This window comes from Balaenoptera physalus (genome assembly GCF_965194825.1).
Source record: "Balaenoptera physalus genome assembly, chromosome: 15".
NCBI lineage: Eukaryota > Metazoa > Chordata > Mammalia > Artiodactyla > Balaenopteridae > Balaenoptera > Balaenoptera physalus.
Window position 1 is genome coordinate 3965472 of NC_138894.1, and position 122477 is coordinate 4087948.

General features: G+C 48.1%; 2 protein-coding genes, 3 long non-coding RNA genes and 1 pseudogene across 12 annotated transcripts; 2 read left to right on the plus strand and 4 right to left on the minus strand.

Moving 5' to 3' along the window:
- Positions 1–1519: 1519 nt before the first annotated feature.
- On the minus strand, positions 1520–11658 carry LOC309643593. Its single transcript, XR_014253879.1, has 3 exons — positions 9203–11658; positions 8793–9014; positions 1520–7485 (listed from the first exon to the last, which is right to left on the minus strand). It is a non-coding gene; the product is annotated as an uncharacterized lncRNA (long non-coding RNA).
- Positions 11659–34540: 22882 nt separating this feature from the next.
- Positions 34541–54580, minus strand: LOC309643599. 2 transcript variants are annotated; one of them, XR_014253890.1, is made up of 4 exons: positions 53889–54580; positions 45334–45468; positions 44044–44260; positions 34541–37074 (listed from the first exon to the last, which is right to left on the minus strand). It is a non-coding gene; the product is annotated as an uncharacterized lncRNA (long non-coding RNA). The 2 variants fall into 2 exon arrangements; XR_014253891.1 differs by lacking the exon at positions 34541–37074 and having other exon boundaries at positions 43999–44260.
- FHL2 (four and a half LIM domains 2) lies at positions 46998–103479 on the plus strand. Of its 5 annotated transcripts, none has more exons than XM_082426404.1 (6): positions 46998–47108; positions 88864–89040; positions 96635–96809; positions 99964–100133; positions 100873–101059; positions 103052–103479. In XM_082426404.1, the coding sequence occupies exons 2-6, from the start codon at positions 88885–88887 to the stop codon at positions 103201–103203; spliced, it is 840 nt and encodes a 279-aa protein (XP_082282530.1). In that variant the 5' UTR covers positions 46998–47108; positions 88864–88884; the 3' UTR covers positions 103204–103479. The 5 variants fall into 5 exon arrangements, with proteins under 5 accessions (XP_082282530.1, XP_082282529.1, XP_082282526.1 ...); XM_082426403.1 differs by lacking the exon at positions 46998–47108 and adding an exon at positions 78353–78733; XM_082426400.1 differs by lacking the exon at positions 46998–47108 and adding an exon at positions 78874–79057.
- Positions 69541–77759, minus strand: LOC309643594. Of its 2 annotated transcripts, XR_014253880.1 has the most exons (3): positions 74147–77759; positions 71836–72706; positions 69541–71755 (listed from the first exon to the last, which is right to left on the minus strand). It is a non-coding gene; the product is annotated as an uncharacterized lncRNA (long non-coding RNA). The 2 variants fall into 2 exon arrangements; XR_014253881.1 differs by having other exon boundaries at positions 71836–77759.
- A 143-nt stretch (positions 103480–103622) lies between the features above and the next one.
- LOC309643588 (large ribosomal subunit protein uL22 pseudogene) lies at positions 103623–107832 on the plus strand (annotated as a pseudogene). Its single transcript has one exon. The product of its transcript is annotated as a large ribosomal subunit protein uL22 pseudogene (transcript).
- Positions 107833–112600: 4768 nt separating this feature from the next.
- LOC309643586 (ashwin) lies at positions 112601–120995 on the minus strand. Its single transcript, XM_082426405.1, has 4 exons — positions 120841–120995; positions 118422–118588; positions 115298–115679; positions 112601–112812 (listed from the first exon to the last, which is right to left on the minus strand). Exons 1-4 carry the CDS (start codon positions 120940–120942, stop codon positions 112756–112758), a joined length of 708 nt encoding a protein of 235 aa, XP_082282531.1. The 5' UTR covers positions 120943–120995; the 3' UTR covers positions 112601–112755.
- Positions 120996–122477: the final 1482 nt, after the last annotated feature.

Below are 122477 nucleotides of genomic sequence, written 5' to 3' on the forward strand. Positions count from 1 at the left end.
TTCTGTTTTAATATTTGTGCTCCACTTATTTAACTTCTCAGTTCCTGTTTCCCTTCCAAAAAATAATGCTAATAATAATAATAATAATACCTATCCTATAGCGCTTCCAGAGGATTAAATAACTATCATAGGTACACCACTAAGAACAAAGCCTGACATAAGGATTCAATCAGCGTTATTATTAGCTATTACTGGCACTCTGCTACTCCTATCCATCCAGCTTGTTCCTGGTCTATCATTTATTTATCTTCCATAATAAATTACTCTCTTCACTGGCTAGAAGTTTGTAATAGATGACCTCTGCAGTTCTTCTCCATCTTTCAACATTCTATAAATGGTTTCAGCATCTCTCTCTATATGCTGTCTCTCGTGATAGATTATTTGTTCCTTAAGGTCACAGCTCTGTGTTTTAGTTTATTTGATTCCCCAAACTGCCCCACACAGGGCTGGGTACACAGCAAATATTCATCAGATAGTGAGTCTGGAACCTATAAGTCCATGTGTAAGTCCTAGATCTGAAGAAGGTAAGTAGAAGGCTAGGTCTGTCAAAATAATTTATTTAAGAAGTTCCTACCTGGGCCAGAAAAATCTCTTCATCATGAGGACGGATGTGGGTGTTTTGCATGAATTATATCATTGAATCATCTAACAAATCCTGGGTTAAATGTCACTATCTGCGTTTACCAATTAATAAAATGGAGACTTACAGAGATTAGGTAATTTGCTCAAGTGCTCATAGCTGGTGTGAGATGAAGCTGAAATCAGATCCCAGGACTGTCTGATGACAAGCCTGTGTTTTACTCACTAGCTCAGACTATATGCATCTACAGTGTGGTAAAAACATGCAGATTGGTATAATCCTTAGTCTCTAAGAAAAGGAAATAGGAAAAAGATCACTGTGTTATTTTACGCTAATAAAAATAAAGCTGATGCCTGAGAGTTCTGGCGTCTTATTTCAGGCTGCTGGTGCTCGTGGGGACATGGTAGGTTTTACTCCAGATCACGGACGAGGCTGTCACTGCCTGAACTTGAGCTTGCTGACCCTGCCACTGAGGTCAGTAGGTATGAAGGGATTCAGACTGGGGCACTGCAGTTAAGAGGTTCTGAGCAGGGCTGGAAATCTGAGCCCAGATCAGAAAGAATCTCATTAACAGGACAAGGTTGACGCATGTAGCATCAGCAAAGACTATAAGGCAATAATGTAAATTGGTACATTATGCATTCCTGACTACAAGTAAAATGGTTTCAAAGGAGAGGGCAGGAACCTCTAGGGTCTTCTTTCTATTGCCTTGGCTCCCAACTAGACAGGTATGTTCTATGAAGATGAAGGCACCCAACTGGGCTCATGGACAGCCATTATACACTTTTCAAACGATTGATTCAGGTGTGAAAAAATAGCCCGGATGAAGATGGAAATGTTCTAACACCTGTCCAGCCCTCTGGTCTTCTTTTGCTCTAGAACCGTAGTTCTCAAACTGTGATTCACAGGCCCCTGAGGACCCCCAAGACCCTTTCAAGGTCAAAACTATTTCTATCACACCGCTAAAATGTTATTATTGCCAAAGAAAGAGTTGCTAAAATTGGCTCAGATGACATTTTTTTAGCAAAAAGGTATTTGTTAATTGAGGTGTGTACATTGTTTGTTTAGACATAATGGTATTGCACACTCAAGAGACTGCAGTATAGCGTTGACATAACTTTTATGTGCACTGGGAAACCAAAGAATTTATGTGACTCGCTTTATTGTGATATTCGCTTTATTGCAGTGGTCTGGAACCAAACTGGCAGTATCTGTGAACCAATATTTTTTCTAACGGCCAACACGTGAAGTTAGAAACTACGCATGGCTAAAAGACTTATTCAGAGTACAAGATAGACCTGTGGATTTTAATGTAATAGAATACAAAAAGTTCATTCATATGGTTTCCACTTCGACACTGCAACTAACCTCAAACAGCTGACGCTCGTCAATTTTCCACGCAGGATCAAAGCATATTACCTACAATTATCTGAAAAGGCTGATAAAAATCCTCCTCCTTTTTCCAGCTAAATATCTGTGGAAGCCCAGATTTTCTTCACTCATTTTAGCCAAAACAACATAACACAACAGGCTAAACGCAGAAGCCCTGCATGGACAAACCCCAGGTCACCCAGCTAGAGTGTGGACATCTCACACGTCCAGGTCTCCAAACTCTCTTCCTTGGACAATTCAGAAAAGCCTTTCCCTGTGTCCGCAGACACCCGGTCATCCCTTTCTTTTTTTAAATTTTTTAATTTATTTTTTATATTTTTAATTTTTATTGGAGTATAGTTGCTTTACAATGTTGTGTTAGTTTCTGCTGTACAGCAAAGTGAATCAGTTATACATATACATATACCCACTCCTTTTTTAGATCCTTTTTTCATATAGGCCATTACAGAGTATTGAGTAAAGTTCCCTGTGCTATATAGCAGGTCCTTATGAGTTATCTATTTTATATATAGTAGTGTGTGTATGTCAGTCCCAATCTTCCAATGTATCCCTCCCCACCCCCATTGCCTGGTAACCTTAAGTTTGCTTTCTACATCCATGACTCTATTTCTGCTTTGCAAATAAGTTTATCTGTACCATTTTTCTAGATTCCACATGTAAGCCATATCATATGATATTTGTCTTTCTCTGTCTGACTTACTTCACTTAGTGTGATAATCTCTAGGCCCATCCATGTTGCTGCAAATGGCAATATTTCGTTCTTTTTTATGGCTGAGTACTATTCCATTGTATATATGTACCACATCTTCTTTATCCATTCCTCTGTCGATGGACATTTAGGTTGTTTCCATGTCTTGGCTATGGTAAACAGTGCTGCAGTAAACACCAGGGTGCATGCGTCCTTTCAAATTATGGTTTTCTCTGGATATATGCCCAGGAGTGGGATTGCTGGGTCAGGTCCTCCCTTTCTGTTTCCATATCAGAACCCTCTAGAGTACAGAATTGACAAGAAAAGTGTCTCCCTAGGACAGGAGCCAGTAGTTATTCTCAGCGCTGTTCTTTTGACCAGGCGGACTTTGGCAAGACTGTTCACACTCCTTGCTTCCTGTCTGCTGCAACAGCGGAGACCACCGCCTCTGAGATGCTGCCTTTCGGGTCCCCGATTACCCCCTTAAATCAGTTATTTCCTATGTGTTCTTCATGTGATACTTTTTCATTTTTTTTCCTACATAAAACATTATTTTTCTATGAAAAACTATGTTCTATTAAAAACATATTCAGAATGTAAGAGCTGATGTTGAATTCTTTCATTTGTTTGACCATCTCGTTGACTTTGCTTTACTACCAACGTGCCTGCTTTTCCCTTTCATACGTATCTAAATCTATAAATGGAGAAACTGAATCATTCACACTGTGACCTCTGAGATCACAATGGGGCATTAAAATACCCTATTTGGATTTGAGGGCGTTTATCACTCAGCTGGGGAGGGGTGGGCAGAAGTCAACCACAATTAAGTTACCATGATGTTAGCATTATTCTGATGTTTGTTTGAGATAACTTCTCAGAAATGTTATTCCTCAGGAAGAGAGTTTGATGTGTGTGTGTCTGTGTGTGTCTGTGTGTCTGTGTGTGTGTGTGTGTGTGAGAGAGAGAGAGAGAGAGAGAAGATCTAAAACAGAAGATTGGGAAGGAATTCCAGAGATTGTTCTACCATGTGACAAAAATACTGGGTTGAACTACATGAAATTCCCAATGTTATACAATTTTGAACTTCAGAACTGGCCATTTTATATGATTCAATATAACTGCATTAAAAGTGAAACAGGTGGGATGTGGGCAGAGGGAGGAGGGGGCCTGGAGTGAGGCAGGACAGGGTTACAAAGTGGAAAATATTGGTGGTCACCCCTGCAGATAGCTCTTGGCCCAGGCAGGGGATTATCTATTCACAATAAGGGTCAAGTCAGTCCAGAAATTTTCTGGGGACTTATTGAGGAAATTCCCTATATAGGAAAGTTCCAGGAGGGCTTCCCTGGTGGTGCAGTGGTTAAGAATCCGCCTGCCAATGCAGGGGACACGGGTTCGAGCCCTGGTCTGGGAAGATCCCACATGCTGCAGAGCAACTAAGCCCGTGCACCACAACTACTGAGCCTGCGCTCTAGAGCCTGAGAGCCACAACTACTGAGCCCGTGAGCCACAACTACGGAAGCCCGAGAGCCACAGCTAGTGAAGCCCCTGCACCTAGAGCCCGTGCTCTGCAGCAAGAGAAGCCACCACAATGAGAAGCCCACACACCGCAGCAAAGAGTAGCCCCCGCTCGCCGCAACTAGAGAAAACCCACGCGCAGCAACGAAGACCCAACGCAGCCATAAATAAATAAATAATAAATTTATAAAAAAAGAAAGTTCCAGGAGACTCATTTACTCCTGAAATTGAAGGGTGGATTTAAGGCTCAGGTGGAAAATTTCCCTGTGAATCCTGTGATCTGGGGCTGAGAGAAATACCTAAACCTCAAGGGTGGGGCTGTGATGAGGGAGGAACAGAGCCTCAGAGGGTCAGGTGGATGATGAGGGTTAACAGTGCCTCTGAGACTACACACATGCACTCACTCACACACACACACACTCACACACACACTCACTCACACAGCCCTGAAATGCCCCGGAGAGCATGTAACTGGGACCCATCACATAACTGATTCTCAAGCATCCCCCAGTGAAAGGCCTGACCGTGAGTGTGCTGGGGGTCAACAAGTAAGATAGTTCAGATAAAAGGACAACTGAAAGGTGACAGAGCAGAAATCAGGGCTGTGGGCTTTGAAAGAGATCCCCTTACCCCTCTCCTCACATCCCTGTAGCTGTAGGATGATGGTAGCCAGGAACATCCAGGCTGAGAAAAGGCCACGGAAAGTCCCACATCCCGGTGAAACAGAGCAGGACCATAGCTATGGTCCTTGCCCTTCTCAAGTTCTCTGCCTGTCTTTTATCTGTGGAAAAACTTTCACCAAAGAATAAGTTTAATCAGAGAAGTGAGAAAATGCAGAAGCAAAGAAAAGCAGTCAAACAGGACTATAGTTTATTATTAAATAATAATAGTTTAGTCAGTAAGCAAAGTCAAGGACCTTTATTTCCTCCTCAAGGGCTCTAGATAATATTCTGAGCCATATCCTGTGAGCTGCCTTGTAGATACTGAAACCTCCACCCAGTGGAAGAAGTGAACTACATGATGACCAGACTGTAGCCGTGACATAAGCTGCCACAATTCCGAGAACTGGCCTCAAGGAAATGGAAACAAACCGACCCTGGAACTGAAGATGAACGGTACCTAAAACAATCAAGATGATGCTGGTCGACCACCGATGATCAGTTTTAAGATGCCTGTCAGAGCTGCCTGTGCTCTTCCTGCACGGAGCCCCCTCCCTCCGCCTATAAAAGCTCTTGCCCCCTGATTGTCAGAGGGACCTCCAAAAAAGCAAACTTTCCTTTCCACCAACCTGGCCTCTTTATTGGCTTCTGAGCAGTAAGCAGCCGGACCCCACTTGCAGTTACACCGGGATCCCTCTCCCCACCTGACCCAAAATTAGATGGCTGTGCAGATGTTGATAAAAACTGCCGGTTGGACCCTAACTCTTCGCTTTTGAGGACTGAACTAGAGTCCTTCAAACAGTGGGCACGAAGAGTACAGACAGCCAGACTCAGACTCGCTCAAAATATCTTCCCCAGGGGCCCTCATTAGGTAGCAGGCTGCCCTTTCCAAGAATGTGTTTATCAAAAAAGCAACTGGAAACTGTGCTCTCTCTAGAAGTCTGCTAACGTGCGACGTGAGATAGCCGCACAGGCCTCTATTTGGAGAGCAGGACTGACTATTTATAATAATAACGGCTCAGGCCGTCGGCTCCCCTCTGGGGCCTGCCTGCCTGCCTGCCAGCAACATCAGGACGTCCATTCGCCCCCCAGATAGGCGAAGAGCGCTTTGCTACGAACTGCAGAGGCCACAGGTTCTATCCGCAAGCTCTTCCCTGCAAGGGTGGGCCTGGTTTTTGAAGCAAAAGATGAATTTCCAGGAAGAAACAGTCAAACTAGTCCCAGACAGGCAGCCAGTCTACCCTCCTGGGGATCCCGCCGTGACGCTTTCATGAGCTCTCCGCCCCCGTGGAGGCAACGGGAGGGGACCAGGCTGGTTCCAACTTCAGGAGCTTCAGGCAGAACACAAGGGAATAAAGACGATTCTGTCCTGGAATTTTCAAACTTCGAAGTCAGGCTTCCGTTGTGCGTTTAAATTTTCTAGCCCAAGGAAGGGACTCTCCCGTTCACTGGAAGGGGGGATATTGTGCTCTCCTTCTCCAGCTGGTCACTCGCCATTTATGGTTCAGGAATTCTGATCCCAGTTCCGTGTGCAACGAATGATCAAGCCCAAGTTTGTGAAAGTGTACAAGAGAAAATAGTATATCCTGGTAATTCAAAATTACAGACCATCTTACAACAGGACAGGTTTGCCCTTCTGCTTCTGGTTTTGCCAAAAGTGCAAGCACTGGGCCTAAACTGGGTTTTCATTTTTATACTTTCCTTCTTTGAGAGTGAAATCCTTGAAAAGTTTCTGATCTCCGCACACACACCCAGGTGGGTCATGCGCTCACGGGACCACGGTCTGAAGGGAGCCTTCGTGCACAGTTTATCACCTTGGAAGAACCATCAGCAAAGCAACCGGCTGACAACGTCCAGAATCCAGCTGCCTCTGAAGGGCCCAAGTGGTGTGGATTTGTGAAAGCAATACCCTAGATAACAGGCAATAAAAAGCTGCTGCTTGTTTTAGAGGAGAGTTCAAGTATAATCACAATGAAAACTGCATCATAAATAGGAAGATCCTGGGGTTTCAGCAACTCTATGAAAAGCTGGTATTGCCTGATTGGGACCGGAAGTCCAAAAGTGAAATGTACAGGGACTTCTCTGGTGGCACAGTGGCTAAGAATCCGCCTGCCAATGCAGGGGACACGGGTTTGATCCCTGGTCCGGGAAGATCCCACATGCTGCGGAGCAACTAAGCCCGTGCACCACAACTACTGAGCCTGTGTGCCACAACTACTGAAGCCCATGCGCCTAGAGCCCGTGCTCCACAACAAGAGAAGCCACCGCAATGAGAAGGCTGCGTGCCGCAACGAGGAATAACCCCCGCTCGCCGCAACTAGAGAAAGCCCGCGCACAGCAATGAAGACCCAACGCAGCCAAAAATAAAATTAATTAATTAGTTTTTTAAAAATCTGTTTTAAAAAAGTGAAATGTACAAAAACACACATTTCTGAGTAAGGCACCGGCCGCTCTAGTTCCGTCTCCTCTTCCCAAAGTCACCAGAATCAATGTCCACTTTATCATCCAGTCTGGAGGCTGGACTGTGTTCCAGGGTTTGGACTTGGGCAAAACTAGGCTTGAATGCCGATTCCATCACTTGTGAGAACTAGTAAATTAACTCTGTAAAATTAAGCATTTTACTTCATCTCCCTGAGCATCAGTTTCTTCATCTGCAAAAGAAGAAAAATAGATCATAAAATTGTAACGAATAAACGAGGTAACTAAGAGCTTTTCACCCACATGCTGGGCACGTAGGAAGAGTTTCATGATGCCAGCGATTCTCCCCAGTTCTCCACGGGGATAAGCCTTCCAGTTCAGGCAAACCACGTCCGTCTCCTCTTTCTGGAGCTAATGTCTAAGCCTCTTCACCACCCCAGACTCATTCTCTTCCCTCCCGTTTCTACTCTATACTTCTTTGCCACAATGACAAGCACCATGCTTCCTTGCAAGGTGATCTCTGGCAACAGAGAACAAAATGTTAAACTAAGTCAATCCAAGAATATTTATTTTTAAGAACATTTTAGAGTGTAGTACTAGAAGTGCATACTTCAGACTTTTCAAAATGGAAGTTTTAGTTCTTAAAATACTTTTAAAATGTAGTATCAGAACTTTAATAATCAAGATTGAATTACAATGGATCAAAAATGGAATTTTGATCTTTTTTCCAAAGGCAATTTTGGCTTATATAAAATGAGTACTATTATGCTATAAAATAAAGGGGAGATAAAGGGGATTTACCTAAGGCTTCTGAAATCTTGCAGTTTATGAATGTAAAATCTCTAATGTAACAGGCAGCAATTAAACCAAGCACTAGAAAACCAGCTCATAAAAATAACAGAAAAAAATGCAGAAGTAGAAGGATTTTTTTTAAATAGCTAAAATTAATATGCTGAGAGCTAAGGGAAGATATTATATTCATGAAACAAGAATAGGATTCAATGAAAAGGAACATTCAAAGATCAAAACAGAGATTTAAAAAAATAAATTTATGATAGCAAAAATGAAAATTCAGTTTAAAGAGGCTGGAAGTTAAAAGTTAAAGAAACTCATAGGAAACAGAATAAAAAGACAAAAGAAGGAAAAATAGAGAAGAAAAAACTAAGAAAATTTGTGGCTTCATTCAAGATAATAGGTTGCTCTTTCTTTCTCCAGAAAAAGCAAACAGAGAAAATGAAGTTGAGAAAATAATTAAAGAGACCCTTATCTACATCCTTCTCTCTCTCAGGTAGACGGATAGCAGGGGTCCAGATGGGAGAAGAAAGTGTGATACAGGGAGAACTCTCTTTTGCCAGTAGTCCTCGGTGAGTTCTCCAACATCCTAGAACAAAACCAATTACCTCTTGGGTCATTTACAAGCAAAATGGAGATGGCATGGGTGACAAAGGAACACAACAAGAAATCAGGCAGAAGGAAGGGCAAGAAAGCTCCTTCTGGATCAAACTTCCCATTTCTTGAAGCCCTCACCATTCCTACATACCAGTCACCACATCGGGATCTACCGAACAGAAAGAACTGGGGAGAGGATATCAGGGAAATTACGGGTGGGAGGGTTGTCCCACCACAGCACTCCAGGAGACACCGTTAACCTCATAGTCACGGGAATCATGCCCTCTGGTTTTGAGCAGTGCACAACCCACACAGCCGGTCACGGTGGTCCTGGGGTGGCCAGAACGCTGGCCAGGTGAAGGTTTCTTTATACCTGCTCAGAAATAAGGAGGGAGAGATTAGTATCAAAGCCCCAGAAAAACAACAGCAGTAACAACAACCAGCCACCTCAAAACATATTCAAACTTAAGATGTCCCTACTTTGCTAGACTGTTCTAAGTTACATCGTACTATCCTCATCTTGGGGTCAGTTGTACACGGAGACCCAGACTAACTACGCACCTGTATCATGTTTCTAACGAGTGAATATCTAACCATGTGCCTTAGTCTCCAAATGCCAGGCTTGGGAAACCTGGTGGCTGGGTTTTATTTATGGTGCCCTGTCCAGAACTCATTCGGGGGTTCTGCTATGAGGAAAAGAGCAAGTGGAGTCAAGAGGGCCGTGGGTAACAGGGAGGAGGTGGGAGGCCAGAGGCGCTGACAGCCGAGAAGGGGCGGTGAGCACGTGTCCGGGCCAGCACAGACCCCGCACACCTGTCTATTTTTATACAGCACTTAGCTGCCGTGTCACTGAGTCCCCAAAGCCTATTTTAAGAGATTCCACTTCAATGACTGATATGAAAAAACATGCAAATTCTGCCAAATGACTTCACGGAAAGGAGGTCTGGGGCAGCTTTCATTGCTGGAAAAGCAGAAATAACGCCTCCCTGCAAGTGTGTGGACATCAAGGGACCTTTCCCATCATCAAAGGGAAAGAAGCCCTGGGAAGCAGGCTCCCTGTGTCCTGTGACACGCTTTTGTAATTTTGTCATTACAGGTGTCCTGTAATATACCTCCTCACCCTTCCCCAGCATAGGTGAAGCGTCTGTTGCTTTTATTTTCCTGTTACTTTTTAGCCTTTCTTCGTAAGTGGTCCATCTTTGGGGACAAAGATTTTATATTTATAAGAAACAAATAAAGGTGGACGAAAGATCGTGCTCCTCCCTCTCCTAACTTTCTCAGAAGGATGACGGGTGACGGCTGATGAGTTCCGGGGACTCGGGCTTGGAGGTGGTTTCGTCAGCATAAAGAGGACGCTGGATTCTCTTCCTGGAAGAGGCCACGCACCAAAATGTCCCTCTCTCACTGACAGTTTCTCATGTTCCACGCACGTCTAATCGCAAAGCTGAGTCTGCCAGGTTCACGTCAGCCCTGGAAGCAGGATGCACTTCTTATCAAAGCACAAACGAGGCACAAGGGCACCCTTTCGCTATCTTTATGGCAGGTGCTGACTTTTAAGCTTCCTGCCCAGGCAAGTTCTCCCAGATACTGATGACGTCTGATGCTCAGTAAACACTGCGGGCTCGGGGAGGGTTCCTGATCAACACCGGAGAAGAACCATCACACCAGTTTCTCTGAGTGACCAGGGGGACATCGGGCAGCCTGGGTCCCCTCCCCGGCCCTCCACACAACACCAGGCAGATCCTTGCACTCAGGTGAGGGATAAGGTGGTGCTGGCAGTTGACCTCGAAGGCCTAAGAGGCTATGGACCAGCCTCTTAACCCAGAGGATGGCCCTCACACCCCAGCCCGGGAAAATGCTCCCGACCTGAAGGGCTTTGCTGCCCCACAAAACCTAAGTGGCTCGAGTTGATTGCTTGGAAAGGAAATGGAAAACAAAACACGACTTGGATAATTGTGGTTAGAAAAATAGCTTCAGGATCCCTTGGCCTGAGTGTTCAGAAGACCCAGGGGGCCTGAAGAATGCAGTGGGTTCCGGGAAGGCGGAGATGAACACTCATTCCTCTAAAACACCCAATTACCAAGTTTTCATTTGTTTTCTTGGAACCAAAAATGTCTGAAGAGAGGTCGTCCTCTTTGGCTGGGGTGCAGAGACGTGTCTAAATTGCAGTCAGAGAAGACAAACAAGGCAATGGCAGAACATCTAATACTCATTAAACTATCATTTCAAACAAATTCTAATTCTAAGCCAACAAGAGGCAGGCAGTGAAGAGTCAGCTGAAGGAGTCAACGTTGGAAGATTTGTGCATTGCTGTTGGGAGCGCAAAACGGTGCAGCTCCTGGGGAACACTTCTTCAAAACAGTACACACTGGGGCTTCCCTGGGGGCGCAGTGGTGAGGAATCCGCCTGCCAACGCAGGGGACAGGGGTTCCAGCCCTGGTCCAGGAAGATCCCACATGTCGCAGAGCAACTGAGCCCGTGAGCCACAACTACTGAGCCCACGTGCCACAACTACTGAAGCCCGCGCACCTAGAGCCCGTGCTCTGCAACAAGAGAAGCCACCACAATGAGAAGTCTGCGCACCACAATGAAGAGTAGCCCCCCGCTCGCCGCAACTAGAGAAAGCCTGCAGCAACGAAGACCCAACACAGCCAAAAATAAATAAAAATAAAACAAATAAATTTTTTAAAAAATTAAACATAGATTTACCACATGATCCAGCAATTCTACTGGAATTGCTAGAATAAAAGTCAGTGTATAAATGGGCCTGTCTTTTACTTCCAGTCAAGAACAAATGATGAGATGGTCTTGAAATTCTTTAATCATTCCTGCTGATTGACTTGCAAATGTGCCTAATATGAATGCAGATGCATACGTTGAAATGTTTTTATTATAGAAATAACAAAGACTTGTTAAAGAAAGGAAACCAGAAAAAAATATTAACAAAATAATAAAAATTAAACTAACACAACATTGTAAAGCAACTATACTCCAATAAAAATTAATTAAAAAACAAAACAAAACAAAAATAATAATAAGAAGAATTATAATTATAAACATTACCTGCAATTTTATCATCTAAAGATGACGTCTTAGATGTTTGGATGTATATCCTTTCAGTCTGTTTTCTGTGCACATGGGTAGGTGTTTTTACGTGACATCAGTGGAGTTGTGTTACATATGCATTTTTATATCTGCCTTTTTTCACTTAATATGACCGGGGAGCATATTCTCGTGTTGCTACTTACCTGTCCCTGTCTCGTGGGTAAATCATAATTCGTTAAGACATCTATTATTGCACATCTAAACTGTTTACAATTTTTTACTATTATAAATTTATTTATTTATTTATTTATTTTTCAGCTTACTTTTTTTTTTTTAACTTTGGGTTTATTTATTTTATTTATTTATTTTTATTTATGGCTGTGTTGGGTCTTCATTTCTGTGCGAGGGCTTTCTCTAGTTGTGACAAGTGGGGGCCACTCTTCATCGTGGTGCGCGGGCCTCTTCACTATCGCGGCCTCTCTTGTTGCGGAGCACAGGCTCCAGACGCGCAGGCTCAGTAGTTGTGGCTCACGGGCCTAGTTGCTCCGCGGCATGTGGGATCTTCCCAGACCAGGGCTCAAACCCGTGTCCCCTGCATTGGCAGGAGGATTCTCAACCACTGCACCACCAGGGAAGCCCCTAAATTTATTTATTTATTTATTTATTTTTGGCTGTGTTGGGTCTTCGTTTCTGTGCGAGGGCTTTCTCTAGTTCTGACGAGCTGGGACCACTCTTCATCGCGGTGCGCGGGCCTCTCACTGTCGCGGCCTCTCTCGTTGCGGGGCACAGGCTCCAGACGCACAGGCTCAGCAGTTGTGGCTCACGGGCCTAGTTGCTCCGCGGCATGTGGGATCGTCCCAGACCAGGGCTCGAACCCGTGTCCCCTGCATTGGCAGGCGGATTCTCAACCACTGCACCACCAGGGAAGCCCTTTTACTCTTATAATTACACCACAATGAGAGTACATGTCGCATTGAAAAAGATGTATCTGGTTCCCTGCAGTTGCTGCCCAAGCTCTGTGAAGTCGAGAGAGGCCACCGGGTTTTAAATACATCTTCCCAGCAAGCAAAGCAGTCAAACGTCTGCCGCTTGTTCGTGGAGTGAGGCCAAGCTGTTTTCACACCCAGATTAAAAGGGGAGACCAGCCAAACGCTCCTGGACTCCCCGTTCTCAGTGGGCTTCGGACATTCAGCAGGAGAGGTGACCCTGGAAGGCCATGTCCCCCTGCAGGCCCTGGGGGCGGCGTGGGTGGCGTGTCACTGGGTCCTGCTGCACCCAGGACCGGTGAGCAGACGTGGGCCCAGGACAGAGCCACAGGCAGGCGGGTCCTTGGCCTGAAACATTTGCCTTCCCTGTTGCGCTAGGTCGTCACGGTCGCTTGGAGAAGCAGGGCTGCTGGAGCAGGGCCTCCTGCCTGCGATCCCCGCCCACTCCCCTCTATCCCCCCATCTCCCCCATCCCAGCCATCTGCCCAGCAACTGAACCTTCCCCTCCGTCCACCCTGCAGGCTCCTCGCCGCGGCCACTGCTCGTCTGTCTCTCTGCTTCTGTTTAACGAGGTCGTCCTCCTGGCAAAGATTTAGGTACGATTTATGTTTGCTGGGGCGGGGAGAGAGGAACAGAACTCACAACCAAAATAGAACAGTTAGCACAACATTTTTTCCTGCTGAATGTTGTCTGGCACCGGATTATCTGGAATCCATCTGTTCCCAAAAGAATTGTAGAAATGTTCAGAAAATTAAAAAAAAAAAAACAGTTCGATAGGGGTCATCTTGCAAATCCAACCTGAAAGAGGAGAACCAGCCCAGGGCCTGCAGAGGGGCTGCAAGAGAAAAGCAAGAAGAAACGAACAGCGGCTCCCAGGCGGCATTCTGAAGGCAGTGCTGGGCCGCAGGCAGGCCCTGGGGTCACATCAGTCCTCCAGCAAACACGGGTCCACTCGCGCCACGGCCAGGCCGCCCTCGGGGACTCACCGACCACAGGCCTGCTTTCTGGGCCTGGCTGTCTGGTCGGCCTGTGGTCACCACTGTCACATCAACGGGCAGCTGACCACACAACCCGCCTGCCCAGCGTTGAGTGGGACCCAGACGAAGGAGCGAGAGGTCGTGTCCACCTGGGGCTGAGGCTCTCCCCCGGGAGTGATCATCACCCCAGCCCAGAAAGAACGGGGGTGACAACCCCGTGATAGAGACTGACGGCTGCTCCTGGTCACATGCAGGTGCGGCCACGTGCTCAACCGCCAGGTGGCCCCCCAGCCTGGCCCAGGAACACCAGCATCAGCCCCAGCTTCTCTGCCTCGGCACCACGGGTTCACCAGACGTCCCGGGGAGCAGGCGTCTCCCAGCACTGGGAGGAGGGGGTCAAGGCCAGCAGAGGCAGCACACCCGGAGCTCATAGCCCAGATCCAGATGGCGGATGGCTTTGCTGCAGCTTGTGGAGCATTTTGAGAAAGCTAGGCCGCTATTGAAAGATGAGGTTTTACAGAACGCTCTGGATTTCCAGATTCTCTGGGGAAATGGCAGGAGCTGGCACTGCCGGGCCTGAGTGTCCCCAGGGCAGGATGGCCCCTCGCGCACCCCCAGGGCTGCCTGACGGCTGCAGCCAGCGTGTCACCACCTTTCCAGCCGGGCCCCAGCAAGGGTCCTCCTGCGCAGTGTCACTTGGGCCAATAGAAGGAACAGAGTTGGGTTCAGAAGCAAAAGAAAGGGTTAGTTTTTGAGCAGAGAGGTGCTGTGATACTTTCATCCTTAAATGGAAAAACAAAGAAACTAACCCAAAAGGCCCCCTCCAGTTCCTTCTCTATTTTTCTGCTCCCCTCACAGCACGAGTCCTCGAAAGGGCTGGCTCTGGCAATTGTTGTCACTTCCTCACCCGCAAGGCCAGTCGGACTTTCATGGTCCATTTCCACTGGGACCCCTTGGTCAAGGTCTCCATGTCCTCCACTCGGCATATTCCAGCCCCTCAGCACTGGAGCCCCCATCAGTCCCTCCACTGGAAAGACGTCCTTCGCTTAGCTTTGGGCCACCACCTCCCTTGGTTTCCCTCCTTCCTTCCCTGTCACTCACCTCCACACCCAACCACCCTTTCAGTGATATGATTTGGTTACTCGGGACTTTGGTCTCTATCGAAGCTCCGAGCTCCATGCAGGCGGGGACTGATCTGGGCCACTTTCTTCTCTGTCCTGAGCTTCCAGACTTGCCTGGCACTCGAGACAGGTGTGCTGAACAGAAAATGTGGAAACGGGCCATTGTTTGTGCAGCGCCCAGCAGGGCACAGAACTGTGTATGACTAACAGTAAGTACCTTAGTTTCTGCTGTAACAAATCACCCAGATTTGCTTAAAACAACAGAATTTTATTCTCGCGTGGTTTTTTGGGGAAATCAAAAGTCCGAAATCAAGATGCCAGCAGGGCCGCACTTTCTCCCAAGGTCTGGGAAGAACCCCAGGCTTTCCTCGGCTGATGAAAGCACAGCTCCAATCTTTGCCTCTGTTACGTTCTCCCTCGTGTCTCTCCGTGTCCAAAACTCTCTCTCCTTCCCCTTATAAAGACACCAACACTGGATTTAGGGCCTATCATAAATAAAGGATCTCAAAATCCTTAACTACTTACACGTGCAAACAGCTTATTTGCAAACAATTCCACCTTCTAAGGTTCTTAATAGATGTGAATGGGGGGGGGGGTACTAACCCCCTACAGTCAGTTTGGATCTCCATTGATATTCAGATTTTCTAAATACCCAAAACAGCTTCTACCGATTCAGCTATTGTGTCTCAAAGATTTTTTTGGTTCTTCAGGTCTTATAAAGAAAAAGTTTGTAAACTCCTGGAGCTGATAGTGGCGTGACATTTTCTATCTAAAAACGTATCTTACTTTCTCTTATGTGACTTTTAATTTTAACTTGAGCTCCATTCCACCTAATGGAGAAGATCAAGTGGTCATTTCCAGGTGATGTCAGTCTGTCCTCAGTCAGTCCAGGTTGGAGTACACTGAGTTCCGGTTCCCACCCGCCACCAGCTCTCCCGTTTCTCTGTCATCCACAGTCCTGGCTGCTGTGTGAGCAGGGTCTCCAGGGTCCTTGCCCTCCGGGGACGTCCCTCAGGACTGAGAGCAGGGACCCCCAGGCCCACCGGCGAGGACAGACATGGCGAGGACCTCACTCCAGCCCCTGCCTCCTGTCTGTCCTTCCTTCACTTTATCCAGGCTTGCGGGGCGGTGCAGGGGTTGGAGCATGTGAATAGCAGACAGGCCAGCTCTGCCCAATTGTGCTGTGCACAGATTTTTCCTTTTCTGAAACTGGATGGAGGTGTTTGGGGTTTGGCTTGGTCTTCATTTTTTAACTTAAAAGTCAAGAATTGTCTTTGATCTCGGTTTCTGCCATGCCCACTTTTGTCTGAGTTGGTGACGCATGCGGGCAGCCTGGTAAAGCAGAGGCCCTCTGGGCACGAGTGAGGCCGGTTACTAAAGCAAGGGCGGGGACCGAGTCTGGGTGCCAGGACACACCCCTACCTCACGCCATCCACACCTGCAAGAGAAGATCCTCCAGCAGACTAGACCCAAATGTTCTCCATTCACAGCACCCCAGGGTCTCAGACATTGTTCCATGGTGCCCCTATGTCAAAGAAACACTCAACAGTCTGTTTACTAAGTAGTTAGGTTCAAACAACTTGATAAGCGTTTATGCCCTAACAGCAGAGTAACCTATGAAAAAAATAATATGTATAAATTGAAAGAAAAAATAATTTTTGTTTCATTCTTTAATAAACACAATTTCTTACTATTTTGATGTGTGCCTGTCGGGCACTGAGCAACTTTTCAAACTTCAGAATCAGATGGGGGCTTCCCTGGTGGCCCAGTGGTTAAGAATCTGCCTGCCAATGCAGGGGACACAGGTTCGAGCCCTGGTCCAGGAACATCCCACATGCCACAGAGCAACTAAGCCCGTGCGCCACAACTACTGAGCCTGTGCTATAGAGCCCGTGAGCCACAACTACTGTGCCCACATGCCACAACTACTGAAGCCCGCACGCCTAGAGCCTGTGCTCTGCAACAAAAGAAGCCACCACAATGAGAAGCCCACGCACTGAAATGAAGAGTAGCCCCTGCTCGCTGCAACTAGAGAAAGCCCGTGCACAGCAATGAAGACCCAACACAGCCAAAAATAAATTAATTAATTAATTAATTAAAAAAAAAAAAAAGAATCAGATGGAACACAGTCTGTTATGGACTGAATCGTGTCCCTGAAATTCATATGTTGAAGCCCTAACCTCCAATATAACTGTATTTGGAGATGGGGCCTTTAAAGAGGTGATTAAAATTAAACAAAGTCATATGGGTATGGCCCTAATTCAACAGGATTGGTGTCCTTACAAAAAGAGGAAGAGACACCTGGGACAGGTGTGCACAGAGAAAAGGCCAGGTGAGGACATAGCGAGAAGGTGGATTTAGGAGAAAACTGTTCCTCTACGCTCCTAGGTTCTATGCTTACAGGCCTGCAAATTAAATGAACAAAAGACAGATTAATAGAAGAGCAACAATTTTTATTAATATTTACATGCATGAGAGTTCACAGAAAAGAAGTGAAACTCAAAAAGGCAGTTAGACTTGGGGACTCATATACCGTCTTAACAAAAGAAGGGGGTTTGGCTTCCAGGGACGATAAATCCTGGGGAAGTTACTAGGAAATAGATGGGAGAACTAATGGAAGATAAGGGTTATGTTAATGAGGTCTTTTTATGCCAGTTCACCTGGTGTGACCTCCATCTATGACGAGTCACTCTTATCACCGGGGAGGGGGAGGGGCTGAGGGAGCACTTCTCAAAGTCTACTTTAGGCAGGTAAGGTAGAGCAGAGAACCCTTCCTGCAGCTGTTGACTCCCAAATGGCTTCAGCTCAAAATAGTCCTTATGCCAAAGTTGCATATTTGGGGTGGCTTACCTGATGCCCTTCAACAGCACCCTGAAAGCCAAGGAGAGAGGCTTCAGGAGAAATCGACATCTTGATCTTGGACTTCCAGCCTCCAGGACTGTGAGAAAATAAATTTCTGTTGTTTAAGCCTCCCAGGCTGTGGTATTTTGTTATAGCATCCCTTGCAAACTAATTCACTATCACTTGTTTCCTTTCTTTTCATTTTATTTTATTATGGTGAATGTCTTTGGCAAAGAACAGAACTCTATCTGGTGCTGAAACCACAAATGATCTCGAGCTAATTGTCCACATGGGGGGGCAGATATCAAGGACGCAGTCTTCCCCATGAGGATTTGAAATATCTCAGGGCACTTCACCCACAGTGCAGGAACCACGGCATCAGACAAAAAAAATTAGGTCTCTCCCCTGCAAGAGGCACAGGTTTAGTAATATAGGCGAGTGTTTTCTTCTTATGTGTTCAAGCTTACTGCTTGCGTCTTCTGACTAATAATTTTTCATCTTTATAGTAAATATTATAAAACTTCATGGTTTTCAGTATTTAATATCAACCCATAAGCCAAGCACAGATATACCCATTCAATACCATTGAAGAAGAGAACAAAACTGTTATGAACCCCATCCAAGAAAAGTGATGGAATTGCGAAGAGTTGAGAGGTGCAGGGGGTGGACGGCTATGACTTTCCTCCACTTACCTGGTGGAAACTCAGGAGGAAATGACTAAATGCAATGAAACAGAAAATAGAGGCTCAAGTACGCTGTAGACAGTTGTAAAAGTAGAATGAAAGCATTAAAAGAAATACTTTTAAAATGGAGAGGGACAGAGAAGATGGGGGAAATGTGATTGACCTGAAATCTACACCCACACTATGCAAAGTTAATAGATACAGCCTAAATCTAATAAATTACCAAATAGAGGAATAAACGTGCTTTTAAATTCCTTTAGAAGAACAAGAGGTAAAGGTGTGTCTCCCTGGGCAGTACTACTGTGTGTGAATGGGGAGAGGGGTGGTTCAAGTTGAAACAAGACTCATTTACTTCTTATTTGCTGGCATTCCATTCACTTTATTGCTTTCAAAATAAAAGTTTGTTTCCTAAAAAAAAAAAAAAAAAGTTTGTTACATGGAAAGAATAGTATCCAAAACATAATACTGTATAGTATTATTCCAATATACTTCATCTATCTAGTTCTAACATATGTTCAAAAAAAAGATTGGAAGAAATAAACCATACTGCTAAGAAAGACTAATTCGGGATGGTGAGAACACCAGTATTTTAATTTCTGAAATTAGTAGGCATCACTCTTTTTTTTTTTTTAAATAAATTTTATTTATTTATTTATTTATTTATGGCTGTGTTGGGTCTTCGTTGCTGCGCGCGGGCTTTCTCTAGTTGCGGCGAGCGGGAGCTACTCTTCATTGCGGTGCGCAGGCTTCTCATTACAGTGGCTTCTCTTGTTGCAGAGCACAGGCTCTAGGCGCGCAGGCTTCATAGTTGTGGCTCGCGGACTCAGTAGTTGTGGCTCAAGGGCTCTAGAGCGCAGGTTCAGTAGTTGTGGCGCATGGGCTTAGTTGCTCCGCGGCATATGGGATCTTCCCAGACCAGGGCTCAAACCCATGTCCCCTGCACTGGCAGGCAGATTATTAACCACTGCACCACCAGGGAAGTCCCTAGACATCACTCTTATAATCAGAAAAAAAAAATTATCTTGAGAGCTGGTACCCGGATTTTTCTCAGAAAGAGAACTGAAATTTCAGTATATGAGATTTTAGAAAACTCCATCTTAGCCCTTGAGGGATGGGTGAGAGCCGTAGGCACAAACACCTGATGACACCTGGGCAGCAAAGTAAAGGTGTCCCATGCCCCTTCTCAAGCTGCAGGGGCAGCTCATGCTCTACAACCACACCCAGTCACAGATACAGGCCGAAGCTCTGAATTACCCCTTTTCCACAATCTGCTTTTCTACCAAATTCTTCGGCACTATGGTCCCCACTCAAGACTTCAAATCTCTGTAAGAGCACAAAACAACCCCTTTCTGGAAGGATGGGTGTCAGGAAAAGTCTCCACGAGCCGTGAGAGAGAAATCAACACGGGCAGATTGATGCGAGGATCGAGGTCAGGTCAGGGTGTGTATCTGGGGGCAGGGTGGGGGGCGGGAAGAGCTGTTGGCTCCATCAGGGGTCACAAGGAAAGCTCTAGTTCAGGACTGGCCTATTCCGTTTTGTCCAAGGAGCCCCCAGAAGACCCGAGCAGTTCTCACACCATGAGGCTGGAGTGGGCTCAGACTCACCCACGGTGGGCCTGTCTGGTTAGGTCAACCCAGACTTGAAACACGTTATAAAATCAAGGCTGTGTGCACAAGAAAGCCTGCCAGGTAGGTGCCACAGCAACCATGAGACATAGCAGAAGCAGGCAATTTCTGCCCATGTTTTTGTGTCCCTTTTGAAGCTTCTCAGAATTCACTACTGAGTCTACCACCCTTAAGAAAGGGTCCAGGGGTTGCAGACTCTCATGCCTACAGCAGCCAGGAAAGTGTATGAATACATGAAGCAAACTGCTTAAGGCTGTAGGTGGAAGTGGGGAGACCCTGAGCTGGACGGGTGGAACCTCAGAAACCATGCGCACAGGATGTGGCCCTCCAGCGGCAGATGGGCAGCCATGGAGGAGAATCCAAGGCCAGGCTGATCAGCTCAGATCGTAAAGCCCCTGGAAACTCATACCAGGCTTGGAGGCTTTGGCCCCAGCCGTGACAGCCAAAACACAAAACCTTAAGTAGAATATGAGCTCCATCAAATCAGGTTACACTCATCAGCCTTTTACTCAATTGTTTGCTCCACTTTTTCCCCTTTCCTCCTCCCACCTACATTTTTCTTTCCAATTTAAGCAAAACAGACCTTGAATTTCTTGCTTCTGGAATGTTACCAAAAATAGCTTACTCAGAAAACTTACTTTCCATAAATATACCGATTTATAAATGAGAGAACATGATAGCGGGAGCTGCAGACATTCCTAATTTGTTTTTGTTTGTTTGTTTGTTTGTTTGACTCTCTCAGGGACAGGATTATCCAATGCACACAATCTTTTCAGATCTGAACATTAGTTCTGGAGTCTTGACCGGAATTCCTTAAGCCAAAGGAGTTTACACTAACAGAAATAAGCAAAAAAGTTTTATCCACATAAAGAATGTGGAGTTAATGGCATTCAGGATTAAAATTCCTCTTTTTGCTTACACTTAAATATGTCAGAACAAAAGATTAAAGAAGCAAAGATTATCTGATACCTTCACCTACCCCACCATGATATTCTAGTACAGTTGGAGGATAGAAAGACACAAAGTTTCTAGAATAAAGAACTAATTGACAGAATTCACTAGTGAAGCCATCTGGTCCTGGGTTTTTCTTTGTCGGGAGGTTTTTGATTATTGATTCAATCCCCACGCTATTTATAGATTTGTTCGGACCTTCTATTTCTTCATTAGTTTGTCTTGGTAGGTCGTACGTTTCTAGGAATTTATCCATTTTGTCTAGGTCATCCAATTTGTTGGCATATAATTGTTCATAGTAGTCACTTATGATCTTTATACCACCAATTCTTCTCAAACTCTAGCCAAAAAAATTGAAGAGGAGGGAACATTTCCAAACTCATTGTGTGAGGCCAGCATTACCCTGATACCAAAGTCAGAAGAAGATACCACAAGAAATGAAAACTACAGGCCAATATCCCCAATGAATATAGATACAAAAATTCTCAGCATACTAACAGATCTAATCTAACAACACATTAAAAGGATCATATGCTATGACCAAGTAGGATACGTCTCTGGGATGCAAGAATGGTTCAATATGAGAAAATCAATTAATGTGATATACTACATTAACAGAATAAGAATAAAAAGCACATGATCATTTTAATAGATGAAGAAAAAGCATTTGACAAAATTCAACCCTCTTCATGACAAAAAAAAAACTCAACAAACTAGGAAGGAAACAAACTAGAAGAAAATTATCTCAACAAAATAAAGACCATATATGACAAGCTCACAGCTAACATCATACTCAGTGGTGAAAAACTGAAAACGTTTCCTCTAAGATCAGGAACAAGGCAAAGATGCCCACTCTCACCACTTCTATTTAACATAGTATTGGAAGTCCTAGCCAGAGTAATCAGGCAAGAAAAAAATAAATGAAAGCCTTCCACATCAGAAATGAAGAAGTAAAACTGTCTATTTGCAGATGACATGATATTATTTAGAGAAAACCTTAAAGACTCTATAAAAAACTGTTAGAACTAATTTTAAAATTCAGTAAAGTTGAAGGATACAAAGTCAACATTAAAAAATCACTTGGTTTTCAAAAAACTAACAAAGAACTATCTGAAAAGGAAATTAGGAAAACAATTCCATTTGCAATAGAACCAAAAAGAATAAAATATTTAGGAATAAACTAAGGAGGTGAAAGGCTTGTATACTGAAAGCTACAAAACATTGATGAAGGAAATTAAACAAGACAAAAACAAATAGAAATGCATATCTTTTCATGGATTGGAAGACTTCATATTGTTAAATGTCCACTTTACCCAAAGCAATTTACAGATTTAATGCAATCCCTATTGAAATCACAATGAATTTTTTAACTAGAAAAGGCAATTCAAAAATTTATATGGAACTACAAAAGACCATGAAGAGCCAAATCAATATTGAGAAAGAAGGATAGGGTATTTAAGGTGCAGGTTTTGGCTATTTTGGAGAGTTACTGTTTTCCTGATCTCTTCCACGTATACATGTTATTAAACTTTTATTTGATTTTCTCACATTTTAAAAAAAAAGAAGAAAGCTAGAGGCATCACACTTCCTGATTTCAAACTATATTATAAAGCTAAAGTAACCAAAACAGTGTGATACTGGCATAAATATAGACATATAAAACCATGGAACAAAATAAAGAACCCAGAAATAAATCCATGCATATACAGTCAACTGATCTTTGACAAGGGTGCCAAGAATACACAATGGGGAAAGGGTAGTGTCTTCAGCAAATGGTACTGAGAAAACTGGATATCCACATGCAAAAGAATGAAATTGGACCCTTATCTTACACCATAAACGGAAATCAACTCTTAATGGCTTAAAGGCTCAAACATAAGACTTGAAACCAAAAAAATCCTAGAATAAAACATAGGGGAAAACCTCCATGTCATTGGTCTTGGCAATGATTTCATGACTATGACATCAAAAACACAGGCAACAAAAACAAAAATAAACAAGTAGGACAACATCAAACTAGAAAGCTTCTGCATAGCAAAGGAAGAAGTTAACATAGTGATAAAGCAACTTAAAGAATGGGAGAAAATATTTGCAAACCATCTATCTGATAAGGGGTTAATATCCAAAATATATAAGGAACTCCTATAACTCAATTTTTTAAAAAACTAATAACCTGATTAAATAATGGGCTGAGGACTTGAAGAGATATTTTTCCAAAGAAGACATACAAATAGCCAACAGGTAAGTATATGGAAAAAAATGCTCAACATCACTAATCATCGAGGAAATGCAAATCAAAATCACAATGAGATGCCACTTTACATCTGTCAGGATGGCTATAATTTTTTTTTTAAAAAGACAGTAAGTGTTGGCAAGGATGTGGAGAAACTGGAATTCTTGTGCACTGTTGACGAGGACGCAAAATGGTACCCCTGCTGTAGAAAACAGTACGGACGTTCCCCCAAAAAATAAAAATAAAACTACCATATGATCCCGCACTCCATTTCTGAGTATTTATTTATCCAAGAGAATTGAAATCAGGATCTCAAAGAAATATCAGCACCTCCATGTTCATTGTAGTGTAACCGAAAGTGGGGTCCGGTTGCTCCCCTCTCAAAAGCCAATAAAGAGGCCAGGTTGGTGGAAAGGAAAGTTTGCTTTATTTTGGATGCCGGCAACTGGGGTGTGGCGGGGAGGGCGGACGCCTGTCCGAAGGCTTTTATAGACAGAGGGAGGGGGCTCCGTGCAGAAACAGCGCAGGCAGCTCTGACAGTCATCTTGAAACTGATCATCGGTGGTCTGACCAATCAGCGTCCTCTTGATTGTTTTAGGTACAGTTCATCTTCAGTTGCAGGGTCGGTTTGTTTCCATTTCTTTGAGGCCAATTCTTGGAATTGTGGCAGCTTATGTCATGGCTACAGTCTGGTCATCATGTAGTTCACTTCTTCCAGCTGGTGGCGGTTTCAGTATCTCTAAGTCAGCTCACAGGATATGGCTCAGAATATTATCTATAGCCCTTGAGGAGGAACTAAAAAGGTCCTTGACTTTGCTTACTGACTAAACTATTATTTTTTTGGCCTCCTTTGACTGTTTTCCTTTGTCTCTGCATTTCCTCACTTCTCTGATTAAACTTATTCTTTGGCTAAAGTTTTTCCACAGACAAAAGCAGGCTGAGACATACAGAGGGGGGAAGGCACAGTTTCAGCAGCACCGTTTCAGCAGCACCGTTCACAACAACTAATATGCAGAAGCAACCTAAATGTCCATCATCAGATGAATGGATACAGAAAATGTGGTATATATACACGATGGAATATGATTAAGCCTTAAAAAACAAGGAAATCCTGCAATATGAGAGAACCTCGAGAACAGTATACTAAGCGACATAAACCAGTCACCGAAAGGCAAATATTGCATGATTCTGTTTATGTGAGTTACCTAAAGCAAATTCAAAGAATCAGTGAATGGAGTAGTCGTTACCAAGGGCCAGGGGAAGCGGATGATTGTGGAGTAGCCAATTAACAGGCAGAAAGTTTCTTTTAAGCAAGATGAAAAAGCCCTAGGGACCTGCTGTACAACGTCGTCCCCCATAGTCAACAATACCATTGATATATTGTGCACTTAAAAATGTATAAAGAGGGTAGAGCTCCTGTTAAGTGTTCTTACCACAATGAAGTTTAAATTTTTTTTTAAAAGAAGAACTAATTGAGCACCTGGCTTACAATGTAAGGAGTGTGTTTTGATACCAAATATCTAAAGCCTCATTTTCTTTCTTTTTTTCTTGAGTCTTTATTGAATTTGTTACAATATTGCTTCTGTTTTATGTTTTGGTTTTTTGGCCGTGATGCATGCAGGATCTTAGCTCCCCCACCAGGGATCGAACCCGAACCCCCTGCATTAGAAGGCAGAGTCTTAACCACTGGACAGCCAGGGAAGTCCCTAAAGCGTCATTCTCTACTGAATTAGGTGGCTTTTCGATCCTCGGCTTCAGAGCTCTGGAAGTGATCTTGACATGTGCTGTTCACCGCCCCCCCCCCCCACCCTGTCCCCGCCCTCACGGGCTAACCCACCTTCTTTGGGGAAGATTGGTTTTCGAAAGAAAGAAATAGGATGTTTTCGTTTTGTTGGGTTTTTGGGGGTTTTTTGTTTATTTGTTTGTTTGTTTTTATCTGACCTCCTTTTTCTACTTCCTGCCCACCTTAAGGGTTTTACAATCAATGAACATCTTCACGCTAGAAAACAGATTTTGATTCCTTGCTCAAAGTCCCTTCCAGTTCCTCCCAAAATAGAATAGAAATTTGGGAGGTCTTCTTCCCCATGATCTTTTGTGACGAAGTAGATGATGATGGAAAAACAGGGCAAACAAATACATGTGTCACAGTGGGCAGCTGTCACCTGTTCAACAGCTGGCGCCTGTTTTTTCGAGACAGTACAAAACCTGCGTGTAAGGAAATAAGTGCCATGGGAAGAAAGGGGGCCTCTCCGATCGGCTCCACACCATATGCTTAGGAAGGAAGGTTTGTTACCTACTTTATCTTTGTCTCCTTACCAAGTTAATTGTTGGGGGGGGCGGGGTGGTGAGTAGCATTTTCACCAGACCTTTATTTTCTGGTATCGTCTAAATCAGGACGAGATGGCTCTGACCCCCTTCCTCCTGTTTGCATGTCTTTCATTTCTTTCTCTGGTCGCCTCTAGCTCCTTCTCTCCTCTCCCGGACCTCCTTTCCAACCCTCCCACTTCCTCCTTCCCCCTCCATCCATTCCTGGCCCTCCCACACTCCTCCTGTTAGACACTAAGCCCCTGGCTTCCCACCAGATGGTAGGATTCCAGCCTGAAAGGACTGCTAACCTCTTTTCACCACCCTTGACCTGGGTCAAGGGTCAGTCTTTGTGCCTCTGTTAAAATGTCTTCGCCATAGTACCGATGAAATGTCAAAGAATCAGCTAATACTGACGTCCCTCCCTGTGTGTTTGGAGAGTCTTACCGGTGAATTTGTGTTGCCCTAAAACCTTCCATGTTTTCATAAGTTACAATGACCAGTAACGTGAAGTGATTTAAAGGACAGGGCCCCTTGTTTTATGCAGGTAAGAGTTCATTTCCAGGACAGGCTGACAAATACCGTAACATCTTGATTTTGTCAAATGTTCACCAACTATTTTTCAACTATCTTAGTTCAGGAAAACCAAATCTCTCCCTTCCCGGACTTGTAAACTCATGTGTACTTTAGGTGAAATATAATCCCTATGTTTCTACTACATTTGCACTTAATACAGCCAGCTATTGTTTTCTTAACGTCCAAGAACACTTTAAGGATTTCAACAAGCCTCTTTTGAAAGGCTTTCTTCCTCCCAGGCCCCTAAACAGGAAATTGTATTTTACTCAGGGTAAACAGATTTTATAGCTTCCAGAGTTCAAGTGTGGATTCATGCCAAGCGCCCAACATGATTAAAGAGGCTCTTAAATTTGACAAAATGTGTTCTGTTTCCTCTGGTTCAAAAGTGTGCAGATGTGAAATTCCCAAATTTATAATCTTACATGGATATGTACGATGATCAATATATTATATAAGTGCATTTATATCTTTATATCGCTCTCTCATTGAATGCTTTCTTTCAAGTTCTGATGCCAAGGTCTATGAACAGTTCTTTACTCTGCATGCAAGCGTAATTAATAAAAAGCTTTGCATTACATATGATAAGATTTTAACATTCAAATCAGGACACATCTGACTTGGAGGGCTCTGAAGCCTTCTCATGGCCAGCGGTTTGACGCCACTGCTTTCTGATTTCTGACACATCCTGTCCTACCCCATTCGCAGAGTTTTATAGCTAATCACTTCATCATATTAACGAAATTGGATTCCATGCTCTGAATGCCATTGCAAAACTCATTTGTAATATGCCTGCTGCCCTCTTAAAAGTGGTTATTTTCCCTCCAGCTAGGCTGGGCTACCCAGCAGAATGTAAGCAACAGTGTGCTTGCCTGATGGTGACCAATCCGTTAGTCCTGGCATGCTTGGAAACGCTGCCTAACAATGCCAAAATTCTGTTAAACATGTAAATATCACTCAAGACCTATGTTTCTAAAAACTCAAATTAACTATTTTCATGCATGGGTATACAGATCTTTGTCCAAAAATGTCAACCCCCATTTCAACTTTCGTGGTGTATCTGAAGAATATAAAAAGCATAATTAGGAAAATGAAGATGTATTATTAAATACACAGACCTTGAGGAAATCCCTGAAGCATCCCATCAAGGCTATCTCTTGATATAACTTTGCTCCCTTAAATATATGACTTAACTGGAGCTTTTCTGTGCATCTAAGCCAAGTGGTGGTGGATGTTACCTTGTACTCAAACACCTGATTCCAAGATTTACCTTTTTTCTTTTTTTAATAATCCAGCCGACCTACTGGTTCATTGCTCCATAGCCCAGTCCTCTGAGCTAGGACAGGATTGAGTGTCCCCAACTAAGCCCAGCTGGAAGATTCTGAGGCTACTCCAGCAATATATTTTCCTGCCAGCAGGGCTATCCCCAGGTGGTTTTGACTTATTAACCCCAGATAGCATTCTTGTCCTCTAATCCCTCAAGAATATCTAATTCTTGTCCTCTAATCTCACCTTTATGGTACAGCCAACAGCCAGACCTCTGAAGCAATCATCAGAAAGAATAGGAGAGGCAAAGGCTGGAAAAGGCTGGTATTTGTTTGCTCATTCAGAGGAAGATCATTCACATTAATGGTTCATTGTTGGCAATTGTTCCCTGAAAGTCCTGAGAGCCTTTACCTGGTACTTGACAGCTTTCCTGCCTCCGGTGTCTCTTACTTTAGTTGGAAAAAGAAAGAAATGAAAATATAGGAGGAGGATGCATGGCCCTGATGATGTTTGTCTGAGGCTAGGAGGATCAAAATGAAGTGGAGAAATGCAACTCACTTTTGCATATTGATTGTGTATCCTGCAACTTTACTGAATTTGTTTATTAGTTCTAGTAATTATTTGGTGGAGTCATGGTTTTCTGTATATAACATCATGTCATTTGCAAACAGAGACACTTTTACTTCTTCCTTTCCAATTTGGATGCCTTTTCTTTTTCTTGCCTGATTGCTCTGGCTAGGACTTCCCATATATAGTGGAGCAAAATTTGCCACCCCCAAATGCGTCTCTTGGTATGAGGATTAATTTACGTTGATTATTTTAAAGAAACAGACTCAGGAAGAACCCTTGACCTCCCCCCTTAGCTGCCTAAAAAATGTAGATGGAGGACCTGTTCCGGGAAGAGAGCTGTCACATAGATAACTCTAGTGTGAACTAAGCAGGTAGGCAGGGAGGAACCCAGCAAAGTCTCTTAAATCTCCTTTCTGTATCCCACTGTCTCTGTCTGGCCCAGCAAACATTTGTTTACCAAGCCTCACTTTTCCATCTCCATGTGAATTGCCTTCCTCCCCTTTGAGATCCCAAACCACTAACTGAATAGATACTTTTCCAAAGACATACAAATGACCAACAGCTACATGAAAAGGTACTCATCATTGATCATCAGGGAAATGCAAATCAAAACCACGGTTAGATATCAGCTCACACCTGTTAGAATGACTATCATCAAAAAGAAAAGAGATAAGTTCTGGAGAGGATGTGGAAAAAAGGGAACCCTTGTGTGCTGGTGCTGAGAATGTAAATTTGTGCAGCCACTATGGAAACAGTATGCAGCTCCTCAGAAACTTAAAAATAGAAGCACCAGATGGTACAGCAATCTCACTTACGGGTATATATCCCAAGGAAATGAAATCACTACCTCAAAGATTGCAGTATTATTCATGATCGAGATATGAAAACAAACTAAGTTTCCATCAATGGATGAATGGATAAAGAAGATGTGAGATTACATATATTATTCAGCCATAAAAAAAGATGGAAGTCCTTAGTTTATAGCAACATGGATGAGTCTTGAAGGCATTATGCTAAATGAAATGTCAGACAAAGACAAACACTGTGTGATCTCACTTATATGTGAAATCTAAAAAAGCTAAACTCATAGAAACAGAGAGTAGAATGGTGGTTGGCAGGGGCTGGGGTAGAGGGACTTGGGAGATATTGGTCAAGGGGCACAAACTTCCAGTAATAAAGTGAATAAGTTCTGGGGATCTAATGTCCAGCATGGTGACAATAGTTAACAATGCTGTATTTTATACTTGTAAGTTGCTAATAGAGTGGATCTCAAATGTTCTCACCACAAAACAAAGGTAAATATGTGAAGTAATATTTGGGTAACTAACCTTACTGTGATAATTATTTCACAATAGATGGTATAATCACATTGTACACCTTAAACTTATACAATGTTATATGTCAGTTATATCTCAGTAAAGCTGGGAGTGGGGAATGAAGTGGAGAGTCACAATTTTAAAAAGAAGTGAGCAGGGGCTTCCCTGGTGGTGCAGTGGTTAGGAATCCGCCTGTCAATGCAGGGGACACGGGTTCGAGCCCTGGTCCGGGAAGATCCCACACGCTGTGGAGCAACTAAGCCCGTGCATCACAACTACTGAGCCTGTGCTCTAGAGGCCGTGTGCCACAACTACAGGAGCTCTCACGCCACAACTACTGAAGCCCGCGCACCTAGAGCCCGTGCTCCGCAACAAGAGAAGCCACCGCAGTGAGAAGCCCGCGCACCACAACTACGGAAGCCCGCGTGCCTGGAGCCCGTGCTGTGCAACAAGAGAAGCCACCGCAATGAGAAGCCCGTGCACCGCAACAAAGAGTAGCCCCTGCTCACCGCAACTAGAGAAAACCCGCACGCAGCAACGAAGACCCAACACAGCCAAAAATAAATAAATAAATTTATTTTTTAAAAAAATGGTGAGCAAAACTGGAAACTCTGACAGGGAATATGGGATTAGCAAATTAGGACAGACATTTTTTAGTAGAAATTTCTTTGGTGCAAATCCATGATCCTTGGGGCTGTTGGAGATCAGATGGCATATAGTCCCAGGGTTATGGATCATGGATTCAGTTGTCTTTCAAAGACTTGCCTGCCTGCTGCCTGACTTCTGTTAGTCGCAGCCGAATGTCAATCACCTTGTGGGTTTTGGGGTGTTGGAACTTGAAGCATCTGTGCTGTGTGTTTCACCCAGTGACAGTAACTAGGGGAAGTGGTTCAAAGTCTGCAATTGATGATCCACATTCCGTGGATCCACTTGACCCTCGCTCTGAAATGACCTGAATACTGGTTCTACTTGACCGGATACTCCAGTGAGCGCTCAATGAGAAAACAATTAGAAATACAGTTTTCGGGGTTTTTTTGTTTTGTTTTGTTTTTAAATTTATTTATTTATTTATTTATCTTTGGCTGTGTTGGGTCTTCATTTCTGTGCGAGGACTTTCTCCAGTTGCGGCGAGCAGGGGCCACTCTTCATCGCGGTGCGCGGGTCTCTCACTATCGCGGCCTCTCTTGTTGTGGAGCACAGGCTCCAGACGCGCAGGCTCAGTAGTTGTGGCTCACGGGCCTAGTTGCTCCGCGGCATGTGGGATCTTCCCAGACCAGGGCTCGAACCCGTGTCCCCTGCATTGGCAGGCAGACTCTCAACCACTGCGCCACCAGGGAAGCCCCAGTTTTCATTCTTGAAATGCAAACGTGATGACAGTATGATGAGGAAAATAAGACAAAAACCATGTGAGCACATAAGCAAAGGCTTACTGTCTGGTTGTTAAAATATTGAAATACTTCCTTATCCACTGGTGACAGCAGCTTCGCAAGCTCCCCAAATGTCCCACTGTTGCCTTCAGATGCCTGGCCCTCCCCAGGAATCTTCTGGGCTGCCACAAGATCCAGCCACAAAAATGTTAACACCTGGCACCCGGCACAGCAGGAGGCCCTGGACCTGCTTCTGCTCTGGTTGGGCGGTCATTCCAGGGTGCAGATCTTCTAACACACAAATCCCCACACAAATTACCATGAATTCTTTCTTTAGGAATTCTAGTTGCTACAATTCAAAAAGACTCAATGAGGGAATTCCCTGGCAGTTAGGACCTGGGCTTTCACTGCGGAGGGCTTGGGTTCAATCCCTGGTCAGGGAACTAAGATCCCACAAGCCACGAGGTGTGGCCAAAAAAAAAAAAAAAAGACTCAGTGAAACTGGAGTTAGACAACTGGGGACGAGCCCCACGAAGGCAGAATATAACTGAGAATGTTTGTCAAGAGGAATAAAAGCCTTGAAAAGACGATTGTTGGTAACCAGCATGTTCCGGGGGAACGAGGACGAAGTGCTTTGCCCCTAAAGTAGAAATCAGTGGGGTAGGACGAGGATAAGTACATGCTGCTTTGTTCAGCCTGTAACGAGCTTGGGAAAGCAGCATAGTATCAAAGGATGCTGGAGCTGAAGGTGTAAACAGGTCCAAAATGCGTATTCAGTTTTCTTAATGTGAGCATTTGGTAGCTCGAATATTGATTACTAAGGGAAAACTGGAAACCTCAATACGATTGTAACTGTTTGAGGCTGATGTCAGGAAAGATGGCTCTCCTCTGCAACTATTACCTTGGTGCTTCTACAGAAACAGAATTTTGAACTTGGCCTGATGCGTCCTCTTAGACAGCACACGCTTTTGGCATTATTGTCATTGTTGACAGCGTGGTGATCAGAAGGGGATGGGAAATTCTCTACCCACTGAAGGCGGAGGAACCTGGGAACCTTTCTGTTTTTCATCCCTCACCTCACCCCATGCTAAGGACCCACGGGCAGAACCTCAGGCTGTGGATTGCTGATAGGTAAAGCAGCAGCAGGACGAGTGGGAGAGGGCTGGACAGGGAAGCTGGGAAGTGGGGTTTGAGTTCTAGTTCAGCCGTTGAACCTGCATGAAAATGTATTATGTTATTAAAAATACATTTCCTCTTTGTCTGTTTAAAAATTATATATGTTCATTATAAAAATAATGAATGATAATCCAGAAAAAATGTAAGGCATAAAATAAAAGCTGCCCAATTTTCCACCGACCCCAGAAAAGAACCCTGGGGTCTAACATTACCAATCCACTGGACACATTTCTGGATAGCTCTCTCCATGGTGCATATGTAAACACACAGCACGTAACATGCCACTTTACATCCACGGAATCCCGCTTTACATGCTATTTTATAATATGCCTTTTTTTTTTTTTTGGCTGTGTCGGGTCTTAGTTGCGGCACGAGGGATCTTCGTTGAGGCATGTGGGATCTTCTGTTGCAGTGTGCGGGCTTCCCTCTAGTTGTGGCGTGCAGGTTTTCTCTTCTCTAGTTGTGGTGCGTGGGTTCCAGAGCGCGTGGGGGGCGGCACGCAGGCTCTCTACTTGAGGCGCGAGAGCTCAGTAGTTGCAGCGCACAGGCTTAGCTGCCCCGAGGCATGTGGGATCTTAGTTCCCTGACCAGGGATTGAACTCACGTCCCCTGCATTGTAAGGCGGATTCTTTACCACTGCACCACCAGGGAAGTCCCTATAATATGCCTTTTTTACTTAATATATGTTGTAGACATTTTTATTCAGTCAATGTATATAGCTCTGTTTCATCTTAAAGATTGAATTATGCTCATGGTTATACTGTTTTGATGTACAATAATTTACTTGATGAAACTGTAGATGAGCATTTTGATTGTTCCCATTTTTTCTACCCTAAGTAAGTCTATGATGAAAATCCTTGCATCTATATCTTTTCACAATTATCAAACATCTTCTTAGAACAAAGTTCCAGAAGTGGAATTTCTACATGAAAGGGCGTGCTCATTTTAAGTTTTAAGAAACATTTGCCAAACTGCCCTCCAGAAACTTGACCTCATTTATACTCCGACCGACAGTTACAGGGAGTTGCCTTTTGATTCTGGTGCCATCAACACCGAGTAAAGTCAACTTTTAATCTTTCCCAATTTGATAGAAAAAAATGACATCTCAGTTTGGCTTTTATTTGCATTTATTTTATTACTAGTGAGGTTGACACATTTAAATAAGGTCACTGACCTCTTTTATGGTGGTTGCTTGCTAAATCATCAGCTTTATGTACTCTTCTATCGGATTATTTACCTTATATTAATTTATGCAAACTGCATTAGGTATATGAATACTTGATCATATATGTTATAAATATTTTCTCCAGTTTGTGTTTGCCTTTTAACCTTCGCATATGATATTTTTTGCCCACATTTAATGTGGCCCAATTCAGTGTTTTAATATTCCATGTCTTCCCTTATCTCAAGATTATAGAAAGAGCCCACTGGATGTTTCAGCCTCTGACAATTAGATGGATCCAGCGTCCAAACTCAGAAATTCTGTGTTTCACTTGGTAACTTACACTCTCTCTAGTCTTCGCCTCTCAAGCCAGTGCCCACTCCTGGTCCTGAATTCTCTTCATAGTGCTAGGGGATCACGTTCAACCTCTCCCTGTCACCGTGGCTGCAGAAGCTCTCCATCAGCGCTCGGCCAGGCCAGTGCCAGACTCAGGTTACCAGCTTGGGGCCAGCACTGACTTCCACACGGTCACAGAAAATAAACATCAGTTATCACAGCAACAGCTGCTGTGGCCCTGCCTCCAAGACCTCTTTCTCACTTAGGGCCCCACGTCTTGAATTGTGCTCATGAGCTGAGCTCGAGCTACTGTCGGTGACGGCCATCTGAAAAGTTAGCCCCTCCTGGGACCTCAAGGTGCTCGTGTTTCTTGTTTGTTTCTTTCTCTACGATTTCATCTGTCCGAGACCCAAACTTTTAATTCTGCTACACAAAGCTAAAGAGTGGCTAAAGGGAAAACAAGGTGAATAGAAGTCAGTCGGGGGTCAGGAATGAATCACTAAACATGGATTTCATGGGGAAATTTGTCCTTAGCATGGCAGGGCAAAGGTTTTCTAAGGTAATGGGAAGCCGTTGTGAGGAATGAATGCCCAGGGCTGTGTGTGATAGCACATCACCCTTCACATGAGAGGTGACTGTGAGGATTCCCTGAGAGATGAAGGCATGAATAATGCAGGAATGAATGAAGAAATGAACGGAACTCCCCAACTACATTATTGTTGGATAGAGTAAGGCTTAAATTCTATGCTGTGGCAGTCGTGATAAAGGAACATGAGATTCTGCTCTCTAGATTCTACTTAAGACAGGATTGTTTTAAATGCCTCTGAGGCCAGTTCTCAGATGGGGAGGATGGAAGTGGACGTGGAAATTCATTAGAACCACCTGAGCAGCTTTTTATTTTTATGTATTTTTAAAATTAATTAATTAATTAATTTTATTTTTGGCTGCGTTGGGTCTTCGTTGCTGCCTGTGGGCTTTCTCTAGTTGTGTCGAGCGGCGGCTACTCTGTTGCGGTGCGTGGGCTTCTCACTGCAGTGGCTTCTCTTGTTGCGGAGCACGGACTCTAGTTACGTGGGCTTCAGTAGTTGTGGCACGTGGTCTCAGTAGTAGTGGCTCGTGGGCTCTAGAGCGCAGGCTCAGTAGTTGTGGTGCACGGGCTTAGTTGCTCCGCGGCATGTGGGATCTTCCTGGACCAGGGCTCGAACCCGTGTCCCCTGCATTGGCAGGTGGACTCTTAACCACTGCGCCACCAGGGAAGCCCCATGAGCAGCTTTCTAAGCTGCCCACACCCCTGCTTTCTGCAGATGCAATGGTGTGCGGTGGTCCCACCTCCCTGTTCTGGGTTCACTGCACTTGCTCCTCTCGGGGGAATCACGCCCGTCTACAACCCTGGACACTGCCCGAGGAGCTCATGATTTTTTACTATGCGAATCCCTGCACCACCACCGCCCCCCCGCCCAGTGTGTCCACAGACCTCCAGGGCCAGCACTGGCCAGACCGCCTGAGGCTCCACCCGTATCAACAGCAGCCTCCTTTGCTTCCTGGTGACGTTGTAACAAGTGGGGCAGCAGGAAACCTGTGCTCGCAGGAAGTCTGGGGGCTGAGCACCTGCCGTGTCTCCACTCACGTGACTGACAGCTCTGTGAGTTAACCAGATGTTCACGAGGCCCCTTACCTCGCACACCTGCGGCCCCTGGTGCGTGGAAGGAAGCCCTGCATCTGGCCTGGGTGCCGCAGTCCCGGCCCCTCCCTGCTCGCCCTTCATGAACCGGTTACACCCTCTCTGACCAGCCACGCCCCTGCTCTCCCGCTGACCGGTGTGTCCATTTCCCTGAATTCACCGACTTGACGCAGTTCACTACCACTTATTAATTATATACTCTTTCTGTTGCAATACAGTATCTCTTTCTTCTGATTGGTACATGCATCAAAGTGATTAATTAAATGAGTGACTAGTGTAGATATACTCCAGTTTCCAAGCGCTCTCCGTAGCTAGTCTGGGCTCCCCTACTTTCCAGCTGCCAAAGCAGCCTCTTCCCTAACTTGGGATCCATGTAGCTAACTCCCTCTACAAAGGGCTGTATATGTTGACTGATGAAAGCTAAGTAAGGAACTCGCCTTCTCAAAGCATCCCTCCGCGTGTTTTGGAGGACACAGAGTTCACATAAACATGAAAAGATCAATTAGGTCAACTCAGAGGATAGGGATACGGGTTTTGTTAATTTGTCCAGATATTTGTATATAATGAGACTTTAATTAACGGAAAACCTTGGACTTCTAGAAACAGTTGGAAACGTCTAAATAGGGAAATAAAATCTACTTTAGGTAATTTAGTGGGATTTAACGCCAAGGAGCGGCCACAGGGGCTCTGGAGGGGGCGCTGAGAGGCCAGATTGGGAGGGTGAGGAGGAAGCCACTGCGCCTCCATGGGAGCCCCAGAAGCGGGGGTCCCCCGAAGGACGCCGGACCCGCAGCAAGAGTGGCACCTGCGGCCCGAGACACCGCCGTGGGCATCGGGGAAACCTGCCTGTCCCGCTGTCCCCCAGCCAGCGCCCCCTAGCGGCTGCGCCCTCGGAAGCAGCAGCCGCAGGGGCAGGGGAGGCTCCCGTGGGGCCACGTGGTCCTGCCGCGAGCAGAGCGGGCAGGGGCGGGGGTGGAGGTGCACCTGGGCGAGGAGATCCAGAGCCAGCCTTGCAGGCCTCGCCCGCGTCGTGGACCAACACAGACCACGCGATGTGAGGAGTGAGGCTGCACCGAGAACTCCTGGGAGTCGGGTCTGTCCTTCGTCCCTCTAGCCTGGCAGGTAGCAGGAGACGACTCTACAGCCCTTACATTGAAGAAGAAACCGTCTCACCTCCCCTGAGAGCCTCAGAGGTCAAGCCTCTCAAGGTGTATTTTTAAACAAACTGGTTTCTGCTCCCTCACTGGTACTGGGGACTTTACGGTAGGGAAATATCCACAAAACGCCCACTCTTCGGACGTTTCTCCTAACTGAGGCACAGGGGGCAAACTTTCCGGATTCTTCAATTATGTTTATGTGTATTTATTCTAAAGAGTATGAGATGACTTAACGAAGAAATCACATATTTACCTGTGCCACCCACGTGTCCATCAACCGATAAATGGGTGATAGAAAACAAAATTCAGCTGAGTAAAGCTGAAGATCTAGTTGGCCTTATCCAATGACTCATGAATCAGGCAGCACCCCTCCTAGTAGGTAGAAGATGCTCCAGGGAGTTGTAAAAAATGGAAGGTTTGTATAGGTGGAAGGAGGGGGCGGGACAAGGAAGTTACTAGCTGGAAAGGAAAGAAAGGGCTGTTTCAGGGCAGGTCACCTTCCCCCAGGGGGAAGGGCAGGGGTCTTCTTGTGCAAATGACCTCACCCCAGTGCTGAAATTTCAGATTGTCTGTTTAAAGGTCACATTTCTGGGAGAGATTGAAACTGCAGTTGTCTTTCTTTTTTTATATAAATTTATTTTATTTATTTTTGGCTGTGTTGGGTCTTCGTTGCTGCACGTGGGCTTTCTCTAGTTGCAGAGAGCGGGGGCTACTCTTCGTTGTGGTGCGCGGGCTTCTCATTGCGGTGGCTTCTCTTGTTGCGGAGCACGGGCTCTAGAGTGCGGGCTCAGTAGTTGTGGCACGTGGGCTCAGTAGTTGTGGCTCGCGGGCTCTAGAGCACAGGCTTAGTAGTTGTGGCGCATGGGCTTAGCTGCTCCGCGGCATGTGGGATCTTCGTGGACCGGGGCTCGAGCCCATGTCCCCTGCATTGGCAGGGCTCGAACCCATGTCCCCTGCATTGGCAGGTGGATTCTTAACCACTGCGCCACCAGGGGAGTCCCTGCAGTTGTCTTGATTGCTGTCCTGGAGGCAAATGACTCCATGTGGGTACTGTGGTTTCTTTCTAACAAGATAAACAAAATGTGTATGTACATACAATGGGATATTACTCAGCCTTAGAAAGGAAGGAAACTCTGATACCTGCTATAATGTGGATGCACCTTGGAGACCTTGTGCTACCTGACGTAACCCGGTGTGAGATGTACAGTCATGTATATATATTGTCCCCAGCTTTATGGCCAGAGCATCTAAAACTCTTGTAATTCCTTAAGTGATAAGAGCAAAGGGGCATCTTTTGTTATCATATTTGGGTTTTGTCCCAGGTCCTGAAATAGCTTCAGAGGGTAAAGGTGAAAAGAGTGTCCTGTTATTCACAAGCCCCTTTCAACCACACCAGAGTTTATATCAGTGAGTGACTTTCTGGAAAGCCCCTAAGGATGGGGGTGGCTGGTTGCCAAGGGAACCAACCATGTGATTAGCGGATTGGAATTTTCAGCCCCACTCCCGACCTCAGAGGAGGAGAAAGGGTCTGGAAGTTGACTTAATCTCTTAACTGCCAATGATGTAAACAATTGCACCCGTGCAATGAAGCCCCAGAAAACCCCAAAGGACGGGGTTTGGAGAACAGGGAGGTGCTGGGAGGGTGGTCAGCTCCGTGCCACCTACCCACACCTTGTCCCATGCATCTCTTCTATCTGGCTGCTTTTGAGTTATGTCCTTCATATTAAACATGTAAACATACGAAAAGTGTTTGCCATTCTAGCAAGTTGTAGAACTGAAGGAGGTGGTCATGGGAAACTCTGATCACAGCCAGTTTGTCAGAAGTCAGAGGGAGGCCCAGACTTGGGACAGGCTTCTGAAGTGGGGGGCAGCCTTGTGGGTCTGAGCCCTTCACCTGTGGGATCGGACGCTATGTCCAGCCGGACAGTGTCAGGACTGACGTGAGTTGTAGGACACTCAGGTGGTGTTCACAGAAGATTGGAGAATTGGTTGGTGTGGGGAAAAAAATGCATTTGGTGTGGAAGTGAAATGTGAGAGCATAAAGGAAAAATAGTTTTGTTCTCTTTAGCCCGTCACAATAGGACAAATCCTGCATGATTCCACCTACACGAGGTACCTAAAGTAATAAAAATTGTCGAGACAGAAAGTAGAATGGTGGTTGCCAGAGGCTGGTGTGGGGAGGGGGGGGAGAGAATGTGGAATTAATATTTAATAGGTGCAGTTTCCGTTTGGAAAGGCGAAAAGTGCCAGTGAGGGATGGTGGTGATGGTTGTGAAACAGGAGGGAAGGGGGCAGGGCACACCTTTGAAAGAAAGACATAGCCCGAGGACATGACATAAACTGATTAGAACCAAATGGGTCCAAGATGGCGGACAAGTCGACTTCCACTAGACCTTGAGCCTCAGTATACGCTCACTGTAACACATCGGCAAGCTAAATGACACACCCACAGGCGCCATGACAGTTCCAAGGCCGACCATAAGGGTCAAAAAGTGGGTGGTGGCCCAATTCATGGAAATCCCCACCCCTTCCTAAAATAACTGGAATACTCCTCCCCCTCACTAGCCTATGAAATTACCCACCCCTATAAAAACTGACAACTCCAGACCCTGGTGCTTTTCTCACCTTCTGAGATGGCCCATACTCTGTCTGTGGAGTGTATTTCTCCCAAAGCCTTTCTCACCTTCTGAGGTGGCCCACACTCTGTCTGTGGGGTGTGTTTCTCTCTAAATAAATCCACTTCTTACCTATCACTTTGTCTCTCGCTGAATTCTTTCTGCTATGAGACATCAAGAACCTGAGCTTCAGTACGTCCTGAAACCAGGTGTGTGATCTCAGTTGGAAGACTGTGAGTTTTGGCCGGGTTCGAGTCCTAGCCGAGTGGGTTCAAGTCCCAATCTGAGGTGCACAGTTTCAGTTGCACAACGTGAATGTACTTAATGCCACCGAACCGTCCATTTAAAATGGTTAAAATGGTCACTTGTATGTTATGTATATTCTACTGCAATAAAAATGTTCGCATTTAAAAATGTATCTACCTGTGGTTTTCCTCCTGAACTTGTATCCATAAGTCTGGGCATTTAGGACGTTTTAAAATGACTTTGCAACTGCGTCGTGAGTCATGAGGGCTGTACTTTGAGTGACTCATGAAACACTCTTTTTTTTTTTTTTTTAAATTTATTTATTTATTTATTTATTTTTATGGCTGTGTTGGGTCTTCATTTCTGTGCGAGGGCTTTCTCTAGTTGCGGCGAGCGGGGGCCACTCTTCATCGCGGTGCGCGGGCCTCTCATTATCGTGGCCTCTCTTGTTGCGGAGCACAGGCTCCAGACGCGCAGGCTCAGTAGTTGTGGCTCACGGGCCCAGTTGCTCCGCGGCATGTGGGATCTTCCCAGACCAGGGCTCGAAACTGTGTCCCCTGCATTGGCAGGCGGATTCCTAACCACTGCGCCACCAGGGAAGCCCTCATGAAACACTCTTGCTTACATCAGCTGGACACGGGCCTTTGGCAATCAGGGGATGCTATCCTGGGTTCTGAGGAAGGCAGGCCTGCCCCGGTCCGTCCAGATGGGGCAGCTATCAGAGGGGTAATCAGAGCAGAATCAGTAAATGCTGTAGTCACCTGGGAGAGGAATGAGGCGTGCCTCTCTGATGATGCAGGAAGCAGAAGGTGAGTGATTATGTCCTCTCTGGGCTCTTCAGTTTCAGCTTTTCTTTTTTCTCTTTGAATTTCTCTATTTTATTTTTTTTAATTTTTTAATTAATTTTTATTGGAGTATAGTTGCTTTACACTGTTGCATTACTTTCTGGTGTACAGCAAAGTGAATCAGCTGTACGTATACATATATCCCCTTTTTTGGATTTCCTTCCCATTTAGGTCACCACAGAGCACTGAGTAGAGTTCCCTGTGCTCTACAGCAGGTTCTCAGTAGTTATCTATTTTCTACACAGTATCAATAGTGTATATGTGTCAACCCCAATCTCCCAATTCATCCCAACCCCCTCCTTCCCCCCTTGGTATCCATAAGTTTCTTCTCTACATCCGTGTCTCTATTTCTGCTTTGCACATATGTTCATCTGTACCATTTTTCTGGATTCCACATATGAGCGATATGATATGATATTTGTTTTTCTCTTCCAGCTTTTATGAATGCGGGAGTGAGCAGAGCTGACGGGTAGATCTGAGGAGGTGGGAGGGAGTGTCCACCTGCGGAAGGTGTGCTTTCTCTCCATCTTTATATTGGTCTGGCTTCAAATGTCAGCCCCTCGAGGACAGCAGGTGACATCAAGCAAATGGGAAGTTGCCAGGAACTCGGGTGGCCCCTGTGAACCGGCGGCCCCCTGCTGTGGAGGCCCCCTCTCTCTTTGGGGCCGAGCTGGGTTTGCCCTCAGGCCTTCAGCCTCCTGCAGCTCCGAGGTCCCCTCACCACCCCTTTGGCGGAAGAAGAAGAGGCAGGTGAAGAGCCGAGGGCTTGCACAGTAAGGACGGTGGTGTTTCCCCAGGCTTCCGAGCTCCTTCTCGAGGCTCCCCTTGAAGGGAAGGGGCAGGCAGCGTGGTGTTTACCAGCATAACTGTGCTACCGACCGCACGACAAGCCAATAAATCAGAGACGAGGTGCTGAGGCAAGGAATAACAACTTTATTTGGAAAGCTGGCAGACGGAGACGATGACAGACTAAAGTCTCCAAAAAACCATTTTATCAAAGCTTGGATGCCAGTTTCTTTTATAGCACAGAGAGGGGGAGGAGATGAGGAAGTAAAGTAAAAAGACCATAAGATTTGCAAATATCCCCTGGAATGGCCAACCTCGGGGAGGGGATGCGTTCATTTCTTCTTTCTTGCCACCATCCGCCAGGTGGATAGGGTCCGGATGCTTCCCTGAACAAAGGCACTTTGATTTAACCTTCGGGCAGAGGGGCAGGGTTCCCCAAGGCAGGCCACTGTGTACAGACAGTCTCCTTTCAGTGAACAAAGGCAGCGGAAAGCAGCGGTGAAAGTAAAAGAAACAGAGCCAACATGGAGTCAGATTTGGCTCTTCCCTGTTACGACTGCAGCTGGCGGTCGCGGCCTTCTAGGCCTGCCCCACACGTGCTGGCCGAGCCGCGACTGTGCCTCATACATCGCAAGGGCTCAATAAACGGCAGGTAGAGTTGTCATTAAACAGGTGCACATCTCGGTCTAGAAACACAGCTATACAGGAAATATCACTTTATTTTCCTTAGAGCAATTTAATGAGGACCTTGGGCACCCACCCCCCCCCACAACACAGTAGGAAATTCTCCCCCTGGCAGTACTGGGTTCCTTCCTGAATCTGGTCCAGAATCTGGAGGACTGTGTGGACCCCCACTGCGGGTGAGGCAGTCCCATCACTGGACACCATCTCCTGGTAACGCCCCAGCCCTCCCTTCATTCACAGCCCCGCAGGGCGAGGGCTGGGGGCACATGGGAGCCACTCTCTACCTGCTTCTCAAGACACTCGGTCTTTCTCCTCTGCATCCGTCTGGGTCCAGGCAGGTGAGAGGCCACACCTGACCTAGGTAACTGGAGGAGAGTTTTACCAAAGGTACTCTCTCCAAAGGTGTGGGCAGTTAGGGAAACCAGTAAGGGAGAGTGAGGACCTTGAGTTGGCAACTGTGGAGGTCATCGTGTAACGGGGAAGAGCCAAATCTGACTCCATGTTGACTCTGTTTCTTTTACTTTCACCTCTGCTTTCCGCTGCCTTTGTTCACTGAAAGGAGACTGTACACAATGGCCTGCCTTGGGGACCCTGCCCCTCTGCCCGAAGGTTAAACCAAAGTGCCTTTGTTCAGGGAAACATCCAGACCCTGTCCACCTGCGGATGGTGGCAAGAAAGAAGAAATGAACGCATCCCCTCCCCGAGGCTGGCCATTCCAGGGCATATTTGCAAATGTTATGGCCTGAATTTTACTTTACTTCCTCATCTCCTCCCCCTCTCTGTGCTATAAAAGAAACTGGCATCCAAACCCCGATAAGATGGTTATTTTGAGACTTTAGTCTGCCATCTTCTCCGTCTGCTGGCTTTCCGAATAAAGTTGTTATTCCTTGCCTCAGCACCTCGTCTACGATTTATTGGCCTGTTGTGGGGTGAGCAGAGTGGGCTTGGACTCAGTAACAATTTCCCCCTCAGCCCTTAGAGTTCAGGAGAAGGAACCAGAGCCCGGAGAGGGCTTCCCTAGAGGGACAGAGCCAACCACAGGGGGGACGGGGCACTGAGGGCCTGACCTCACTCTCCTGTCTTCTGCCCTCCGCTGGTACCGTCTACTGGCCAAACCCAACCAAAAGCCAGAGAACAAAGGCAGAGGATAACCTTAGAGAATCACGATGCTGTTATCAACAATGTGAATTGGTGTAGATGAACATGGTAAGAGCAGATCTGATAGGGATTTAGGGGAGAGAATATCAGAGTCCACAGTAGGTGGAGTTTGAGCAATGATACCTCCCACTATGGGTAACATTTTGTGTGCCTTTGGCATGTGACTTGAAGCAGAGGGATGGGTCGGATCCAGGGGTTCTTAAATGAGGAAAGCTTAGCCCAGTGCTGGGCATGTATGAGCTTTCTTCCTGTGGTAGCTATCAGGACCCTGAGACCCCAGTCATGGCTCAGTTAGCTCTCTGACTCTGTAAGCTGGTTCATTTCAACACCCAAACTAGCTCAGCCTAAGCCAAGTTCAAAAGAAGGGATGTCTGGATTCTCTCACACCAAGAAATGGTGATGCTATTTTTCAGGCTGAAACTTTCCAGAGCTGTTCGCAGCCGTATTTATACTCTTGGACGTTTATGCAGCCGTTCTTGCCTGTTTATTGTTCTGGAAAGTGCGGAAGGAATGTTTATAGAGAGATTTCTGTCATAGTGCACGGAGCAGACAAGGACGCGGCAGCAAAGGCCAGCCTTGTCCTCCTGGCTCCGTGGATAGACAGTCAGCAGGAGACGGGCTTCGTCAGCCTCCCCCGCATGGCCTCGACCCGCGGGCTCTGCATCCAAGAGCTTCCCAGCACAAGGGAGCAGGGCTTGATGCTGTTCCCTGCCCCTCCTGCAAAAAAGCTGCTCTCTGCAGCTTCTGGCCTTATCACTAAGCGCCCCTGCTCCCGGCCTGTGCTTGTCCTTCTCTGGCTGCCTGGTTAGATCATTTTCCGCTGTCATGTAATCTGCTAATCCAACGAGGGAAAATCTGTCCAGGGCAGAAGAGACTAGCTCCCTCCCACTGGGGCAGGTGCATTAACCCCTGTGCCTTCCCACTCAGGGAGGGCAAGGAGGAAAAGGTTGTCCCAGCGGCAATCAGCCCGGTGACAGCCCTGGTGACACCCAGCCTCAGCAGCAGGGCCCAGGGCTGCATTCAGGCGGCTGGGAGAGGCGCCCCGCCGGCAACTTACAAAACTCAGCCCTGGCAGGTTCCAGGAGCAGCAGGGCCAGGTCCACAGAAGGATGAAGGCTGCTCACCCCAGAGCAGGGAGATTGGCAACAGCAATCCCACAAGACGATGACAGTGGTAGCCCAGCAGGAAATGGCAGCAACAGTGACCAGGAGAGAAAGACGCTCCAGGTTCAAGGTGAGAGGCTCAGGCTGTGACAGTAGCTCACAAGAGACTGTAAGCTCCTTGAGGTGAGGTTTTTTATTTTGTTCAGGGCTGACGCTCCCGGATCTATCACAGTGTTTGACACGTGGAAAAAGCACAACGAATATTTATTTCTAAAAAAAAGAATGGGGCTTCCCTGGTGGTGCAGTGGTTGAGAGTCTGCCTGCCAATGCAGGGGACACGGGTTCGAGCCCTGGTCTGGGAAGATCCCACATGCTGCGGAGCAACTGGGCCCGTGAGCCACAACTACTGAGCCTGCGCGTCTGGAGCCTGTGCTCCGCAACAAGGGAGGCCGCGACAGTGAGAGGCCCGCGCACCGCGATGAAGAGTGGCCCAAAATTAAAAATAAATAAATTAATTTAAAAAAAATTTTTTTAATTTTTTTTAATTAAAAAAAAAAAGAATAGTACAGGTGGATGAACAAGGAGATTTCCTGACCTCTTGGGCAGAGGGCCTGAGAGCCGAGACAGTAGCAGTGCTGGTGGCTGGGAAAAAGGTCCCGGAGGTCCTGGGCCGTTGGTCTCCATCATCTCTCTACCCTTGTGTTTCCTGGTTCTGGTTCCCGGTGCGGGCTCAATACACAGGTGCTGGATAAATCAAAATGTTTGTCCCAGACCTCGATGTCCGTCAGTTTCGGTCCCCGAGTTTTTGGAAACTGGACCAAGAAATGCAGGTCAGCCGTTCTGTGATACTGTGGGAGAGAGGCAGCGCCCCATCCACATTCAGTGCTTCTCCCTGCACCCGCAGTCCTGGCCACAGTCCGGAATCCTGGGCCTCAGCCCCCATACGTGTCTGCTCCAGGGGACACAGTCCATCACGTCCCACCCACCTCCAGGACTGTGTGCCCCCCGAAGGAGAGTGGGTCAGCACAGAGCAAGGGAGAATGTCACACCAGGATCCTTCTGAGCGCACTCCTGGAGTTCAAGGAAGAGTCCTTAAACCGGCCCTTACAGAGGCCGCCCGTTACGTGGGCACACCAGTTCCTGCCTCAGACCCGTGTCCTCCAAGAGAAGCCCTCATTCAGCCCGACCCTGCACTGACCTCTTGTTTCATTTGGGAAACTGGCCTGCGGCTGGAGTCCCCCCTTCTCACCACGGCCCCTGGCCACGAGTTAGCACTGAAGTCAGAGGCAGGCGTTAGGTAGACTTTAGGGGAACCAGCCAAGAGGGGCTTGGGCTCTGAAAGCTCCAAAGAACTGTCTGGAGGTTTCCTCAGCCTCCAGGTTCTGGCCCTGGGTGGGGTCTGTTACAGGGCCCCATCCTGTAACAGCGACTCCACACAGCGCTTTGAAACTACCCGTTCTGTGCCTTAGACCAGGTCCTCTTCAAAGAGGGGGCAGCCCCCCTCTGGTTTCTGCATCAGGAGAGAGGCAGTGAGAGGATGGGGCCCCTCTGTACCACGACCCGGGAGCCCAGTGGGAAGGGAGGCTTCTTCCCCTTACACCTAGCAGTGAAATGTGCTCGACCACACAGGTTTGGAAGTCATCACTAAAGTCAAAAACAATAAAAGCGGAAGTTGTCATCAGAACGTACAAATCCTACAAATAAAAGGCAGAGAGGTGCCTTTGTCATGTCCTGGTCAGAGCATGAGTGGGGATGTTAGGTTGGATGGGGTGATCTGGGGCTGTGGGTGTTCTGTATCACCCCCATTACACACACTCTCTTATTTTCTAACTCCTCTTTCTCTTAGTGTTTTCTTTTCTTTTCTCTCTCTCTCCTCTTGACTTACCTTGCCTTGGCGGGCGCTCTTGGGGACCCTATTGGCCTGGCTTCATCCCATCGATCGTATCGGCATGAAGAAAGGCTGCTGAGTGCTATAAAGGTCTTTCCAAAGACCAGGGAGACGCCGAGGAATTCTGTAATCCTAAAATAAATGGGGGTTCATTAATGCAGGGACACAGAGCGCTCTCTTCTGATTCTCAGAAACTTCGATTTTAAATGAAATTAAAGGGGGGAGGGATAAACTGGGAGATTGGGGTTGACATATATACACACTACTATATATAAAAGAGATAACGAATAAGAACCTACTGTAGAGCACAGGGAACTCTATTCAGTACTCTGTAATGACCTGCATGAGAAAAGAACCTAAAAAAGAATGGGTATGTGTATAACTGATTCACTTTGCTGTACAGCAGAAACTCACACAACATTATAAATCAACTGTACTCCAATAAAAGTTAAGTTTAAAAATAAGTGAAATTACAGTTCTTATTATGAAAGCAAAATGAGATCACTGTAAACAATTTAGAGATTGTGGATAAGCCAAAGAAGAAAATGAAATCAGCCATAATTCGACCATCCAGCCATGGCCTCGTTTTCTCAGTGGGGGCGTGTTCTTTCGGAGGGTCTGGGGGTCGGGGACTGCGTGTGGTCACTTAACTGCAAATACCCCATCTTCCCCTTAAAGTGGCTGCTTTCTTAGTACCAATTATCATAGTACTGTTTCTAAATCATTAAACCCTCTGCTATGGCATTTAAGGTTGCAGGGTGTTTCCTTTATGGACATACTTTTCCTCGTTTAACCAGGCCTCTGTTTTTAGCCATTCAGGTTGTTTCCAGCTATTCCCAATTATGAAAAGAGCTGCAAGAAATGTCCCTGTAGCTGCGTCTCTGTCCACATCCATGGTTCTCTCCTTGGAATAAATCCCCAGACCTGGAATCACTGCCGTAACACAGACAGCGGTCCTCGGATGAAATGCCTTTCAGAAGAAATTTAATAAGTGAGAAATTTAGGGATGAATCAGAAACAGTCGCTCCCCCAAATTAGTCTTCTCCCTCATCTCCCAACAAATGATTTGAAAAGGCTCTAGGAAGATTGCATTTTCTTTAAAGAAGGTGACTTGAGGCTCCAGAAAGCCTCACCATCAGGCTGGGGCGGGGAGGGTGGGAACCAGGACTTTCTGTAAATGCGTTCACTCCTAGCTTCCCGGAGGCCCAGTGGTGATTAGACTGATCCCTGGTCTTCCCAGAATCTCCACCCAAACAAATGTCCCTGAAGCCGGGGTGGGGTTAGGGGGGGCTTGTGGGGGAAGGTGGTGGTCAGCTGAAACTCCACTCAGGCCACAGAGGGCTGTGTGTCCTGGGGAAGTTTCTTCCCCCTTCTGTGCCTCAGTGCCAACCCCCTAACCTGAGGGGCTAGCTGCATGGGGCCTCAGAGGCTCTGCCACTTGTCCGACAAAGCGAGATCCCTCCCTGGCGCCCTGGCTCTCCCCTCCCCTCCTGCCGCAGGAATACGTGCCAGGCCTGGGATGTCCTTGAGGCCGGCAGGCCAGATGGGGAGCTGGCAGCCCCTTCCCCTCTGGGGGCTGAGGCTCCTTTAATTTGCATACCTTAAAAGGCTTGCAGGAGCGAGGGGCTGGGTTCTTATCTCCTGTGCTCTGGAGGGGCCTTATTTATAGCCCAGCTGGCCAGCAGCTGCTTGTACGTTGGGGTGAACCCACAGGGCGGTTGACCTCCGGTCGCTGTGCCCCCTGGTTGGGCTGGAGGGCAGAAAGCAGACAGGTAAGGCTCCAGTTTCTCTTCTCTTTCCCTTCCCTTGCCATCCTTCCTCTCGTGTCTGCACAGCTTTGTACCCCAGCTGTGCAGAGGGAGTGTCCAGCCCTGGGAGGGAGCTCTCTGGCACTGTGGACCGCAGACCCAAGTAGGACCCAGGGGGCAGGGACAGCTGGCTCTTCCAGCAGCTAAGCTCCTGCTGCCCCCAAAGCTGCAGCAGGTACCCACCGGGACCTTAAGAACTTGGAGGTGGGAGGGAGGGAGACGCAAGAGGGAAGAGATATGGGTACATATGTATATGTATAACTGATTCACTTTGTTATAAAGCAGAAACTAACACACCATTGTAAAGCAATTATACTCCAATAAAGATGTTAAAAAAAAAAAAAAAAAAAGAACTTGGAGGAACCCTAGTTTATCTTACTCTCTCTCAGTGGGAATCAGGAATCTGCATTGAATTTTGACACCGGAAAGTTTTTTTTAAAAAAAGAGGAAAGAAAAAGAAAAAAAAATGATAAAATCAACACTGGAAGGGGGAAAAACCACAGTGCCCTTGAGCTGCTTCTCCCTGACCGAATTTCCGGATGGCCTGGGGTAAAAAGGCAAGTTACTGATAAGTCTGATTATGCTGGGGAAGTGTGTTTATACAAGATGACTTGCTACGGCTGATGGTTTGAAAGTACAGATCACTGTTGTGTGCTTTACAAAGGAAATGCATTAATATTTTACTAATTTCTAGAGCAGGATATATGCGAAAGACAAAGTACTGAGGAATGTTCTAATGCAAGGCCAGCCGCGTAATAATGTTAATACTGATAGAATGACACGTATGTGATAAGAGGTATCATAGGTATAAACATCCTCTAGCCAGACCTCAAGCAAGGCATTTTATCAGGTCCAATCTAAAAGGAAAAAAAACTGTGACATCAGTTTTTAAAAAATAATTCTGAGGTCAAAAGATAGATTAATAGCTGTGTTATAGGCTAATGCTGCTTTATCACGTATTTGCTCTATTTAGATTTATTGTTTTGTTTCTTGAGGAATGTTATTTGAATCTTGCTTTATTGCTGGGTTTATAACAACAAAATGTGCTTTAACAGTCTATTACATTTTGGGATCCATTCTACTGTAAAAAAAAGTTTTTGTTTTTAATGGAGTAGCCAACTTAATCAACTCAGATGATTACATTTTGAAGGCTTTTTCTAATATTAAGGAAATATTAATGTATCACTTCCATGAAAAGCTGCATATTTTCCCATAAAGTGTACCCTGACCGCTCACCCCCGCCCCCCATCTCGCCTGTCTTCAAGAACATTTTGCACCTTTAGATTTCATCATCTTCTTAGTGCTTCCGTTGATTTGGGGTCCCTGAGGCTGGGCCACGCCGTTCTCTCTGCATCCCTCAGCTCCAACACAGGCACCTACACACCTCCTACTGTGTGTCCTAAAACACTTCATATTTAAGGATAGATGGCCGAGAAACACTGATTTTAAATTCTCTTCTCCGCATCTGTTAAAAAACATTCAACTAAGTAAATTTTTAAAGATCTTATTGGCTTTATTCAATGATTCATGAATCAAGCAGCGTCCCATCCAGCAGGTAGAAAGAAGGTCTGAGGAGCTGGGCAAAATGAAAGACTTTTCCTGGCAGAAGGGAATGGCAACAAGGAAGTTGTCCTCGGCAAAAAAGCAAGTTGGTTATTGAAAGGTTACTTTCCTTTAGGGAACGGCAGGGGTCTATCAGGCAGGTGACCACACCAGTCCTGGTCAAGCCATTCCTGATTGACTGGGTTAAGATTCCATTTCTGGAAGAGCCGAAACTGTAATGAAGTCTCAGTTTGGTGACATGGGGCTTACAATAGGTGACTCCATTTGGGGCCTGTTGTCTTGGGTTTTTTTTTTGTTTTTTTTTTTAAAGAGCTCCTGACTTATTTATTTATTTACTTTATTTATTTATTTATTTTTGGCTCTGTTGGGTCTTCGTTTCTGTGCAAGGGCTTTCTCTAGTTGTGGCAAGCGGGGGCCACTCTTCATCGCCGTGCGCGGGCCTCTCACCGTCGCGGCCTCTCTTGTTGCGGGGCACAGGCTCCAGACGCGCAGGCTCAGTAGTTGTGGCTCACGGGCCCAGTTGCTCCGCGGCATGTGGGATCTTCCCGGACCAGGGCTGGAACCCGTGTCCCCTGCATTGGCAGGCAGACCCTCAACCACTGCGCCACCAGGGAAGCCCTGTTGTCTTGTTTTTAACACCACAAAAGAAAGAGGTGAAATTATATTCATAGTGTTTATATTTTCTTTTGTTTTTTCTTACTGTACAAATATATGTTCACCACAGGAAGTACAAACCAGCAGAGAGAAGAAAATGGAAAATGATGTGCAGTCTTACTACTCAAAGATAACTCTTAGCATTGCATTGTGAATCTTAACTATTTCTTGATTCTAAGAGGTCTTTGATTGTAACGTCAACCATTCATTTAATGCTAGCTTTAAAAGAGAGGGGAAAATTTCCCCCTATGTTATACAGATTAAGATGAATCCAAAAACAATAAATTGGGGGGAAAATATAAATTGTAATTAAGGAAAAATATATATATGATCAGGTTATTTGGTAATCTACTTTTTGTCCCATGTATAGTCAGTGTATTTTTACTGTGCATTAAAGTTCTAATTCTTTGAAAATTGGTTTCCAATTTTTTTATATACTAAATTATGACATTTTCATTTAGCCAGAATATTAAAATATCCATAATAGCTGGATAAGTGGGACATAAAAAAATCATAAAATGAGATTTAGATAAATAATTTTTATCAACATATAACTTGTTTCGAAGTATGATCTGCTGATTTCTACACTATTAATGCTACCTACTGAATAAGAGAAACAACTCAACCGTCTAGGACCTGGATCTTTATTCCCCCCTCAATTTTGTTTTATTGATTTTTTTCATTATCATTGATTTGTCAGTCTTCATACTTAGTCTCCAATATACCAACGTAAGGTTGAAAAACAGAAAGAAACATAAGTTCTGAGCAATATGATATTTAACAGATATATTTCATAAATATCATTAAATGTTTTTAAGTGTAAGCCTATAAAAATAAAATCAGTTTTAACTTTGAGGACATTTTTACAACTTGGGGCTTTGTTTAAATCTAAAAGAGAAATTTTAGATAGAAGACAGATAAAAATTTATTTTAACAGAAGACTTTGTTACAGTTAAACTGTAATACTGAAAAGTTAAACTGAAGTAAAACCCTATCCAGCCAACAACACATAAAATATGCTCCAGGTGTTTTATTAAGAAGGCTGCAGGGACTTCCCTGGTGGCACAGTGGTTAAGAATCCGCCTACCAATGCAGGGGAACACGGGTTCGAGCCCTGGTCCGGGAAGATCCCACATGCCGCGGAGCAACTGGGCCCGTGAGCCACAACTACTGAGGCTGTGTGCTACAACTACTGAAGCCCGCGTGCCTAGAGCCCGTGCTCCACAAGAGAAGCCACCGCAATGAGAAGCCCGCACACCGCAACACAGAGTAGCCCCCACTCGCCGCAACTAGAGAAAGCCCGAACGCAACAATGAAGACCCAATGCAGCCAAAAATAAATAAATAAATTTTTTAAAAAAAGAAAAAAAGAAGGCTGCATAATTAGGTTTTAAGGGGAAAAAGAAAGAGTTTTCGTTTGGTTTTTAAGAAGTGAGCCCTCTTTCTCTGCCAGGGACCTGCCTGCTCAGCATGGAGGGGAACTGAAGGGGCAGGGGGACCGACTGTCTTCATGGAAGTCGAGGTCACCAGAGCACTTCCTGCCTGGGTTCAGGTCTGTGCTGACAAATCCTGACCAGGATTTAGCATGAATGCAAAATAGAAAAGTAAATGGTGTTGATTATTCTACTTCTCTCTAATTCGTAGCCTTTGTAGGAAGATAAAATGGTTAATATGAAGGCACAAATAGTTATATGACAACATATTATATGTAATAACTAAAATGGTCAACAGTGAGATTGCTCAAAAGTCAAGTATGGTTAAATAAATTATGATATAGCCAAGGTATGGATGATATACAATCATCAAAAATAACGTTTGCACAGAATTTTTAATTAAAAAAATCAGAATACAAAGCTATAGTCTTATAATTAATGATCTTAACCTATATAATATATAAACACTGAAAAAATATACCAAAATATACACAATTATTGTTTTTGAGGAATAAGATTAGTAGTAAGTTTATATTCTCTCCACATTTTAAATAGTTTGCTACGTTTTCTACACAGAGACTAATCATGAAAGTCTTTTATGGCAAAATTCCACGCAAATGTAAAGGATTCTAATTATTGCCACCAATTATAAAAACTGTAAATAACCTATCAGAATGATCAGCCTCTTGAAACAGGAGGTAAAATTTACTGAATGGTTACTATGTCGAGGAACTATGTATTGGCTCATCTAACGTACAACCAGCCTACACGTGGGTATTATTACCGTTGTTGTTATTGTTATTATTCCTATGTTCAGACACGGAGGCAGGCTTAGAAAAGTGTTATCAGTGCAGAAAGTGCAACCCAGTGAAAGACAGGGCCTGGGATCCAGCTGGTGTTAGAAGCACAGGAGCACGCTGAAGGCCTGCGGGAATGTTACAGGAATGGGGGCTGGTACTCCTGAGGAACGTTACTTGGAGCAGGAAGGGAGTACTTGGGTAGAGGCTGCATACACTGTGGTGTGGAGACAGGAAGTAAGGAATTCTGAAAGGGGGGCAGGTTGTCCTGCCAGGTGTAGGGCGGGGCCCTTGGGAAGCAGAGATGCTCTGTGTGTGTGTGTGTGTGTGTGTGTGTGTGTGTGTGTTGTCTGGGCGTGTGTGCGAGTGTGTGGTGTGGGGTGTTGTGTATGTATGGGGCAGTGTGTGCCGTATGTGTGTACAGTGTGGGGAGGTGTGGTGTCTGCGTGTGTGCTGTGTGTTTGTGTGCCGGGGGAAGGGAAAGAGGGTGGAGATGATAAACGTTAAATGCCGTAAGCTTCCTTTTTAAAAAACTCTCCAATTTTGTTAAGAATCGCTTAATTTATTAGGAAACAACAACATTTTGCTCCCTTCAAATATAGTTCAAGAGACGAAAGAGCAGGTGAGAGAGGAGTCCCCTTATTTCAAAACCCCAAGTTTAATTACAGTGAATTATAGACCAGCTATTATGTCCTTCCAACCCCTAAATCAAGACAGAGGCCCACAAGACTTCCAAATCAGTTAGGATCCATGAAGAAATAATCATGTGTGTGCAACACAAAGAAAGCTCAGAGGTTTTGAAAGTGCGTGAGACAAACTCCTTTTAGGCACCTCTCTCTACTCCTGCAAGTTGAACATGCAAAAACACTATCAGCAGGTGCAAACTTGTTGGCATCACATTAAGCTGCATGAACAACCGTCCGAGTGAGGGAAGAAATACTTACGACCACAATCCCACGTCTAAAATACTGTCAGATGGAAAAACTCTCAAGGCAGCAAGGAAGGCTGAGGGAGCACCTTCTAATTAAGATAGAGTTCTCTACAAGTCGGAATTCACACCGGCAAGTTCAACATCATTTCAATAACGCAGTTTGGACAGAAGAATGATAAGCCCTTCGGCCACCGTTTCTGAGCAGCAGTAGCACGAACCCTCCAGCCTGGTGTGGGATGAGCTCTGGCAGGATCCTGGAGCCCGCCCTGAGCTGTTTCTACTTTGCCAGGACACACTTCTCTATCTCCTGGGAAGTGTCAGCAAACCTCAGCCAGCCTCAGGCAGGAGCAGCCGGGCAGCTCCAGAGGCCCACGTGAGCTCCATCGAACCTCACGTCTCTCTTTAAATTTCGCTCTCATATTCCAACTTATATCAGACCGGTCTCTCTTCTGCTCAAAACTCTCCAATGGCTTCCCAAGTCAAAATAAAGTCCAGTGCTACATAGCCTCCAGAGTCCTACAGGATCCAGGACCCGGAACCTGCCTTCATCTCCTTCCTTCCTCCCTCTCCACCTAGGATGCTCCCATCCCACCGCCCTACCCCAACTGTGCCACACACGGCCCTGCCCCAGGGCCTTTGCACCTGCTGGTGCGCTAGCCGGTCAGGCTCTCCCCCGAGGAAACCACACGCCTCCCTCCCTCCTTCAATCCTTCAATCACACCACATGTGAGAGCCAGCCCCGAGGGTCCCATCTGAAATCACACCCTCTGCCGCTCCCTAGCTCCTTGCCCTGATTTACTTTTCTTCAAATCACTTATCTCACACATGCACACCCACAAAGGGACGTGTAGGCGCTGAATGAGTATCTGTCAGAGACGAAAGCTCCAACAATCCACTGTCATAAATTTCATTTGAATTCTTAGAGGCTTTTCCAGTGTCACTCATGTATCGATACCCTTACAAAGTATCCTTATCAGGGTCCAAGTCTCAGGCTTCCCTGTCCACAACTTGAACCTCATTTCAAAAACGTCTGCTGCACTTGGAGTTTGTTCAGGGAGAAAAGTGGGAGCTGGGGGGGTCAGGCTGCCTGGGCTTTGTCCCCAGCTCTGCCATTTACAGCAGGGCAAGACCTCAACCTCCCAGAATCTTGTCTTTAAAAAGGAGATAACAATAACAGTAACCTCTTAAATACGTGGGAGGATTCAACAAGACGACGGCCACAACAATAATAGCTGCCGGTAATTGACAGATGAGGACAAACTGAAATCCAGAAAAGTATCTTAGATGTAGTTACTATATTAGTTTCTTGTTGCTTTTGTAACAAATTACCCCAAAACTATTGTCTGAAAGCAACACAAATTTATTACCTTATAGTTCAGGAGGTCAGAAGTCTGCAGGGGGTCTCCGTGGGCTAAAATCAAAGAGTGGGCAAAGCTGTGTTCCTTCTGGCGGCTCCAGGAAGGAATCTGTTTCCTGGCTTTTTCCAGCTTCTAGAGGCGCCTGTGCTCCTTGGCTGGTGGGCCCTCCCCCACCTGCAAAGCCAGCACGGTCACGTCTTCAAATCTCTCTGATTCTGACTCTCCTGCCTCGTTTTCCCACATTACGGACCCTCGTGATGACATTGGGCCACCTGGATAATCCAGGATCATCTCCCGGTATCAAGAGCCTTAATCTAATCACACCTGCAAAGGCCCTTCACAAATTCTGGAGATGAGGACATGAACGGTGCTGGGAAGCTGTTATCCTGCCTACCAGTTACTAAGAGACAGAACTGGGGTTGGCATCCGGCTGGTCTCTTGACGGCTGCGCTACAGAAGGACACGGAAAGCCCCGGGAGTAACGAAGGCGGGGTGGAAAACTTGCATCTCAGATTCGGGTTTTTGTCTTCGACATTGAACAAGACGATTCATCCCCTCTGCCCTGCTCACCGGCTGTGGGTGCCAGAGCAGCACAGCTGACTCCAAAAGTCACTTTATCTCATCGAGGCCAGTGTTAAATAATCAGTCTCACTTCAACCTCAAACATAGCATTGACTTTCAAGAAACCACAGACAGGGACTTCCCTGGTGGTGCAGTGGTTAAAAATCTGCCTGCCAATGCAGGAACATGGGTTCGATCCCTGGTCCGGGAACATCCCACATGCCGCGGAGCAACTAAGCCCATGCGCCACAACTACTGAGCCTGCGCTCTAGAGCCCGGGAGCCACAACTACTGAGCCTGCGCTCTACAGCCCATGTGCCACAACTACTGAGCCTGTGTGCCACAACTACTGAGCCCGTGTGCCACACTATTGAGCCCACGTGCCACAACTAGTGAGCCCATGTGCCACAACTACTGAGCCCGCGCACCTAGAGCCCGTGCTCAGCAACAAGAGAAGCCACCGCAATGAGAAGCCTGCGCACTGCAATGAAGAATAGCCCCCGCTGGCCGCAACTAGAGAAAGCCCGCGCGCAGCAAACAACGAAGACCCGAGGCCAAAAATAAATAAATAAATTTATTAAAAAAAAAAAAAGAAACCACAGTCACTCCATAAAAGTCGGTTGCAGAGTGGGAATGAAAGCCCTGCTTGGAGACAGGCCGTGCCGCACCGCCCATGGGGGTCGGGGTAGAGGGGGTGCCTGGACGCAGGGTGCGGAGCAGCTGCCGAGGACCCAGAGCCGGGATACCCCCCGCCCCCATAAGAGAGCAAGCGGCAGGGGCCGTGGCATGAACACCTGGGCGGCACCTGGCGGGCTGGGGGGGGGGCACATGAGAGGCAAAGAGGGCGCTTTTCATTAGTGCCCAGGTCAGCAGTGTAAACGGGCCGGCCTGGTGGCACTGCCGGGCAGGGGCTGGGCTCTGGGTCCCAGACCTCATTCACGGGCACCAAGACCCCAGATGGAGCCGCCTTGCCTGGAAACATGATCATTCAGAGGGGTTTTCAAACCCTGTAGGCTTCTTGCAGCCTCAGACATTTCTGTTCCTTTCACAAGGAAGATAAGAAGCCACAGGCCAAGTTTCGTACAAGGAACATCTGGGATATGACCCTTACACTGGCCACCGTGTTAAAGGCAGGTGTCCTTTCTCCAACAGACAACGGACACATTTGAGAGTTCTGAGGTTTCTTCTGTGACGTTTTCCTGAATCGGTTGCTTTTTTTCTCTGCTGTCTCCCCACACATTTGTGAGGGAACCACACGTTCACAAGAAGTTCTCCTTTGCCTGACTCTCCCCCAAATGCAAACTTTTCAAACTGCAGGTCAGCATCATAGGTCTTAGTGAGTCACGAAATCCATCTAGTGGGTGGAGACCCGCACTTTTTTTTTTTTTAATCTGAAATGTGTTTATATTGTAAAATCATTACCATGATAAGTTTAGTGCACATACGTCACCTCGCAGTTACACATTTTTTTGTATATGATGAGAGCTTTTAAGATATACTCTCTTAGCGACTTCCAATATATAATAGAGTATTGTTAACTGTGGTCGCCATGATCTATATTACATCTCCAGGTCTCCTTTACAACTGGAAGTTTGTACATTTTGATCACCTTCACCATTTCACGTTTTGAAGAATAAAATGAAAAAGACTAGAATATGGAAAAGATAGAATAAAAAAGAACAGAAAGCATAGTAAGGGTAAGAATTATTTCATGACGATCTCTCCCAGCACTGCACGTGGGGCTGGGGGAAGCCGTGGGGATGTGAAACTGTACTTCCTAGTTTGCGTTGCTGTCAAAGACTTGGAAGCACTGCTGTCAACATGTGCAGGTTCCCTTTCTCCTGGGTCCTCTTGACGCCTATGAGCCCCCCCCCTCGGATACTCCTCTCTCTCTGCAGATGGCTTTGCCCTCCTTAAGGCAGGAGCCAATGAAATGCTTTCCTACTTGATCAGCTCTACAAATGTGAGTCTTCGTGGAAAAAGGAAAAGGGAAACAAAAGACCAAAACACAACCACCTGTGCCATTCATCCAAGAGGGAGACAGCCGTGTGAGCAGAGCTCTGGGGGAATGGCTAGACAACCCTCCCCCACAACCCGCAGCATCTCCCCCGCAGCACCACTTGCGCCTGGCGTGGAGGTGCATGAGTGTGTGTGCTGCTCTAATTCACCTCCCTTCTAGGGCCCGAAATAAGTAACACCACCACAGCCTGAGGGACCAGCCCCTTCCGCATTGTTTCATGGTCTCTGCAGCCATGCAGCCTCTTCCTGTAATTTGGCAGAAGGGCTGGGGGGGTGGGGGGTGGATGCTCACTGGTTCCCACGTCAAAGGCTGCCTTTGGTGACTGCTGGCCAGGGGAAGGGAGAAGAGGGGCCCCCGTGCAGAGCAGAAGGGAGCAGGACGTCTGGAAGGAGCGAGAAAGCAAACTGCAAAGGTATTTTAATAGACATGCCGTTTCCATTCTTGGCCCATGTGTTTTTCATTCTGATTTTGGTTACTTTTGACTAGAATTATGGAGCTCTGTCTCTTGGTTCAGGCAACTTAGATGCAATTGCTTTTCTATTTCAAAAATGAATACTGACTTTTGGGGCGGGCGGGGGGTGCTGGGGACGGTGGGAAGTGGCTGAGACAGAGAGCGTATCAGCTTTCAGAAGGCAGGGAATTTCTCTTTTCCCTCCGCCTCAGGGGACTAGAGAGCGTATGTTTGCAAGAGCCCAGGGGACTTTGACAAACGCAGAGGGTAAAACATTGCATCCTCGCGGAAGAGATCGATGATGCGGCCCTTCTGCCAGAGGAAGCAGCTCCTTTCCCCAGAGGAGCAGGACGTAGAGATAAACAGCCTTCCCGCTGCAGAGACACGGCGGACCCATCCCAGGGCTCCTGCAAGCACTTCCTCACTTCTCCTCTAAGATGCAGATAATTATGTTTGTCAAGGGTCATTGTCATGAAATACGCTTTTGAAATCTTCAAGTGGCTTCTGAATAATTGAAAGTTGAGCTACAATTTCCAGTCTTCAGTGAGCTGCCCCGTGGCCTGTGTTGGAGCCCTGTCACTCTCTTGACCATTCCTAGCATCTGGGTATCAGGAACTCCCTAGTTCTGTGGCAAAATACAGAAGTATCCTCACTCCTCTGGGGGCAGAGATCAGAGATGGGGAGGGAAGAGGGGCCCCAGGGACACCACTGCCTGAGTCAGGCCCATCTGAGCTGCAGGAAAAGGCAAGAAACAAGAGACAGAGAAAATTAACACTCTGATACCGAAGTCCTCACCATGGTTCCCTAGCCATCTTAGGGACACAGTGTCTACTGAGTGGAGAAATCAGAATGAAAAACAGTAACACTGCAAAGATTTTGGTACCTTGACCAATGTAACCCACAGTATAACTGATCCAGCCAATTGTTTTCTCAACCAATCAATCAATCATCAAATAAAGAGGACACGAAAATCACCCCCAAAGACATAATTTGGTGGCTGTATTAAACTGCAGTCCATGTTCAGTGTCACTGAGATTTCTTTCATCTGGGGCATTTTGTTGTCAGAGATAAGTCACCATCTGTTTGGACAAAAAAAATATTGGCAGAAAATTTATTTTAATAGTCTTGATGTATTTAAATGGCTGGTGGTTCAGTTTGTAGATTCATGTCTAATCTAGAGCTTTAATCCTGTGATGAAAAAGTAAATCAAACCATGAGGAAACTGTAAATCAAAAAAAAAAATATATAGTCTGTCCTTGTCTGTGACCCATTGTTCCATCACAGTTCTGCTTCTTCAGTGGCTTTGTCTTCTCTGAGAAGCTGCAACTATCCGTCTACTGGCCCTGGCCATTCCCACACGTGTCCACACATGACATTCATCTCCACGTCCATCTTGCCACCCACTTGGGAAAGCCAGGAATTAGTTACGGTTTGTTATTCTTACCAATGACACCATTTTAAAATCCCAAACCAAAAAAGCAAACAGGTTACAAACACAAGCAAAACAACACGTCTTTAAACCAAAACAGGTTCTTCTCACTATGACTTTTCCTTTCTGATCTCATCGTGGCCTAGATCGCTGCTGAGCAAGCCTCATGCTGGGCGACCTGCTCGTGGGCAGCTGGCCACTCATGCTTTCCTGGGCAAGTCCTCCGGGCTGACCCTCCACTCAGCCACAGGCAGGACCCCAAGGGAGGCAAAGAGCTGATGGGGACGAAAAGGTGCAGTGTTGAACATGCTCTAAATATAAAAATAGCGTGGTGAGGAACTAGAAATGTCGTTCCTATTAAATCAAAGAAACAAATCTGGAAAACCAGATCTGAGAGGGCTGAGTCCCGATGGCAGGACTGTCGTTTGCAAGGCTGGCACAGGGCCGAGCCCTCTGCAGGGGAGATGCGTTGACCTCACAGCAGACATCAAGGTCATGCCAAGGGATGCCTGCGTCTTGCTGCTTAGAATGCCTTTGCTTTCTGACCTCAGGCACTGGGCTTTCTTTGGGGCAGTTGTGAACCCTCCAACCCAATGCCCAGCATCCTGTGACCAGCGCTCCTTCCCCAGGGTCACCCCGGCCTGTGACCCTGAGCAGAGCAGGACCCCACGGCGGAGCCCCAGGTCACTTGCGCCTAATCAGGACTCTGTCCATGGTGCTCCACAGGGAGCAGGCCATCCTTCCAGCCCATGACAAGTGGTGACACCGGGAAACTGAGCCCTGCTGGGGTGGGCTTTGGCAGCTCCCCAACACAGAAGGGCTTTAACTGACAAGATGTGTGGTGGTACCAATGGATGTGATTTGGAAGAGCGACAGAACCAGTATTTCTAAATATTACAAAATAACCAGTAAGTAAAAGATCCACTTAAAGTTCAAGACAGACCAAATGGGTTTTAGTGGAAAAGAATATGAAAAGTTTATTGATGTGGTTTCAGATTGCACATTGAAAGTAATCTTTAAGAAACTACCATTGGCCAAGCTTTGGTTTGGTAGTAAAAATATATACCTTGACAGTTACCTGAAATGGCTATGAAACGCCTCTCTTTTCTAACAACATATCTGTGTGAGGCTGCATCTACACTTCAAATAAAAACACATACCTCAAAAGACGAAGTGTAGAAGCAAATATGTGACCCCAGCTACCCAGCTGTCTTCAATTAAGACAGACATGAAAGAGATTTGCAAATATGTTAAAAAAAAAAAAAAAGCCACCCTCTCACTATTTGCTTTGTTTTTGGAAAAGAGTCATTTTTCATGAAAAGAAATATAAGTTAACATGTAATGAGCTGATTATTGTGATTTTTGAAAGAATTAATTTTTTGTTTTCTCCATTTTAATTTTTAAATTTTTATTGGAGTATAGTTGCTTTACAATGTTGTGTTAGTTTCAACTGTACAGCAAAGTGAATCAGTCATACGTACACATATATCCACTCTTTTTTAGATTTGCTTCCCATTTAGGTCACCACAGAGCACTGAGTAGAGCTCCTTGTGCTATACAGTAGGTTCTCATTAGTTATCTATTTTATACATAGTAGTGTATATGTCAATCCCAATCCCCCAATTTATCCCACACCTCTTCGCCCCTTGGTAACCATAAGTTTGTTCTCTACATCGGTGACTCTATTTCTGCTTTGCAAATATGTTCATCTCTATCATTTTTCTAGATTCCACATATAAGCGATATTATACAATATGTTTTTAATTTTTAATGTAGTAAATCTATAGGTGTAACTCACAGAAACAAAAGCCCTTTGGGATCCTGAATAATATTAAAGAGAGTGAAGGGGTTCTGAGAACAAAAAGGTTGAGAATAGCTGGTTTAATTAAACTTGAGATTGATTGAATATGATTCCACACACAGAGTTTCAATTCCCTTAATGTTCCTCACCTACCCCGTCGTATGAAACACTGAGTCACAGACTATTTTTTGGCTTAAATAACCTAGATGATTGTACTGTACATGCTGTCTCCTTCATTTCCATCGACCCCTGCTGCTTAATTTGGGGTTAAGGCCGCAGAGAAATCTTTCAGAGGTGCCCGAATCGCTTGTGCTTCTGAGAAATTTGCTTCAGTGACTATTTTTTTTGTTGTTGATCTATTTTAGGTACAAATTTTCATTGGGCTTATTTTCCCAACACAGGCTAGTGCAGTTTCCAGAGACACAGTTTTTGTTCTTGCAAACGGATTATCCCACTACCTGTTGTGAAGCCATTTTCCTTCTCTCTTTAAAAGCATTATTGAATTTTTTTTTAATAAATTTATTTATTTTTTCTAGTTTTGGCTGCATTGAGTCTTCGTTGTTGTGCGCGGGCTTTCTCTAGTTGCGGCGAGCGGGGGCCACTCTTCGTTGTGGTGCGTGGGCTTCTCACTGCGGTGGCTTCTCCTGTTGCAGAGCACAGGCTCCAGGTGCACGGGCTTCAGTAGTTGCGGCACACAGGCTCAGTAGTGTGGCTCGCGGGCTCCAGAGCGCAGGCTCAGTAGTTGTGGTGCACGGGCTTAGTTGCTCCGTGGCATGTGGGATCTTCCCGGACCAGGGCTCGAACCCGTGTCCCCTGCGTTGGCAGGCGGATTCTTAACCACTGCGCCACCAGGGAAGCCCAGCATTATTGAATTTTATTATTTAAAGACATTATTTAAACTGTCTTTGCTCTAATAGGAGATACCACATTTTATTATTCTATTTTATTTAGTAGATCATCAATGCACACGGTGCAAAATTCGAAAGGTACAAAAGGAGAAATGATGAAAAGTGGTTCCTCCCCCGACCTCCATGCTCCCTCTCCTCCACAGAGGCAGCTGTGATTGCCAACTAGAGATAGTCTAGACGTGTCTGGTGGGCACGGATCCTTTCCTTACGCACATGGGGTGGCGTGCTCTGCAGCGGTTTGCACTGCGCTCTTTTCTCTCACACCCCACTTGGAGATTGTTCTGAGCGCACATGCTCCATATGCAGCGAGTCTGCCTCACTCCTTACAGCTGTCGGATCCCACAGTCAGGATGAGTGATTTATTTGACTCTCCCCTGCCTACCAGCATTTAGATCGTTTCCCATCTTTTTCTACCGTAAACAAGGCTTTAATGTCTTTGTACACTTGTGTTTGTGTATAATAAATATATACAAGTACAGCACAGGGCCTGTCATATGACATCCCTAAACTACAGTGTATCGCAGAAGGTGATGTCCTGGGTCCCGAGAGCGACTGGTAAGGAGCTGCAGGGCAAGTAGCTCTTAGCTTAGTCACTGTCAGCGCAGCTCTGGGGACAGGAGGTGGTCTTCCCTTTAAAAACACAGTGGAAAGGAAAAAAAAATAGAGCGTGGAAAGTTTCCTTCTGTGACTAGGAAGAAAAATCAGGTTTTATGCTTTTTTTTTTTTTTTTAATGAAAGTTTGTTTATTTATTTATTTATTTATTTATTTATTTATTTTTGGCTGTGTTGGGTCTTCGTTTCTGTGCGAGGGCTTTCTCTAGTTGCGGCAAGTGGGGACCACTCTTCATCGCAGTGCGCGGGCCTCTCACTGTCGCAGCCTCTCTTGTTGTGGAGCACAGGCTCCAGACGCGCAGGCTCAGTAGTTGTGGCTCACGGGCCCAGTTGCTCCGCGGCATGTGGGATCTTCCCAGACCAGGGCTCGAACCCGTGTCGCCTGCATTGGCAGGCAGGTTCTCAACCACTGTGCCACCAGGGAAGCCCCAGGTTTTATGCTTCTTGATCTTGGAAAGTTTCTGTCCGTTTTTGCCAGGAGGGTGAAGGGAGAGAGGAGCCTTGGAGAGAAAAGGGACGGGAGAGGCTTTGCCTTTCTCTTGGAGGGTCGATTCCTGTGCTGGCTGCGAAGGAAGAGCTGTGAGGAGAGGAGGCGAGCCGCCCCAGGAGGCAGCACAACGCGGCCGGAGGACCACAGGCCGTGGAGTCAACCTCCCCTGGTCTGAGTTGTGTCCACACCGTGACCTCCGATGTTGGGCACATCGCTGACCCTCGGGCCTTGGTTCCTACCTGGGTGACCACCGCTGCTGCTTCTGTTTATTCCCATCGTTACTAACCCAGATTCTTGGCCTCCTTAATCAATAGAAATTGACGAGAGGCCAGACAGGAAACTCCGGCAAGGCTTTATTGGGGCCCCTGCTGCAGCACGGGGCGGGGGCGGGGGCGGGGGTGGGGGGAGTGAGAGCAAACAACAGGTTCCCCTGCTTGCTCCCTCCCTGAGATGGGGACGAGCTGGTGAGGGTAGGGGTGGGTCCAGGGGTCGGGCCAGAGGGCTGGCTTAGGGGTTTCGCCGACCCCTTAGGTGTTGCTGTGTGCAGGGGGCATGCACAGTACCCTGCTTTGTTCCTGACACCCTGTTTTTGCTCCAGGCTCCTCAAAAGTGGCAGTTGGGGTTTTTTGGTCTCTTTGTATCTTTTGGGTCCAGAATTTGCCCCGACTGCGCATGCACGCAGTTATTTTTAGTTCCATACAGTTTCTTTGTATTTTGTTGGTCAAGGAGAGGTGTGTCCATGTGCAAGCACTGCAGCACCGCAGCAAAGGGTCCCAGGTCTCAGCTGGTCTCACTATCACACTTCTCATACCGCCATCGCCACATCCTCAGTTGCATTGACTTCAGCCTACTGAGGCTTGGCCTCTGTCCCCCTGAAATACATTTCAGAAGTCGCCAACCATCTCCACGCGGCCACAGCCCACCATCACTCCCGGCCACGACTGTCAGGGATATGTCAGTCACTGGTGTACCGCCCTCTCTCCTGGTCCCCCATCGCTGCTGGACAGCCCTCCTCAGTCCTGTGCCTCCTCCTCTGCCTGCCCTGCAAACCCTGGAGCCTCCTGGAACTTGACCTTTGATCCACTCCTCACAACCCACACCCTCTCTTGGGTGACTTACTGTGTTTTTTAACTGCCATTTAGCCTCCCATCCACATCACCTGCTTTCACCTCCCCCAAGCGTTCATACAAATTTGGAAAATATTTCTATTTGGATGGCTGTCCCCAAAGTGCTTCAGCTTCAATAGGTTAAAACCCAGGAATTCCCTGGCGGTCCAGTGGTTAGGACTCCCCGCTTTCACTGCTGAGGGCTCGGGTTCAATCCCTGGTGAGGGAACTAAGATCCTGCAAGCCACAAGGCCAAAAAAAAAAAAAAAAAAAAATCAATAGGTCAAAACTGCATTCATCCCCAACCAAAACTTGTATTTCCTATTTTCCTGATACTGGTACCTTCCAGTTTTCCAAGCCAAAGAAATTATCTTAGACTCAACCTCAGTATTAGCATTTCTACTGAGTCGACATGTTTAAAATTCTTGAAACTGACACCCTCCCCCCCAGTTACTCCCACCCTTGCTCATCGCACACCTTCTACCGAGCGGCCGCCACCTGTCGCAGGTTGGGTTTCCCAGGAGCAGAGTGTGGGCTTTGTGAGGAAGTGCCCCCCCTCCATAGGAAGTGGGGAAACAGGACAGGGAAGGGGAGGGCTGAGCCAGGACGTAGTTTCAGGTCAAGTCCCAGCCTCAGCCTGATCCCACAGGGATGCGCGTGAGTGTAGACTTTGCCTCTGGTTACCAGACTTGCAGGAGGGGGCTGGGCTTCCACACCCCCCCCCCCCACTCCGGGGAATCCACACAGAAGCACTAAAAGGGATCCAAAGGGACCCCAGGGGGTCCGAGCAGAGGGTCTCCTGCACCTGCTAGATGAGCCACTGGTAGACTTCTACACCTGAGCCAGAGTCGTGTGGCCCAGGGGTCCCCATCCTGTCTGCAGCCCACCGGGCCCCACAGCAGGAGGTGAGTGGCAGGCGAGCGAGCCAAGCTTCTTCTGTATTTACAGCTGCTCCCCATCTCTTGCATTACCACCTGAGCTCCACCTCCTGTCAGCATTATGGTGAGTTGTATAATTATTTCATTATATATTACAATGTCATAATAATAGAAATAAAGTGCACAATAAATGTCATGCACTTGAATCATCCTGAAACCATCCCCCGCCCCCAACTCCCTGGTCCATGGAAAAATCGTCTTTCACAAAACTGGTCCCTGGTGCCAAAAAGGTTGGGGACCGCTGATGGTGCCAATCAAAGAGCTGAGCAGGGCAGGCGCCACTTCAGCCTTTTCAGAGGCCTCCAGTGTCCCAGCAGCACCCTCTGGGAACTGGCTTCCTTCCCCATCTTAATAGGAATCAGAAGTAGACAAAGGGAGGAGTCGTGTTAAAATCCAACATCCCCTCCTGAACATGTGCGCGGCACACCGGCTCATTAAAGGCTCTGAAACATCCTGCAGTAAAGAAGCCTATGAACCTTGCTTAACCTGGGAATGACCCACCTTCTCTGACCTCGGCCTTGCACGCTAGCTCGCTGGTGTCTTGTGTGAGGCCCTGTTACACACTGCCGTCTGCAGACCTCGTGGGAGATGCTAGCCCACAGGATAAAGCTCCCCGACGGGGCACACGAGGTTCTCCATGGCCTGGCCACACCTCCACACCCTCATCCCTGGCTCTGCTAATGCTTGACCTGCCACAGGGGCCTCGGTGGCCCATTCATGTCGGCCAACTGGCCACCTCGTGCCTGTCTGTCAAGGCTCAGATCCAATGACATCCCTTCCAGAAGTCTTCCCAGGACCCTATCTCAGTCAGTCAGTCAGTGTTCTCCAGAAATAAATCTCCAGAGATTTATTATAAAAAATTGGCTCGTGTGATTTTGGAGACCAAGAAGTCCCAAGCTCTGCAGGGTGAGTCGACAAGCTAGACCCCCAGGAGAGCCTGTGCTTCAGTTCTAGTCCAAAAGCAGGAGAAATACCGATGTCCCAGCTTGAAGGTCATCACGCAAAAAGAATTCTCTCTTACGCAGGGCAGGGTCAGCCTTTTTGTTCTCTGCAGACCTTCAGTGGCTTGGGTGGGATCTACCCCCATTAGGGAGGGCAATCTGCTGTACTCTACAGATTCACATGCTAATCACACCCAAAAACACCTTCACAAAAGTCCCCAGAATAACGTTTAACCAAATATCTGGGTACCCTGTGGCCCTGCCAACTTGACACACAAAATTAATCATTAGAGACCCTCAGGTTGGGCTAAGTGCTTTTCTTGTCTTCCCATCACTTTCTACACTTGCACTTTTCCGTAATTTTTTTTTTAACCATCTTTGTTTATAAGTGTACAGTTCAATAGTGTTAAGTATATTCACTGTTGTACAACAGATCTCCAGAACATTTTCTTCTTGCACAACTGAAACTCTATACTCATTAAACAACAACTCCCTGCTCCCTTCTCTTCTCAGCCCCCAGCACCCACCCTTCTACTTTCTGTCTCTATAAATTTGACTCCTCTAGGTCCCTCATATAAATGGAATCGTGCAGTATTTGTCCTTTTGTGACTGGCTTATTTCACTCAGCATAATGTCCTCAAGGTTCATCCGTGTTGGATCCTGTGATGAACAGGATTCCCTTCCTTTTTAAGACTGAATAATCTTCTGCCATTTGTATCGACCATGTTTTGTTTATCTACTCCTCCACTGATGAATACTTGGGCTGCTGCCATCTCTTGGCTGTTGTGAATTACTTTGCTATAAACATGCAAGTGCAAATGTTTCTTTGTGACTCTGCTTTCACCTCTTATGAATATATACCCAGGGGTGGGATACACTTTCTATATCTTAACCCTGACCCTATGGTATTGGGATGTCGTCTCTACCAAGCTGGCAACCTCCCTTCCGGTCGTGCTAGACTTTAGGCTCTGGGAGCTAATGGCCTGAGCTTTATGCACCTCAGTGGCTTGGTGAGGATGACTCACTCAGCAAACTGCAAGTTCCTGCCTGATAACTTCCTCTTGCACATCCTCTTCGACCCAATAGCTCTGAGAAGGGTGTCATCTGAGCTTTTAATATCAAAACAGTGCCAAGTTCCAGGCACAACTTTTTCATTTCAAAGATTAGAATTCTGGGTGATTAGGGAAAAAAGATTCTAACTCAAGCCAGCAGTAAGAGACAAGGGCTATTAAGTTGTGCTCCAAACGAATCTTGAGAAAGCCATGTTACACGTGACACTTAGTTTTCTTTGAAAACTTGCTCTAAGTGTGACAGCGTTGATCTTTGATAATACTCTTTCTAGAGTGATAATTTGTGTTTATTTTTAAAAGTTACCCTTTTAAACTTTACCTCAAAGGTAATACCAGGAAATTATGCTAATGTCCTTTAATTTTGTCTACAGTTTAAGATATATTGGGTGTCAGACTGCCTTAATTTTAGGATCAGTTTTACTGACTGAAGTGAATGAGTTAAAATATCTAAAGTGATGATATTAATGTGCATGTTTGTCCCCCTAGAGGCCCATTTGGAATTCTTTTATGTTGGTTCACATTGCTGCTTGCCCCCCAGCCTGCCCTGCCCTTTACATTTCATGAGGATTTAATAAACAAACCATGGGTTCAGGGCCAAAATGGTGAACGTTTTGTAAATGATGAAATGGAACTTGGAAATATTAAAATAAAATCCTTCTATGTACTGGTCCCGTGACATCTTACCTGAGGCTGGTTTAACATGCAGCGTGTCAGGGCTTCCCTGGTGTCGCAGTGGTTGGGAATCCGCCTGCCAGTGCAGGGGACACGGGTTTGATCCCTGGTCCGGGAAGATCCCACATGCCGCGGGGCAATTAAGCCCGTGCGCCGCAACTACTGAGCCTGTGCTCTAGAGCCTGCGAGCCACAGCTACTGAGCCCACATGCCACAACTACTGAAGCCCACGCACCTAGAGCCCGTGCTCCCCGACAAGAGAAGTCACCGCAGTGAGAAGCCCGTGCACCGCAACGAAGAGTAGCCCCTGCTCGCCACAACTAGAGAAAGCCCACGCAGCAACGAAGACCCAACACAGCCAGAAATAAATAAATAAATAAATAAATAAATAAATAAACAAACATGCAGCATGTCGCTTCCTGAGATACGCAAGCATATTCATCACCTAAATTTTCTAAATGCTCACCTCCTGCCTTCAGCTTTGTAGCGCTGTTAACTTTTGTCTAAAAGGATCTCTCATTTCACTGCTCCTCACCTAAGCCTCTCAGCATTTCTTTCCACCCGTGTGGATGCCAGCATCACAGAAGCACAAGCCGATACAAGAAGATGTGCGTCCCACGCGCCGCCCTCGGGCTCCCGGTGCCAAGAAAGCCTCCTGGTCTTAGTAAGACCATCCAAAGTGCTGGTTTCAGACACCAGCATCAACTCGCAGGGTAATGCATGACATGTCCCAGAGGTGAGCAGTGAGAACAGACTTCAGAAGGCCTTGCCCTCCCACATCTGCTGCCAGGTAGTTGACTGCCATTCAGAGCAGTGTCTGCTGAGGACTGGCCTGCCAGCCACGTTCCGTTAAAGCGGCCGTGGCCCTGCCGTGGATTCACGCAGTCTAACATTCAGCTTAACCCTCTCCTCTCCATCTGTCGAGACCGGCCCTGGACTCTCCAGATGCCAAGAGGAGAAAATCATTCACCCTGCAGTTATTTGGGGTTATTTCCCTTCCTGGGGCAGGTGCCTGCTTATCACGAGTACCGTGGAAGGGGGTCGACAGGCCAGGATGCTAGAAGGTGAAGGGTTCGCCATAAAGCTACCCCGGGTCTCCTTCCAGCTGACAAGCTGCTTCCACGGGGGCACAAAGCCCTCCTGCTCGCCTGTCCTTGCTTGTCCGGCCTCTCCGCCCCCAAATCACAGACTTTGCTTTCAGCTTCGCCGGGGGTAGAGCGTAGTCTGGGGTCCATCCGCTACCTCCCAGCCTGGGAACCGCCAGGCTCCTGGTGTTCCTCTCCCCCTGGAATGTGCCTTCCCCTGGGTTAACTTGGCCTTGGGCCCCGTGGCAGGGACCAGGCAGGAGAAGGCTTGTCCTCCTGGCAGAGCTGCTGGGGAGGCCCCGCGAGCCTCGCTGAGTAACCTGCTCCAGGGAAAAGCGCAGCCCGGGCTCTTCTAGGCGGCTCCAGACTCCAGGGGAGGCCAGAACAGACCTGAGATGCTGCAGGGTGGATTTTTTTTTATTAATCTTTTTTTTTTTTAAAATGGTAATTATTTATTTATTTATGGCTGTGTTGGGTCTTCGTTTCTGTGCGAGGGCTTTCTCTCTAGTTGCGGCAAGCGGGTGCCACTCTTCATCGCGATGCGCGGGCCTCTCACTATCGCGGCCTCTCTTGTTGCGGAGCACAGGCTCCGGACGCGCAGGCTCAGTAGTTGTGGCTCACAGGCCTAGTTGCTCCGCGGCACGTGGGATCCTCCCGGACCAGGGCTCGAACCGGCGTCCCCTGCATTGGCAGGCAGACTCCCAACCACTGTGCCACCAGGGAAGCCCTGCAGGGTGGATTTTTTATCCCCGCTCTGCCTCCTCTTTCTGAGACAAAGAGCCTTGATAGGCGTTAAACAATAATATCACATGATTTGCTAGCGTCCTGAGCAGGCCTCTGTAAGCGCGGACCAAGGGCCATCAAACCTGGTTAGTCCCGCACACAGCTGCGCTAACCACTCCATTCAACAGAGATGCAAAGTTCACCATGAACTTGCGGCTGATCCAAACTGCCAGGTCTCGGTCCCCTTCCCCTTCCCTCGGCTGCTGTCTTGCTGGGCTTAGTGTCCTGGCCTCGCTTGGAATGGCTGGAGCTGAGTGTGAAGCTAAGGGGTAGGGAGATTTGGGGGTAACTTCAGCTTCTTCCCCAGAAACCATCCCAACTGCCAGGCGTCACTGGTGAACAGTGGCCTTATTTGCCAGCGTCAGTTAAGCAGCCAAAGCAGCCACCTCCAGCTTCCCCAGCGGAAGCTCCCTGTCACCTGTTCTCACCACCTTCCCTCCTTCCTTCCCTCACTTCCATCTCTCTGTCTTTCCTGCCAACACTGTCCCTCCGTGCATCCTTCCCAGGAGGCCCCTGCGGCCCCTTCACTATGTCCCAAGGCCTTTCCTGCCACCATCTCCAGCTGTTTTCTGGCCCCATCGGGAGGGGCCCCCCCGTGACGGCGGCTGCCGCGGGCTCCCACCCGCGCTCTGCTCCCCCCGCCCCACCGTGGATGCAGAGCCCACCTCACACCGCCTCTCCTCCTGGGGTTTCAGGGGGAGAGGGGAAGCCAGGAATCTGCACAGACCGAGTCTGAATCTCAAGACGAATCCGGCCTCTGTATCCTGACACCGAATTAATTTTTGGAGACAGAGTTTTGGGTGAAGTAGTAATAAGTAGCTTTATTGCTTTGCCAGGCAAAAGGGGCCACAGCGGGCTAATGCCCTCAAAATTGTGTGTCCCGCCCTGGAGGGAGTGGTGAGGAGTTTCATAGTAATGGTTCAAAGAAGGCGTGGTCAGCTCATGGACACTCTTCTGATTGGCTGGTGGTGAGGTAATCGGGAGTGCGCATCACCAACCTTCTGGTTCCAACTGGTCTGGGGTCTCCGTGCTTGTGAGCAGCAGACAGTTAACTTCTCCCGCCTGGAGGGGGTTTCAGTGTCTGCAAAACAGCTCAAAGATACTGTTGTGTGCATCCCTTGAGGGGAACCAGGACCCTGTCCCAAGGCTGCGCTATAGTTTCCTGACTGCTCCTCTATTGTCTCTGCGTCCCCTCCCTTCCCTGATTAGTAACTGTTTGAACCTGCCCATTGGAACTCAAGGAAGGTCCTGGAGGCTGAATGAAGCCTATTTCCTGTAATCAAGAAATGGGGGACATGGAAAGGCTTTCGTGCCCAGGAGCCCACACCTGCTCCGTATCAAATCCACACCCACCTCACCTTTCTCTACAAAACATTCCGCCACATCAGCAGTCAAAAACAAACAAACAAACAAAAATATTTGTTGTAACGGTGATGATGAATCAGGGATGTCAAGTTGACGTCCATGACCCTCCGCCTGATCAGCTCTGCTCCAGCAAAGAGACGTGTTCTGTGTGCGCCCCGTGCCTGTGAACAAGAGAGATCTGTCCAAAATAAGCCACTACTTCTCTCTGCAGCCCCAGCTGGCTGTGGAGGGTGTCCGTCTCGTAAGCACAGGCTGTCACTCTGCCAGTGAACGGTGCTGGTCCCAATCCCAGTCAGGAAGGGCTCTCAGACCGACCTGCTGGGCCCCCATCATCGCCTCTGGCCAGGTGTGGCTGGCCACGGTCAAGGGAAGTACCAGTTTATCACTCTGGTCCACCTTTGGGAATGTTTATACATCAGTAAGATGAGCCGCAGGACAGGCCCATGAATCGGAGACGAGGTGCTGAGGCCAGGAATACGACTTTATTCGGAAAGTCGGCAGAGCGAGAAGATCGCAGACTAGCGTCTCCGATAAACCATCTTATCGGGGTCTGGATGCCAGTTTCTTTTATAGAATCAGCGAGGGGGAGGCGGTGAGGAAGTAAAGTAAAAGGGCCATAAGTCTTGCAAAACACCTCCAGGAATGACCAGCCTCAGGGAGGGGATGTGTTAATGTCTTCTTTTCTGCAGCCATTCACAGGAGGGCTGGGTTCCCTGAGGCAGCCTATTATGTATGATTATAATAACAAAAGCAACGAAAAGCAAAGGTTAAAGCCAAAGAAACAGATCCAAGGTGGAGTCCCATTTAGCTCTTCCCTGTTACAAGTGAAGGAAGAGAATACAGCGCTTTTCCTTCTGAGTGGTTCTGCCTGAAAACAGTCTGGCGGATGGAGGTGAGCGGTTTGCTCCTCTCTGGGCCGTGTCCCAGGCCTGCTCGTCAAAGGCGCTCCTCCAGGGTCCGGGGCCCCTCTTCAAAGCTCCAGCAGAGCCGCTGTTGGTAAATAGGCCACTGATTTCAAGAAGACGCTCCCACAGACGGTCTGCAACCCAGGCTCGGACAGTTATGGAGGAGGGAACCTGGCTGATTTCTGTGGGAGGGAGAATTTGTTTTGTATGTTCCCATTTGTATAGATGGAGTTTGCTGAAAGCGTTTAATAGGAAATCAAAATGCCCCAAGTGTTATTTAAAGACACGAATAAGGCCAGTAGGGGGTGAGGGCAGGAGCGGGTCAGGAGGGACCCCCCTCCGCCCCTGGGGAAGAGCAGGAATACCATCCCCAGAGCGGCCACGCAGACCCCTGTAGCCTCCTTTTCAGCGTCCGTACCTGCAGATGCTACACCCCTGGGCTTCCTCCAGGTAATGCAGGAAGCGTGATTACAAGTCCTCGTGTGGCCATCTGGAAGGGCAGGCCCTTCTGCTTTGCTTAATTCAAGCTGTCTGCAAGTTGCATCTCAGCACAGAGCCCTGGTAACTGAGCCGCCCAAAGGGACCACGGGCCTGATTTGTTTGCTGCAAAGAGGCCCATGTGAGCCTGTGTATGGCGGCCTTTTATTATTTTGGGCATTTTCAGGAAACCTGATGTGAATTCAGCAAATATTGAAATATAGAAACAAATGTCCCAATCCTGGCCCATCAGAAGCTCACACTCTATCCTCTGTTGTCATAAACGAACGAAAGACGAGGCAGTGTGGAATGATGAAAATGAGGCTCCTGATGGCACCCCACACAGCCTCCCTAGGCCAGGTGCTTTATCTGGGTTATACAGGGTACACTGGAGTTTGCCGGGCAGAGCAGAGTGAGGAGAGGAGTTGCAGCAGGTCACAGGATGAAAGGCATCTTGCTCCCAGGCTGCAGGGGGGGACCTGTGGGCGGGGCCTCGAGACCGGCTCGCCAAGGTTCTCATTCCCCACGCTCCTGACCCGATAACTTTCCATACACGTACTTACCTCTCAAGCGTTTCCTTCAACTGATTTTAGCAAGTCCTGGGGACTCAAGGGACCAATATCGATGTAGGGAAACAGACACGCCACAAAAAAAGGTGGGAGAGAGAGCTGAGTCCACAGACGGTTAACAAGGTTGGGGAGCCCGGTTATGGTGAAGCCACCTGCCATGTAAAAAGAGAATTTGCAAACTGCCTAAAAGAAGGGGAAAGAAAGAAAAGAGGGAAGGAAGAAGGAAAGGAAGGGAGGGAGGGAGGGGGAGGGGGAGGGGGAAAGGGAGGAGGGAGGGGGGAGGGGGGAAGGCGAAAGCACCTGAATGCCAGGGCAGCTAGATGAACGTTTTGGACATCTGGCGGTTAACTTGCCCCTGGTCCATCCCTGCAGGAGGCGCATGAATAATCTGGTGCAGTTATAGAGTAATTGCTCAGCATCTAACTGTGCAGAAGTTTTCAAAAAATATTTGTGCAGTGAGGATGGCCCAGAATTTTAAAAGACGTTTTGAGGGACAAAGTACTGCCAGGAGAGGTTGAAGGTCAGATGATTTAGAAAATCTATTCCTTGTTTTTGAACAGTCCACTGTTGCAATGATGTAGAAAGAAGCTTGACTGTTCCAGAAAGCTCTGCCGTGACTCTCGGGTCCGGTGTCAAAGCACTTTCTGAAATAGGTGGAAGATAGTCCTTAACTTGTTTTTTAGAGGAACGTAAATCAATTTAAAATACAGTTCTTCATCACACGCAAATCCACACCATGGTGAAGAACCACCCACGGGAGACATTCCAGAAATCTTTCAATTATTGATTAGCCATAACAGTGAGTTGAATAAAAACTAGATAATTAACCCTTTAAGGTAAGAAGTGAGGTGGTACATCCTTTGTCTCACACGTCAGGTGAGGTTGAGGGTGTCTGTTACCTGTGGCCATACCGCTCCGTCAGAGGTCCTGGCGCCCAGGCTCTTCCTGGCTAGACCACCAGGTTTTCTGTTAATGACCCTGATTTAGGGGGAAATAGTACAAAAGGACATTGGTGACCAGGAAGAGAGATGTTGGGATTTTAAAGTTACAGGGTTGACTCATAAGGTTACTTCACAAAGAGTAACTGCGATTTCAGTGTGGTTTAAAATCAACATTCTGAGAAATAAGTGAAGCATGAAAATCTCCTTTATCAAGGATGCCAGGAAGGGCTGTCAGAGGACCCAAACATGGTTCCTTTAAAACAGGATTTTGCCAGGTTTGCACAGACCTGGGACATTTATGTGTCCTTTAAATGGATTTTGGACTAACTGACAGGGAGAAAAAACACAAAAAACTGCTGGCAAGCAGAGAAGTGAATTGACTGCTACAGAAAAGGACTGGAATCAGAGACCAAACGATCCCAAAGAAAAAGCAAGAGGCAGAGTTTTTCTGGGCCCACAGTAGAAATAGTTTCATCTGAAACAGCCCAGCGTTTCCTGATCTGAAACAGACCCAAAGGAGCTGCGGTGGGAACGGCTGCCTTTCATTGGACGTTAAGCCACCGGACAGAACCGTTCCTACTGACTTAGCAAAGGCACCCTGGAAACTTGTGTCAGATGGTCAAATATGCAGGAACCAACGATGGGAAAGTCCGGGATCCCAGAGCTGCTTGTGGATTTGACTCCAAGTCAGATATGTTTGGAGGTTTTACACACTGTTTGCACCCAGTAAGTCAAAGTTTATGGAAAGGAGCACGAAGAAACGGGATGTGCAAACTCTGCATCTTGAGGAGGAACCAAGCATCTTCCCTCCAAACCAGAGCGTGAGGGGCAGGGGCAGGGGCAGGGGCAGGGTTTGTCTTTTGTGAGGGCTGAGCTTTTCCTGAACGTCCACCAGGCACAGGAACAACACTTGGGTCCTTCACGCGAGAGCGATCGAGCCATTGTAACCAGACCAAGATCTTTCTGTGCGCTCCACAAGCACCCTGCCTGCCGGCCGACTCCCACACAAGGTCTCCTGCGCTTTCAGGAAGAGGGAGCGCAGGTGTCCTGAGCCCCCTCCCCTCCCCTCCCGGGAGCCCCGCCGGCCTTGTGATCTGAGACATTCCCTCCCTCTCCAATCACGAGGCAACTACGGATGATTACCTCTGAATCAGGGTCAAATCATCCACCGGCTTCCTGCCCAGGGTTGGAGTGGGCGGAACGAACTGCCTGTGAGAAATCCTCTCTGCAATGGGAGAAAAGCGTTCTGAAGATCTCCGCTGAGATGGCGGGGTAGGGTAACCAAGCCTCTCCTCCTGGCGGTGGTGAGGGCCCGGGTACCCGTGGGTACCCACCACAGGGGTCTGCAGCAGGCCCACCCTCCGGGCAGCTGGCCCTCCTCTCAGGGCCGGGAAGAAAGAGTTCAGTTTCAGCGTTTGTATCACTGAGAGGCGTCTGGAACTTCTTGCCCTGTAAGGTTTCTACCTTGTGCCTCCCTCACAACAAGTGTCCGACAGCCTAAGTGATACTTGCAGTTGGATCTGAGTCCCTGGGCCTGCTCTGTGATTAGTCTATCCTCGTTCCCGCCCCCATAGAAGCTTCTGGTAAATTATTGAGTCCAGAGAGGGAGTCCCTGGCGGGTATTTCACCTCAAAGCACGATCAGTCATCCGCATTACCTGGAGCGCTTTGTGCAAACACAGAGCCGGCCTGAGAACGTTTTCTCCTGCCACGTTTCAGGCGATGCTAATACTTCTGGTTCCAGGTCACTTGGAGAAACACTGGTCTACCCCACAGAGCCATCCCTTTCTTTCCTGTTCTCCCTGAACCTCTCCCTGAAACCCCCAACAAGAGGGGAAGGAGCCACTAGGGCGGTGTTGGCTGGTGCAGGAATTTCAGGAGAATTGAAATAAACTAGAGGAACTTGGGTAACCCAGCAATATTGCCACTGGATCCCTCTCCCAGGAAATATAATTTCTTAATCTTTTTCCTTCTGTGAACTAGACTTGTATCTGCAGCAGAGAATTTTTCCCTCAAAAAGACCATCTTTTATCTTTAGAATAGGATCTAAACTGTAATCCTTCCTGAAGAGAATTGTGTTTCCTGCTTTTTCTTTGTTGAGATATAATTGACTTACAACATGATATTACTTTCTGATGTGCAGCGTGATTTGAGATTTGTACATATTGTGAAATGACGAGCACAGTATGTTTAGCTAACATCTATCACCTCAAATTTTTTCTTGTAAACAGAACTTTTAAGATCTGCTCTGTTACAACATTCAAGTATACCATACAGTATTGTTAACTAGTCACCACGCTGTACGTTAGATCCCCAGGACTTATAACTGAAAAAGAAGTTTGTACTGTGTAACCACCTTCACATTTCCTTCTTAGTCAGATTCATCTCTCCTTTACCCACAGAATAAAAGCTAATACTTACTGAGGGCCTACTAGGTACCAAGTGTGTACTAGTGGTAAGCGGTGTATATGCAGCGTGTCAAAGGATCTTCCCAACAGTTTTGCAAACGATACGTCATTGGCCCATTTTACATATGAGCAAACTGAGGGTTAGGGAGGTTTTGTGGTTGCCCAGGGCCACAGAGCTAGTCACAGGTAGGACAAGGATTCAAATCTGGGCCTGATTCCAGAGATCAGCTCTATTGCTGCACATACTTATATTTTCTATAGTATTCCATCTGCTATACTATGAAATAACCTATTACAAAATGAGAGACATCACGTATTAAACAATTCTTCTGTGATCCAACCATTCATTCAAATTCTGTATTTAATAAGCGCATACTATGTGCCATGCCCTATAGTTAGGTCCTGAGAATACAGTTGGCCTTCTATATCAGTGGGTTCTGCATCTGAAAATTCAACCAACCTCAGATGGAAAATATGGAAAAAAAAAAAAAAATTTCCATAAAGTTCCCAAAAGCAAAACTCGAACTTGCCAGACTGGCAGTTAGTTACATAGCATTTACAACTGTTTACATAGTTTATGTATTATAAGTAATCTGAGATGCTTTAAAGTATACAGGAGGTAATATGCAAATACTATTCCATTTTATGTAAGGGACTTGAACATCCTTGGATTTTGGTATCCTCAGGGGTCCTGGAACCAAAACACCTCGGATACAAAGAGACAACTGTACAGTGATGTACAAGATAGAACTTTACACAATATATTTTCCCAGAACGTCTAGTGAACTATTTTTTTAGTAGTTTGTCCTTTGGTTAAAATTGTTCAGAAAAGTACATATGTCATTAAGCTCAGAAGGCATTCCGCCTTCCTCTATTTGCTTTCTAGCAAACCACTTTTGACTTTCTAAAAACTCAGTTTAACAAATTTGTTTCCTATTTTTCTTAAAGAAGGAGCATGTGTTGCTTTAACTTTTAAAATACTTTTATTTTTGAAGGGACAATACATACGTATAGCTCAAAATTTCAAAAAAAACAAAGGATTTACAGTAAAAATCAGTCTTCCTTGTACTCCTGACCCCCAGCCACCCAGAACTCCCCAGAGGCAACCACTATTATATGTATATATTGTCTTCCGTCTTCCTTTCCTTATTAACACAAATGGTTGGTTACTATTGCCAAATTAATAAATATACTTACCTGTTCTTTTTAACAGCTGCATATAGAAATAATTCTAAAACGTACCATGTGATATTTAATTAGGCCCAGTTGATGAACATATAACATGGTCCAATATTTTGCTATTACAAACAATTCTACAATAACTACTCATGTATGTATATGAACTTACGCATGAGCAAGTCTACCTGTAAGTTAATTTCCTTTAAGGGGAAATGCTGGGTTAAGGGCAAATGATATGTGCATTTGTAATTAAAATTTTTTTCATTACTGAATATTTCAAGCATTCAGTAAAGAAAGAGACCAGTATCATGAACTTCTACCACCTTTCAATGGTTACCATTAATCTGTGGCTGATACTATTTCATATATATATATATATATATATACCCTTCAGCCCAAATTATTTTGAAACAACCCCAGACATAATGTTTTTTCATTGGTAAACATTTTGGTATTATTTCTGAAAAGTAAGGGCTTTAAAAATGTGTGTGTGTATAATTTCATTATCATGCCTAAAATAAATTAATATTAATTTATTAATGTCACCATTTGTTAGTGTTACACTTCCCAAGATTGTCTCAAGAAAACTTATTTTTCCAATAGTTTGTTCTTTGATTCAGAATCTAAGTAAGCTCCATCCATTCACTGCAGTTGGTTAAGTCTTTTTTTAATCTATTGGTTTCCTCCTCCATCTCTCTCCTTTCTTTCTGTCTTCTTCTTTTTTTTTTCCTGAGTGATATTACTGTAGAAACTGAGTGAATTTGCTTCCAGAGTCTCCATTTTGCTGATTACATCCCAATAGGGTCATTTAATATGTTCCGCTATCCTTTAGGTCAAAGGAAATATACAAAATTAAACTGTAGAATTTCTTAAAATAATAAGAAAACAACATATCAGAGTCTGTGTGGCATAACTAAAGTAGTTATTAGAAGAAAATTTATAGAACCAAATAACTATCAATTAAAAAATTAAAATAAATGAATTAAACATTCAACTCAGAAAGCTAAAAGAAAAAGTAAAATAAAATCAAGTAAGCCAAAAGAGAGCGAAAAGAAGATAAATGCAGAAATGAATGTTTCATTATTTTTTCAACTTGTTTTTACAAACTGAAACTTTAGGCTCATCATTTGAGAACTAGGAGATCATTTTGTAATTTGCAACTAAATAGACAACATACCTAGGTAACTGTCAGAGGGAAAGGCTTTTCTACACAGTTTGCCCTGGATTTCAAGATAGGGCCTGCTTTGACTGTCAGTGGGAAATCAGGTCCGGAGCCCACACTTCCGTTCTTGGTGAGAAGCTGCAAGGTTCAGGCAGGAAGCAGGCGAGGCAGAGTTCTGGGGGCTCAGGTCTGGGGCGAGTCTCAGCCCCTAGGGGCCCTGGAGTGACTGATGGGACTAGGGGTACCTCCTCTCCTGCGAGATAACAGGGCTTGGCCTTGACAGACTCCAGGTCAGATGGCAGCTGCCATAATTATTGCTCAGCAGGCCTTGAGCAAACCTCTCTGAGCTGAAATTTCTTCATCATAAAACGGGGGTATTATTAACCCCTAACTTTTAAGGGGCGAGAATCCAATGAGATGCCCGGTACAGCTAGATCTCAGTAGGTGGTAGCTAATAGGATGGCGCTCTGGTTCTGTGATTCCGTGATGGAGGCCCATGGGGGGCCGCTAAAACATCACGGGACACAGAGCATCAAAGAAGGGAAAGCAATCAGAGAGCTTCCCTTCTTCTCTGAGGCCCACTGATGCTAAACGCGACACGCCTGCCCACGGTCCTTCTGCCCACCTTGCGCCCCGGCTGCACGCGGAGGACGTTTCCATCCCGGCCGCCGTGAGCTCTCCGCCTCTGACCGCCCCCCCGGCCGGGCTCGGGGGCCTGGGCTTTGGTGTGGGAGGCGCTTTCTCCTCCTCTGCTAGGTCTTCCCGGCCCGGAGGGGGCCACAGAGCGTCCGAGGAGCCCTCGGCCTGGAGTGTGGGCGACTGGTCCTTCCCCTCCCCTCCCCAGCGGAACAAAGACCCGGCCTTCCCCATTCTTCCTGCCATCGGCCGGCTCACTTGGTGGCAGAGGGGCCGCGGGGGCCGCGGAGAGACGCCCCCCTCCGCAACCCCCGTCCTCGGCGCGCCTCCCGCTCCTCCGGACCCGGTAAGTGGCCGCCCCTCCGCCGCGCGCCCCCGCACCTCCCCGGCCGGGCCGCCGCGCGCTCGGGACCCGGCGGGAGCCCCGGAGCCGGCGCCCGCGACGCCGCAGGACGGAGGAAACGCCCGCGGCAAACAAAGGGCCGGGGTCCCCAGCGCCGCCCCGGAGCCCAGGGGCGCTCGCCAGCCCGGCAGCGCCGCCCGCGCCGCCCGGCGAGCGTCTCCTTATTTGGTCAAATGACACGCGGGGTTCTCCGGGCGGGGCGCGCCTCTCCCCGGGCCCAGCCGCCCGGACCTCCGCTGCCATCCGCCGTCCGCGAGACGCCGCGCGGTGAGTGCGCTCCAGCCGGGCCAGGGCCAGGGGGCCGGCAGTGGGGGCCGGGGGCCGGGGGGGCCGGGGGCGGAGGAAGACCTGGGGGACAGGGGAGCCTGGGCGGAGGGGGACCCCGGGGCAGGGGAACCGGGGGCGATGGGGACATCTGGGGTGGGGACATCTGGGGAGGGGGTGCTGGGCAGTGGGGGGACATGGGGACAGGGGAGCTGGGCCACGGGGACACCCCGGGGGCACCTTGGGTGGGAGGGACCCCGCCCCATCTCGGAGGGAGGAAGGCAGCCGTCCTCCTGGAGAGGAGGGTCACGAAGCCAGTGGTCCCAGAGGGCTGGGCGCCCAGGCTTTTCCCTGCGGTAGGAAGGAGTGGGGCTTGCCGGTGGCCTCAGTCATCGACCCGTGGGGAAACTGAACTACTGAACCACCAGAGTTAAAAAAAAAAAAAAAAAAAAAAAAGGGGGCTTGTTTTAGACGAACACAGTGGTAATCTTAAACTGTACTCGTGTGATACCTTAGCATACCTAAAATTGCAGGAAGAGAGTGTTAAATGTTTTATCGACAAATGAAGAGAGTTCTCTTTACTTTCGGATACCCATTTGGGTTTCCGTTCCCACCAGTCTAACCAGGTTAAATGAGCTGCACTGGGGCACTTAAATCACAATAAATCACAGCTGGGGCTCACAGCCGGGAGAACTCTGTTCAGAACCAATGCCAAATACTTCCCAGCCCTTTGGCGCTAACCCCCGCTTATGTGTGTTTTGTAATAATACATTAGAGGGAGAGGCTTTGGTATCCTGAATGTGATTTCGACTAAAAAACATTTGGGGCAAGTCTGAGAAGTACAGGAATTCCTAGGCTGCCTGTTAAACTCCTATAAAAGCAAACAGTGAAGAACATTTTATTGTGCATGTATATGAATTTTTTCACAGTGTTTTTCATCCTGAATTTTTAAGGCTTATCAGTTAATATATAGAATGGGGTTTCTTCAGTGTTTGTTTGTTATCCTGGCGTGCCTCAGTGCTTCTGCACAGCTGCATGTTCAGAGGGCTGCGTTGGCTTACCACAGGCCAGGCAGTGCCAGGCACAGTGGGGTAGGCTCAGGTACAAACGTGCCACGAGGCAGGTGTGGCAGGTAGCCCGTGTGCTTGGGCTGGAGCTAGGCTGCCTGAGCTTACGTTCCCGTCCATCAGCCCCGAGCGGTGCGGTCTTGGCCAAGTCACCTAATCTCATGGTGCCTCAGTTTCAACAGCTGGAAAACACAGGTGAGATGGTGGCTTGCAGGGTTGCTCTAAAGCCTGCACGTCAGAAGCAGTGTATACAAATTGGCTATTACCCTCGTTTTTACAGATACACTGAAGCACGGAGAGATCAAGGTAACTTTTCTCGAGGCTTTCCAGCCTAGAAATGGTGACCCTGAGAGGTGACCTCAGGCAGCTCTTAACTTGAGAGCCTGAGTTCTAACCACTAAGCTATGGCGGATGCACCCGAACATTTCAGTGAGGCCTTAGTCTGCATACTTTCACCCAAGGTTGTTGTTAAACCACTTCCAGTACTGAAATGACTCTAAATTGTAGACACAAGGGCCCACCCAGCAGGATATTGAAAAAAATCAGACTGGGCTCAAGAGGTCTGGGTTCCCTTCCTGGCCAGCACCGAGGGCCAGTTCCCCAGCCTCCGGAGCTCAGGCTGCCTCGTTATCAGCAGGGGGCTGGAGTAGGCAGGTAACTTACCTAAGCTGCTCTGACTCAGCGCCAGGAGATACCCAGTTCATTGGATACTTCCTGGGTGGTTTTCTCAGGACAGTTTTATCAGAGCCACATTGGTCCCGTGGACTTATTTACTGAGTGGTCACTTCCTGAAGATGACCAACTTGAACTGAACGCACAAGCCCTTCTCTAGTGACTGAGAGCCCAGTCTTCCAGAGTCCAGGCTGGCATCGTGAGTTTGGGGTGAGTTAAGGGAACGGCCTCTCTTGTCCTGACTGGTGGATTTCGGCGTTAGCTCTTGTGATGGTTAATTTTGTGACGACCTGACTGGACCACCAGGCGCCGAGACACAAATGTTATTTCTGGGTGTGTCTGTGAGGTTGTTTCTCGGTGTGGTTAACATTTTAATCTGTAGCCTGCGTGCTCTTCCCAAGTGGGTGGCCTCATCCAATCAGCTGGAGACCTGAATAGAATAAAAGGCTGAGCAGGAGGGGACTGCCCCCGCCCTACTGTGCAGCTGGGACTCCGTCCTTTCCAGGCTCTGGTCTCAGACTGAAGCATCAGCTCATCTTGGGAACTGAGCCTGACGGCTTTTGAGCTAGAACTTAAACCCCTGGCGCCCTGCTTCTCAGGCCTTCAGACTCAGACTAGAACCACCCAGTAGCTCTGCTGGGTCTCCAGCTCGTCAGCCGCTTGGGACTTGCAGCCTCCATAATGATATAAGCCAATTCCTAATATCAATAATAAACCTCTTCATATTATATATATATATATATCCCCTTGGTTCTGTTTCTCGGGAGAGCCCTGACTACTACCGTTCCCCAGTAACTTTGCTTCCCAGTTCTCCCCACCAGCTCTCAGTCTTGTTTTTTTTTAAGATTCCATCACCCCTTTGCTACTGGTGGTCCTCACTTTCCTTTCGCTGTAAAATGTGCTTGCCCACCCTCTTGGGTCTCTGATGAGAGGTTCAGGGCAGCCTCTGGTCTGTGCATCTTTAGTCCACTTCTCATGGGTGATTCTTACACACTGAGTTTGGACATCACATGTCACCCTACTCATCCTTGGCCTTTGTCAGCCACACGTTGCCAGCCCTGATTTAGTCTGTGACTTACAGATCTCCTTTAGGTGTTTCTAAGTGTCTGTGCCCACAGGAGAAGTGGCTGCCCGTTTTTGTTTTTGTTTTTAATAAAATAAATTTATTTATTTATGGCTGCATTGGGTCTTGGTTGCTGCGTGTGGGCTTTATCTAGTTGCAGTGAGCGGGGGCTACTCTTCGTTGCGGTGCACGGGCTTCTTACTGCGGTGGCTTCTCTTGTTGTGGAGCACGTGTGGGCTTCAGTAGTTGTGGCTCACTGGCTCTAGAGCGCAGGCTCAGTAGTTGTGGCGCACAGGCTTAGTTGCTCCACGACATGTGGGATCTTCCCGGACCAGGAATCGAACCCATGTCCCCTGCATTGGCAGGCAGATTCTTAACCACTGCACCACCAGAGAAGTCCGTCTGCCCTGTTTTTATAGGTAAATAAAACCAGTGTAAAAGAGCATCCTTGAAGCCTGTAAACATTTAGGTTTCAAGAAAATAGGTCTATGTTTGGTGGTACAACTTTTGGAACAAATAAGAATTAGCCAACTTAGGCAGCAAGCGAAGGGAGCAGCAGGAGGTGTGCACGCCTGTCGTGCCAGGGCCCTGATGGTGGTGCTAGAGAAACACCACGGGGAGCAGGGTTTCGAGGACAGTGAGGGGCCAGCCTTTCCTGGATGTTGGGGTCATTGCAGATGGAAGGCCAGGCAGATGAGAGCAAACCGGAGCTGCCTTTTGGAGGCGCCTTTTGGAGGCGGGAGGAGACGCATGAAGGGCAGTGAGGGTTTTTCCTTTTGTTCTTGTGCAAACAGACATGGATAACTGGACCACACGTTCCCAGGAAGCAGAGGGAGAGAGGGTGGGGTGCACGCCCCCCCCCGCCACACACACACCCACACACCACACCCACACATACCACACACACACACACCCACACACACACACACACACCACACACACCACACACACACAACATACACACACACCATACACACACACCATACACACACAACACACCACACCCACACACCCACACACCCATACACACACCACACACCCAACACACCACACACACACAACACACCACACACACCCAACACACCACACACACAAAACACACACACTATACACACACAACACACCACACACACACCACACACACACACCCCCACCCCCCCACCCCCACACACGTGCTAGTTACAGACCTGAGGCCGATCGCCGTCCTAGCCCGCATAATGATGCTTGTCCTGCGCAGACAGAACTGACACGTTTCGAGATTAAATATCCAGATAGTATCTTAAAGGTGATTTAAATGCTTTGGAGCTGGAACTAAACTCTTTTGGAGACTGTGTGTTTTATCTCAGTCTCCCAGGGCCTAAGACGGTACCTAGAAAAGAGAGGTTACTTAATATATCCTTGTTGACTGGATTTAAAAGTCCGCAGGACATCAAAACAAGTGTCACTATTCTTAGTTTATGGTCTTAAGGTCAGAAATCTGACATTTGTAATTTCCCATTTTCAGTATCCAAAAGATAATTCCAAAGACAGCAGTTCGCCTTACTCAAGCCTTGTCTCTCACACAAAACATTTCTTAACATGAGCATAGACAAATCAAGCTTGTTAAACGTTTTTGAAAGTTACCAGTTTATATATCAAGGTATAATACCTCCCTGATCCCTGCCTATATAGTCAGAAAAGGCTCAGTAAATGAAGCCATAAATATACAGCAGTAGGCATAGTCATTCTCAGAAGAATCCCAAAATGGATTTCAAATGAATTTTAAATACATTATAACATGTTTTTAAAAATAGCAACATCCCTCAAGCTGGTGTTCCTCTGCCTTTCACCAGAATTTTTATTTAAGGGAAACAGTTCCGCTGGACTAATGGAAAGAGTGTCGGGGTAGCAGAGCTGGTTCGTGTGTTGATCCTTCTGTCCATAGAGAAACAAACTGGCGCAAAGTGTTCTCTGGCTTCCCTTCTGGTGTGAGAGCCCCTGCCTTTGGACAGAGGACCTCTGATTTATAGGCCGCTGCGCCCGGGTAGGACACCCGGGGCCCCGCTGGTACCTGGAGCCTGGGTCAGGGGAGCTGGCAGTTCCGCGCAGAGATGTCGGGAACATCTCTTGGTGAGGCTTGTGCTTCTCGGCCTGACCAGGCCCCATCCGGGGCTGTGCAGCTGTGTGTTCACATGGGTTTGGATCCAAACACAGTAAGAACAGTTCCACCCGCTGTGGAAGCAGCAGTGTATCTGGAAGGGGGAAGAGGCCAGAGGCGGAGGAGAAAGAATGCAGCTCAGGATCTGTTGCATTAGAAATTGTACCAGCATCGGACGCCAAGCCCCATTACATCTGGGGTTTGCTATGCACAGTGGGTTGTTCACATAAAAACATTCCTCGTTTCCACTCTGGATGTTGCCTACATGTCTGTGCTCTGGGATATCTGTGTTCCCCCGCCGCCCATCCGTGTGTCCGTTCATTCATCCCCCAGGTGTTTATGAAGCGCCTGACCCGTGTTTGTCACCTGGCGTGGCCCCAGTGATCCTAGGGCCCACCTTCGCGGGGCTTATGGTTGGGGGCTGGGAGGTGCACGGGCAGTCAGCATCCTGTGGTGTCACGAAAACACTGCATTTTCCAACACATTCTTCAAAAGAGCGAGCCCACGTGCAACAGACCAATTTTCTTAGTTCTCTCTGAAAAGCCCTGGATGTTGGTAAGCCATGGCGTTTCCCACCTGGGACCCCGGGTGGCATTTAAAGCTGGGCGTGGCTTCTTCGGCACTGACTTACTGAGGCTGCTTCCTGCTTGTGGGAAGGCTTTGGGAGCGTTCGCAGATCTCTCTGGAGGAATCGAGGATGTTAGGGCAGTCTCCTGGAGCAGCGTGGAGAGAGAAAGACGTGTGGGTTTCGAGGGGCAGGAGGCAAATGGCATCTTTGGGGTCAGATTAAAGTACGTAGTTGAGGAAAGGGAGCATTGAAGACGGTGCTCCACGGACACTCGTGCGGCCCAAAGGGCCTCCTGTTCAGGAAACACCTGAAACTCTGCCGCTCCCTTGATTCCCAAGAAATGTTTCCGGTTAAAAAAAAAAAATGCGCGTGCTTCCTGGGCTCTAAACGCCCTGCTCCCATCTCCCTCCTCCTTGCTTTCTCTCCTTTCCCCACCTCTCCACTTCCTCTCCTCCTCTCTTTTCTTCTTGTTTCTCTTCTCTCTTCCCTCCCCCCCAACCAGCCCGCAACTCCAGACACTGATAGTTCTTCAACCTGAGAAGATAAAAATAGCCCACACGTATAAGCCTGTGGACCTTGCAGATAGTCATTATTTTCCATGGGGGAGCCCTGCGCGTTGCTGCCCACTGCGCTCTGAACCCGTGTCCTTGCCTCTGACTCAGCGCAGGTGGAGAATGGGTTTTAATCGGAGATCAAAGCTCTCCCTGTCCCGCCACCCCAGGCCTGTCAGCACCCACCCCTCACCCCGGGACTTTGCTCTCACAGCACTGTGGTCGGTGGCTGGGCCTGTGGCCACAGCTGTAAACTTGCCCCCTAAGATCCGGGTGCTTGTTCAGAGCCGAGGGGGATGACATCAGAGGATGACTTAACCCCGGGGGAGGGGTGAGAACTCCCCGACGCTGGGATTTGGGTTTGGTTCATGAATAACAAGTCAGCAGTCACACCTGCGGTCCAGATGTCTCCTCGCTTGCTGCTGCTTCATATTCTCAGCACCTGTGCACCAGGTTATGGGCAGGAGTGACAGGTAACCCGCGGGGAGGGATACGGCAGTTGAGAGAGGGTAAGCAGATTGTGCACAATTAGGTTAAAAAAAACCCCAAGATGTTCTGTTTTTTTTTTTTAATTAACTAATTAATTTATTTTTGGCGGCGTTGGGTCTTTGTTGCTGCACGCGGGCTTTCTCTAGTTGCGGCGAGCGGGGGCTACTCTTCGTTGCGGTGCGCGGGCTTCTCATTGCGGTGGCTTCTCTTGTGGAGCACGGGCTCTAGGGGTGCAGGCTTCAGTAGTTGTGGCGCACAGGCTCAGTAGTTGTGGCGCACGGGCTCAGTAGTGGCACATTGGCTCTAGTGCACAGGCTCGGTAGTTGTGGCACATGGGTTCAGTAGTTGTGGCTCGCGGGCTCTAGAGCGCAGGCTCAGTAGCTGTGGCGCACGGGCTTAGTTGCTCCGCGGCATGTGGGATCTTCCCAGACCGGGGCTCGAACCTGTGTCCCCTGCGTTGGCAGGTGGATTCTTAACCACTGCGCCACCAGGGAAGCCCAACCAGGCATTTTATAAGATTAAAAAATGGAGTTATAGGAGGCGTCTAATGCAAGGCTATAGCTAAGTTTTTGCCATTAAAAAGAGGCTTAAGATGGATCGTATAACTTTAAATACACAATTTTGTATAATAATTTTCTATTTGGTAGCATTTGATTAAAGAAGAATTGGTTTTAAACACTTTGTGGTGGAGGGGACGCTCTTAGTCTCCTCAGTAGCTCGTGGGCTACTGATTCTGACGCTCAGGGTTTGTGCTTCTTGTAACTTTGCCGGAAATGCGGCCAGATTTGTGTCCCTCTGCTCTGCCCCTCGTTAGTGATGGTCTCACTTTCCACCCCAACTTGTTGGTTTAAGCAGAAGTGCTGTCCTAGCCAATAAAACTGGAGTGACTTCTCAGAGGAGATGAGGAACAAGATGAGAGAGAGATCCACCAGCGTCCAAGACAGTTCTGCAGAAACGGGGGCTGTCGGACCCTCCGGGCAGGTCGCGGCCACACAGGTCCTCCTGGGAGTTGGTTTCAGTGATGGGGGCGTTGTCTCGGGGTCACCTCGGTCCCCTTCAGCTGACATGGAGCCCTGTGTGTTCTCACAGTTTACTCTGTTAGATGACTTCTGTCCCAGTCCTGCAGAGTTGGAGGAGGTAGAAAGCATATCCCAGGTCTGAGCACCACCAGGGCCTTACCTGGGACGAAAACAGTTCCCCACTTTGATGGCTCCAGAGCACAGGAACGGTGCCCAGTGGGGTTGGTGCAGTCTATGGTCTGTCGTCTCCTTTCCCCTGCAGGGCCTGTGCTTGTCCAAACCCACATGGAACCAACCACCTTTCCATTTAGATCGGGAGTTTCTTTTTTCTAAGTGAGATGGCTGTTTGGGAATGCTCATGTGAATCTTCTGTTTTCATTAATATTCCTGGCCTCCAGTTTTTCCATCCATAAAATGAGGTAGTCATAGATAATCTCCCAAATTGTTTCCAGATTAAAAAATTTTATGATCTATAGCCCTATCTCCTTTCCTTGTTCTTATTTCAAATCCTCAAGTCGTTATTCTTTAATTTGTGTGACCAGAATAGGCAAATAAGCTTCCACAGGTAAATGGCAGCCTTTATTCGAAAAATCTATATGTTGGAGGGACGGCGCTTAACTGCGATGAGCTAAACGATGGCCACTTTCAAGGCCAGTAACTGAGGAATTACAGGAAAGCATTGCATCTTCTGCCAACATAGCCGCTGCAACCTGACGGTGGCCTTAGGACAAAGGATATTTACATGTTGTGTTTCAGAACAAAAATTCAAACGCTCAGGAGCCTCATCTTGTGATGTTATTGCAAGAATGTCCAGACGATGTTTTCTTTAACCCCAGGAAAAGCAATTCAGAGGGCTGGCTCTCGCCACATGTGTCCAGCTGCATGCTTCATACTTTTGGGAAAAAACTGTCCTAATAAACACAGAAGTAACCAAGTATGGATGCTTGAAAGCTGTCCATTTCTTTGCTTACAGTTGTCAGGATCTTATATACACAAAAGTACAAAATAAATAAACACTATCAAATTCGCTATTATCTCATAAACCAGGCAGCAATATTTCATTTGCATCCTGGGGTATTATTTTGGAATTTCACTCTGAAGTGGGTGGAAATGACTGAAAATGGAATCAAGTTTAATCAGAGTTTGTGAAACATCGCTCAGAGTTACACAGTCAACCTGTCTCCATAGTGAATAATTTATAAAGCTTTTTCACTTGTAGCGAATCAAATATTGCCACTTGAGAAGATACTTCTAAAGAAGTTGGACCGTGTTTCTAATGGCTCGGAGGTGTTTCTCCACCCCTAGTCTTCCCAGGGTAGACCGGCTCTTTCTGGGGTAGTGCTGACATGTTTGTGCAGGAACCACATGGGGAGGGGGGGAGGGGGGAACCTCCCGCCTTCCTCTGCCCCTACCCTGTCCTTTCTGCTCAGACACACACCACACTCATCCTGGAAAAATGCAGCTCGAGGTGTCGCCTGGAGTGGCCGTTGACTGTCACTGTGTTTCCCACCATGATAATCCCTGTCCTTGGAAGCCAGCCTTTCCCTTTCTCCTGCTCCCTGGATACCTGGGCTGGGAGAGGATAGTCTTGTCATCTGGGAGGAATGAGGCCCCCGGGGCGGCTCCTCTTGGGCAGGGGCCGGGCGTGCTTCCCAGTGAAGCCGGGTCGAGGTGATGCTCTGACACCCCTCCCTTGGCTTCTGTGGTTTCTTCTTATTCAAATGCATGAATCATAAAGGGGGAGCTCATGGAAAGTCTTTTTATAGCAATGAGCATATTGTTTTCTATCCCTGCTGTGCTATTTTGGGGGCAGGGAGAATGGGAAGATGTGAGGTTGCGTCCCACGTTTGAAGCAGGCACTCCTTTCCAGGGGATGAGGTCTCTGATGCCAGCTCTTTCTTGGGTCCAAAACTGAGATCACGTTTTCTGACACGGTCACCCAGAATTGGGACTTTTAAAAGAAGTGGAATGCACTCAGACACAGAACTGCCCCCAGCAAAGTTCTTAAAAGTATCATTGAAAATTAACACCCGCTTCAAGGGTGAGTGTCGATTGCTCACGCGGAGGATGTAGCCACCGATGGGAAAGGTGATGGGAAGGGTGACCCTCACCGAGCCTGTCCTTTGTCTCCTCCCTGGACACGGGCCATCGAGCACGCTCACCGAGCCTGTCCTTTGTCTCCTCCCTGGACACGGGCCATCGAGCACGCTCACCGAGCCTGTCCTTTGTCTCCTCCCTGGTAGGTGCAGAAATCTGGTGCCAGGATGACCGAGCGCTTCGACTGCCGCCACTGCGAGGACTCCCTCTTCGGCAGGAAGTACGTCCTGCGGGAGGAGCGGCCCTACTGCGTGGCCTGTTTCGAGGCCCTCTTCGCCAGCACGTGCGAGGAGTGTGGGAAGCTGATCGGCTGCGACTGCAAGGTACCCGGCCCCTGGGCGTCCCCCAGCCCCGTGCCCCCCGCCCTCCCTCGGGCCTCCCAGCCCCCCTGGACACCCGCACTGGACTCCCCGAGAACCACACGCTTCTCAGCACGGTTGTGCTCACGTCCTGGTCCTCATGAGCCTGGACACTCTGCAGGCCCCTCTGCTGGGCTCGGTCCCTCCACCGGCCTTTCCCAGCCGCCTCCCCACGGGCGTGGTCTCTGCCCGTCCCAGTCCCGCTGCGCCTGGTCGGGGCTTTTCCAGGACGTGTGCGCCGAACATCCCAGGTCCACCTGTGATGGCCCCGTGGTCCGCATCCTTATCTAACCAGCCACCTGCCGCCCAATCCCGTGCTCCCCCGAGGGCAGCGCTCTCCCTCCTGGGCTGACTCGTGGGGCAGGTGCAGGCGGTCAGTGTTGGCGCAGTGAGTGTGCACGTGGGAGAGCCGGCGCCCACCCCCGGCTGGAGGGGCTGAGAGGCCCTGCCTGCACTGGGGCGTCGGGGGAGCTTGTCTTCTTCGTGGGGAGGGTCAGGATGTGTGGCTGCCGGCTGAGCAGGTAGGGCTGGCTCTGCTGGGGGCGATCCGGAGTGGTCCAGCGCGTGTCTGCCCTATTTCTGTCGCATCCGTCCTTCCCATGACGGTCAGTAAGCAGCCGGCTTACTGGCGCTAGGCGTTCAGTGACAGTCAAGGGATAATTCCCGTCTTACGGGAAAGAAGCCTTTGCCCTGAGCAGAGACAAAGGGCGTGGGATGCCCCCACTTGAGCCCGAGCTGCAGCTACGTGTCGTGGCTCCACAGAGCAGTGGCACGTGAAGCGGAAGGGACACGAGACTCGGCACCTGTCCCGTGGAAGCCTTAAAGCATCCAGAGCCTTGGCTACGACCACGAGCAAAAGTAGCCGGTCCTGCTTGTCTGAAAGCCGCCCGCCCTCCGACCTCCAGCTCTGTGTGATACACATCACACAGAGCTGGAGTGTCCAAGTCCCTCTGCGTTCATCTCCAGGCCAAGCACAAGAGCTCAGACACCACGCTGCCCCGTTCCATCCTGGCTCTGCGTCTCACTGGCCGTGTGATCGCGGGCCCGTGGCTTGACCCCTCTGTGCCCGTCTGCACGTTTATAAAAGGGAGCTACAACAAGGGAGCCTGCGTCATGGGTTCTCGTGGTGTGTAGCTATCACGCAATCAGTGCCCTAAGGAGCAGCTGACGGTGTGGAAAACTCCAACTCCCTCTTCTCTTCCGACTGCTTCCCTGCAACTTGCTCCCTCCCCCTGCCTCTCGAAGCTTCGCCCTGTCTCTTTATCAGTTTTCACTAGAGAAACGTCAATAAAAATGTCCGCTTTGAGGAAGAACTAAGAAGCAGAGAAAACAATTATTATTTTATAAAGGCTTTACCTGGAAAAGACATAAGTAGGTGAGAGGTTCAGATATCATTCTGACAAACAACTGTGGTTTAAGGGAGACGTTTTGGAGATTTAGGGCTCACCATCCTTGCCTGGGGGCTAAAGTAAAAACAAAAGCGAAGTCACTGATCGTTTCTTCAGTATGATTTAGTGGGCAGACCCTTGAAACTAGTTATCCTTCAGCACATGCTTTAGGAGCAGATAAACAAGAATTCCCCAAATGGGGCCAAAATCAACAAGACTGCTGCAAAGTCAGGCGTCAATCACGCTGAACTTTTCAACCCGGATAACGGTTCACTCTCTGGAGTTACGCCACGTGATTCTGCGCATGTGGGAAGGGAAAAGATGTGAACTTGCAGTTAGACCTTGCCACTTGGGGCTTCTGAATATCTGGAACGGTTTTCTTGGCTTTCAGAAGTAATTACGCAGTTGGTTTTGTGGAGGAAGTGATGGCAGGAAAAATGTGCCTGCACTTGGGGAAGAGAAGCCCCAGCCTGGCAGGCGGGGTGCTGGGCAGAGCTGCCGGGCTGGCGGGTCTGGTGGCCCTTCTCTTGTCTGAAAATAGCAGGGGCGCCACAAGCCCCACTTGGGTCTCCCTCCGAAGGACATGGGTGTATAACTTAAAATACTGCAAGCCAGCGGGGATTAGGCTGATGTTGTGGGTATTGACTGACTTTCAAATGAGGCAGGCAGGACTTCAGGACGACCTGCTTCCATAGGTAGCTCACCTGTGTTTGAGCATCATTTCTATGCAGACTCTCTTTCTGTTCTTTCTTTCTGTTTAGTTAACTCTGAGGAAATGCTGTCATCTCCAGGGGTAAAAATCATTCATTTTTATGGCCAGGGGAATAGTTGACAACAGGTAATACAAATAAAAATGTATGATCCTCTGACCTTATGCTCTTCCGGAAATTTTTCCTGGACACCTGTGGATACCAGCAAAATATATATTTTTTTGCCTGATTACAGATGTTTTTTGGGGGATAGGTCTACCTAAGTCCCGGGCTTCAAAAAGTCAAGAAACCAAAGAAAAGATAAGCTGGGCCAGTACTCAGAGGTGGCTGCTGGTCCCTCGCATCAGCAAATTGGTGCCTTTAGCAAACTCTGGGCCGCGTACCTGGCTCAGACTTTGGGTTTTCCGTGTCTCTGCGAGCAGCGCCATAAAGTCAGACAGGCCTCCAAACCCACCCACCCGCGTGCCTGGAGGGGGCCACGAAGAGGAAGACGTGGTAACAGTCAAAGGACCTTCTGCAGGTCTAAAACCAGCATTGGGGGCTTCCCTGGTGGCGCAGTGGTTAAGAATCCGCCCGCCAATGCAGGGGACGTGGGTTCGAGCCCTGGTCCGGGAAGATCCCACATGCGACGGAGAAACTAAGCCCGTGTGCCACGACTACTGAGCCTGCGCTCTAGAGCCTGCGAGCCGCAACTACTGAGCCCACGTGCCACAACTACTGAAGCCCGTGCACCTAGAGCCCGTGCTCCACAATAAGAGAAGCCACCGCAATGAGGAAGCCCGCGCATTGCAACCAAGAGCAGCCCCTGCTCACTGCAACTAGAGAAAAGCCCGCGCGTAGCAACGAAGACCCAATGCAGCCAAAAATTAAAAATAAATAGTAAAAATAAATTAAAAAAACAAGTAAACAGGTCCCCTTGAGGGCACACCGGGGACAGGCCTGCACAGCGTCGTTCTTCAAGGATTTGAAAGGATGTGCAGTTGGGGACATGGTAGCCTGACAGTCTCAGAGTGCGGAACACCTTTTCAAAGCGCTGAGCACCAATGACACGGCAGATCCACCGATGAGGTGAAATCCCGTGGATTTGAGGACCGGCTAGTTTGGGAATCAGCAGCTGAGCTTCCCCCAGCCCAGGAGGGATAGATGGCGTGTAAAGGAGGGTGAGGGACCCCCCTGCCCGCAGCTGCCCTCGTTAACTGGTGGGCGAGGGGGTGCTCCAGGCCGCTGACCCCCCCTGCGGCTCAGCTGAGGTCTCAACGAGGGCACATTGGGAGCAAAGCCACAGGCGCTTCCCATATTAGGAATATTTCTGAAATGGAAAAATATAAATTCTGAAAGGAAGTGTTTGGGCCTTATCTTACCTTGTGTATCAGACATTTTACTGCAATTTATGACATTCTGCGTGCATAAGATTAGCATTGGTCTTTTTTCTGGGATGTGTCAAAGATTTTTTTTCTTCCTTTTTGTTGTTTCTCCCCTTCATGCTCTCTCTCTACAGAACCTGAAAACCAGGGTCTTTCTAGGACATTTCCAAGTTCTTGAAAGTCAGTCAGTGCGTCCATATGTCTTAGCCTTGAACCTCCAGCATCTAAATGGTATCTTTGGGGACCATGTGACATACTCAACACATAACAGAATTAAGTGAGACAAGACTAGCTCGGTACTAAAAACCAAAACTAAAACTCTGTTTGGAGCCGTGAACACCAGAGGTGGAAAGAGCCGCTAGGAACCCAGTCTTACAGACGAGCGTTCAGAGCAGCCGTGCGTTTCGGTTCAGGCACCGGGTCGAATCAACCTCACCTAACCTGGAGCCTTGGCCTTTCTGTGCCGTTTTCCGGTCCGTCCCCCCGAGCCCCGAGCCCCCAAAGCCAGTGGCATTTCCCACCTCCGCGCCCACAGGGCATGGACTCTGCAGAAGTGAGTTCAGGAGGAGGTGGTAACGTGAATTATCAACTTGACTCAGACTCGCTTTTCAGGACCCCACAAGAGAAGGAGGATGACCGGGAAACCCGACAGCGCAGCAGCAGATGAGGGCTTCCGTGTGTGGTCCTGAACGAGCTGCATGACGTGGGCTTTTCCGGGGGTGCCCGCGGGGGTGGCACGAGGGGCACAGCGTCCTGCAGGGCCAGCATCACTCATGGCCACGCAGGCGTCACCGAGCGGCTGGTGCCCGCGCAGGGCCTCACAGCCGAGGGGGCGGAGGGGCGGGCCTCCCGAGGTCAGGCACGGGCACGGGGTGAGAGAGGAGACTGGGGCAGAGGGTGAGGCTGGGCGAGCGTGCTGAGACCTGCTTGCAGAGATGCTCCCGGGCCGCACGTCAGCAGGAGGGATGCAAGAAACGGGGTTCACGGCGTCTTGGCATTGTTACATTAAACTTGCTCACCTATCAAATGGGAATAAACCTTATTCCGTGGGGTTACTGTGCGGCTGAAATCAAGGAAGAGGAGACTAAGAATTTTAGAATCAGAAGGGCTGCGGAGGCTGAAAGCACTGTACAGAGCAGTGACTGAGCCAGGAGCTCGGAGCTTAGGTGAGGGCATCCGTTCCATCCCCGTCTTCACGAGTAAACGTGATCTCAGCAAGTGACGCTTCGGGGCACCTGCTGTCACCACGAGCTGACATCTAAGACCGACATTAATCGAGCCGTTACAATGTGCCAGGACCATTGTCAGTGCTTCACCATCATCCCTGTTTCCCCGGGCGGATCTGAGGCTGGGAGAGGTCAGGTGACGCACCCCCAGCCCCACGGCAGGTACGTACGTGGCAGAGCCAGGGTTTGAGTCTGGAGCCGTCCGCTTTAAGCGCTGGGATGAAATACATCAGGCGTTTCAGACACTGTGCTCCTGGGTCCCCGAGGGCACTGGTGGCACAGCAGGTGTGCAGGGCGGTGCCCGGAGGGCAGTCACCGCTGGCTGCAGCTGGAACAGGGGTGGATGGTTCCAGTTCCCCACGGCCCCGCCCTCGACAGTGACGCTAGCTTGTTCAGAGACCGTTTGTGACTCACTGAGGCTTCTCTGAGAGCAGGAGCGTGGGTTGGTATTTGTCTCGAGGAGAAACATTTCATCAGAAGGTTTGAGAATTATCAAATGCCCCTGAATGCACATTTCAGGGCTGTGGAGTGTTAATGCAGAAACACGTGTGTGTGTGTGTGTGTGTGTGTGTGCGTGCGTGCGCACGCGTGCGCATCTGAGAGGGGCAGACAAGGGAGCAGCTGTGTGAGGGTCACGGTGCTCCAGGGAAGGGACGGCTGGTGACTCAGCTGCGCCGGCGTCTGGGAAGGACAGAGACTAGCTCCCTGGGGCGGGATGGGGGTGGGACCAGGAAGGGGGGATGTCTCCATGTGGCTGCTGTTACCAGCCTGGAGGGCTAGGCAGAAGCCAGGGCGTGAGCAGTCCTTCCCTCGAATACAGGACGCGGGACGCAGGACAGCAAGTGACCAAGTGACCAGCAGCCTCGGGAGGGTGGAGCTGGGCCTCCAGAAGGTCTAGAAGTCCTGCCTGGGTGCTTATGGTCTCGTCAGGACAGGGCGGTGGTACCCAGATTTCGAGGGAACTTTCTAGTGTCAGATGTCTGTCAACACATGAGCTCTTGTCAACCTAGCTGATGTGTTTTCATGCCGGAAATGTTCACCGTAGGCAAGTGGATTTCTGCAGTGCTTTTGAGCCACGAGATCGTTTTAAATGAGCTTTCCCCTGACCGTCCAGTCACCTAACGATGCGCGGCGCTGTCCTCCTATGGGACTCGCTAACCAGGGCAACTGGTGACAGCTGGTGGCTTCGCTCTCACGATGTCGTCCGTGGAGGGTCCCCCCTGGGCTGTGTTGAAGGTCAGGCCCCAAAGGCAGATGTCCTTGGACTTGGCTTCCTTTCTTCCCCGTTCACTTGCAGCCTCGCCGTCTCCTGCCCTGCCCTCCCGGGCTCGCAGCTCAGCAGGGTGGGGCTCACGGAGGGGACCCGCTGAACTTCTGGAAGGGTGCTTTCCACATGCCATGTGATAATCAAAACTTATTTTTTAATTGTGGTAAAATACACATAACATAAAATGTGCCATCTTAACTGTTTGGAAGTGTACAGTTCAGTGGTGCTAGGTACCTACACTCTGTTGTGCGACCATCCACCTCCAGAACCATTTCATCTTGTAAAACTGAAGCTCTGTCCCCACTAACACCCGCACTGCCCCAGCCCTGGGTACCCACCCTGCTGCTTCCTGTCTCTGAACTTACCTCCTCCAGGACCTCATATAAGTGGAATGATTCAGTATTTGTTTTTTTCTGACTGACTTATTTCACTTAGCATGTTCTCAGAGTTCATCCATGTTGTAGTATGTGTCAGAATTTGTTTCCCTTGTGAGGCGGAATAATAGTCCATGTTTATCCATCATCTGTGGATGGACGCTGGGGTGGCTTCCACCTTTTGGCTACTGTGAATGTGGGTCTGCAGATTCCTTCTTTTGGTTCTTTGGGGCATATACCCAGAATTGGAATTGCTGGATCATATGGTAATTCTCTTTTTAATTTTTTGAGGAACTGCCATACTGTTTTCCATACAAGAAACTGTTAAATGCATTTATTCTATAATCAGTGTTATAACAGTGATCCCATGATCAAAAACTCCTACTCTTCTTAAATTAGGCTGATTACTGTTCTTAGTTGACAGGGAATTATTTATTTAATTATTTAAATTTTTTGGCCATGACGCTTGTATCATGTGGGATATTAGTTCCCCGAGCAGGAATTGAACCTGTGCCCCCTGCAGGGAAGCACGGAGTCTTAACCACTGGACCACCAGGGAATTCCCAGCGGACGGGACTTTAAATGGTTTGTTCGACTTTCAAAGTCCCAACAAAGACAGTGCTGAATTGCGTTCATTCATTTGGCCTCCTTGGTCCAGCCCGGCGGGAACTCTCCCAGCCGGCTGCCTGGAGCCGCGGCACAGCTCCGCCCGGCGCCCCTCTGTCTTGCCCTCCTGGTCTGTGCCCTTTCTCTGCCCAGCTCACTGTATCCTCGGGTCTTCGACGCTCAGCTGATGGCACCTACTGGATCTCTCCTGACCTGCTTTCCACCAGGTTGACCCAGGGCCCCATCCTCAGGCTCTGCCTCTGAGCTTCCCAGCAGCCCGGGCTCCCTCCCGCGGGGATCACCGCCATCATCCAGCACAGCTGGGTTTGCCCAGCGTCCTCGCGGCCAGAGGACTCCCGGGGTCTGTGTGTCCAGGAGAAGCGCTGACGAGTTTCATGTGCCGTTTCTCTTTCTTACAGTCCCCAAGGGAAAGGCACTCGTTTTTCAGACGCATCTCGCACACACCCCCGTCTAAACAGTGGCCCCAAGAACAGCAAGGGAAGCATCCTACCTGACTCATTCCAGCCCCTCGTTGCCCATTTGCCCCCCTCGCTGTGGGTCCAGCAGAGCCCACGCCCCCGGCCCCTCTCACGTCTCACGTCTCGTGTGCTCTGGGCCTGCAGGACTTGTCCTACAAGGACCGGCACTGGCACGAGGCCTGTTTCCACTGCTCGCGGTGCAGGGGGTCCCTTGTGGACAAGCCGTTCGCTGCCAAGGAGGACCAGCTGCTCTGCACCGACTGCTACTCGCAGGAGTACTCGTCCCGCTGCCAGGAGTGCAAGAAGAGCATCATGCCAGGTGGGCACCAAGCCGCTGCCTCCCGCCCGCCTGCCCCCGCAGAGAGAGAGAGAGAGAGACACACAGAGTGTGTGTCCGTGCGCGTGCGTGTGGATGTGCGTGTGCGCGCTTCCCCCGCCCCCTCTGCCTCTGTCCCGCCCACCCCCGCAGAGCGTGCGCGCAAGGGCACGCGTGAGTGCGTGCGCGTGCGTGAGTGTGCGTGTGCGCGCGCGTTCCCCCCCCCCCCCGCCCTCTCCGCGCTCTCTGCGCACGCGCGGAATTCCTGCCCCGTTGGTTACTGCCGGAAGTGGGTGCTGGGCCGAGAGCTGGGCGTTGTGCCCTCATGCAGGTTACCTTCCCGGCAGGCTCGGTGGCAGCTGCGTCCAGTGCCAAGGCCAGTGATGGGTGACCTGTCTGTTGGTGGGGGAGGGTGGGACTGTGTCCCTTGCTCTTTGGGGGGACTTTAGTTTCTTTGTTTTATGGCAGAGAGGAATCTTTCATTTTAAAGAACAGAGTGGACAAAAATACTTTATGGAATTTTTCAGTACAGAATTTAAAAAACGAATCTTGTTAGACACGCACACAGTGCGGGCGAGAAGAGCCTAAGATTTGGACCTTGGATGGTTCATCGGCTACTTAGGGTCAGTGACGTCCTCTGTGTGACCAGTAAGGGGCGGCTGGACGGTATAGCCTTGCCAGATTTAGCAAATAAAATACAGGACTCCCAGACAAATCGAAATTTCAGCTAATCCCACCTGGGACCTCGGTAATCTGGCATCCCTACCAGAGAGCCACCTAAAACCGGGAGAGGACTCTGTCCATTGACCATCTTTGGGGATGTGGCCCCCGAATCAGGCTCAGGCTGGGGGAGTGGGGGTCAGGGTCACAGGCCGGGACCCCCAGCTCTTAGGAAGCTCGATACAGCTGTGCAGGGAGCCCTCAAATTGCCCTGGAAGGCATCTGTCCTCAAGACAGCTTCTTTGGTAGATACGTTTCCTTTAGTCCTGGGAAAGTTTAGAATTAAGGGCACACATATAAAGAGAGTCCAACCCAGAGCAATAATAGTGTGTTAAATAATCTGGTAAAGTGTGGGTGAAGTGTAGAAAAAATTTCGTCTAAAGAGTAAATTAACCTTATGATGCTGACTGAAAGTGTGCAATCAAGTAAGTGATTTAGACTTGTGGTTTTACACTGGAATTTTCTTAATTTGTAAATCGTTTTGACACTTAAGATATTTTAGGATTCATCATATTTATAAGTTTAATTCATTTCAACAATAATTCCTTAAGAACTTTGAGGGACTTCCCTGGCGGTCCAGTGGTAAAGAATCCGCCCTCCAATGCAGCGGATGAGGGTTCGATCCCTGGTTGAGGAACTAAGATCCCACATGCCGCAGGGCAACTAAGTCCGCGCGCTGTAACTACTGAGCCTGAGCGCCTCAACAAGAGAGCTCGAGTGCCGCAGACTACAGAGCCCACGTGCCCTGGAGCCCGTGTGCCACAGCTAGAGAGAAGCCCAAGTGCACCAACAAAAGATCCTGAATGCCGCAACTAAGACCTGCTGTCTTAGTTACTTAGTTACTTACTTACTTAGTTACTTACTTAAAATAAGTAAAAGAAAAGAAAAATAGAGGTTACTTTAAAAAAAAAAAAAAGAGGAACAACTTGAGGTCTGGTGTGCTAGTTGAGGCTTGGTTTGCTAGTTGAGGTTCTTAAAAGGCATGTCAAATACATTAAATTTTCAAGTGTCCTTTTAAAGGAGTTCATTTCACTATATTGGTGAATGGAACTGAACACAAAGAAATGCACCTTAAAAGTAATTTTTAAAATTCTCTGTATTCATGAATGCAGGATAAAGATGTGCAGGATGAACTTCAACTGAGGGTTTTGAATTTTCAGCTTCAATAGAATGAATGTCCCTTTGTAGAAACCAAGGTGCCCTGCTGAGTCCTCCTAGTCTGCACAGCGGCTGGGGTCACACTGACAACGTGAAGAGAATCAAGGCTACAGGGGTAATTTAGAGTCAGACTCCTGACTCCGCGGGGAGACTGAGCGGTGAGGATGCCCAGCTGCCTGGACCCGAGCTGTGGGCCACGCGTTTGGGGAAGGGCACAGCTTCCCAGGGTAACAGCCTGCAAATTCCAGATTGCGAAGAAAGATATTAACTGCCGCTTTGACAAGGACAAATATATGTCTATCTTAGAGTAGAAGGTGGATTTTTCTTGATTCTGCCAGGCTGGTCTCAAGACGATGCCCTCCTCCTCCCCAGGGATGTGCGTCTCACCGTCTCTGCCGTAGGGGGTTTTAGGTAGAAACGGTGGAGAAGCCTGGCTGGTACCTCCTGTGACAGAGGCACAAGCCCAGAGAAGGGCAGCCAGGAAAGGGAGCCTTGGGGCCGTCACCTTTGAGCAGTCTCGAAGGTCAAGCTGATTTTAACAGATGGAGAAGTCAGGAGAGGAAACGGACCGGGCACCAGAGGCAGGGTGTCTGGAAAAGGCCTGGTGTGTGGAAAAAAAAAAAAAAAAATGCAAGGACTAGATACTTTTTTTTAAAAACCAAAAAAACAAACCTAGACCTGAGCGCTAGCTTTCTTCCTTGGTTTGATTTTAGAAAGTGCTACAACCAAATCAAGGTGAAAGCAGTGCAGACCATCAGTGTGGCTTCTGCAGCGAAATCAGATAGAGGACAAGAGGCCCCTGCCCAGTGCAAAGCTCGCCCCCCTGCCCACACCTGCAAGTCACCAACCGCGGTGCACGGCTCCGTCCCCACCCAGGGAGGCTGAGCCCCACCTAGCAGGTGCACCACGCCCTCCGGGCAGGGTCACGCTGTCACCAGGCCTTCACCGGGTTCCTCACTTGCTCCTTTGAATCAGAAAGACACCCCTTCCACCAGGCGGTGGATTCTGTCCGCGGCGCGTCCTCATCCGCAGCCCGTGAGAAGGAGCTTTGCCGCCCTCTGCTGGCGACGCTGCACAAGGACCACACGGTCTGCACCCAACCCCCTGGGGCTGCGGGGTGCCGGCGGGCGCCCTCCCACGGACCTGGGACAGGACAGTACCCCGAGCTCTGGGGTGGACAGAGGACTGTCCTTCAGAACGTGCAGAAGGCACGCGTGGTCTGGCCTGGGGCCTTTAGTGAGAATCACGATGGTCCTCCTTTCTCCCCGACCCCTGACAGGCACCCGTAAGATGGAATACAAGGGTAGCAGCTGGCACGAGACCTGCTTCATCTGCCATCGCTGCCAGCAGCCCATCGGAACCAAGAGCTTCATCCCGAAGGATGGCCAGAACTTCTGCGTTCCCTGCTACGAAAGGCAGTATGCTCTGCAGTGCGTTCAGTGCAAAAAGGTACCTCTTATTCCCCCGGCCCTTTCACACCTGTTGTCCTTTCCGAAAGAGCGTCCACCTATCCCTAAGGTGTCTTTGTTCATCGCCCTCCTTGAACAAACAAGAAACAGCCCTAGACCTAGTGGGGGGGGGCGGGGAAGGGAAAAGGAAACTGGAAAGACCTGTCCCTGGGGTGGGGACAGATCCCTCGTCACACTCCAGGGCTGCATCAGGTTAAAGAAAGAAAAGCATCCTAAGACCACAGACAGGGTGGGAAGGCAGGCTCTGGGCTCATTTTTTCCACCCAGGAAGCCAGCCCCACGGTGTCTGTTAAGCCTCTTCCTTCTTCCACCCGAGTAGCTGAGGCGGCTGTCGGAGCAGGTGCACCTGGTGCTGGAGAGACGCTCACAGGAGTCTGCCCGCGGGGGGGTGGGCTCAGGAGGGGGCTGCGTGCCATCAGATCCCGGCCCCTGCGCTGCGGTCTCCCTGCTTCGCCCTCCTACCGGCCAGGAGGCAGTGCTGTCCCGGCAGACACCCCGGAACCCACGTCACGAACGGGGATCCGGGGCCTGCAGCGGGGGCCTGGCAGCTTGGGGAAGGGGCGGCGGGGTGACCTTGCCGTCCGGAGGACAGCATCTCTGGGACCCGGACGCCGGTGCGGCGTGTCCTGGGCGAGGACCGCGCGTCCTCCAGAGGCGAGGGCCGGGACAAGGGCGCCAGGCACAGGCCCCCGCGGGAGCTGACGCCCTTCTGCCCGCAGCCCATCACCAGCGGGGGCGTCACGTACCGGGAGCAGCCCTGGCACCGCGAGTGCTTCGTGTGCACCGCCTGCAAGAAGCCGCTGTCGGGCCAGCGCTTCACGTCCCGCGACGAGTTCGCCTACTGCCTGGGCTGCTTCTGCGACCTGTACGCCAAGAAGTGCGCGGGCTGCGCCAGCCCCATCAGCGGTAAGTGTCCCGTCCCCGGCCTGCATCACCCGCTGCCCCTCGTGTGGCTGCCAGGCTTTGGCTTGTGGATCTGTTCACGTGTGCGGACTCTGGGCCGCCGTGCTGCCCTCCCCCGCACGCTGGGCGCGCTTCCCTGCCTCCCCCCGGTCCCCGCGGCCTCTTCTCCACGGCGGCGTTATTTCTGCTTTCGGCTGGGTTCTTTCCAGACCGCAGGCTGTGGGTCTCTGACATCCCCGCACAGGCGCAGAAAAGCAGCTGGGCTGTGCACATGCTCCCCGGCCTCTGCGGGGGGCGCGCTCTGGGTCGTCCCTTCCCACCCGCCAGGCGCTCGGTGGAGCAAGAGCCCGAATCTGGGCGACTACAGGGTGTGCCCCAAATTCAGAGCGGAGACCAGATGGCTGGCGGGGCTCCGGTCCTGGAAATGCTCCCACTTCAAACACACCTGGGGAACTCTGCACACGTCTGCTGCCTGGTCATGATTTAACTACTCCGGGGGACGACCTGGGTGTTAGAATTTTTAGAAGCTGCTCAGATGATTCATATATGCAGAAAACCCTGAGACTCTCTGGCCTGAATCACTGGTTTGGTTCTGCCTCAGGGCCGGGGCCCAGGCTGTGCGATCTGCGGGTCTCTCGTAGTCATTGTGGGCCTAGGATGGGTAAAGGCAGTTTAAGATGTTTAGGGGAAGAGGTGAAAAGCTTTGCTGGTACAGCTCCAGTAGCAGAGGGAGTGTGGTATCATAAAACTGGCCTCAGTTATACACATATAGATTCCTTTCTTGATATTCTTTTCCATTATGGTTTATCACAGGATATTGAATAGAGTTCCCTGTGCTCTAGGGTAGGACCTTGTTTATCCATCCTATATATAATAGTTTACATCTGCTATTATATATAATAGTTTACATCACACTTCAGTAAAAAAAAAAAGTTAAATTAGAAAAAGTCCCTATCTAGGTTTCAGATCATAAAAAAAAAAGAACTAGCCTTGGAGACCTGTGTTCACCCCCCGTCCTGTCACTCACTAGCCCAGGGGATTAGCCTGAGGCCGCCCACGTGTGAATGGATGTAACGCCAGACATCAGGCAGTTAAATTACAAAAGGAGCTAACTGCTGGGTGAATGACAGACTTCTCCAGCTCCTCTGAGACCTCCAACCATTAGCCAGTGTTGTTACTTGTTCTTAACATGGCAGATTGAGCCGTTATTTCTGGAAAGAGTTTGTAATCGCGAGTCACGATCCAATCCTTTCACCAAGGATTAGCCCGTATATCTGATTCCATTTTGTTTCAGGGGCCTTGGTGGCCGGACAGACCACCTGTGTTGTAACAGGTGGCCAACGTACCTTAAACATTTGATAAGAAGTAGACATCAGAGTCAGACACCCCAACTGAAATGAGTTCCTGCTTCCGTTGTTTCGGTGAAGGATGGCTTTCTCCACTGCCCACACGTCCTCCTAACCCGCTCTCACGTTCCACCACCCTCACCAGACCTCCAAGTCTCGTGCATGGCTGAGGCTTGTTCCCGCAGCAGGCGTGCCCATCCCTCTGCCCCCCGCCCACGTAGCGTCCCTTTCGTGAGGCCGTTCTGGGCAGTTCCAGAGACAGTTCACGTCTTCCTCGTCTGTGCTCCCTTTGGCGCCTCGTTCATTAAATCGCCAAATTTTTGAGCACCAGACCTGAGTCACCCAGGGAAGGAAGGGGTGTGAGAAATCGGCTCCGTGACTCAGGCGTTTCACTCGGGTGGGAGGGACACCCCCCCCCCCCGCAGGCTTCTTATAATTACGGTGATTGTCACGTAGCTGTGGAGCCCGTCTGTCTCTTTCTCCTGCGGTTCAGGAGCTCCCCGACCTGAGCACAGGATGGGATTTAAACGTGGAGCCCAGCGCTGATCATATCACACCAGCCGGGCTTTGAACGGGTCCACGCAGGACGCCTCTCCCCACCCCACCCCACCCCCCCATCCTCATCCGTGTCCTTGTCCTCCGTCCACAGGACTGGGAGGCACCAAGTACATCTCCTTCGAGGAGCGGCAGTGGCACAACGACTGCTTTAACTGCAAGAAGTGCTCGCTGTCGCTGGTGGGGCGAGGCTTCCTCACGGAGAGGGACGACATCCTGTGCCCCGACTGCGGGAAGGACATCTGAGCCGCTCCCCGACCCCCCTGCAGCCCCCCAAGCCCCTGCTCGCGCTGCACCTGGCTCCACCAGCCACCTGGGGACTCGCCTCCGCGCTGCTCAGCGGCATTCACGCCTGTTTACACCCTTCATCTACCCGTTATGCTCGTTCTGTTAGAGGAGGAGGAAAGCCATGGAAGCCTGAGGCGGGGAGGAGGGTTTTGAGTGTTTGTAATCAGGCGAGGCCAATCAAAGTGTAAAAATCCTTTTGAGTGATACCTTTATAAACGCTTTTCTTTCACTGCATATTTAACTTTTAAGTGCAATGAATGTGTCACGAACTTGAACATTTCCAAGCTACGTAAGGTGACGAAGAGTTGGTATTTGCAACAGTGTAACTTCCTGTCGTGCGGGGCCCAAAGCAAGATTATATGGCTTACAATAAAGTTACCCAGAGCAAAATCTTTTGCCAGGCGCAGTGTGTGAAGTGGTGATGCGGCATTCAGGTTCTGAGTACGAATAATACTTTACCACGGGTGCCACTGATCACTCTGGCGGGCTGGGTGGGTGTCGACTGAAACGGCGTCACACCTTTTATTTAAGAGAAAGTCTCAGTTGGAATTTCTTTCTCTTGGAATTCAGTGCTCCGCCTTTGATGCAGTGACACAGGCCCCGCACATGGGCTAACGGCCTCGCAGGCAGCATGGGGTCACTTTTCTGGACAGAGCTCGGCGCCCTCCCATCATCATGGGTCCAGACCTGACAGTGGCCTGCCTTCTCCTCCGTAAGTGGAGGGGTGCAGAGGGACACAGGCACCTCGAGGCCAGAAATGACATCTTGGTCGCCCATGTAGTTATCAACACCCGAGCACCTGAGGGCATCCTGGGAGATTTCAGTGAGTGTTTCTGAAAAGAAAGACAGTAAAGAGAGAATCGCTGCTATCAGAATAACACTGTTTTCCGGTAAACCTCTAAAAATGGTTCGCTACTCACTTGACCCAGAAAACCCCATAAAATTGTGCAAATCAAGAGGTTCAAATCTTTGTGTTCACTTTAAGAACACGCGTGAAACTCCCCAGGCCGTTAAGGGTATGCATATCCAAAAAGCCACCAAAATATCTGAAGGATGTCACTTGACGGAAGCAATGTGTGCCATTCCGTCGTCAGAATGGTGGAGTTGGTAGGTGTGCCCAGGCCAAATGGTGGGGCTGGATGCAAGGTCGGTGGCCCAAAAAGAGTGCTGAATTTTTACTGCACTCGCTCAAAAATGCAGAAAGTAATGCTGAACTTAAGGGCTTGGATGTAGATTCTCTGGTCACTGAGCACATCCAGGTGAACAAAGCCCCCAGGATGTGGCGCAGGACATACAGAGCTCACGGTGGGATCAACCCGTACATGAGCTCTCCCTGCCACAGCGGATGATCCTCACTGAAAAAGAGCAGACCGTCCCTAAACCAGAAGAGGCGGCTGCACAGGAGAAAAAGGTATCCCAGGAGAAACTGAAGTAACAAAAGCGTATGGCCCGGGAATAAATGCCGTAAGAAATAAATGCCAATAAAAGTAAAAAAAAAAAAAAAAGATTTAACACTTAGAGCCCCCAGCCTGGCAGGAGTCTGTAAACTCGTCTTGGAAAGAGCAGTTTACAGTTGGGAAGCACTGAGCCAATTTATGAGGTAGGGCATTGCATGCTTCTCTGTTTAGAGTAACAGTTGTGACTTTTTGTCCTGAGTTTTCTAAGACAATGCAATATGATAAAATGATAGGCTCTGCAACAGAAACATCTGGTAGAAATCAAGTCCCGTCTGTGCGGAGCACGTGTGAAGTCATTTTCTTGACCTGAGCGCTGGTCGGCGCGGGAAACCCTTGACCACGGCTGAGACAGGCCTCTGGATGGACAGTCAGCTGGAGGCGTTGCTTAAAACGAGTAACGCCCCCCCATCCCTTGTGAGTTGTTTTGCCGGCTTCTTCTACTTTATGATACAAAAGTAAAAGCGTTCTTGCAGATGTGCTTTTTAAGATAAAAACAGCAAAATGCTTTAGGACAGTAAAAGCTTCCTAAATCTTGTGATGGAGTATCTCACCGGCCCCTCATGATAACCACGGGCCACTAGACACAGCCAGCGTTAAATTACCCAACCTTAAATGAGCGGTCAGGGGAGTTCCATGTCTAGGAAGGAGCTCCTATTGGAATAATCCTCCCACAAGTAACAACCACTCTGGACAGAATAGTTTTAAAAATGAGAACACTGGAGCCTGACCCACAGCGGGAGGACTCTGGAGGGGCGTGGGCCCTGGAAGAAGAGGGCAACCGGCAGGTTTCCCATTCTTACGGCTTTTAGGTCAGGGCAGGCCCCACAGGGCAGCTACAGCTCTGTTAGAAAACCTGCGGTCTCACCGGCTTGAAGAACCAGAGGCCAGGGTTTGGGACCAACAGCCTCCGGAAAATGAGATGGAAAATTCTAGAAAAGAGAGCCCCAAGTTATGTGCGTGAAATCCCTACAGATCTCTGGCTGAACCACCGGACTCCAAGCAGCCCAGCCAAGCCTCAAAGAACTGACTTCTTCGAGAAGGAACTTTGGATGGTGGTGTGTACCACCATCAGCCCAGGTCAGCTGGGCTCAGCTGACCCTCTGCCCAGTGAAACAACCCTTTAGCTGGGGAAACTGTATACAAACTAAATAACGTAAAGTCTCTGAAAATGTTCCTAGAGGCATACAGCACATGGAGAAACATTTATTCAGGAAAGTCGACTGCATGTTAACGAGACCAGTGAAGTCTGTGGCATTTGAGCCCCAGCGAATCCCACCCTACCCCCACTCCCCAGTGTCACGTGACAGAAGCTCTGCTCCAGGTTGGTGCTGCCCGGAAGGGAAGGGCTCCTGTGGTCGAGGGCGCTGCCCCAGGGGTGATAGGCTGAGAATTCCGGGGCTCCAACCTCTCATGGGGTGAAGGTTCCACATTCAGAGGGGCAGTCTGAGAAAACCAGGAGCTACCCCCCCACTTCCCCAGCACCTACCTGGGAGAAGGAGTGTTAACTCTAGGAGAAGCCAACACTGTCCAGCCCCAGGGGGGAGGCAGGCTCTGTGAACCTCTGCAGGAGGGCACTATCTCGTACCAAGAATGGAGAAATCTGCCGCAGGAGACTGTCAAAAACAACAGAGATCTTGGTGGCAAGCAGTCAAGAGGGGGCTGGTGGCTCCATGATACTAATAGCAAAAAGCAAAACGGCAGGCAGGTCTCAAGTGTAACTGAAAGAATTGGGGAAAGAGTTGAGAAGAGCGGTCCTGGGATCCCACTTAGCCCTGGGGGCCCGGAGGCTGTGGGCATGCCCTGGGCTGCACCCACCCACTCAAGAGCAGCCAGAGTGGGACGTGAACAGACTTGGAAGCATTCTCCAAGCCACACCAGCTCCTCAGCAAAGGGCAGAGGTCCTACTAGCTCAAGGTGCTTACACAGACCCTCCAACCAAACACTGCTGAACGTGTGTTATAAACACGTTCAAAGAGGGACTTCCCTGACGGCACAGTGGTTAAGAATCCGCCTGCTGATGCAGGGGACACAGGTTCGATCCCTGGTCCAGGAAGATCTCACATGCTGCAGAGTAACTAATCCTGTGTGCCACAACTACTGAGCCTGTGCTCTAGAGCCCACGAGCCACAACTACCGAGCCCTCGTGCCACAACTACGGAAGCCCGCATGCCTAGAGCCTGTGCTCTGCAACAAGAGAAGCCACCACGATGAGAAGCCCGCGCACCGCAATGAAGAGTAGCCCCTGCTCGCCGCAACTGGAGAAAGCCCTTGCACAGCAATGAAGACCCAATGCAGACAAAAAACCAAAAAAACCCAAAAAAAACATGCTCAAAGAACTAAAGGAAACCACATTTACAGAACTGAAGGAATGTGCGTGAGAACAACCACTCATCAGACAGAGAATAAGCAAAAAGGAGATAAACATGATAAAAAAGAATCAAGTGGAGATTCTGTAGTGGAAAAGTATATTAGCCAGAATGAAGAAATTCACTAGAGGGGTCAATAGTAGATTTGAGTTGGGAGAAGATAAAAAACCAGTGAACTTCAAGATGGATCAACAAAGATTATGAAACTGAAAAACAGAGAAGAATAAAGGAAAATGAACAGAGAAATGTGGACATCACTAAATGAACCAACATATGCGTAATGGGAACACCAGGGAGAAGAGAGAAAAGGGACGGAAAAAATATTTAAGAATTAATGGCCAGAAACTTCCCCCCGGTTCAAGGAAAAACATTCATCTAAAAACACACATCCAGGACTTCCCCGGTGGTCCAGTGGTTGGGACTCTGCACTTCCACTGCAGGGGACACAGGTTCGATCCCTGGTTGCAGAACTAAGATCCTGCATGCTGTAAGATCCCTGGTTGGGGAACAGCCAAAAATATAAAATAAAAAAATAAAAACACACATCCAAGAAGCATGACAAACTCAAAGTGGGAAAAATGCAAAGATATCAATACCCAGACACATCACACTCAAAATGTTGAAAGCCAAAGATAAAAGGAAAAATCTTGGGCTTCCCTGGTGGCACAGTGGTTAAAAACCCGCCTGCCAATGCAGGGGACACGTGTTCGAGCCCTGGTCCGGGAAGATCCCACATGCCGCGGAGCAACTAAGCCCGTGTGCCACAAGTACTGAGCCTGTGCTCGAGAGCCTGCGAGCCATAACTACTGAGCCTGTGCGCCACAACTACTGAAGCCCATGCGCCTAGAGCCTGTGCTCTGCATGCAACAAGAGAGGCCACCACAGTGAGAAGTCCCGTGCACCGCAAAGAAGAGTAGCCCCCGCTCACCACAACTAGAGAAAAGCCCGTGCACAGCAATGAAGACCCAACGCAGCCATAAATAAATAAATAAATAAATAAATTAGAAAACAAAACAAAACTAAGGACATCTGAATAAAGCTATGGACTTTAGCCCATAATAACGTTATCAATACTGATGGGTTTCAACACATATACCACACTAACGTATAGCAGTAACAGGGGAAACTGGGTGTGTAGTATATGGAAACTCTCTGTACTATCTTGGTGATTTTTCCATAAATCTAAAACTTACCTAAAATAAAAGGTTTATTTAAAAAAATTATATAGCAAGGCAGAATAGATATAACAGAAGGCTTAGCTGGATGATGGTGTTTTTATATTCATGAAAAGTATCTTTTACCTTAACTGGTATTTTAGTCTCTCCTAAGGCTTAATTATTAGCCATATTTTTAAAATGAATATTTTAATTCAAATATGCTAAAACAAAAACAAAAACTTAGATAATTTTACTAGATAAAAAAATGTTTAGGGCTATTATATATACTTATTGAACTAGTCTTATTTCAGTCTTCTGATTAAACTGAACACTTGGTTAAGTCTGCACACAGTTAACAAAGAGCTTCCAATTGCTCTCAGAATCAAATCCGAAGTCCTTACACGGCCCGTTGAAGTCCTGTGTGGTCTGGCTCCTGCCCCCCTGCTTTGGGGTCATTTCACACTAGCCTCCCCACTCTCTCACTGACCCTAGCCACACCAGCCTTTCTGCCATGAAATCCTGTCCAGCCTCAGGGCTCCACTCTGCCCCTGGCTGGCATCTGAGTTATCCAGGGCTAGGAGCAAAGCACCCCAACACCTAGTGGCTTCGTACACCCCTCACTCTGCCCCCTCATGACTCTGAGTCAGCTGCCTGGGCTGGTCTCACCTGGCAGCAAGTGGGGAAGGGTGACAAGCAGTCCCAGGTCTGGGGGTTAGTGCTGGCTGCGGGCTGGGACATGTTTCTCCGGCAGGCTTTTCCCACGGCTGCCGCAGGGCTCCAAGAGCGAAAAGCAGTGGTTTGATCAAGGCAAACTACCAGGCCAGCCCACACCCAGCGGTGGGACGCGGACCCCGCCTTTGACGGCAGGAGCAATAAAGACCACGCAGCCCTTTAAAACCCACCGCGAACAGGACACTCTTCCCGAAAGCTTTCCCAAACCGCCTTCCCTAACCACTCCTCACCCTCCCCCCATCCCTCAACTGTTTGATGACTGATTTTCTTCCCGTCATTACGATTATCCATCATTCGCTGAGCAGGAACTTACTCACGTCTTTAGCTTTTCTGCCACAATAGGAAAGACAACCAAGGTCAGCACCGACAGCACAGCGCACGTGAGCCAGCAGAGGGCACTTCCGTAAAAAACCATCTAAATGGAAATGAGATTTTTTCGTCTCTTCTGTCCAGACAAAAAATGAAAGATCTACTTTCAAGTTCAAGGTAGAAAGTTACCTGAGGCTTTTCCAAGTTAATTAGTTAATTTAGAGCTTCAGTCTCCAACAGTAAGATACCAGTAAAAAATATTAACTTCTTCAAGATCACTCCAAACACAAACAACCCCTTGACCGAATCTCTGGTCAGTCCCCCCCACCCCCAACCCCGGGCAGGAAAGCTTCCACAGGACAGGTTCGGGGGACGGTGTCTCCATCGTACGAAGTGCAGTGGCCGCCAGCGAGTCAGCCGTGCAGCAGGCCGCCCTGGCGACCCAGCACCTCCCGCAGGCCCAAGACGTGGCCGGACTGTTGGCACCAGGGCGGAGCCCAGCTGATCTGGGTACAGGAGGCTGTACATAAAGAATAAATAACACTTTTTGACATAGTTTAGTGAAACAGAAAGAGATCAAATCACTACAGAGTGCGTTTCCATTTTATTTTTTTTTGTGAATGAGAAACCTACTCAATAATTTTATTCCTTTTATTTAAATAAGGATAAGGCTCCTTAAAAGGCTTTTTACATACAAAAATGTACATTACAAGGTTAAACTTTCTGTACCGAATTACAAAACCTGCACAAGCATTTAATAAAAGAGCACATTTAAGAACGTTTTGACCATTTTGGAGCCTCAGAATTACTGAGGTCCCACAGTAGTAAACAAAGGAAGCTCTTACGTACATATGATTTAATCCACTGGCAGTTTCACTTAATGTAAGTTTTTAACAGGTTGTTGCTATTAAATGAGTCTCTAGATCAGTTTTAGAATCACCTCTCAAAACTTAAGTTAACCAAAACACTCTTTCAAACAATAACTGCAATCCTGAAGAATTTTAATACTAGCAGAAATATTACAGCCTCACAGCAGTAGTTGAGCCAGCCTTGCAGAGTGCCTGGCAGCCGCCCAGATCAGTGAGTGGGCCCTGGTAAACCGCCCCGCCTCCAGAGCCACTGCGGCAACTCAGCGCCCGGTGCTGCAGGGCCTTGAGACTCGCAGACCCCCGCCGCAGCGTCTGTGGTCTTCAAGAAGCACAGGGCTCGCCTAGCTCCAGCCCCAGCGACAAGCGGGCCGAGCAATACGACTTGTAAACCTAAGCCTGGAGCTCAGGATCTACAGGGTGAAGGAGAAGGGGCAGAGGAAGTGCACTGTGGGAGGGGAGAGTAAGAAAAAGGAAAACAGGGAACAAAGAGGGGAGGAAGAAAAGAACGAGACCACCTGCTACGGGCAGGAAGTGGACACATGCCTATTCCCCGGGAGCCGCCTGACTCGACCGACTGCCCTTCGCTGACCCCAGGAAGGACTCCAAGCAACCAGATCAGCCCACATTAGGGGGCGAGGGGTAGTCCAGGTGGGTGCCGTTCACATCAAGGCCTTGGAAGCTCTCAAGCCCACAAAGCACCACCTCGGAGCCCTACCACACCGCCCATGGAGCTGTGTCCGCGCACCGCAAGGAGGCCTAGCGCTCGGATGTCAGTGTACGAGACACACAGCACAGGGTTGAGGCTTCCCCACTTTTCAAACTCAAGATAGCTCAATAATATGCTGCTATATGAGCACTGATTCTGAATGTTCATAATACAAACTTCAATTTGAAGCAACAATGTTACACAGTTCAGCTGTTATTACCAACCTACTCTGTAAGTTAAATACACAAATTAAAAATTAATTTTATTGAGTAACTAAAAACAAGTTTCCACTGACTTAAAACTGTCAAATGGCTAAATCTCTCTTAACTAAGAGAGAAATGCAGATGGGAGCAGAAGAGACAACAGAATGTAGACTATAATTTGTCATTCTACCCTGAAATCTGCACTTTTAAAATCTCCCTTAACACACAGTTGCGTATAGGATTATGGCTGTCCTTCAACAATATCCCAAATATCAGCCCTGCAGACAACCAAACGTTTAACAATTTAGCCTAACATTAACAACTTATGCCACACTCAGTGTCTTTCAGTTTCGTCTTACGGGTATGGATTTATAGTCTGGATAAAGGCAGAAAGGCTAAAAACTGCAGGGTTAAAGTTTTAGTACAGTACTTACCTGCAAGGCTGAATTAATTTTTTGTAAGGCTATTCAATAGCTGAACGAAAATGCTTGTTTTAACATATCAAAAAAGCAATGGATTGCTCTAAAAAGTGTTGAAAGGCAAACCCCATTCGAAGATCAGTCGTACAAGGGAAGAGTATAAAGTACCCTTGGCCTTGGTTAGAAATACACAGCAGGAAGTGGACACCAGAACTCGTGAACGTGAGGGCTACCCGATCTCCCCGCTGACTTCTGCTACACAACTGGAGTGACACCACTTAACACCAACGAAACCTCGGCGGTGCCTCCGCGGGTGCCGGGCCCCTGCCCCCGTGCTGCTCTCTCGTGACCTCCGACTCAGCAACCCCCCTTCTGCCGACTGCACGTCGCGCCGAGTTCCCCTCACTGCCAGGCTTCCTGGATTCTCAGGTTCTAGAATTCTACCCACCCTTCCTATCCTGTAAGCTTTCTGCCATCAGGTACTACCTCTAAAGTGATTACTTCCCCTGCAGAGTTTGAAGTCGGCCTCATTTGGAAAAGATTAAGCTCCCAGGAGACAGTGAAACCAGAGCTGAGAGGGAGGTCAGAGCCACCGTGAGAAGAGGAGCAGGGCTGCCACGTGACAGGAGCGTCCAAGGGGTGGGCCGGTCTACTCACAAGAAATCAATTCACAATAAAAGGGAAGGAGCAATAGCAAGCGCCCGTTTCCCTTTCGAGTTTATGGAAAGAGGCAACACGAGCACTTAAAGAACAGCAATTTCATCTGTATATTCCGAACAGTTTATTGGCAGCACTACTAATATGCTTTCCATGGGGAACCTTGAGGAGGAGTTTGGCAGAATTCACTAGAATATTGCAATGAACTGTTATTTTCTTTTGCTTGGGAAAAGAAATGAAAATTGTGAACTTCTAAAATATCCGAGTTTAAAAAACCTCAAATTTCCCCAAAGACCAAAAGAGACTAATGCGAATAATTCCTAAAATTCATCAAATGCTTTATACCAGACTTGCAGCTAATTATTTGAGTAGGGCCAATATAAATGACTTATACTAAACCATTTGTTTAAAAAGAAACTCTTTCCTAATAGGAGCATGAAAGGCAAGATTTGTTCCCCCCAAAGGAAGGAAAAGGAGGGAAAAAGGAAAGGAAAGGACTTTATTATTTTGAACCTAATTTAAACCTCTTAAGAAAATTCCACAATAATCAGGATCTCTGTAAATACTGTCAGTAAATGTGAACTTGTTTGAAAAACTACAGTTACAGTTATATTTACATTTTTGGAAACTTTCCTTCACGGCCATGTAACATGCTGTATCTTCCTCTTTGCTTCTGGGGGCTTCAGGTTATTCTGAAAAGACATGAGAAGAAGTCAGTTTACAGTTTACACTTGCAGAAATGTCAGAGAATACCCAAAAGGCACATTTTAAACCACCAAGCCTGACCACTGATGCAGAAACGGTGGGGCACTGCTGCCATCTGGTGGGGAAGGTGAGGAAAGAAGGCGAGCCCCGGGCTCCCGTTTTGCCAGCTGTGGTTCTCAGATGTTTACCCTGCAGACTCACCCACGGTAAAGTTGACCAACTGACCAACATGCCCAGGCCTGGGCCCTATCGCAGAACCAACTCAGTCAGCACCCAGAGGAGGTGGCTGGGACAAGGCTCCGACTCGGGCCAGGTTTTCTGGAAGCCCCTCGAGGTGACCTCTGGCACATTCGGAGTTGAGAACCACTGACTGCTCCAGACCTGCTTCCTCCCTGCCGAGCCCATCTCCTCCCAACCTCACAATCTAAGACCTTAATACAAGATTTAAAAGAGAAAAAAATCACACCTCTGAAACAGTAAAAGCTTTCTGAGTAGAAAAATGCTTTCCAAGAGACTGGGGGAAAAAAAAATCCTCGAAGCTCACTCTTATCCCAATATTCAAGGTCTGGACTGCTCTTCCCGCTCGTTTCCGACAACCCCTCCTCGTCCCACAGGAGTGATAGAATGAGGGCAGAGGCAGCGTGGTGCCGTCAGAAGTGCGTCCACTGAGGCCACACAGACCTGGATTCAAACTGTGGGCCGGCCACTTACTGACTCTGGAACCTGGACAAGGTTATTTAAATTATTTAAGCTTCTTTCCCCTCATCTGTGAAATGGGAAAAGCTATTGTACCTCCTTCACAGGGTTGCTGAAAGGAGTCAATGAAGAACTAACACAAGAACTTTGGGCGGCTCAGATACAGAGCAGCTTTCTTTTTCCAGGGTCTACTATTTTAGTTTTTTTTTTTTTAATTAATTAATTAATTAATTAAATTTTTGGCTGTGTTGGGCCTTCGTTGCTGTGTGCGGGCTTTCTCTAGTTGCGGCAAGTGGGGGCTACTCTTCGTTGCGGTGCGCGGGCTTCTCATTGCAGTGGCTTCTCTTGTGGAGCACGGGCTCTAGGCGCACGGGCTTCAGTAGTTAATGCTCACGGGCTCTAGAGCGCAGGCTCAGTAGTTGTGGAGCACAGGCTCTAGGCACGTGGGCTCAGCAGTTGTGGCTCGCAGGCTCAGTAGTTGTGGCACGCGGGCTCTAGCCCACAGGCTCAGTAGTTGTGGCTCGTGGGCTGTAGAGCGCAGGCTCAGTAGTTGTGGCACACGGGCTCTAGCCCACAGGCTCAGTACTTGTGGCGCACGGGCTTAGTTGCTCCGCGGCATGTGGGATCTTCCCGGACCAGGGCTTGAATCCGTGTCACCTGCATTGGCAGGCGGATTCTTAACCACTGTGCCACCAGGGAAGCCCCGGATCTGCTATTTTAGAAGGTCTGAACCACTCAGAGTTTTGCTCCCTTTGACACACAACTTGAAGATGATAATAAAGCCAAAGTATACTTACAGGAATGCTATGGATGGAATGTTTGCGTCCCCTCAAAATTCTTGTGTTGAAACCTAATCTCCGATGTGATGGTACCTGGAGGTGGGGCCTTTGGGAGGCGCTTATGTCATGAGGGTGGAGCCTCATGAAGGGGATTAGTGCCCCCATAAGGGACCCCAGGGAGCTCCCTTGCCCCTTCTGCCATGTGAGGACACAGTGAAAAGCAGCTGACTCTGAACCAGGAAGTGGGCCCTCACCAGGCACTGCATCTGCCAGCGCCTTGATTTTGGACTTCCAGCCTCCAGAACCATAGGAAATAAATGTTTATTGTTTGAGCCACCCAGTCAATGGTATTTTTTGTTATACCAGCCTGAATGAACTAAAATAAGGAATAAAAGCTATAAAACTGCTGGATGTTTAAAAGTGAAATCACTTTTCTGAGAAGACTATGGGAAGATCAAATATATATAGATATGTAAAATATCATAATTAAACTCAAAATAAACCATGTTATCTATAGAAATCTGCTGTACGAAATCCAAGCATCCAAATGGTAAGTCTAGTAGAGCGTAACAGAAGAGACTCCATCCTTCTAAAGATAGGTACGTGTGAGGGGTAGGGGAGGCAAGGGGTAAATCCTAGAGATTCTGGTGTGATTTTAAGGTAAGCGCAAAACAGACTTAAGGTCAAGCTCTAAAATGCTACTTCATAAATGCGTGACCCTGGACAACTGAGTTAACATTCTAAGCCTTGCTAACAAGGGACTATTTCTCTCTTTTAGTTCCAAGATAGTTAAAGGATCTAAGTGAGGAAAATCTAGGAAAAGGGCTTAAGAGACACTCTCTTTACACATTTTAAGCAGAAATAAACTGAGTGCACTTTAAGAAACATTAGCTTATCATCATGGATTCCAGGGCTCAAACACACGAGAAATGAGATGTACAAGTGAGACGGATCACTGACGGGCTGGAGAACGATCACATCTCCTGTCCACACTCACCACGGCCTCGGCCTCAGCCTCCTCCTTGGGAGCGGCTCGCTTTAACTTCACCGGAGTAGTTCCTACAGGCGACAAAGGCGGCGACTTCACGGGGCCGGAAGGACTTTTCCTATGCATTAAGTCATGGTTCTGTTTAGTGTCATTATTATTGTGTTCCATTCTATTGTTCGTAGGCAAATTGGAAGACAAAATTAGGGGTGAAACACTTGAAGAGGAATTTGACAATTTTCGAAAGGCATTACTGGTGGCGCCGGCCTGAGGCCGGGACTTGAGTCGGTCATTGTCTCCGTTCTCGCTCTTCTTCACTTTTATGCTTGTACTTGTTGAACTCCCGTCAAACACGATGAGGGGTCTTTTCCGAAACCCGTCTGTGGTGCTACTCCTGAAATCGGAGAGATGTGTCATGAAAAATACCCTCTGGACAGCAAACCAGTTCCCTGGGACTCAAAGGTAAAACAATGACCGAAAAAGATTTATTGATAAGTAGGACTACTGGAAGTAGGGCTACCAGAAATGCAGTTTTCTATGTTTACTTTAAGTGAAATGATAATTTTCCAGTGCTTTTAAGTTTAAAATATTTATTGACAAAAATTTACAGTTACCTTTCATGTATACACAGTTATTTTTAAAGCATCAATCCACCAACTAACCCCAAAACTTAAAACAGGATTTCCTAGTAACAAAAAAAATTTTTTTTTAATTTTTAAAAATCACCATCCTATTGATAGGGTTATCTTACCCATGTATCAATGATTATTTAGAAAGGAAACAGACTATAAAACTATACTAAACTACCATAATGGCAGTCTGCAGACAATGGGACAGAACATCCTACTCCATTCATTAAAGGTCTTTAAAGCCACGGCATCTTCGAAACTAACTGTAGCATCTGTATAATTTTAAGTTTATAACTTGGCAAGTCTTCACATTTAGCTTCCGAAAACCTAACTGCCACTCTTAATCATAAAGATTAATAATAAAAGCATTCATTTGTTCATTATTAATTATACCTCAAATGAAACATAGATTTGTTTATTTAAAATAAACACGTGAAAAGGACTTGAGTCGTCGGGAAGGACACTTGGGCTTCGCCGCTCAGGGGCCAGCAGCGCCAGCGCCATCTCGGGAGCTCAAAAGAATCGCAGCAGCTGGGGCTGTGATCTGTACTGACTGAGAGTCTGCACTTTAGCCAGACCCTAGGTGACTGGCCAAACTCACCAATTCTCAGGCCACCAGTGAACACCATTTGGTAGAAGATGAAAAACAAGCTCACCGTCCACCCACCGCCACCTCCGAGGGCAACAGACAGCAGGACTGAGGGCAGGACTCTCCAGCTGGGGAGAGGTCAGCCTGACTCAGGAGCACGCTGAAGTTTGAGAAGCACTGCACCAGAGAGCCGGGCCTGGCGTGGTGTGCCCTGGGGGACATCACAGCACCTCTGGAGCTCAGCTCCTCCGGGGAAAGTCACAAGCAATTGAAAAAGGCCTGATGGTCTCTTAGATCCTTCCAGCTTTAATGCTCTGATTTGAGAGCCAAACTGTGATGTTTACAAACAGTCAAAGATCCTTTCCAAAATGATATAGAGGAATTAAGAGGGATTACCACAGGAAGTAAAACATAACAGTACTGAAAGCTTTGCTTACGACAATGTGCCTGAATGTGCAGGTCAAGAAGAAAATACTTTCTTAATAAGAGTCACCAAAAATAAATTAAAGGTATACACGGCATAATCCACAGATTTACCACAGTTAACACTCATACACGGCCTGTAACCACAGAGTTAAAATGATGCTCACCCTGAACCGAACGTGCCCCTGATCAGCGGCGAGACTGTACCCGTATCTCGTCTCCAGAAGACTATACACAGAGGAGCACACACGTCGCCTTCTTCAGCTGTTCTCAGACTTGGGGACAACCTCCCTATCAGTCATGAATTCTTCTTTGTGCCTAGAGATTAAAGCCACTAACTCAGAGCTGGCGTTCCCCTCACGCAGCCCTCTCACTCCGTCTCCTCCCACTTTCTCTAGTGCACTGCCTGTGACCGTAAGGCTCTAAAAAGAAGTTCAGCAGTTAACCAAGAGCACCCACTTGTGATAAACAGACACGAGAAAAGAAATAATTAGCCCATTTAGGGACCTTAGGATACTTGGTCCTCACTAACCAACTACACTGACTAGTTAAATGTAACGTTCTTTATAAAAGGAAATTCACTTGCTTGTGGTTTTATGAAAAGTTTTCTGGAATTTAAAACTTTAAAATAGTGTACCTGAAGCTACACGACCATCTCTTCATTTCTGTTTTATTCAAAGACCTCAGAGTCTTATCTGACGCCACTTTTTCCTGACAATTCAACAAATCTTATTGGCTCTGCCTCCAAAACACATCCAGACCCCAACCGCTTCTTACCAAGTCCACTACCTCAGTCAAAGTCACTGCCATCTGCTGCTAGGATTACAGCACAACCCCTTAAGTGGTTTCCCCATTCCCCTCCCCCAACCTTAAATCATTTCTCAGTACAGCAGCCAAAATAAACCTCTTAAAATGTACATCAGATGGTGTCATCACTCTGCTCAAAATTCTCTGATGGCTTCTCATCTCAGAGCAAAGCCAAGATTCTTACAACGACTGACAACCTCCTGCACTCACCCCTGTGCACCTCCTTCCCTGCTCTGCCTTTGATGCTCCCCGCCCAGCCTGATGGCCTCTGGGTTGTTCCTGGCACATCGTGTGGACACACTCCTGACCAGGTTCTCAGGTTCGGCCTGGGACGCTGGCTTGCCCTCTACTTTCTACAGGTCTCTCTACTGAAATGTCACTTTTCAGTGAAGTTGTTCCTGGCCACTTTACGTAAAATTGTCCTCCCTTTCCCTGTTTCACTTTTCCCTTAGCATTTACCACAATGTAGCATACCTTGTATTTTACTTAACTTTTTTATTGTGTTTCTCCCAGTTAAAATATGAGCAAGGAATTCTGTCAGTTTTATTCATGCTACAGCACAGTACCTGGTGCTCAATAAACAGTAGCTGAGTCAATATTGTTTACCTAAGTTTATCTGGGGAAAAAAGAAAAGCAAAATTGTTTAGTCATATAAGATAAGACGATAACCAGAACGACGCAAAAGTACCTTTTCGTCTCATTTTTTATCTCATGTTGTTCTCTTTTCTTTTCCATCACTTTCCCCCATCTATTCTTTGGTAAATCTCTCTGCGGCAGTGGTATTGCATGCTGAACATAAAGATCGGTAAGACTGTCTTTGTTTACTCTCATGTCATTTTCAACAGTTATGTTCTTCTGTAGAAAAGGAAACAAAAGTAATTTCAAAACAACATCTCTCATTTTAATAACTAACCAACTGCCTACCTAACAGGGTAAAACATGACTTCTTAAATTACAAGTATAAAACCATTTTCACGTTTAGACACATGCCTAACATTCTATATGATACTGCAAGAAACAGTATTATAGGGCTTCCCTGGTGGCACAGTGGTTGAGAGTCTGCCTGCCAATGCAGGAGACACGGGTTCGAGCCCTGGTCTGGGAAGATCCCACATACCGCGGAGCAACTGGGCCTGTGAGCCACAACTACTGAGCCTGCGCGTCTGGAGCCTGTGCTCCGCAGCAAGAGAGGCCGCGATAATGAGAGGCCCGCGCACCGCGATGAAGAGAGGCCCCCGCTTGCCACAACTAAAGAAAGCCCTCGCACAGAAACGAAGACCCAACACAGCCAAAAATAAATTTTAAAAAAACAAAAAAAACAGTATTATAAAGACGCTAAGCTCTTCAAATTTTGGTTCAGCTTCATCTTAAAGACAGTGGTCATATGTCCTCAGTGCGACAAGGACAGCTGTCCACACTGCTCAGCCCACACAGGAGGCATAAAGACCATTTCCAGCAGCAGCATCTTAACCTATGAACAAAACTGAAAATGAGGGACCTTCTGGGGAGATCAGACAAAAGAAAACAAACAATGATAACAATTACTACATCCTGTCAAAAAGTTATCTAGAGTGTTACTATCATGATCAGATTAGCGGGCTGGAGGTCTCACCCTGTATATTACTCCCCATGTTTCCCTAATAGTGCTTCTTAAACTGAATGCCACCACCCAGACTTGAATGGCCCTGTGGACGGAAGCTGCATTCCCCTTCCTGATGATGGTCCTGGTAACAGCACACACCAGAACAAGCAGCCCCTCATGTCTGCACCAGTCCTTTCAGTGGCTCCCGTTCATCGTCCAACTATCCCTCTCTGCATCACCTCACTTTCCGATTTACTCTCAACAGAAAACATATGGCAGAAGGCATAGGAGCAGTTACGGACAGAGTTGGATTTAGGAAGGAAAATAAGGATGGAAAGGAGATTGTGGGCTCAACAACTCAGAAAGGCTTGGAAACATTTGTGTTTAAAACTGACAGAACAAATCCAATCAGCCCTCTGACAAACTGATCCCCTTTCTTTTTGTTCTTCAAGATTTAAAAGCACAAACTTTACTTCTTTTATCTCTTATAATGTCTCTGGACCATTCTTTATTATCAATTTTCACCTGTACTCACTCAGAAGAATGGGGAAACGCTAGGGATTCTCTTGGACAACATTCCTACAGAATCCATAGACACCTTAGTTAGGGAAGCACTGCCCCAGGACAGTGGTTCTCAAACTGTGGTCTCTGGACCAGCGGCAAGAACTCGTTAAAAATGGCAATTTCCAGGCCACACCCCAAACTACTGAATCTGAAACTCTGGATATGGAGCCCAGCAGTCTGTGTTTTCACAAGCCCCGGGGTGACTGTGACCTACCTAAAAAGTTTGAGAACCACAGGTAAGAAAGGTAACTGACATCCCTAAAATAATCTACTTAGCAGGGGAGCTTGAGGAAACCAGAGAAGGAGTACCGAGGGGGAAAAATACAAGGAAAACAACAAAACACGCTACTTAAACCCCTCCAAAAGCTTTCAGTAATTCTCTACCACTTTAAACAAAACTCATCACTTCTTTGGTCTTATTTCTCTTCTGCTATCAGAAGCCACACCAGCTGAAAAAGAGCAAACGCTGCACTGAGAGCCAGTTCGCCTGTCTGCACCATCTACCGACGGTGTGACCTCACAGAAGTAATGCCACTTCTCTGGGACTGTTTCCCCATCTTTGAACGCGGTGAGAGTGGAGAACAGTCGATTTCTCCGATGCCCTCCAGCCCTGGCAGTCGGGGACCGCCACCCGTCATATCCGTTCTTCTACGACCTACCCCTCTCTTCGGAGGCCCTTGCTTACATCTAGGCCGCGGGGGTCGCCTGGACTCCCCTTTCCGAGCCATCAGGATCCAAAAACGTAAGTCCTAACTCCCGGGAGTTCCTGATATCTAAGGACATCTCTCTCCCGGACAGGGTAGTGAGGAGACCCGGCCGGTCCGAGCGGGGCGGAGAGAGGCTCGACCCGGCGGCAGGCGCGCCGGCGGCGGGTGTGTCCGGCGCCGCCGAGGACTCCCCGGGGCGAGCTCAAGTCCCAGCGCCTCCCCCAAGCAGGGCCGCCCGCCCCGGCGCGCCGCACCTGCTCCAGGGTGAGGAGAAGGAACTCCTGGGACAGCAGCTCCGGGTGCAGCAGCAGCTCCGAATCGGGGCAGCTGCGACCGCCCACATCCCCCGCCATCATCGTCGCCAGGAGACCCCGGCCGGCTACCCACAAGGCCCCACGAGAAAGCGCCCCGGAAGTGACGTCCCAGCCGGCGCGGCGGCCTCGGGTGTGTCGTCACTCTGGGTGCGCCGCCCGTCCCGTTCCGCCTCTCAGGGTCGGCTGGGGTGCCGAATGGGCTCTCGCCGGGGAATATCCCCGGGGGCGAAAGAAGTGAAAGGTCTTTCTGCCGAGGAAACGATTGGCGTTTCCAGTCTGGCGGGTAGAGACGGAAAGGCGAAGTTCACGGAGCGGTCCATGATTGGTCGCGGCCGGTCGCGCCTCCTGTGACGTCAGGGGCAGAGACCAATGGGAGCCCCAGGACGGCCTCGCGGGAAGACGGCGCGGGAGGCAGATAGACGTTATCCCAAATATGGCGTGGGTAGCGTCTCGGGTTTCTCTTTTTAACCGTTTTATTGTTTGTTTCTTAATCCTCCTTCAATATGATGTAAGGTCAGAGGGTTTAAGTCCCTGAAACCCCACCGCCTGGCACATAGTAGGCACTCAAGTATTTGTTCCCTGAAATAATACTCGGATGAAACTGCTCAAACATGAAAATAACGGCTGAGAAGCGCTGGGGACACGGCCGCACTTTTGTTTAGCTTCCGCAGCTGTGAAATGGGAATGATAACGCCACCTCACAGTGTTGTGAGGTTGGAGCCAAAGCAGGGAAAGTCCCTTCCCTGTTACCTCTATCTACCTGGACATTTGTTGTAGCCTGTTGACTGTCATCAGGGGAGAGAGGTGGCAGGACGGTGGTGTAGGTGGGGGGAAAAGAATTTGTAAGAGCCTGAAAATGTGGTTACCGGTTCTTGCTGTGTTCTTTCTCCCTGTGGTTTTCAGGACTTAACCTGAAGCCTCCAGCTCTTCATCAGCAAAAATGTTTTATGGCAGGTGAGATCTGCGCTTTTTTTTTCTCCCGATATTTTCCAGTTTAAAGCTAAAAGTACTTCCCTGCTTAAAACTAAATCCATTAAGATAACTCTTGGTGCCTCTGAAACAAACATCTCAGGATAGAGGGAGCGTCCCCTGGGCAGAAGAAAAAATAATCAAGAGTCAGAGAGGAGGGAGTAGAATTCGGTTTTAACACCGCTCCCTGCTCCAGGGAAGGAGAGACTATGCCTTTGGTAACGCCTGCCCCGGCTCCATCCTGGGCAGAGGCTTGCAGAGTGGAGCCTCCGAGAACATGTGGTGTGCTGTGTTTTAATCAGAGTTTCTGATGTAGGAAATAGGGCAGGGAGAATTTGCGTTTCTAACAAGTTCTAAGGTGATGTTTCAAATGTGTCCAGGCAGAAAGGCCACCTCACAGAGACTCCTGTCACATCGAAACAAGGAAGCTACAGGTTTCCCGACCTTCAAGCCGGGCAGTTACCGTGATTGGAAGGGCCAGGCCTGTCAGCACCAAAACCAAAAGACAAAACCAAACCCCAGAGTGGCCAAAGAGCATCTCAGAATCTATATGTGGGGACCAGGGATGCGAGGACCTGACCTCTCCTGCTTCTCCTCATCTCTGGCAC

Excerpts from the sequence above, each read along its gene's own strand:
- FHL2 (XM_082426404.1), top strand. The coding sequence starts at position 88,885 with ATGACCGAGCGCTTCGACTGCCGCCACTGCGAGGACTCCCTCTTCGGC. Across the intron at positions 96,810-99,963 it reads CAAGAAGAGCATCATGCCAG|GCACCCGTAAGATGGAATAC; the intron begins GTGGGCACCAAG and ends GACCCCTGACAG. Across the intron at positions 100,134-100,872 it reads AGTGCGTTCAGTGCAAAAAG|CCCATCACCAGCGGGGGCGT; the intron begins GTACCTCTTATT and ends TTCTGCCCGCAG.
- LOC309643586 (XM_082426405.1), bottom strand. The coding sequence starts at position 120,942 with ATGATGGCGGGGGATGTGGGCGGTCGCAGCTGCCCCGATTCGGAGCTG. Across the intron at positions 118,589-120,840 it reads TTCTCCTCACCCTGGAGCAG|AAGAACATAACTGTTGAAAA; the intron begins GTGCGGCGCGCC and ends CCTTTTCTACAG. Across the intron at positions 112,813-115,297 it reads AGGCTGAGGCCGAGGCCGTG|AATAACCTGAAGCCCCCAGA; the intron begins GTGAGTGTGGAC and ends ATGTCTTTTCAG.